The sequence below is a fragment of the Capsella rubella genome, unplaced genomic scaffold (genome assembly GCF_000375325.1).
Source record: "Capsella rubella cultivar Monte Gargano unplaced genomic scaffold, Caprub1_0 scaffold_2, whole genome shotgun sequence".
NCBI lineage: Eukaryota > Viridiplantae > Streptophyta > Magnoliopsida > Brassicales > Brassicaceae > Capsella > Capsella rubella.
In genome coordinates, this window is record NW_006238922.1 from 7200144 (window position 1) to 7342048 (window position 141905).

General features: G+C 31.0%; 20 protein-coding genes, 1 long non-coding RNA gene and 1 pseudogene across 27 annotated transcripts in view; 14 read left to right on the plus strand and 8 right to left on the minus strand.

Annotated features, from left to right (window-relative positions):
* The first annotated feature begins 6648 nt into the window (after positions 1 to 6648).
* On the plus strand, positions 6649 to 7432 carry LOC17895787. The gene is made up of 2 exons (XM_023787859.1): positions 6649 to 6761; positions 7146 to 7432. Exons 1-2 carry the CDS (start codon positions 6656 to 6658, stop codon positions 7301 to 7303), a joined length of 264 nt encoding a protein of 87 aa, XP_023643627.1. The 5' UTR covers positions 6649 to 6655; the 3' UTR covers positions 7304 to 7432.
* A 2290-nt stretch (positions 7433 to 9722) lies between these two features.
* Positions 9723 to 10558, plus strand: LOC17896215. The gene is made up of 2 exons (XR_002835064.1): positions 9723 to 9856; positions 10168 to 10558. It is a non-coding gene; the product is annotated as an uncharacterized LOC17896215 (long non-coding RNA).
* Positions 10559 to 10623: 65 nt separating this feature from the next.
* On the plus strand, positions 10624 to 11432 carry LOC111832152 (annotated as a pseudogene).
* A 5814-nt stretch (positions 11433 to 17246) lies between these two features.
* LOC17894050 lies at positions 17247 to 18040 on the plus strand. The gene is made up of 2 exons (XM_006302998.2): positions 17247 to 17361; positions 17710 to 18040. The coding sequence occupies exons 1-2, from the start codon at positions 17250 to 17252 to the stop codon at positions 17862 to 17864; spliced, it is 267 nt and encodes an 88-aa protein (XP_006303060.1). The 5' UTR covers positions 17247 to 17249; the 3' UTR covers positions 17865 to 18040.
* A 3322-nt stretch (positions 18041 to 21362) lies between these two features.
* Positions 21363 to 22746, plus strand: LOC17895045. The gene is made up of 2 exons (XM_006301531.2): positions 21363 to 21501; positions 22435 to 22746. Exons 1-2 carry the CDS (start codon positions 21363 to 21365, stop codon positions 22545 to 22547), a joined length of 252 nt encoding a protein of 83 aa, XP_006301593.2. The 3' UTR covers positions 22548 to 22746.
* An 11160-nt stretch (positions 22747 to 33906) lies between these two features.
* LOC111831973 lies at positions 33907 to 34014 on the plus strand. The gene has a single exon (XM_023787861.1). It carries the CDS (start codon positions 33907 to 33909, stop codon positions 34012 to 34014), a length of 108 nt encoding a protein of 35 aa, XP_023643629.1.
* Positions 34015 to 36258: 2244 nt separating this feature from the next.
* Positions 36259 to 37247, plus strand: LOC17895554. The gene is made up of 4 exons (XM_006301862.2): positions 36259 to 36347; positions 36771 to 36859; positions 36974 to 37125; positions 37209 to 37247. Exons 1-4 carry the CDS (start codon positions 36259 to 36261, stop codon positions 37245 to 37247), a joined length of 369 nt encoding a protein of 122 aa, XP_006301924.2.
* Positions 37248 to 38955: 1708 nt separating this feature from the next.
* Positions 38956 to 39982, plus strand: LOC17895219. The gene is made up of 2 exons (XM_006303003.2): positions 38956 to 39090; positions 39688 to 39982. Exons 1-2 carry the CDS (start codon positions 38982 to 38984, stop codon positions 39831 to 39833), a joined length of 255 nt encoding a protein of 84 aa, XP_006303065.1. The 5' UTR covers positions 38956 to 38981; the 3' UTR covers positions 39834 to 39982.
* A 4295-nt stretch (positions 39983 to 44277) lies between these two features.
* LOC17894636 lies at positions 44278 to 44696 on the plus strand. The gene is made up of 2 exons (XM_006300920.2): positions 44278 to 44392; positions 44478 to 44696. Exons 1-2 carry the CDS (start codon positions 44278 to 44280, stop codon positions 44615 to 44617), a joined length of 255 nt encoding a protein of 84 aa, XP_006300982.1. The 3' UTR covers positions 44618 to 44696.
* Positions 44697 to 47701: 3005 nt separating this feature from the next.
* On the plus strand, positions 47702 to 48527 carry LOC17895388. The gene is made up of 2 exons (XM_006301605.2): positions 47702 to 47830; positions 48217 to 48527. The coding sequence occupies exons 1-2, from the start codon at positions 47716 to 47718 to the stop codon at positions 48354 to 48356; spliced, it is 255 nt and encodes an 84-aa protein (XP_006301667.1). The 5' UTR covers positions 47702 to 47715; the 3' UTR covers positions 48357 to 48527.
* A 5296-nt stretch (positions 48528 to 53823) lies between these two features.
* On the minus strand, positions 53824 to 54701 carry LOC17894441 (enoyl-CoA delta isomerase 1, peroxisomal). Its single transcript, XM_006302690.2, has one exon. The coding sequence runs from the start codon at positions 54659 to 54661 to the stop codon at positions 53939 to 53941; it is 723 nt and encodes a 240-aa protein (XP_006302752.1). The 5' UTR covers positions 54662 to 54701; the 3' UTR covers positions 53824 to 53938.
* Positions 54702 to 60628: 5927 nt separating this feature from the next.
* LOC17896012 (mitochondrial proton/calcium exchanger protein) lies at positions 60629 to 65858 on the minus strand. The gene is made up of 15 exons (XM_006301486.2): positions 65744 to 65858; positions 64712 to 65348; positions 64318 to 64630; positions 63331 to 63477; positions 63158 to 63246; positions 62978 to 63070; positions 62633 to 62759; positions 62431 to 62495; positions 62175 to 62349; positions 61852 to 62046; positions 61705 to 61752; positions 61456 to 61602; positions 61287 to 61369; positions 61090 to 61205; positions 60629 to 60964 (listed from the first exon to the last, which is right to left on the minus strand). Exons 2-15 carry the CDS (start codon positions 65272 to 65274, stop codon positions 60858 to 60860), a joined length of 2268 nt encoding a protein of 755 aa, XP_006301548.1. The 5' UTR covers positions 65275 to 65348; positions 65744 to 65858; the 3' UTR covers positions 60629 to 60857.
* Positions 65859 to 66882: 1024 nt separating this feature from the next.
* On the minus strand, positions 66883 to 69143 carry LOC17894979 (2-alkenal reductase (NADP(+)-dependent)). The gene is made up of 5 exons (XM_006302409.2): positions 68791 to 69143; positions 68217 to 68403; positions 67962 to 68128; positions 67793 to 67875; positions 66883 to 67417 (listed from the first exon to the last, which is right to left on the minus strand). The coding sequence occupies exons 1-5, from the start codon at positions 69022 to 69024 to the stop codon at positions 67036 to 67038; spliced, it is 1053 nt and encodes a 350-aa protein (XP_006302471.1). The 5' UTR covers positions 69025 to 69143; the 3' UTR covers positions 66883 to 67035.
* Positions 69144 to 70387: 1244 nt separating this feature from the next.
* LOC17896157 (cytochrome P450 72A15) lies at positions 70388 to 72899 on the plus strand. The gene is made up of 5 exons (XM_006300387.2): positions 70388 to 70686; positions 70769 to 70986; positions 71587 to 71834; positions 71922 to 72291; positions 72379 to 72899. Exons 1-5 carry the CDS (start codon positions 70410 to 70412, stop codon positions 72802 to 72804), a joined length of 1539 nt encoding a protein of 512 aa, XP_006300449.1. The 5' UTR covers positions 70388 to 70409; the 3' UTR covers positions 72805 to 72899.
* Positions 72900 to 72962: 63 nt separating this feature from the next.
* LOC17894288 (polygalacturonase) lies at positions 72963 to 75393 on the minus strand. Its single transcript, XM_006301885.2, has 3 exons — positions 74938 to 75393; positions 73827 to 74345; positions 72963 to 73212 (listed from the first exon to the last, which is right to left on the minus strand). Exons 1-3 carry the CDS (start codon positions 75391 to 75393, stop codon positions 72985 to 72987), a joined length of 1203 nt encoding a protein of 400 aa, XP_006301947.1. The 3' UTR covers positions 72963 to 72984.
* A 4982-nt stretch (positions 75394 to 80375) lies between these two features.
* On the minus strand, positions 80376 to 87327 carry LOC17894086 (type II inositol polyphosphate 5-phosphatase 15). Of its 2 annotated transcripts, XM_006300320.2 has the most exons (11): positions 86477 to 87326; positions 85861 to 86116; positions 84824 to 85625; positions 84325 to 84449; positions 83841 to 83925; positions 83496 to 83661; positions 83353 to 83393; positions 82996 to 83263; positions 82415 to 82538; positions 81486 to 81846; positions 80376 to 81064 (listed from the first exon to the last, which is right to left on the minus strand). In XM_006300320.2, exons 1-11 carry the CDS (start codon positions 87210 to 87212, stop codon positions 80714 to 80716), a joined length of 3315 nt encoding a protein of 1104 aa, XP_006300382.1. In that variant the 5' UTR covers positions 87213 to 87326; the 3' UTR covers positions 80376 to 80713. The 2 variants fall into 2 exon arrangements, with proteins under 2 accessions (XP_006300382.1, XP_023642983.1); XM_023787215.1 differs by having other exon boundaries at positions 83353 to 83661; positions 86477 to 87327.
* Positions 87328 to 89800: 2473 nt separating this feature from the next.
* On the plus strand, positions 89801 to 95435 carry LOC17894857 (beta-hexosaminidase 3). The gene is made up of 14 exons (XM_006302053.2): positions 89801 to 90219; positions 92168 to 92242; positions 93022 to 93057; positions 93148 to 93259; positions 93358 to 93428; positions 93521 to 93651; positions 93784 to 93849; positions 93939 to 94039; positions 94116 to 94175; positions 94255 to 94288; positions 94365 to 94463; positions 94564 to 94623; positions 94702 to 94952; positions 95048 to 95435. Exons 1-14 carry the CDS (start codon positions 89872 to 89874, stop codon positions 95212 to 95214), a joined length of 1611 nt encoding a protein of 536 aa, XP_006302115.1. The 5' UTR covers positions 89801 to 89871; the 3' UTR covers positions 95215 to 95435.
* A 1172-nt stretch (positions 95436 to 96607) lies between these two features.
* On the plus strand, positions 96608 to 101919 carry LOC17894801 (receptor-like protein kinase At3g21340). Of its 5 annotated transcripts, XM_023787755.1 has the most exons (14): positions 96608 to 96701; positions 96804 to 97341; positions 98157 to 98453; positions 98577 to 98635; positions 99366 to 99513; positions 99590 to 99661; positions 99763 to 99834; positions 99928 to 99999; positions 100080 to 100246; positions 100372 to 100589; positions 100693 to 100819; positions 100900 to 100965; positions 101047 to 101236; positions 101397 to 101919. In XM_023787755.1, the coding sequence occupies exons 1-14, from the start codon at positions 96608 to 96610 to the stop codon at positions 101803 to 101805; spliced, it is 2529 nt and encodes an 842-aa protein (XP_023643523.1). In that variant the 3' UTR covers positions 101806 to 101919. The 5 variants fall into 5 exon arrangements, with proteins under 5 accessions (XP_023643523.1, XP_023643521.1, XP_023643522.1 ...); XM_023787753.1 differs by having other exon boundaries at positions 98157 to 98635; positions 100345 to 100589; XM_023787754.1 differs by having other exon boundaries at positions 98157 to 98635; positions 100366 to 100589.
* Positions 101920 to 104349: 2430 nt separating this feature from the next.
* On the minus strand, positions 104350 to 108765 carry LOC17894178 (endoglucanase 7). Its single transcript, XM_006300820.2, has 5 exons — positions 108262 to 108765; positions 106039 to 106340; positions 105291 to 105888; positions 105028 to 105200; positions 104350 to 104945 (listed from the first exon to the last, which is right to left on the minus strand). The coding sequence occupies exons 1-5, from the start codon at positions 108659 to 108661 to the stop codon at positions 104544 to 104546; spliced, it is 1875 nt and encodes a 624-aa protein (XP_006300882.1). The 5' UTR covers positions 108662 to 108765; the 3' UTR covers positions 104350 to 104543.
* Positions 108766 to 121991: 13226 nt separating this feature from the next.
* LOC17894245 (LOB domain-containing protein 6) lies at positions 121992 to 123951 on the plus strand. 2 transcript variants are annotated; one of them, XM_023788040.1, is made up of 3 exons: positions 121992 to 122045; positions 122809 to 122938; positions 123192 to 123951. In XM_023788040.1, exon 3 carries the CDS (start codon positions 123214 to 123216, stop codon positions 123814 to 123816), a length of 603 nt encoding a protein of 200 aa, XP_023643808.1. In that variant the 5' UTR covers positions 121992 to 122045; positions 122809 to 122938; positions 123192 to 123213; the 3' UTR covers positions 123817 to 123951. The 2 variants fall into 2 exon arrangements, with proteins under 2 accessions (XP_023643808.1, XP_006302844.1); XM_006302782.2 differs by lacking the exon at positions 121992 to 122045 and adding an exon at positions 122240 to 122398.
* Positions 123952 to 132300: 8349 nt separating this feature from the next.
* On the minus strand, positions 132301 to 135032 carry LOC17895912 (putative protease Do-like 3, mitochondrial). The gene is made up of 8 exons (XM_006301445.1): positions 134639 to 135032; positions 133971 to 134216; positions 133624 to 133819; positions 133286 to 133545; positions 133080 to 133207; positions 132806 to 132979; positions 132666 to 132716; positions 132301 to 132552 (listed from the first exon to the last, which is right to left on the minus strand). Exons 1-8 carry the CDS (start codon positions 135030 to 135032, stop codon positions 132301 to 132303), a joined length of 1701 nt encoding a protein of 566 aa, XP_006301507.1.
* A 6158-nt stretch (positions 135033 to 141190) lies between these two features.
* LOC17896444 (ubiquitin carboxyl-terminal hydrolase 2) overlaps positions 141191 to 141905 on the minus strand; it is a 2569-nt gene continuing 1854 nt past the window's right edge. The window contains exon 6 of the mRNA XM_006302478.2: positions 141191 to 141905. This exon is cut by the window's right edge and continues 260 nt beyond it. Within this exon, the coding sequence (XP_006302540.1) occupies positions 141404 to 141905 (502 nt within the window). The 3' untranslated portion in view covers positions 141191 to 141403.

Sequence of the window (141905 nt, forward strand, 5' to 3'; positions counted from 1 at the left end):
AAGGTCGAAGTTGATGGTGTGAGCTTTTGTTGTTTTTCCTCTGTTTTGGTGTTTCACGATTTTGATCTGTTTCCTCTTTTTTGTGTTTTAGTTTTTCAATATTTGTATCACAATGTTGGTTATTATAATTGAAGTCAGTGTTAAAAAAATAATAGTCGGTTATCTTCATTATTGAATCTCAAAGGAATCTTTTTTTTTGGTGCAAATATATCAAAGCAATGAAAAGAACGATTTTTCATTCAAGGATTAAACTTACAACAAGCTTCAACGAAGCAATTTAATAACAGAAAATGTTGGAAAAAATATTCACATCTACGACCATAAGCAAATTTTTTTGCAATGAAATCATTGGACAAATAAACAAATAGAGGAAACCAAGTTAATTTTATATTAGTCAATTTGTTGAATATTGCTAGGATATCTGCGACGGTTGCACTAACTACGAAACTGATATTCAACATGAGTCTGAGCTATTAATAAAAAGATGGCGAGATAAGTTTATAAAATAGTCTACCACCATTTTTTTTATATAACTCATACTCATATTCAATGTCTCCGTAGATAGTGAAAACATTGTAGATAGTTTATCAATATTCAAGAATCGACTGATATCTGAAATAATCCCGTTTTGTTCATCTCTTTGGCTATCAAATGAAATCATGTTTGTATAATGTATTTCATATGTTTTAATATGTGACAAAAAAGTGTTGGGGAAAAGGTAATCAAATCTAAGACCATAAACAAAAAAATTTGCAATGACGTATCGGACAAAGAAACAAATAGAGGAAACAAAGATAAATTTATATTAGTCAATTTTTTGAATATTTGTAGGATATTTATGACGGTTGCACTAAATACGAAACACACATTCAACATGAGTATGAGCTATTAATAAAGAAAGGGCTGCTTATATTTATCCCCCCGGTACTATAGCCGCTCAACTAGCTTCACCCTGTACTCTCGACGTCTTCCTATTTCACCATGTAATAATGTTTTTTTTGCCCAATTCCACCTAGTTTATATAATTCTAGCTAATTAATCAAATACGATTAATCTTCTTAATTGCGTTTTAAATCATGAAATTTGCGTTTACTATACCGTGTTTAAGCAAACTCAAGTTTAATTCTTGACCCGACTTCATTAAACAACAATTTGGGAAAAAAACAGAATTTAGGGTTCTTCCTGACAGGCGCTCTTAAAGCTTTGTTCTCTCTAATACTCTCTTTTTCCTTTTCTTCCTTCTGCTTCGTCTCCCTCTTCTTCTTTCTGCTTTGTGATTGCATTGGAGAAACTGAAGCGTCTCAAAATCAATTGCTAACCCATAATTAATGTTGTAAGTTATACTTCTCTCTCTTAAGTTACTTGTTCTATTAGATTCATGTTTTGGATTTGTGTATGCATTTGTGTTGGTTTGTTGGAAAAGATATGGGAATCAGTCGCTGACGTTGATGTTTTTATTGTAGTGACGAAACATATAATGTTTGATTTTGGCTATCACATACAATTAGGAATAAACTCTCACATACAATTTTTCTCTGTCACGAACTTACATTCAACTTTTACGCTTCTTGAACGTAACCAAATGAGTTTTTCTTGTTAAGAGAATGTGTGTATAATATTCTATAATACATTTTATGTATCTTATGTGAAATAAAGGAATTTATATTGTTTATGAATACCTTTATTATTTTCTTTATTTTCAACAATAAATACCTTTATTCTAATTAATGAAAATCAAGTTTTAACAAATCATTCATTACTAACTCGCCTCACCTTGAATCTTGTATGTTCGATCACTAAAACACGACATCCACAAAAAGAACGCCACAATTGGAAACCACCACAAAGGTTTGTTGTGTGCGTGAAGGCTCATGCATAAGGCATACGCGTTCGAAAACACTGAACCCCGAAAACCCGAACCGAATCCGACCTGAAATATCCGAACCCGAATTACTTCAGTTTTTAAAAAATATTCGATCGGTTTTTGTTCTTAATTCCCAATAAATATCGAGTATTACCCGAACTTAACCCGCGGACCCGTAGGTACTTTTAAATACCCTAACACATTTACACACATATATATATATATATGTAAGTATGTTAGGTTTTCCTTAATTGTAATAGTTTGGTTTCTTATTTTGTGAGTAAATTGTTTAATTTTAATGGTTGGGATGTTCAAAACATGGTTAAATTTGTTTTCGGTTAATATTTTTCTTAAAAAACTTGTTAGTTTTTGACAACTACTTTCAAATTTGATGGGTACTTTGGATAGGTTCGGATTGCTTTAGGTATATACTACCCATGCCCATTATATTTCGAGTATTTTTGGAATTCTTAAATCGATATCCAAACTACCTGAACCCGAAAAGGAACCGAACCGAACCCGACCCAAAATTTTATAAATACCTGTTACTAACCCCTAAATACCCGACCCGAATACCAATTTGCCCACGCCTAACCATGATAGACTTATTGAAAATGCAATAAATGAAGAGAAGAGTCTTCATCGGTCACACGCGTTTTCATTGTTGTCCATACATGATTCTTTAATGTAAAATGTCAATTTTCAAACCTTTAAAAACATAAATTGTTTATTCAAAACACAAGAAATTACTAGGTTATTATACAAAATCTCCCATGAAAATCCAACTATATCATTTGACCTATAAATTGATTAAAGATAAGAATCGGACTTTGACTAAAATCAGTTTTAAATATTGAGAGTCAATATTGTTAAATTTGAATAAATTTTCATTCTTAATTTGCGAAAACAAGTTAATGGCTCTTAGTTTATTTGAATTAGTCTTTGCTTTAGTTACTCTATAGGATAATTTATACAACATACCGTGTATTGCATGCAAAGAAAGTCATAACAGGATTATTATAAAAAGGTAAAATCTCAATTGCTAGCTTATATATAGACCGGTCCAGCGTTGTTACGAAGATAACAAAAAATATATGTATAGTACATGCTACAAGAAGAATGGGTTTGAAATTGTCAAGCAATGCTCTTATTCTATCTTTCTTTCTTTTACTTCTTTGTCTCTTTTCTGAAATTGGAGGAAGTGAGACCACTCACCGAAAACTAGGTTAGTTCCTTCTTATATATGTAAATGATATTGTAGTTGCATTTATTTTCATTCAAATTATAAAACTTTTCATGTATTGTTCTATATATATGATTCATGTTTATCATTTCTAACATAAATTCCGCATTATTGCTCTTTAGTAGAAGTGCCTATTAGAGAGCTAAGTGTAGGTCCATCTTGTTCATGTGGAGGAGGCAAAGGAAGTGTTAAACGAATATCAAAGGAATGCCCACGTCCACGTCCTTGTCCACCTCCACATCCACATGCACGTTAGATCCTATAAAAGGACGCAAAGAAGAAAGGAGAAAATAAGATTTCAGAATTCTACCTTCTTTTTTGTAACTATGATTTATTATTTATTGAATTATGTTTAGTACTTACCATTTTTATTTATAATTTCTCACACAGAAATTAAAGTGTTGTATCATAATAAATAATACTATTTAATGATTTCTTTTGCTAAAACGGTAAATATTTCATTAAAATAGAAAATGGTTTTGGATACAAATTATGATTATAACCCATGTCCTACGGTAAACAAACATCTAACGAATACTGAAACAAGCCATTGAGATGAAATCTAATTCATGATACATATTTCAGCGACTCATAAGTTTAACTCAAAAACAAAGTCAAGCTAAAGAAACACTTACTCACGAAGTAGTTAGTGAGATTGCTTAGAGAATTGAGAATTCAACAAGAACACTAAATCGGACGATATCATCACCCACCTGAATCGGATTGACTTGGGAATTGGGACCAATCAAACATTAAGGAATGTGAATAATATAGTCACTGATGTGCTAGATTTGAAGATCTCTCATGTAGCACTAGATTTGACGACAATATTTATTTTACTACATTTTTTCATTCAACACGGGAGATGGTGTGAATTAAGTTACTATTTTTTTTTTCGGTGTTTTCCTTTAATATTTCTGCTATTTTAAAACTAGAATGAATGTCCATGCATAATTTTTCAATATTAAAAAGTCAATTTTCAAACTTTTGAAAATATCCCTTGAAAATCCAAGAAATGTTTTAGGTTATTTTGCAAAATATCCCTTGAAAAATCCAACTAAACATTTGACCTAAATACATATAAATTGGTTAAAGATAATAATGGAATATTGACTACGATGATCAGTAACAAACAAATTTTAATTGTTAAAGTCAATATAATTTTTCCAGATAAATTATATTGATGATGAAGTGCTCATCACGAAAGCAATACTTTTGTTCCTATGTTTTTTTTTTTTTTTTTTTTTTTGTCACCTTTCCTATGGTTTTAAATTCAAATAAATGTTCATTCTTAACGCGTTATATCAAAGAAGTTAACGGTTCTTAATCGATTTGAATGAGTCTTTGCTTTTGGAAATTTACACAACTTACCAAGAAATTGCATGCAAAGAAAATCACAATTAGATTATTATAAGAAATTTATCTCAATTGCATATATATACATCGGTCCAGCGTTACTGTTAAGAAAACAAAAAATATATATTGTACATGCTAAAAGAAGAATGGGTTTAAAAATGTCAAGCAATGCTCTTCTTCTATCTTTGTTTCTTTTACTTCTTTGTCTCTTTTCTGACATTGGAGGGAGTAAGACAACTCACCGGATACTAGGTTATTGCCTTCTTATATCAATTTCTACTCTTATTTTAAGCTAACATATGAAAGTAATATAAATGATTAATATATTACAAATATTACACATTTTGCATGCATATTTTTTTTTAATATTAATTCATTATCTTATAAAAATGACTAATATAAATAAATAACTATGGGTTAAGTGAGTACTTTAAAGCACTGCCTGATTAATATAAAAATAATAATAAATACTGCATGATTTTAATTCCTTTGGTAAACACTTTTTCTGCCTTTTTGGTATTAATCAATTATTTATTTATTTTTGGTGAACCATTAATCCATTATTTGAAAAAAAATATTTGAATGCGCTATCCTATATAGCTTTTTATTTATTAATATATATATATATATAGTTTTTTGAAGAATATGCAATATACGTTAATTTTAAAAATGTTTTAACTCAAATCATAATGGGAGAATTTCCAAAATACCCTTTTCAAATACCACTTTTTAAAAATACCCCGTTTTCAATATTTATTAAAAACCCCATTAAAAAGTTGAAATTTATCCAAACATGTCTGTAAGCTTATAAATATACACACAAATGACATTTGTATGTATATAAAAATTTATATATCTTTCATAAATAACATAAAAATAACTTATAAAAACCTTTTAAAAATCTTTTAAAAACCTTATAAACCCTTTTAAAAACCTTTTAACAACCTTATAAAACTTGTAAAGACGATTTGAAACCTTTTAAAATATTATAAAATATTTGGATCAAATCTTCTAGTAGGTGTTATTATATAGAAGTACCTTATAAACCATATAAAACTTTATAATTTTTTATATTTAAAAAGGGGTATTTTTGAAAAGTGATACACCAAAAGGGTTATTTCTCAAAAATTCTCAATCATAATCTTAATATATATTAAGTTTAATAAAAAAATTGTGCAAAAATCGTAGGAGTACTTCTTGTAAAGATTAGTTTCATTTATTCATAATTAATATTTAATAAAAAAATCCGCATCGATTCTTAGTAGAAGAGCCACTTAGAGAGGTAGCTGCATCTCCATCTTGTTCATGCGGAGCAGGCCAAGGAAAATCTCCTCCAAAACAACATCGAAGTCCATGCCATCGTCCACGTCCTTGCCCACCTCCACGTGCACGCTAAACCCTACAAAAGAACTAATAAGAAGAAGGAAAAAAAAGAGAATTCTGTTTTGGTTGTGGCAATTTTTATTTATAGTTTCTTTAACAATATAACTCTTTAATAATTATTACAGAAGATAAATAAAACTCCAAATTGGGTGGTTTCTCAATCCAAATGATTGTGTAGTATTCTGTTTTGTAAGATGTTAGGGTTGATTTCAAAAGACATCAAGGTTGATTGTCATTATGTATGTGACAGTACTCTAGGAGAGCATCATTCAAACATAATATGTACATACTAACATAAACCGTATCAGATTGCTGACATCTTTACTAAGGCTATCTCATAATGTCAAGTTTTAGTATCCTATTATTACATTGAGAATTTGTAACATTCATGCTCTAACTTAAGGAAATTAAAGTATTCGAAATTTGACAGTATGATAATGTATGTCCTTGGATGTAAATTAATGTTCATGTTTTGCTTTGTATTAAACAAGATTAGTGGCTCTTGATTTGAATTAGTCTAACATTTTGATCAAGTATAATATAGATGGTGGAAATGTTCTCCTCTATAAATCTCTATCGATGTCGACCCTTGTCAAAGTCCACCAATAAACTGTGCTTACATACAAACATACATATTTTAAAACAAATCAAAATGTTTCTTTCTTCTACAATTCTTTAAACTAAAAAACGGAAAAGAAATCCATAGATGGTTGACTTTAAAAAGTCTGTATATATCATATGGGGATTACTATATATATATATATATATACATGTAGCGTTACATTACGTACGTACATGCTAGAATACAAATGGGTTCAAAGAAGCCAAGCAATGCTAAGCTTCTATCTTTGTTTCTTCTACTTCTTTGTCTCTTCCCTGAAATTGGAGGGATTCAGACCACTCACCGGAGAGCTGGTCAGTGCCTTATTCTCATATCTAGTTTTATTCTATTGTCTTTTATTTCACTAAAGCTCAAGCTATCAGTGAATTTGTATTCTCTTAAACTATGTATAGGTGATCTAAGAATATTTATTAAACCCTAAGAAATGTTTCAAAACAATGTTCCCTTAATATGAATTCTATGGAAGGATACGTATATCTTTCAGATGTTTCAAATAATAGAGTTATACAAAAGGTCATGTAACTTATTTTATGGTTATGTTGGACACAAGTTATAATCCTAGGATAAGTTTAGAGTCTTCTCCAGAACTTAATCTGCGTTACTTTTGTTGCTCCTGTATATATTCATCATTTTTAATATATAGTTTCTATATGATTATGCATTCAATCTTGGTACAGAGGAACTTGTGAGAGGGAGAATTACAACCCCTCCTTCAGTAACATGTGGAGGCCAAAGACTTGGAGGACCACGACCGCGTTTACCTCCATGCCCACGACCACGACCACGACCACGGCCTCGTTCGCGCTCTTCAAGAAGATCTACTACCAACCCTTGACGGAGAAGAAAAATAAGAATATCAATATTCTGTTTATGTGCTGCCACTTTAATTTCTACTTTTTAAGATACGATCACGAATAAATTGTTGATCCTCATATACACAATATATAATAGTCGTATGAAAAAACCTCCAAGTAAAAGAGTATGTTAGTTTACAAAAAGTGATAATTCAAAAAAACATAAAATAGCTAGTTTTCTCAGTAGTAAACGAAAAATAACTATTTTGTAAATATTTCCTAAGAAAATTACGTAGTCACTAAAAACTTCTTTTACTATTTTAGTATTTTTGTAATATTGGTAGTCGTTTTTATCTGAAGAAATATTTTTATATTATTTTAATCATATATGCTCCGGATTCAGCTATTATTCATTTATTAAATAACTTTTAGTACTCTATGCTAATTGTTTTTCACTTTGCAATAATTGTCATCATTATAATACTACATGTTCACTGATCTACACACTACAAGAAAACATGTTTATTTCTCATGGAACTTTAGGGGAAGAATTTCTCAGAATGTTTTGACAGTTTGACGAAAGATTTCCGAGATATTTTTCAAGGGATTTTTAACAAACAAAAACAGTTTTTTTGAAATTCTTTGAAAATTTGAAAATACGTCGGAAATCCCTTGATAATTTTCAAGGGAAAAAAATTAATTGAAATGTTCTCGAAAAGAAAATAAAATTTTTGACGGATTTTTAAAGATATTGTTTCCTCTAAAATCTATATAAAAAAAATCGTTTTTCGAGAAAGTCCTTTAGAAATATACTGTTTTTTTGTAAAGACATTAAAAAATAAGTGATTTTTATTTATTATAAAAAAACTAGTTAACAGCCAATATTAGTCATCTCATATTCAAATATTCATCTCTACTAATATGAAATGAGAAAGAAGTCGCAATTGGGTTTTGTTTTTTCTCCAAACAAATGGAGAAAACATTTATTTCTTATCAACAAAGAGTCTTGTCGGCTTGTTGCTAATGTAGGAACCGAGCTAACATGAGGATAGGCTTTGGATTATCATCACAAGACTTGCGATTGCGATTGCAATGACCAATGGGTTCACACTGTGATATGAGAACATAGCCGAAGTAAACCGGTATCAACTAAGATAAGGACGAAACGATGAGAATATCATTTGTGATTTTATTTTTGTTAGTGGTTTTAGGTAAATTATGTTAAATCTTCTATTCATGTCTATCCCCTATATTCTAGGATTGCCCTTAACATGCAGTGGCGGACCTATTCACAACTTAGGGAGGTCAGCTGACCTGGTGACTTTTTGAAATTTTCCTTGTTATTACTAAGAACAAACACATTTACCAAAAAAATTTGTTGTATCTTTACTTATACTTGACCTGGTTCAAAATCCATCCTGGGTCCGCTATTGTTAACATGTATAAATACTCATAACATCTTATGATGAAATATATGGAAAAAATGTTTAAAGTCTATTGTTCTTACAAGCTCTTGATTCGGACCTATCACACTGTTTCTTATACTTTTAAGTTTTAACTATTTTCTCTGGAGTCAAAGTCGTAAAGAATCTACAGGCCGTAAACTTTGGTAAGTGTCGATTTGAAAATTAAATTCAAGTTAAACACATTCAAGAACACATATTCATAGTCAAATTTCATGTATGAATAATCTTAAGATAAGATTACACAGTATATATGGAGGATTATAAGAAGGTAATTAGATAGAAAAAATATTTACACAATCATGTTTTCATAGATACGTTACATGCCTCAACAGGATGGAGGGAGTTTCTTAACATATAAGAAGGTAATTTAGAATGTATTTTTCTTAATTACTAATTACATGGTAGAGCGCGGGTTAAGACTGGTATTTTATGAATTGATATCTTTTACGGATTGGTCCTGTAAAATATACACTGTGAGCAATACCAAAAATATCACATAATAAGTAAAAACAGTTCAATATGCCTCTGTTCGTTTTTTTTTTTCTTTCTTCTTTTTCTCATCAATATGCCTTTGATCATGTGCAAGCTTAACGAAGTTACAGAAAGAAAAGAAAAACACATAAATATGAGCAATACAGGATAATTGATAGTGGCAATGTAGATGGGAATAGCCCATTTTATAAATTAGACGTACTTCGTTCATTCTAGTCAAAAGAAACTTCAAAAGCCCACGAAATAGAATTTTCTTGTTTCTATGTTTGTAAATGTAAATTAACGTTCATTCCTAACTTTTTAATTTATGTGATAAATTTTAAGTTGACAAAAAAAAAATATATATCTTTATTTGAATTAGTCTATTGGTTTTTATTCAGAACAACGTTGATGGTATGGAATAAGTCTTCGTCCACATATGTATCGATAAGTTTATACAACGTACCAAAAAACAGCCAAAAAATGTCTTAATTGGTTGGCGTTAGTTATGAACACTTCAATATCTTTAAATAGCTATACATGTAACGTTACATGATACAAGAAGAATGAGTTCCAAGAGTTCAAGCAATGCTCTTCGACTATTTTTGTTTCTCTTACTTCTTTGTCTCATCTCTAAGACCTCTGGCCGGAGAATTGGTCAGTACCTTCTTATATCTCTCTTTTGTTTCACTATAGCTAGCCTTAAACAATCACTAAATTTGTGTTAAATGAATCCTTCAAGCCGCGGTTTAGATATTCGAATTCGATAATAGAGTTACTAGAAATGATATACTTTAGTTTTTATATTCATCAAAAATTTGTATTCGAATTCGAATCCGGCTAGTAAGACAGATATATATTATATATAACACTAACATAAATCACTAAGCTACAAGAAATGTTCATGATATAACTGATCTTTCTCCTCATTTTTAACAAATAATTTTGAACTTATTCCACATTTTCAGTTGTAATAGAAGAACCTGTTAGAGGTCAAATTGAAACCTCTTCATCTTGTACATGTGGAGGAAAAAGAGGTAGTTCTGGAAGACCAAATGACCGTCCATGCCCTCGTCCACCTTCACGTCCATGCCCACCTCAACGTCCTGGCTCTTCAAGAGGATCTACAATACTCTATCATCTCAAAGACAAGGACAAGGCATCCTATCTCTCAACTTGGTTCAGGTTTTTGTAATAATCTGTCCCTAATTAATGTGTGTTTGATATAGAAATTACTGCGTTCTACATTTTACTTTAAACCAATAATGTTTATATATCACATTATTCACATAATTGTAACCAATTTAGTAAGATCATTGGTGACGCTAAATCCAAGGTATAAAATTCTGTTTTACTTTTTTTTTTTTTTTTTTTTTCTAAACAAGTCAACGTTTTACTATCCTTCTCGATCGACTAAATATGAAATGGCGAAGAAGTCGTATTTGGCATATATCATCCACAACAAAGGGACAAAACACTTATCTCTTAAAATTCAATTTTTAGCCACTCTTTTTGTCAACAAGGAATCTTGTGGCTAATGTAGAAACCGTGTTCACTTTGTCAACATTTTAGAAACAACCAAAATATTTTGTGGATATATATACGTCTTCTATATATCTATCACAAGACTTGCGATGACCATAAACGCAACGAAGAAAAAAAAATGGTCTCCAAGTCACTTGGTGCAGTAGTGTTACCACTACTTCTTATTCTTTTGATCACTCTCTCCTCTCAAGTTGAAGTTGTGGAATCTACAAGCCGCAAACTTGGTAAATGTCTTTATACAACAAAATAATACACAATTATATTAGTTAGTGAAAACTGTGAAAAGCTAACGAACTTGAACCAAGCATCTCACTAATTTAATTTAACGTTAATTATAATGCTAGCGTTTTGGGGGAAGCCTATCGTGTGGACTCCTCCTTCAAACTCATGTGGAGCTTCTCCAGCAGCAATAAGTCTTCCATGTGGATGACACGCCGACCATGCAGACGTAGTCGTCCTCCAGGAACTAATATCCCTGTTTTTCAAACTCCTTAATATACTCTCTCACCTTATACTTCAAGTTTGAGTCTCTTTTGTTAGACTTTTGAAGCTACATGCTATATTAATGTGTCTTTAGTTTGATCTGTTTTAGTTCATTGTATCAAGTGTAGATGTCACCTACATTGAATCAGTGAAAGAACTAATGTTGATCAATTAAAAGAAAATATATATACTTATCAATTACTAATTGTGATTATCGTCGATTCGTAATATAATATTAGAAAGCCAGCATACTTTACTAATTAACTAGCGTGTGTTGGAGAAGTAGTACATTTTTAAAACATAATTATAAAACTAGTACAATCACTATTTACAATTAGAAAACTAATGGTCAAGAAAAAAAAACAATAACTATTTACAATTAGAAAACTAGTGCTAAAAAAAAAACAAGTACATTATCACTATTTTCTACTATTTATCGACATTTACGAGAAGGAGCAAGTGGGCTAGTGGTTCTCAACTCTGTTGCCTTTTCACCAAATTCGGGTTCGAACCCGATCTCTCTCAAAGAGAGGCGTATAATTTTTAACGATGTAAAAAAAATTAGAAAACTAATACATTATCTCTTTTTGCTAATATTTCATTGACATTTAAGCACTAAAAATCATAGTATTTACGAGTCTGCCATTAAAATAATTTAAAATATAATTCTTACAGCATGTCTACTGTACAGATGTACACAAATGTTTTTTGTACAATAATAAAAATATTACTAAATATCATCCGTACAGCTTATTAGTGTAAAAATATATGCATATTTTGGTATACTATAATAGTTGTACGGATAAAAATGTGTAATTTTTTATACATTCGTACACTTAGTAAGTTGTACTGATACGTCTATACATATGCATGTACACATACTAAACTGTACAAAAATTGTTTGTACATATATTAAACTGTACAAATAAATATTTATATATAAAAAGTATTCAAAATTTATTAAGCAAAATGCATATCAAATTGCAGAGAAAAAATAAATATTTTAATGTGTCAAATATATTTTTGAATTTTTTTTACAAAACCTAATATGTTAGTTACAAAAATTTTGGGGGTGATGAGACTTAAAGAGAAAAGAAAAATAAAAAGGGTTTGAATGGAGAACATTACAAAAGCAGTTAATCAGCTAAAGTAGAACATCTGCTTTTATGTTCTCATTTAAACAAAGAAAATATTTATCAGATGAACTGCCATTAAACTCCTTTAAAAAAACGGGAATATATTTTTTCATGTTTTTTCTCTAATATGCAGAGCAGTCCACCCATACCCATTTAGGTTTCGAATGGGGAAAACGTAGTAGGCAGAGCAGATCAAGCGAATCATGTAGATCGAGCAGAACAAAAGTGGATCAAGCAGATCTAACATTACAAATTCAGATCAAATATTTATATAATTTTTAGAAATTAATTTTAATTAAATAGATAGAACTCACCACAAACACTCCTAAATGGGTATCGGTGGACTGGTCTGCTTTTTTGAGAAAAAAAACATGAAGAAAAAAAAAGTATTCCAATTTTTTTTTAAAGCAGGACATAAAAGTAGTTGAAAAGCAGTTCATCTACTAAACAATTGTTTTGTTTGAATGGGAATATAAATACAGATGTAATGCTTTAACAAATTAACTGCTTTTGTACTGTAGTCCCATTCAGAACCTTAGAGTGTATGTCGTGAGTTCTCTCTTCTTATTTTTATTTTAATTTCATATTAATTTATCTAAAAACATATATAAATATTTTGAAGCATTTGACAGCTTGATCTATTTTTATTCCGCTTAATATGCATGATCCGCTTGATCTGCTCTACTTGATACGGTCACTCCATTCGAAGCTTAAATCCGAAGAAAAAAAATTACCTTTCTTTGTCATTTTTTATCTCTTTTTTCCTATCTCATTTTTCTCTATCCCACATAGTGAGTCCACCGACTACTTTTATAATTATTAATAGTATATGTATTAATTGTCCTATTATCTTTTGAAAGCATACTAATCCTATTAACCCTTTTGATATTGTATTAAAAAAGGGTGTGTTGGCAGTTTAGTACGTTTATAAAAAGTAATTGGAAAACTAGCACATGTATTATTTATAATTGGGGAAATGGGTGTGTGTTAGTGTTTGTGATATAGAGAATGGTAGAGATAGGAAGGGATGTAGGGTAAGGGAGAGTTTGGAAAAAAAAAAAAAAAATAGGCTTGCATCAATCGTTGAAAAGTTGAGAATGGGTCTGCGTGTGTCACTGTGTGTGGAAATGTGTGGAGAGAGAGTTTTTTTAAAATAATTATTTTTTATTACATCCTCTCATTCTAATAACTAAATATTTGTCAATATAATTCTTATTATGTTATTTTTCACATACAAAAAAATCTACATTTTTCTCTATGATTTGATATGTGTTTTGTTAAATAATTTTAAACTCGGTATAATATTTTATATATACACAATTGTATATATACATATATCCTTATGTACAGCTATTATACATACATTTTTCTGTACATATAGTTATTTGTACAATCTGATTTATGTATGTACAATTGTATTTGTATATATATATATCCTATTGTAGAATTATGAATACAGTTGTTTACTATTTTTACATTACATCTTTACATTTAGTAGGTTGTACGGATTACTTTACACATAGTAGGTTTTACGGATTACTTTTGTACATTACATTTGTACACTCTTTGTAAGCTGTATAGATCTAAAAATTGTAAAAATCATTTTTCATTATCAAATAAAATCAGCAAACAAAATGCATATCATATAACAGACAAAAAAAACATAGATTTTAAAATATCTGAAATTCATAAAAAAAAATTCAGTAGCTAATATTTTAGTTTTTAGATTGAATGGGGAATATAAAAAAAGAAAAAGATAATAAAATAAAATAAAAAATAAAAATCTGAGCATAAAGAAAGAAAATAATTTAATTAAATATTAAGGTAATGTTGTAAATAAGATGTTTTGGTGAGGATTGGCAAGACAAAGAAATAATAAAGCATAGTAAAAAGGGTGAGTAAGCAAATTATAATATGCTTTTTAGTACTATCATTATTTAAAATTAGAGAAATAGAATGTGATTGACTTTTGTGTAATAGAGAAATTGTGAGATAGGAAAATATGTGGGGTAGAGAGAGTAGAGATTAAATTACACAAAAGGGTTCATCTGTTAGTTGTGTGTGTGGGATTGTCACGTAAAAGAGTTATTTAGGTTTTTTTAAAAATCTTTTTTTTATCACACACCATTCTCTCTAATTATTCAAATCTTTATTGTTATATATTTTTTCTAATTTTTGTTCAGATACAAAAAAAATCTATGTTTTCTATTTATAATTTGACATCCATTTTGTTTTACTAATTTTAAGTATATTTTATACCACAATTAACCAATTGCGTACAACATGTACGTTCAATTGTATATGTACAACATAGTGTGTACGTGATGGTTTTGTACATTTGTTGTAGCGTAAGCAGTGGTTCTGAAGGCCGTGATTCTGTACAATGGTTTGTAGAATGGTTGGAATGTACATGATTATGGTGTACAGTGGTTCTTCTGTACAATGCTGCTGTTGTACAGCAGTTCTGCTGGATAAAAACTTGTATGTTAATATATATTACTCTATACTTGTACATTTAGTAAGTTAAACATATTATATTTGTATACTTAATAAGTTGTACGGATTACATATGTACATATAATAAGTTGTACATATTACATCTATACATTTATTAAGCTGTACAAATCTAAAATTTGAAAAATTATTTGACATCATCAAATAAAATTATCTAGCAAAATGCATATCAAATAATAGAGAAAAAATAGGTTTTTATATATCTCAAACTTTTTTTTTGAAAATTATTTTTATGGAATAGCATTATAGCTTTTAGATTGAAGGAGGATAAAAGAAAAAAAAGATAAAAGGAAAAAGAAAAAAAAAATGTGAGCGTAAAAAACAAAAAAAAAAAGAGTGAAAGAGTGCCAAGTGTTGTAAATATGAATTGCTTGTGAGGGTGATAAAGTCTTACAGATCGTGGTAAATAGTATAAGCTGATTGTTTTTCTAACTATAAATAGTAAATGTATCACTTTTATAATTAAGTTTCATAAATGTAGTAAACTTCCTATTAACCTTAGTAAAAATATGGATTTTTCTAATTGTAAATAGTAATTGTACTACTTTTCTAATTTCTTTTTGAAAATGTACTCAAATGCCAATTATCCCAAAAAAAAAAAGCCAGATTTGTGTTGAAGTTTGGACTTAGCTCTATGCTATAGGTTGGAATAGTTACTAATTCTTCAAACCACGACAACAATAAGCTGTCAATTGAAATCCCTAGTTGGAATAATTTTTCTGACTTGTGTTAATGTTTGGGCCGGCTTAGCTCTATGCTATAAGTTGAGGTGTCAACTTCAATGGATCTTAGATAAGATCTCTTATACCATCATTATCAAGGGTATCTTAGAACTAAGATTTACACAGAGAAGTATCTTAAAGATTTACATAAGAAAGTATCTTACCCTTGATAATGATGGTCTTATATATAGCTAGTAATGAAAATAGAAAGATCGAGAGTCCTTGTGAGAGTTGTGAAAGGTTCCTTTCTCTTTCTTATGTAGCTCTTCGATGGTTTATTGGATATACAATCAGGTAGAGATGTCATCAAGAGCATTAGAATCCATATGTAGCTTAGGGGGAACTCGTTACGTCGCTTATTCTTTTTTACTTATTATCTTCTTCAAGCCTCAAGAGCATTAGAATTTAGAATCCGTATGGGTTCAATACAAAGCAAATCTAGGAAAAACTTAATTACAACTCAAATTATAATTACACACTAAGAAGACTAGTTATCTCGTTGTGTTACAAAGAGTATGAGTTCGTTTATTTTCCGTAAAACGAAAACTAAAAAAGTAAAAGAAAAAATATATTGGCGCCAGAGAAACAAACGTCCTACACAACAACAAATTGGTTCCTCTCTGAACTATCTTTAAAAACAATGATTGAGAGATCCATAACACTATATCCCGAATAAAGCATAGGAAGAGATGGACAAAACTAAAGCTTTTATGGATTCGATAACTCGATCGGGTTCTCTACCATTCTTTCTTAATAAACATTGTAATCTTGTTTTTATTTTGTTTGCCAAGATTAATCTAATTTTTAGGTAATGCACACGGTACTACCTTACCATTCATACCACCTAAAAAAATACTGACCAAAAAATTTACCACCTAATAAGCAATATGATATATTCACATTAAGCAAGCAAAGTTTGAAGACAAGAAAAGAAAAGGGATTCTTACGGAATTGTCATTTTCTACGGAAAATTTTTAAAATGTGTCATTTTTGCTAAATTTTTATGGATTTTCTATTTTTAACTTTCAAAAATGTCTATTTTTCCGCTAAAAACGTACTTTATAGTAAATATTAAATCTTAAAGACAATTAAAACTGATTAAACTCAAATATAACGAGTAAAACACATGTTTAATCAAATTTTTCTAACTCAAAAAATGACAATTCCTTTTACCAAAAATGGTATAACCAAAAATTTGGTGCAAATTCATAAATGATTCAAAAACAAAATCATGACCAGTTCAATGACCAGTTCAACTATTACTGATAGTGGCATAGTAGTACGAGACTTTGGTATTTGTTTTCGACATAAGTCAAAGTCATCAGTCGGTTTCATCTAAAACCCCACGATCTCATCATACACATATAGAGACACTGAAAATAAGGTGCACGAGTCAATGCTATTTTCTTCTAAGTCAACTTACATTATTAGTCAACTCAACTTTATTTTTCTTCTCCACTACTTAGAAATGACAAAGAAGTCGCATCTCAATGAATCTTGTAGCTAGGCTTAAGGCTTGTAGGTAATGTAAAAACCGCGTTCACTAGTGAAAAGTTTGAAAAATTACGTATGAGCTAGTAATTTAGCTAGTATCTTCTCTATATATATCACAAGACTTACTATGGAAAAAAAACCACAAAGAAGGAGAAGATGGGTTCTAAGTCTCCAAGCATTGCTGCACTTGTGTTACCACTACTGCTTCTTGTACTTATCACTCTTTGCTCTCAAGTTGAAGTCGTGGAATCTACTGGCCGCAAACTTGGTAAACTTTTCTTACAACAATAACACATTTTATTAATGAATTTTCTTAAGTAAAGGTAAAAGTTACATAATTAGGTCTTAATTAATGACTTTTATAATCATATGAAATTATGAGTAACGAGTTTGTATTGTTATTGATCAAACATTTCAAAAGGTTACATATTTGTATACAAATACAAGTTATTAACCCTAATTATGTGCAAATAAAATAAGTGCATGGCAAGATATTTTATCTTTTGATTAACAATTTGTAAGTAAATTTTGTGAAATTAACGAGTATGATAAATCGATTTGTAGAGTTATAAATTTAAAACTCTATCTAAGTTTAGTTTGAACTTTATTATGGCAGCGTGGGTGTTTTCTGGAACGCCTATTGTGTACACACCACCATCAAGGTCATGTGGAACTTCTCCAGCAGTATTCACTTCAAGGTGGAGAAGACCCCGACGACCATGTAGACTTCCTCCAGGAGGTGTTATTATCACTGGTGACAAATCTCCTTAACTACGTGATTTTGTGTCTCTATGTCAGAACTTTGATGTTCTATGCAATAATAAAGTGTCGTCTGTGGTTTTCTGATTTGGTTTCTTGTCTCAAGTGTACTAAGTAGACTACTTTGTCACGTATGATGAGTCAATAAACTTAATGAACTAATACTTATGGATAAGTTAAGTCCATGATCAGTTACTACTGTTGTTATTATTGTTGTTATTGTACTTATCATCATACTACACCTTCCTCAGCAAAATGTTTAAGGTTTAATTTTGCATGAATAATAAAGAAACTTAATATACCTTTTAGCATTTATTATATTATCAAATATGAATTGTTTCATTTATTTTAAATTAATAGAGAGAAATTAGTAAATATTATACAAAATTTGCAAGAAAAAACAAAATATATAGTAGGTAAACTTGATGGAGACAATAGACTCAACTTTGGGCTTTGTTGATTTTGATGATTATGTTGTAAAAGATTGAAGCAGGGGTATTGTTTTCACTCAAGATTAGGTCTCTCTACCTATGGCTTCAGGGCGTATTCACATTTGGCATATGCTTGCTTTTGCCAAGATATTTGGAGGAACTTTAGACCACCCTTGGGGAAATGCAGCGAGTGTCTAAATGAATAAATCTGGAAGCATGTGAACAAACCGTAATGAGGGATTTAATCTTGCAGTCGAGGGTAGTGAGATTATCCGTGAAGCTTGCAAATAGAGTCTTGAATTAGCTGATGCATGTGAAGTATGGTAACAAATCAAATTTAACTCCCAGCCATAGATAAATTAGATGGCCAGAAATGGATTAGTAATTCACGTTTGTTTTATTTATATGAAACATATTTTTCATTTAAAACATCTCTAGTAAAGAAAAATGTTTATTTGAGATCATTATACAAAATACCGTTAAAATTTAGAAGTTATAGTAATTCTTTGAGTTTGAGATTTGAAATTAAATATATATTATATTTAGGTTACGGCTGTATATTTAGATTTTTGACTGTAAATTTTAAGCTGTATATTATTTTTGTAACTGTAGATTTTATTGTTAAAGTGTTTTGGCTGTGGTTTAATCGAGAGGGGGGGGGAATAGGATTTGAACTTTTTTCGGAGATATCTCCATTAGGGTCAAAGTTCGGGCTCTATCTAGATTGATACGTTAGTTCTCAGGGAGAAATAGATCGTTTTCCCCCTTATTCCTTAACTAGTGCATTGACTAAATTTTTTTACACACTTCTGAAATCCATACATCCGCCCGTGTATGTTGCCGTCACATCTGAAAACACATGCTTCTCTTGTTTCAAACGATACAAACTAGATACAAATTATCATGTGGTTGACCACAAAAAAAACAAAAACAAAAATATATTGGATCTTCAATTACTAGTTGTGGAATCTTTTTGATATTGAGGTTAACAAAGGCTTAATGTTTTTACATCAATTTTCTTTTGGATTTGATCTTTGAGGCAATGTATTAGTTTTAAGTATATGGTGGATGGGAACTTATATGTAACACTTGTATCTGGAAAACCGGGTGGTGTCAATCGACACCATTAATTGTTGGTTTGTCGGTTTAAGTTTTCAATTGTTGGTTCGATTGGGATCGGTTTAGGGGAAAAACATAGGTCGTCAAAAGGAGTAGAAGGCCGTCGTTTTTCATTTGTTTCTCATTTTGGTCGTTTCTAAAGAAGAAAGAATGAGCAGAGAGTGTGAGTTTGATCTTTGGTGCCCTGGAGAGTGTTTCCGGAGAGTTTGAGGCTTGATCTTGGTGGTTCTAGTCTAGAGAAGGATAGATCCATCGTGTTTGGTATTAGGAGAGCCTGTTTTCGTCCATGTTGTTCCATGTTTCCTTGCTGACCATTCTTGTTTCAAAGGTGAGTGCAGGTGCAAGGCTTATCTAAGCGGTTTGATTCATGTTTTGGTGATTTCTATGATTGTTGATTGATTTCGTTTGCTTGTATGTTTTTTGGTGTTGTAGTGCATTTGTATGAGTCTTATGGAGTCTCTAATCGGCCGTGGAGGGCAAGGAAGAGGAGATCCGTCGATAAGAAGCGACTGGAGTGATGTTAGGGTTTTGATGTTGATCGACACCAGTGGTGGGTGTCGATCGACACCAGACTTATGTATCGCGAAGATAGTCGAGAGTGTCGATCGTCACCAGTGGTGGGTGTCGATCGACACTACTTGTCTGTTCGGGTTTTCTGTGGTTACTTTTAATAGAATGCTTGTTATTGTTGGTTATTGCTTGAATGTGAATTATGTTGCTTGTGTGTATAGCCCAGTAGTTAGGATGTGTGTCTCATTAAGTATTTCTGGAAATACTTATGCATCTCTTTCTGTCATGTAGGTAAAGGAAAAATGTGACCGTGGAATCAAAGCGTGGAAAGCGGGATGATATAGGGGTTTGTTGGTTGTCTTGAATAATGTTATGGAATGTTTAGGAATTGCTAGTTCTGGAGTTTAGAAACATGATAGGTTAATTATGTTATTTCGAAATGTTTGCTAGATTGATGGTTAATGCAATTGGTTGCTGGTTTGTGAATTTTATTGTCTTCTGCTGGTTTTATTTGGTTATGGATTGATTTAATAGTAATTACTGGTTAACTGGTTTTAACTGAAATTAGTTGAATTAAATTGGTTTAGTCCGATTTAACTAGTTTAAATTAAATAGGTTAATCCGGTTTGCTTGTTTTAAAAAAAAAATGGTCGGGTCTTTTCATTATCCCATACTGAGATGTGCTATATATATATTTTGAACCTTTTGCAACATTTTACGTATACGATCAATATGGCCACTGGCCACAGTGACTCTTCTCTGCAGTGTTAATATATAGAACCACCAATTATGGATGCATGTGTTGCGGTTTACGTACCCACACGAATTTAAAACCCATGGGAGTTTAGTTTTTCATAAGCAAGCTTATTTTGGATTCAGGGCGGGTAGGGTTACGGAAGAAGCGTGTCGTGGAATCATATGTGAAACCGTTTGTAATTATATGTGTTGGACCTAGTAGTAGTAAGATAAAATTTGTTATGAAGATATAAATATCACTTGCGATAAGATCAAATCAAAACCAGTTGGTGTGAGATCTAAGACATAGAAAAAAATAATGAGATAGTCAAAGTGAAAAGAAGAATTAGTAACGCTGACATATATATACTATGATCGTAGATAGAGTAAGACAAATATTAAGGTACTAATTAAAGTCAAGTAGACCATTGAAAAAATATGTATTCATACTTATATGATCAGTCGCTAGGTCATGACTGCAAGAAGTCGTATCTTGTTTTTTACAACTGAAGATCTTCAAATTAATCTAAGCAATTATATAAAACATGTAATTGTTTATTCTTGTAATAAACGAATCTTGTGACGTTTGAGAAATCGCGTTACTTATGTCATTCCTAATTAAAATATGTTTTGTAAATGACGTAAAAAAACAAATTATTGACTTGGCTAATTACTCTATCTATATATATTGGTCAATAGAGATGATCAAATATGTATGCTAAGATCGGAGAAGAAAAAAATGGGTTCAAAGAAACCATCACATACTCTTGCTCTTCTCTTATCTCTTCTCATTCTGATCATTTTAACTCTTTCTTCTCAAGTTATAATTGTCGAAGCTACAAGTCGCATACTCGGTAAGTATACTTATCTTTAGAAACTTGATAAGACTATCCACATTGGTTTGGTGTTTACAACACCCAATTTCTTACTTTTAATATTTCACATCATCTTCTCTATCTTCCACATCATAATTCAACACTTACATAATTTTTATACTCTACAATAGTTTTGTTTAATAAACTTACAACATCTACCCCACCATTTATATTTCATATTTTTCGTTTGATTTATGCTTATGTTTTTTGGGATTACATATTATGAATCACTATTACTATCAAATAAAATCAAAATAAGTAAATATTAAATAATTTATAAAATTCTTTTTTTTCTTTTTCTTGCAAAACTAGAAATCAATATTTGTTACATTTAATAAATTTCCTAAAATTTCTCCCTAATAAATCAAATATTTCTCCAACATTTTTATATGATCTTATTTGTTTTTAAATTTATATTATTACATAAACATATGTATCATAAAAAATATTATTTTTTGCATATGTTGCAATTTGAATTTTTAGAAACGGATGTATATTACTCAAACGATACAAAAATGGGTGTACCAAAGTATTATTGATAATTGTGTAGCACAAGTCATGTAATAGGGTTGGATAATAATTATATGTTATAATTGATCTCAAGTAATAGGGTTGGATAATAAATATCTAAAATCACAATATCAAATAAAAACAAAACACATGTTCTTATCTATATATTATCATATAATTAAATATATATACATCCATTCACTATCTGCCATGTAGCGCTATGAGACCCATTTTATTTGTTTCAACTATGTTGTAGTCATATCATCTTTTTTTTTTCTTTTTTTTCAACATACCATTGTAGTGATTCAACAACCGCTAAAAAAGTAGTCTTTAACCAGACATGATAATCAAACAAAGAAAGAAAAAAAATTAAGGAGTTAATTATGCATTTTGATGTTGCAGCAAACGGAAACCCCATCATAAGGACTCCACCATCAAAGTCATGTGGAGCTTTGACCGCATCTTGGAGTAAGTATCGTCGACCCTGTAAACGTCCTCTTCCAAGGACTCCATGAACTGCTCCTGCTTCTTACAACTCTCCATAATTATTTAGACCACAAGACACATTTTTATTTCTTTTTGTTTTGGAATTTTCGGTGGTTATGTGACAAAATATAATAAAGTGTATGGTTCTCTGATTGTGTTTCCCTTCTGAACGTCTAAATTAGTATATACCATACATTGATCAAATATACAACTACAAGGATAACTATATTAGACTCACTTTTTTTCTTTCAAGGAAATGAACTTGTATTACTAATAAAAAAATATTGCAAAAGTCAATCGGGTACAAAGTCTCAAATAATGGCATCGTTAAAGTACAAGATGTGGTGTCATAATAAAAAAGCAAATTTGTTTTTGACACTCATGGTCGACACCGAGCTCGACACTCGAGTGTTATATGGATTAATTTGGTTATATGGTTAAAAACTAAAAAAAATTGTGTCGAGTCTTTTTAATTTGGTATCAGAGCCCCTACGATTCTAGAGTTGGGTTAAATGGGTGGTTGTAATGTGATGTGTGAATTTCGTTGATGAGGAATTATGATGTGAATTACATCCTGGTTGATTTTATGTGTTTAATCAATTGTATGGGCATGAAGACATGATGGAGACCCGCCATCATGAATTCGAGCCCCAAGCACTGCAATTTCACATACAGGCTGCAGCGTTCCAGAAGCCGACGCGTGGAGTGCCCTTTGACCGCCCACGTGGTTAGTCCAAACAAACCGATAGTCTAACACGTGGACCCCTGCTCAGTCGAATATCCGATAGGTAACATGTGGACCCCTGCCCTGTCGGTAAGCGTTGGGATATCTGAATTACCAAAAGAAAAAAAATTTTAGGTAATTTTTTAGAACATCACATAAGATTACATGGTTGCAGGCAAAACACGTTTAGGAACACTGGCCAACACCAGTAAAACCACCACCATCCACCATGCTCCATGCTTGATATTTATTTATTTGGTCAGTACGTCTCAGTTAGAGATCTTGTTAACCCAATTTAAATAGGGGAAAATTAGCATTATAATACATTTTCAAAACTTAATTTGTGATATAGTACATTTACTATTCAAAATTGGATAAATATACAATGGGTCCACTATGTGAGATAGATAATGTGTGAGATAGATGAGAAAGTGGGGTATAGTGTAGTGGTGGTAAATTACAAAATGGTAGATGTACAAAAGGCATCCGTACAATTCATTTGTACATATAATATGTGTACAGTTTGATATGTACAAATACAATTGTACATATATATCATATTGTACAAATACATGTATAATACAATATAATAGTCAATATACATACAATTATATCTATACATATATCATTGTATATAGTTTTTATACATACATTTTTCTATACATATAATAAATATACAGTTTGATCTGTACAATTGTATTTGTACATATATCCTATTGTACAAATACGTGTACAATCGTTTACGACTTGTATACTAATATTTGTACACTTATTAAGTTGTACAAATGTACATATGTACACGTTTTAAGTTGTACGGATTAGATCTGTACACTTAGTAAATTGTACATATCTAAAATTAATGAAAATTATTTGTTATTATCAAATAAAATCTTCAAACAAAATGCATATCATATAATAGAGAAAAAAACATAGATTTTTATATATTTGAAACTTGTAAAAAAAAAAAATTTCATTAACTAGTATTTTAGTTTTTAGATTGAAGGGAGAATGTAATTAAAAAGAAAAAAGAAAAATAAATAAATATTAATTAAAATTCTGAGAGGAAAGAAAAATATAATTTAATTATATATTAATGGCATTGTTGTAAATAAGATGTTTTGGTGAGAATTGACAAGGCAAAAAAATAAAATAGCATAGTAAAAATGTGGATTTTGCTAATTGTAAATAGTAATTGTAGTATTTCTACAATTATGTTTCAAAAACTGTCTATTTCTCCAATTATTCCTTTAAATAGCCATGTACTGTTAATACTTGGCAATTTCGGAGACATTAAAGACTCTTTTAAAGTCTTCACTTTCTGTACGTATTTATTATGCTCTCTACTTTTAATATATATACAAATCATTAGCTAGTTGATATATAATATTGAAGCAAGAAAAATAATGGTTACAATGACATCGATCACTCGTTGCTCTTCTTTTATTTTTCGTTTCTCTCTTTGTTCTTCTAGTCGGAGGACAAGGTCAAAGGGTTCGTACCCCGGTTATGTCACGAATCCATGCACCACCTTCAGAATCACGTAGAGGTCAAGGTCGGTAGCAATTAGCAAAGTCCTATGTGATAAATGTCTTGTATCATATTATATCAAAAGTTATAAGGTCTCGTTTATGTATGTTATGAATGATAATATATATGGACATATTATCACTATTCTCTTTGGTTAAATATATATTTTAAGGGTGACCTTGTTTATATGTTATTTTAAGTCTAAATTTCCAAGTTAATTTATATATAACTTGACAAAGAAAAACTCGAATATTTGCGAAAGTTCTTTCTCAATGTTCGATTTTATGTTTTTAGGCTTTATAATATATGAAGAACACAACCTTCTTTGCCGGAAGAACAAAGGAAAAAACACTGACGTGATGATACTCAAAAATATACATCTTGCTCCTTAAGTATAAACTTCACTCTTGAAAATAGGAGTGTGAACGTCGGTGTTGTTATCATGGAATTGTTACTCACAAATACCTCTGAGTGAGATTGACTAAGCTTTCCAAGTCTAAGAAGTACCTCTGAGTGAGCCATGCAATACTCTCCAAGTATAGACCTGAACTGTTCTCACACTTATATTTGTTATTCATGGTGCATTAGAGCCATCCTCCTAATTCTCAACGTTCTTACTTCGATGATGCATTCTCATGTCAGCCATCTTCATGTGAGGTTCAAACTTGTTGTGTTGCTTTCACCCCACACCAAGTTTGCGGGGGAGTATTAATTAGAGCATCCTTAACATAAGGTTTTGAAGTGCCCAATACTATGAAACAAACAAGCCCATGTAACTAGGGTTCTCTAGCAAGATGGATTACTATATAAAGTGAGTAATGAACATTATTGTCTTTAACCCTTGAGAGTTGTTTAACTTTTACTTTATTAATCTAATTCAATTAGCGATGCAAAGTAACTTTTACTTTACTAATCTTCCATTTAACTTTGAGAAGAAAAAATTCATGCTTTGTTGGAAGTGTCGAGAAGATTTTTTACCCCCAAAAAAGGTGAAATCACAAAATGCTTTACAACTCGACTGAGTAAGAAACCTTTTGAAATAACAATTTTGACTGCGCAGACCAATGACAGACATTTGCAAGAATTACATTTTGCAAGAATAATGTTTATGCAAGAATTAAGTTTTAAAAAGGCAAATATGATATGGATTCTGGACCTGAAAAAGTTTTTGCTTACTATAATTTCTTGAATTGGTCAACAAGTAGCCTTGAACAGTTCTTTATTTTTTTGTAAAATCCAAAACTAAAAATTAAAATCTAAAATATATAATCAAAACCACTTAAAAATCTCCTAAACATTCATAGCCTTAATAAGTGTGGGTTCTGCACAGATGAAACAACAAGAGAGATTAGGAGAGTGGAGAAAACCAAAGAGTAACCTTACAATATTAAACTCGAAGCAATGAAAAGGATACGAGGACTATACGCAAATTATTTTTTGCAATCATATCATCGGACAAAGAAACATATAGAGGAAACCAAGATGAATTTATAATAGTCAATTTCTTGAATATTGGTAGTATATTTGTGACGGTTAAACTAAATACGAAACAATACACATCAACCAAGAGTATGAGTTTTTAATAAAAAGATGGCGACAGAAATTTATAAAATAGATTATTTAACTATTTTTGCCACCACTCTTTGTTTTTATAGCTCATACTCATATTTAATATGTCTTTCGTAAATAGTGAAAACGTCATAGATACTCTATCAATATTCGAGAATCGACTGATATAAAATCATCTTTGTTTTCTTCATATCTTTGGCTATCAACTGGAAATTATGTTTGTATAATGTATTTCTTATATTCGATATTGAGGAATGCCAAAGCAAGCATCAATAAATCAAATTAATGTTGTATGTTATTCTAAAATGTTTTGCAATTAAGTTAATGTGTAGATGCTCAAGAATTATACCAGAAAGAAGAAGAAATAACACACAAGAGATAAACTTACCAACGAAAGTGGCAACGAGACAGCTACAAGTGAAGGCTTGGAAAAATATGGTTATTCAAAAATTTCATATGTGGATCACAAAATATAAAAAAGACCATCAACCATTAAGAGATATTGCATAAAAAAGTAGAAACTAAAAATCTCTAAGAACTTACAAAAAGAGATTAGATCTTCCAGCAACCATTTTATTTTATATTAAAATGAACAATGAGACAATTTGGAATAGAACTTTCAGAGAGGAAATGTTATATAGAACAAATTATGTTGACTTTCCTTATTTCCAAAAAGGAGAAGTCATTTATTTAGACTATTCTTTTAATTTGAAAATTCTAATATAAACTTAGGTAAAACTCACCTACAAACAATACGTGCATAACTATAATTTTGTACAAATTATGTTTGAGTTAAAAATAAAATCATGATTAAATTCAACCGTGATAGTATATAGGACACAACGCCAATGCTTTTAAATATTTTATTATTATATATACATGTATATTTATTTATATTTTAAAGAAAAATATTTTTTTATATTTTATATTTTGATTCTTAGAAAACAAAAAACTTAGAAAGTTATTGATTCTAGGTCCCAGTCAAACTTTTATGAAGTAATAAATAAATTTGACAAGTCAAAAGTTGATTTTCATTTTCTCAGTCAAAAGTTTCTATTACTATAAAGTAGTAATAAATTTAATATGAAGTATAAACAGTAAACAAAATAATAATAAATTAATTTTCTTACCAAAATGTTTATATTAGGTCCCAGTCAAAATTTTATAAAGAAAAAAATAAATTTAATAGGGATGTTAATTATTATTTTTCTCAGTCAAGATTTTATATTGTTATAAGGTAATAAATAAAGTTGACAAGAAGGTAATAAATAAATTTAATAAGGATTATAATTATGTGGGAAACTATAATGCAGGGGTTCAGATAAAAGAAAAATTCAATATCCATTCCTAATAATATTTTATTTAGCTCTTTTTTTTACTGACATTTCTCTCCCTATATCTATGCTATAAAGTAGTTCATTGATTCATTATTTGTAAAGAGAACAAATCTTTCTTCTGATTTTGTTCTCGAGAAAGTAAAAATAGATGATGATAATTAATTTTCAATCGTCGCAACCACACACTCCTCATTTACAGCGTATCTCTTCGTTTTCCATTAAAATTCTGGGTGCTCATCACTATTCATCTTCTATTCTCTGTATTGTATCCTCACTCACCGCCGTTTGGGTTTTATCTCTTTTCCTCTACACTGTTACTGTAGCTCCGATCTCTTTTCCGGTGGTGTTGGGAGTGGAAAAGTGTTGATTGAGGGTCGTGGAGGTCGAAAGTCTCATGGTGTCTTAGTCTTTCTCTGTTGCGGTTCGGTAGCTGTTTGAAGACTGTTGCAAGATCTGCTAAGATTATGGAGCAAGACGAAAGTTCTTCGGAACCGCAATATTCGATAAATTTCAATTTATCGAATATTGAATAAGTTAGCATATGAACTTATCTTGTTAATATAAAACTTATTTGTATAACAACTATCTTACCATGTGCATACGATATTATGCATATTTTTAATATGTTATCTAAGAGGAAGAATTATCCGATGGTCATAAATAAAACTTTGGCTACTTCACTCAGAGACATGTGGATAGGAGAAAATCTTTAATTGATCGAATATTGAATAGTTTAGCATGTTAAATTTCAATTTATCAGATATTGAATAAATTAACATGCTAAACTTATAATTTATCGAATATTGAATAACTTAGCATACTAACTTAGCATCTTGATATAAATATTATCCGTATAATAACTATCTTACCATGTGCATACAAATATTATTCAAATATTTAAATATCTTAGCACATAATTAATCATTAGTATAAATAGTGTTAGCATTAATTTAACAGATATTATGTAACTTATCGCGATAATAATTTATTTAACATGTTAAAAAATAATTTATCGAATGCTAAAAATAAGTTTATTTAATACACATGTCCCTCTCGAATGCTATAAGTATTGTCAGAACAAGTCAGAAGGTTATTTATAAAATTTAACCTGACACTACACTCTTTTATAGCATATGTCAGAACCTATATATTTATTATTTAGTTAGCTTAGGGTTAGTTGTGTAAATTGGTTATAGGAGAGTAGGGAAAACTAATTTTTCACTTATCGATCATGTTTTTTTCGTTTTTCGATTATTACAGCACCTATTTTTAACAAGCCCTAATTATGTATCCAAAAATAGTCGTATATAAGTGTGATATATTTATCTATATAAATTTAAATTTAAAATCTTATTTCTTTATAAGTACATAATTTTTAATTTTGTTTAAATATATAGCTTAATTTGTTTGATATAAAAATTACATATATTTACCTAATTAGATGCTTCAAACTCTTTGTTTTGAAAATTTCTAGACGCTAGTCGAGCGGTCGAGTTTGCTATTTGCTAGTCAACTTGTTTCATGTAATTGTTGTTTGTTTGAGCTTGGTAATCTATATGTTCGTTTTTCTCTTTCAACAAGAGTAGTCTGTTTGTTTCTTGTTATTGCTTTAGATCTAATTTCATTTGTTGTAATTGATGTTTGTTAGAGCATAATTGATTTGCGTTTCTTCTAAATACTTGTTTTTTTTTGCAGGTGACAAGGAAGATTTCTCTCTTTACTGCTACCCCAGGACTTGGACTTGTTACATCACCATTGAAGGTAATCTGCTAGTTAACTTGTTTCATGTAATTTCTGTTTGTTTGAGCTTGGTAGTCTATATGTTCGTTTTTCTCTTTCAACAAGAGTAGTCTATTTGTTTGAGCAATTACACTTGTTTCATTTGTTGTGATTGCTGTTTGTTATAGCATAATTGATTTGCGTTTCTTCTAAATACTTGTTTGCTAGTTAACTTGTTATATTTTTGCTAAAAACATGACTATGCAATTATTTAACAAAAAATTTGAGTAGATGTATATTTTTTCTGCCAAAAGAAAAACAAAAATCTGTTGTTTTCGTCATAAAATGGTTTTGCGATTCCTTTAGTAATTAATGTTCATGTTTTGTGCACATTGTGGAATAAATATTTGTCATGATTCAAAGTCGACTCCTGGCCTTAGTTTTCGATCAACTATTTTGTAAAATAAGGAAATTAGATTGTGTATACTTTTACTCACAACTCCCCTCACCATGAATCTTGTACATACGAGATCACTAAAACATGCCCCTCCAAATGAATGGTAGAGTCCTCAATCATCATCACACGCGTCTATTGTCCATGAATCTTTTATACATAAAAAAGTCAATTTTCAAACTTTTGAAAAACATGAATTGTTTTTTAAAATACAAGAAATTACGACCAAAATCTTCCTTCAAATTCAATCTAAAGGATATGACGTAAATACATATATACTTAAATTGATTAATATGATAATTAATGGCATATTGACTAAAATCAGTAACATATAATTTTAAGTTTTAAGAGTCAATATTCTTTTCTTAATTTAAACAAGAACATTCTTAGTGTCATAATATTAAACAAGTTAGTGGCTCTGATTAGTTGATTTGAATTAGTCCTTGCTTTTGATTCATAATAACATTGATGATGGAAACACTCGATCATGACCTATATCTCCTATTAATATACTCTCAAGGTTAATTTATACAACGTAAGAAACACAAAAATTATATATAGACCAGTCGTCCAGCTTTATCGCTAAGAAACACAAAAATTATATGTACATGTATTGTTAGGTACAAGCTACAAGAAGAATGGGTTTGAAAATGTCAAGCAATGCTCTTCTTCTATCTTTGTTTCTTCTACTTCTTTGTCTCTTTTCTGACATTAGAGGAATTGAGACCACTCACCGAAGACTAGGTTAGTGCCTTCTTATATATGTTTCTTAACATCTTATATTAACCTAATTTATGAAACTAATATAAAGGATCAATTGTTTCAAATCATAGATGTATACCAACTAAATGTAGATGTAAATATTTGATATATTTTTTTTGGTACACCCATAAAACAAAATGTAACTAAAGAACAAACGAACTTAACGTAGAGTATAATTGTAAAGCTTAATTTTTCATTCACAGTTGCATGTAAAATGATATTGTGGTTGCATTTATTTTCATTCAAATTATTAAAATTTTCATGTATTGTTCTATATATGATTCTTATTCACCATTTATAACACATATATGATTCTTATTCACCATTTATAACATAAAGTCCGCATTATTGATCCATATATAGTAGGTTCATCTTGTTCATGCGGAGGCAAAGGAAGTGGTTTTTCACGAAGATCACATGAACGACCATGCCCACGTTCACGTCCTTTTCCACCTCCACATGCACGGTAATAAAGAAGGGGAAAATAAGATATCACAATTTCGATTTTCCTTAAACGCGAAATCGGTAGATATTTCCACTTGACCAGGGGCTTTCACCCGATCTTCCCCCGATTCTAGAGAGATTATGGTCCAAAGCCCAAACTTCCTAATTACCAAAAAAAAAAGATATCACAATTCTACTTTAGTGCTTAAATTTTTTATTTTTTATTTGTACATAGAGAAGAAATTGGTTTATCATAATAAATAATACTATTTAATTAATGATTATTACAGAAAATTAATAAAACTAAAACTAAATAAAATGAAGGCAACAAGAAGGATGGTTTTTTCGATGGTTAATACGTTTCTATCTTTTTACAATGGTTCCTCACTATCCATGATCGAGCGGTAGTACTATGTTACTTGCCACAAGGTTTGGACTATATAAGTTGGTATACCAAAACGAGTTACTTACTCTTACCACAAAACCAAATTATCCATTAGCACTTGGTTTTTCGTTTCTCTTTTTAACACCGAAGATGGTGAGACTTAAGCCTGAGAGAGGATGTTCATATGTTACTAATTTTTTCTTTAATATTTCTGCTATTTTAAAAAGAAAAAAAAAATATTCTTTCAAGTCGTTTTATTGTATCAAAACTAGTATTAATGTCCATGCATGGTCTTTTTTTATATTCAAAAGTCAATTTTTCAAAGTTTTGAAAACATGAATCATTTTTCAAACTAGAAGAAGTTTTTTTTGGGTTATTTTGCAAAATATCCATTGAAAATCCAAAAAACAAATTTGACTACAACTAGTAACAAACAAATTTTAATTGTTAAAGTCAATATAATATTTATTCCTGAAAAAGAAATATTGATGATGAAGTGCTCACGAAAGCAAAACTTTTGGTCCTATATTTTTAAATTCTAAATAAATATTCATTCTTACTTCTTAGCGCGTTATATCAAATGATTTAGACAAAACACTCGATATCGACATGTCCAAGAAAATTTATACAACGTACCAAGAAATTGCATGCAAAGAAAGTCACAATTGGATTATTAATATAAAAAGTTTATTAAACCAAAAAAAAAAAATTATATATATATATAAGAAGTTTAATTATCTCAATAGCGTATATATACACCGATCTAGTGTTATTGCTAAGAAAAAAAAAACTATATATTATACTTGCGTAGTTTTAGCCTTTTAGGTACATGCTAGAAGAAGAATGGGTTTAAATTTGTCAAGCAATGCTCTTCTTCTATCTTTGTTTCTTCTAATTCTTTGTCTCTTTTCTGAAATTGGAGGAATTGAAACCACTCACCAGAGACTAGGTTAGTGCATTTGGATTACTAAATATGCTACAACCAAATTTCAAATCATATTTTTGATACTCTCTCCATAGATAATTTTTTAGGTTTATGTTTTTTCTAAAATAGATGATTTTCTCTCAAATTTATGCAAAAATTGATTGTACTTTTATTGGTTTTAACAATTTATATTCTACAGATTGTTTTTTATTGCTTAATTTTTTTTTATGTAGATATTAAATAATGTTTTTATCTTAAAACTATCAAAAATTAATTATTTATTAATCTGTGTGCATTTACTCAAAAAATTCACCAAAATTGTAGGATATATTAAGTTTATTTTTTTTGCACATAAAAATTGTAGGATTTGTTTGTTTTCTTTTATAATTAGTTTAGTGTCATTAATTTCTAATATAAAGTTCGCATTGATCCTTAGTAGAAGAGCCTCCTATAGAACTAGCTGCATCTCCATCGTGTTCATGTGGAGCAAGTGCTGGAAGTGCTCCTCCGATACAACAACAACGTCCATGCCCACGTCCACGTCCTTGTCCACCTCCACGTGCACGCTAAACCCTACTAAAGAACGTAAAGGAGAAGGAAAATTTGTAATATCAAGTTTAATTAGCAGCCTCTTATTAAATTGAGATTTTGTAATATTCATATTAATGCTCTAAGTTAAGAGGGGTACTCGAAGTATGACAGTATTATTATATATTTCCTTGGATGTAAATTAATGTTCATGTTTAGCGCCTTTGTATTAAACAGGATTAGTGTGGTTCTTGATTTGAATTAGTCTAACATTTTGATTAAAATTTAAGAATAACACTGATGGTGGAAAATTTATAATCTATATTTACAAAAATAATATTTATAATTAACCAACGTTTTCTTATAATCCTATTTTCTTAACTAAGAAACGGCAAAAACAAGGTTCATAAATGGTTTACTTTATAAATTGTGTATATAATACATGGAGCGTTACGTTTACTTACGTACATGCTAGAATAAGAATGGTTTCAAAGAGGTCAAGCGATGCTAATCTTCACTCAAATCGTCTCGAGGGAGGAGGAAGAGAAAACATAGTTATACATAATTCACGTATTCCAAGAACATCCCCCGTAGGTAATATACAAAATGTAACTAAAGAACAAACGAACTGAACGTATAGTGTAATTGTAAAGCTTAATCTGTTATTCACAGTTGCATGTAAATGATATTGTAGTTGTATTTATTTTCATGCAAATTATTAAACTTTTCATGTATTGTTCTATATATGTATTCACCATCAATAACATAAAGTCCGCATTATTGATCCATATATAGTAGGTCCATCTTGTTCATGCGGAGGCAAAAAACCTTCTCGATGCCCACGTCCAAGTTCACATCGTTGCCCACCTTCACGTCCACGCTATTAGATTGTGGGATTCCAATTTAAAACCAATTGAACATGAGTGGAGAGACCCATATATCTTATATACTAGTCATGATCCTACTCAACTTCTAATGTGAGATATTGTATCCCTAATACGCCCCCTCTAGATGATGACTCTTTGGGCCATAGATTTCGGTATGTTCGGGCATAAATCGGTGGGCCAAATATGGGTCAGACCGATTGTGGATTGGGTTGAGTATATGCAGACCGGACTCTGATACCATATTAGATTGTGGGCTTTCAACTTAAAACCAATTGGCCATGAGTGGAGAGGCCTATATATCTTATATATTAGTTAGGATCCTATTCAACTTCTAATGTGAGATATTGTATTCCTAATACACGCTCTTGAAGAAGAAGGGTGTTTTTAATAGTTTGTTAATTAGATATATCAAACAATGTTTACCTTAAACCTCCAAAAAAATAAAATGAAGCCACCGGTTTTATTCTTTTTACATCTTCTCCTTGGAGTGTTCCAACATGATTGATTGAGCGGAATTCATATATTATGGTTTATTTTCTTGAGTTGAAATGTGAAAATTTATTACTCAAAAAAGTACCTTAAGGTGAACATGAAGTGGATTATTCTTGGGTCATCTGCAACAAAACGAAGTTGCAAGTGAATTAATAGCCAAGCGAAGTGGATATTTGAAGTGGCCATCAGCAACAAAATGAAATGGTTTTTTCTTGTAATTTTCGCTAGTTCGTTTGGCTACGGTAAAGATGAACATGATGAGAACATAACCGAAGTAAACCGGTATCAATTAAGATAACGATGAAACGATGAGAATATCATTTGTGATCTTATTGTTGTTAGTGGTTTTAGGTAGATTATGTTACATCTTCTATTCATGTTTATCTGTTAAATCTTCTATTCATGTTTATCTTCTTTATTTTAGGATTGCCCTTAACATGTATAAATACTCATAACATCTTATGATGAAATATATGGAGAAAAATGTTTAAAGTCTATTGTTCTTATAAGCTGTTGATTGGAACCTATCATAACATGCCTATGAGGTTATTGATTTTTTATCTAAGAAATAAAATAACTATGAAGTTAGATAATCTCCATATTGCGAATGAAGTTTGGAAGATAATGATTAAGTAGCAATCTGGATGGAAATACCCCATTATATATATATGATATGTACTTAATTACTTCATGTGTCACAAAGTTAAAAAAAAAAAGCTTTATAAGCCCGTGAAATAAGTACTTATCTCTTTTTATCTGTTTAATTGTAAATTAATGTTCATTCTTAGCTTTTTAATTTACTTATTTTTTGAATAAAATGTAAATATTGTACGAAAAAATACTTCTGTAAAACTAGCACAACGATTTTCATTAAACTGAACATCATAACTAAATAATCAGCTTAGATGTTATCTAGATGGAAATCAAGTGATCATACATCCATTAAACTTATCATCTTCTTGCTTTCGAATTGACAAAATTATGTTTCGAACTTGTTGGTCTAGTCAAAGGTGGTTGGACGTAGGTCCTGTTCGTTACTCCATTTTACATATTTCCTGGTGGATGATGCTTATTTTTAGTGTTAAACGAACATCATCTCTATAATTCATTTAGATGGTACATTTGAATGGAGAAACGAACATGGTAGAAACTTCACCGTGTCTTCGAAAGCACCTTAGCTTTTTAAATTATATAATAAATTATTTGTGACTCTTGATTTTTGATTCACAACAACGTTGATGGTGGAATAAGTCTTCATCCACAAATGTGTCGATAGAATAGTTTATACAACGTACCCAAAAAAACAGCAAAGAAAGTCTTAATTGGTTGGCGTTGGTTATGATCACTTTTTCTTCAATAGCTTGTTTTATAAACCGGTCTAGCTAGCTAGTATCTTGAAATATCTGATATACATGAAAACGTTACATGATACAAGAAGAATGAGTTCCAAGAGTTCAATCAATGCTCTTCTACTATTTTCGTTTCTTCTACTTCTTTGTCTCGTCTCTAAGTCCACTGGCCGGAGAATAGGTCAGTGCCTTCTTATATAACTCTTTGTTTTCAGTTTTCACTATAGCTCAAGCTATCACTAATTTTTTGTTTATCCGGTAAAGAATATGTTCATTATCTTAAAGGATTCCTTTAATTCCCGGTTTAAATATTCGATGAAAGAGTTACTAGAAATGACAAATTTATAAAAAAAACTTTGTATGCGAATTTGAATCCGGCTAGCTAGTAAGCGAGTATATATAATAACACTAACATATAAATCACTAATCTTACAAGAAATGTTCATGATATAACTGATTTTACTCCTCATTTTTAACAAATATTTTTAACTGATTCCACATTCAGTTTTAATAGAAGGACCTGTTAGAGGGCATATTACAACCTCTTCATCTTGTTCATGCGGAGCCAGTAGAGATAGTGGACGTGATGGAAGACCAAATCCACTTCCACGTCCATGCCCACGTCCACCTTCACGTCAATGCCCACATTAACGTCCTGGCTCTTCAAGAGGATCTACAATACTCTCAAAGACAAAGACATGAGATCTTATCTCTCAACTTGGTTCAGGTTTATCTAATAATCTGTAGCTAATTCATGTATGCTTAATATAGAAATTACTTCGTTCTAAACCAATCATGTTTATATATCACATAATTGCGACCAATTCATCAAGATCATTGATAGTGGCACTAATTAAAGCCAAGGTAAAAAAATTATGTTTTACATTTTTTCTTTCTAAACAAGTCAATTTAGGATCTGCTCAAGTTTACTATCCTTCTTGATCAACTAAATATGAAATGGCAAAGAAGTCGTATTTGGCATATATCATCCACAACAAAGGGACAAAACATTAATCTCTTAAAATTCAATTTTTAGCCACTCTTTTTGTCAACAACGAATCTTTGTGGCTAATATAGAAACCGTGTTCACCTTTGTCAACATTTTAGAAACAACCAAAAGATTTTGAAGTTATATATGCGTGTTCACAAGACTTGGTGCACTCGTGTTACCACTACTTCTTATACTTTTCACTCTCTCCTCTCAAGTTGAAGTTGTGGAATCTAGAGACCGCAAACTTGGTAAATGTCTTTATAGAGCAAATACACATTGTATTAGTTACTAAAAACTGTGAAAAAACTAAGAACTTGAACCAAGCATCTCACTAACTTAGTTTAACGTTAATTATAATGTAGCGTTTTGGGAGAAGCCTATCGTGTGGACACCTCCTTCAAACTCATGTGGAGCTTTTCCAGCAGCAATAGAGTCTTCCAAGTGGACGACAGGCCGACCATGCAGACATAGTCGTCCTCCAGGAACTAATATCTCAAACTCTTTAATACTTCAAGTTTGTGTCTCTTTTGGTAGAGTCACAATAGAGTCACCAAATGCTAATAGATCAATTGGTAAAAAATTCTTGCAAATACTTAGAAGTCGCCGGTTCGAGTAGCATTTGGAACGAGACCATAGAACATATTCTGGTCTCGGAACTGAAGAGATGTATGGGTTTCGGCCCATAAGCTCTTTGATTATTTTTTTAAAAAAAAGTCACAATAGAGTTCTTTTATTTATTTATTAATTTGTCTTTTGGTAGAGTCACAATATTGTATCAAGTGTCGATCTTACCTATATGAATCAATGAAGGAATGAACTAATAATCAATTAAAAAAAATATCTAGACTTTTATCAATAGTAATTTGTGATTATCGTAATACAATATTAAAAGGCCATCTGACTAATGAGTAATAATTATATTATGATATCGCATTAAAAACGAAAATAATTTAGAAATGTTGTCGGTAATTCTTCAAACTACGACAGCAATAAGCTGTCAACTGAAACCCCACGTTGGAATAATTTTCTGATTTGTGTTGAAGTTTGGGCTTAGCTCTATGCTATAGGCTGAGTGTCAATTTCAATGGATCTTAGATAATATCTCTTATAGTTTGGGCCTGCTAGTGTTGTGTTGAAACAAGAAAAGAGACAAAAGGGGTAAGTAAAAGACAACAGAGAGAACGAGAGTCATAGACCCCGAATGACAATCCGTTTTGAGTGTGATTGCGATTCGATTGAGGAAACGATGTGATTTGGGAGCGATGTGATTAGTTAAAATTGTATATGGGGATACGATTTGGGTGCGGTGCGATTAGATCATATTCTTGAATGACAAAATGATTCAGCTCGGGTGCGGTGACCTTAGGCCTTGAATGAAAGTGCAGATTAAAGGCAGATTAAAAGCAGATAATACACATGATGGGGGAACTGCTATTTTTCCTCCATTCACACAAAATTAATATAATGGCAGTTCAAAAAAAAAAAATTATTAAAAAATAATTGATCTGCTAGCAGATCAAAAATAAGAAGGATATTTGTACTTTACTATGAACAGTAAAAAAACTGGAGATTTGGAGTGTTTTTAAATGAACTGCTTTTTTTAATAAAAAATTAATAAAACTTGATCTGTATTTAATATGTCATATCTGCTTAATATGCTTTTATTCCGCTGGGTATATTTGAACTGCTTGATCTGATCTGCCATATTTATTATCTCCATTCAAAGCCTTAATCGAAATTTAACCACACTCCCATTTAAACATCGTATTTACAGCTACAGAGGAATGAGTTGTGAAATGTTGAAAGTAGAGATGTCAAGAGCATTAAAATCCATATGTAGCTTTGGGGAACTCGTTACGTCGCAAATAAATTTCATTTTCTAATGATATTTACAAGTTCGAAAAAAAAAAAGAAAAAAAAAACAAATTAATTTTGATAATTAATCACCTAGACTCAAAACGAAATGCCACCTAAGAAACAATATGCTATAATTGATAGTGGCATAGTACTGCGAGACTTTGTTATAATCTTTTCGACATAAGTCAAAGTCATCAGTCAGTTTCATCTAAAATCCCACGATCTCATCATACACATATAGAGACACTGAAAATAAGGTGCACGAGTCAATGCTATTTTCTTCTAAGTCAACTTACATTATTAGTCAACTCAACTTTATTTTTCTTCTCCACTACTTAGAAATGACAAAGAAGTCGTATCTCAATGAATCTTGTAGGCATGTAGGTAATGTAAAAACCGCTTTCACTAGTTAAAATTTTGAAAAATTACGTGTGAGCTAGTAATTAGCTAGCTAGTGTCTTCTCTATATATATCACAAGACTTACAATAAAAAAAACCACAAAGAAGGAGAAGATGGGTTCTAAGTCTCCAAGCATTGCTGCACTTGTGTTAGCACTGCTTCTTATACTTTTCACTCTTACCTCTCACGTTGAAGTCGTGGAATCTTCTGGCCGCAAACTTGGTAAGTTTCTTTACACCAAATACGCATTTTATTAATGAATTTTTCTTAAGTAAAAGTACGTAAAAGTTACATAATTAAATTCAAAAAAAGTTACATAAATAGGTCTTCATATTATATATACTAGTAAAAAAAATACTTATAACCATTTGGCAGTCGCAAAAATTTGTGGCTATAAGATGATTAAAAAAAAACCACGAATTATTTAAGCTACGACGCTATAGCCACGAATATTCAAGTGGCTATAGCATATATTTTTTTACTAGTTTAATGACTTTTAGAATTATATATGTAGATGCAGCTAGCCTCTTGAATTTATTAATATTGGTATTTTTGTGTTATTATTTATAAACATCTCAAGAGGTAACATATATACTTGTATACAAATACAAGTTACACTATGTAACTTAAATATCCTAGTTTACCTTTTAGATTTTGAAACAAGACATATACAAACAAGTGTATAAAAGATATTTATCATTAGAGTAAGAATTTCTGAGTAAATTTTGCGAAACTAACGAGTGTGAAAAACCAATTTGTCCACCAAAGTTATGAATTAAAAACATATGTCTAAGTTTAGTTTGAACTTTCTTAACGCAGCGTGGGGGTTTTCGGGAACGCCTATTGTGTACACACCACCATCAAGGTCATGTGGAACTTCCCCAGCAGTATTCACTTCGAGTTGGAGAAGACCATGTAGACTTCCTCCAGGAGGTGGTATTATTACTGCTGACAAATCTCCTTAACTACGTGATTTTGTGTCTCAGAACTTTGATGTTCTATGCAATAATAAAGTGTCGTATGTGGTTGTCTGATTTGGTTTCATTTCTCAAGTGTACTAAGTAGGCTTTTTCACGTATTATGAATGATTCAATAAACATAATGAACTAATACTTATTGATAAGTTGAGTCGATGATCAGTTACTAATGTTATTATCCATTATCATCATACTGAGCCTTTCCTCAATAAATAGTATAAGGTTTTACATGCATGTTAAGAAACTTAATATATATATATATATATATATATATATACGTATTAGCATTTATACATATACAATCAAATATGAATTGTTTCATTTCTTTCAATTTTATATTGATAGAGAGAAAATTAGTAAATAATACATAAAACTTTCCAAATAAATACAAAGTTATATTTTCCTCTCTCTATTTTTTTTTATTATCAAAAATCAAAAATATATAATATGAAACAAATTTTTCATCTAAAACATTTCTAGTAAAAATAAAAATAAAAACTGTTTATTTGAATCAGTACCCAAAATACTGTTAAAATTTGGAAATTATATATACTAAATTTTTGAAAAGTTTAAATATATCTTTTATATTTGAGGGAATTTCAAAAATACCCCTTTTCCAATACTACTTTTTAAAAATACCACTCTTTCTAATTTTATCAAAAAAGTCATTGTAAAATATGAAATTTACCAAAACAAATATGTATAAACCTATATTTATAGACACAAATTATCTTTATATGTGTGCAAATTTATATATATATTTCATAAGTACCATATAAATACCTTTTAAAAATCATATAAAAAGCTTATAAAAACTTTGTAAACCTTTTAAAATCCTTATAAAAATTATATAAATGTCTTTTAGAACCTTTTAAAACCTTCTAAATATTTGAATTTAGTCTCCCAGTAGTAATGATGATCTTGATGTACCTTATCAACCTGTAAAAGTTTATAATTTTTCATATTTGAAAAGAGGTATTTTTGAAAATGAATAGAAAAGAGTGGTATTTTTAAAAAGGGGTGCACCAAAAGGGGTATTTTTCAAAAATTCTCTATATTTTTCTAACGTATATGAAATTTCTTGTTTGGTTTAATCTACTTTGGCATTTCACTCCTTAATCAACTAGTGCATATACTATGTTTTATATACCCTCTACGATACATAACATCCGCCCATGTATGTTGCTATCACATCTAAAAACACGTGCTTCTCAAACCATGAAAACAAAAAAGTATCATGTGTTTGACTCAAAACAAAACAAATCAAATATTTTATCCTTATTGAAATAGTTGTGGAATCTTCAATTTTTGATATTGTGGTTAATTAAAAAGCTTTAATGTTTAATTCAACATCAGTTTTTTTGGATTTGATCTTCGTGGGAATTTATTAGGTTTACGTAGATGGATGGGTTCGAACTTTAGTATCCCATATCACGATGTGATACATATGTTTAACCTTTGCAAACATTTTGTGTACTATATATCTGAGCAAAATGCCCACTGTCGTTTTGGTGATTTGGATCAGTGGACTTATCCTAAAGAATTGGGCATGTTAATGTTTTAAAGGCCCATTTTGGTCTGCTTAGGATTTTGTCCAGGTACAAACGACATTTGTTCTGTCGTTTTGAAGACAGCACGCTCTGCGTGTGTCTCTGGTACGGATTTGTCTTGTAAGGCGGCGACATAGTGTTTTAAAGAAGTGAGGAGCAAAGAGAACAAAATAAGCGAGAAAAAGGAGTGTTTGGCGTCACATTAGAGAAAGATTAGGGCAAAGGATGTGAGAGAGAGAAGCTTACAATGGGTGTGGGAGACATTGTCTTTTTCATTGTTGTTGTTTTTCTTTCATCAAAGAGTCTGTATCTCTGTTCGGTAAATGACATGAGCTTGGAATGAGTTTGTTCTTAGTTGTAATAGCTTCTCTGAATACTTCTTGTGAACCGGTTTCAGATTCACCGAGATGTTCTAGGATCACATCAATCTTAGGAACTCATAAATCTTTGTGTCTCTTTACTTTTTTTGCACTACAATCTTAACCTGTAAAACAGTAGAAACAGAACACAAGTTAGCAAACCTGTTCAAAGGCAAATATGTAACTTTTATGTTAAACACTCAAAAATACTCCTAAGACCCACCGTGGCTGAAGTGTTAATAGAACCATGCACCAATCGTGAACGCATGTGTTGCGTAAGAAGTGTGTGTCGTGGATTCATATGTGAAACCGTTTGTAAATTGTAATTGTATGTCTTGGGACCTAGTATGTAGTAAGATTATTTGTTTATGAAGATATATATATCATTTGCGATAAGATATTATAGATCAAATCAAAAGCAGTTGGTGTGAGATGTAAGACTTAGAAAAAGAAATAACATAGTCAAAGTAAAAAGAAATTAATAATGCTGACATATCCTATGATCGTGGATAGTGAGACTAATATTAAATACTAACTAAAGTCAAGTCAAGCATCGAAAAATATGTAATTAGTCGCTTGGTCATGATTGTAATCTTCGAGTAATTAATAGCACTACGTCGTTCTCGTATGTTCTTTGTTTAAACCTAAAGTATAATATCCTTAATTTTAAAAAATTTGTAATCACTATTTTCTTCAAAGGAATCTCGTGGATAACGTTTGACAAACCGGGTTATATATGTCATCCCTAATTAAAATATGTTTAATTTGTTAGGAATTGACGTAACCAGCAAGAAAACATTATTGAATTGGCCTTCATTTATATATATACTATTCAGTTGCTCGCGCTACGCGCGGGAATTTTATTATTTTTTTTATTAGTAATTGATTCGTGTTTTATTTCGTACTTATTTTCTCCAATACAACATATTTTTATTTTCTATCTCATGTTGTGTTTGTATAGAAAATCTATTTTATTTTAGTTTCGATAGTAGTTTAGAAATTAAGTGTCTATATTATAAATCGATGTGTAAGCATAAACAGAAGTGTTATGGCGAGTTGCAGAAAAATGTATTATTAAGGCTCCCACCAAATATAGATCTAGATGATGTTAATATTGTGGGTCCTTTTAATATGATAGTCTAAAAGTTGAGAATGATTTGTGGATTTTGCGCGGATTGTTGTATTTTTTATTTATTGATTTGGCGATCTCTTGTTTATTATCTATTTATTTTGGTTTGTTATGGTTTTGTTTGTTATTTTTTTTCGTTATATTTGTTATTTGTTATTGTTATTTAACATACATATTAGTATAATCTACTTTATACTAATTTAACATATTTATTTTATTATAATTATTATCTGAAAGGACTTTTCATTTTTTTTTGAAACAACTTGTTTACATGTGTATAAATCTTTAACTTAAATGATAAAGTGGTATAAATAAATTATTAAAATTAAAAAGTAAAATGATGTGGATGATGTTTGAAAGGACTTTTCATATTTCTTTTTGAAAACTTGTTTACATGTGTATAAATATTTAGATTAAAGAATAAAATGATATAAATAAATTATTAAAATTAAATAATAAGATGATGTGGATGATGATTAGGATGATGAGGTGGCTTAAGGAGAAGAGATCAAAGTTAACTTTATATATATAGATTACATATATTGATTTTATTTAATTTCTGTCGTGAAATTAATATTTTTCTCTTACTAAAAATTTTAAATAATCTTAACAAAAGTCTTTAGATAATAGATAAAATAGTATTTGCCGTTTTCGGGCTTCGAACCAGAACTTTTTTTGGTTTGAGTAATAAATAAGATATTTTAAGACATTACCTAGTGTGACACAACGGATGCTTTGTTAAAATTTAAATTTATATGGCATACTAGCAGTTGATCCGCGCTGCGCGCGGGAGGTTTACAATTTTTTTGTTAATTTTTTATTCATATTATGATATTTTATTTGTTTTTAATTGATTTTCAAAACATATTATAGTTATTTTCTCTTGAATTATTATCTTTCAATATTTAAATTTGGACTAAAAGCATTTTCTTTTTGATCATGTTATAAACTAATATTTCACTTTCAGTTTTATTTTTCCTCTTTAAAATTTTATATATACAATTACATAAATTTTGTTTTTATTCTACAATAAATTTAAAATTTACTTACATTTTTAAACTCAGTAACAAATTTAAAATTTTAAACTATGATCAATTTCAAATGAAAGTTGAATTATATTATTACCACTAACTAATAAAAATGAAAGTATTTCTTATTTAACATTTCATTTATTTACATAATTTATTTTTATTTATATAAACTTTCTATTAATTAAATAAGTAACATAAATATGCACTAAATGAATGTTTTAAATTTATTTTAATGTTTAAAAAAAAATGTGGCTTAGGTGGATGCTTAGGTGGCATCATGAGAAGAGAGAAAAAGCTAACTTTATATATATAGATATATAGGTCAATAGAGATGATCAAATCAAACCGTGATCGGAGAAAGAAATGGGTTCAAAGAAACCATCATATACTTTTGCTCTTCTCATATCTCTTCTCATTCTAATCATTTTCACTATTTCTTCTCAAGTTAGAGTCGTCGAAGCTACAAGCCGCATACTTGGTAAGTACTTATCTTTAGAAACTTGATAAGCCAAACAAACAAACAAACAAAAGGAGTTTATAATTTGTGCATTTTGATGTTGTAGCAAACGGAAGACCAATCATATGGACTCCAGCATCAAAGTCATGTGGAGCTTTGCACGCATCGTGGAAGAAGTATCGTCGACCTTGTAAACGTCCTAAAAGAACTCCAAGAACTGCTCCTGCTTCTTACAACTCTCCATAATACATAATTTTTTTCGCATATATTGCAATTTGAATTTCTGTAACTAATTGTGATTATCGTAAAAAGAAGAAAAACAAAAGTCAGAAATGTTTGTCGGTAATTATTCAAACCGCGACAAGAAGCTGTCAATTGAAATCACACACTGGAATAATTTTCTGATTTGTGTTAAATCACCTATAGCAGGCTTAGCTCTATGCTATAGGTTGAGTGTCAACTTCAATGGATCTCAGATAATATCTCTTATAGTTTGGGCCTGCTAGTGTTGTGTTGAAACAAGAAAAGAGACAAAAGGGGTAAGTAAATGACAACAGAGAGAACGTGAGTCATAGTGAGAGTTGTGAAAAGATAAAACTAGTGCTTTTACGGATGGACTCGATCGGGTTCTCTACTACCATTCTTTCTTTAAAAGCATTGTAATCTTGTTTTTATATTTTACCAAAATTAATCTAATTTTTTAAGTAATGCACATCGTAATACCTTACCATTCATTTTTCTAATGATATTTACAAATTAGAACAAAAAAAAAAAAATATCTAGACCTAGTAAGCAATACTCAAAAAATACCACAAGCAATATGCTATATTCACATTAAGAAAAAGCAAATTTTGAAGAAGAAAAAAAAAACAAATTATGACCAATTCAACTATAACTGATAGTGGTATAGTACTGCAAGACTTTGTTATTTTGTTTTCGACATAAGTCAAAGTCATCAGTCAGTAATCAGTCAGTTTCATAATACATATAGAGACACTAATAAAAATAAGGTGCACGAGTCAATGCTATTTTCTTCTAAGTCAACGTACATTATTAGTCAACTCAACTTTAATATTCTTCTCCACTAATTTGAAGTGACAAAGAAGTCGTATCTCAATGAATCTTGTAGGCTTGTAGGTAATGTAAAAACCGCTTTCACTAGTGAAAACTTTGGAAAATTACGTGTGAGCTAGTAATTAACTAGCTAGTGTCTTCTCTATATATATCACAAGACTTACAATGAAAAAAACCACAAAGAAGGAGAAGATGGGTTCCAAGTCTCCAAGCATGGTTGCAATTGTGTTACCTCTACTTCTTATACTTTTCACTCTTACCTCTCACGTTGAAGTCGTGGAATCTACTGGCCGCAAACTTGGTAAGTTACCAAATACACATTTTATTAATGAATTTTTCTTAAGTAAAGGTACGTAAAAGTTACATAATTAAATTCAAAAAATAAAGTTACATAATTAGGTCTTAATATTATATATACTAGTAAAAAAAACATGCATAACCACTTGGCAGTCGCGAAAATTCGTGGTTATAAGGTGTTTTAGAAAACAAAACCACGAATTATTTAAGCTACGACGTTATAGCAACGAATATTTAAGTGACTATATAGAGATTTTTTTTACTAGTTTAATGACTTTAAGAGTTATATATGTAGATGGAGCTAGCCTCTTGAATTTATTAATATTTTGTGTTATTATTTAAAAACATCTCAAGAGGTAACATATATATATTTGTATACATATACAAGTTATTACCCATAATTATGTAACTTAAATATGCTAAATTACCTTTAGATTTTGAAACAAGAGACATACAATAGAATAAATGTATGAAAAGATATTTATCATTAAGAGTAACAATTTCTGAGTAAATCTTCCGAAACTAACGAGTGTGAAAAATCGATTAGTCCACCAAAGTTATGAATTAAAAATATCTCTTTAAATTTAGTTTGAACTTTCTTAACGCAGCGTGGCGGTTTTCGGGATCGCATAATTTGTACACACCACCATCAAGGTCATGTGGAACTTCCCCAGCAGTATTCACTTCAAGGTACCGGTGGAGAAGACGTCGACCATGTAGACTTCATTCAGGAGGTGGTATTAGCACTGCTGACAAATCTCCTTAACTACGTGATTTTGTGTCTCTATGTCAGAACAGTGATGCTCTTTGCAATAACAAAGTGTCGTATGGGGTTTTAAGATTTGGTTTTCTTGTCTCAACTCTCAAGTGTACTAAGTAGGTTTTGTCACGTATTATGAGTCAATAAACTTAATGAACTAATACTTATTGGTATGTTGAGTCGATGATCAATTACTAATGTTATTATCTATTATTACCATACTGAGCCTTCTGCAGTAAAATGTTTAAGGTTTTTTTTTTGATAAACCCGATCTGCTGATCCGGTAAGCTCTGCAAGGATCGCACCGAAGTGCTACAATGTGGACTCGTCGTCAATACCTAGGTGTTGGGCTAGCACATCGTCTGGATCCAGATTAACGCTTTCCGACTAATGCCCAGGGTAATCAGGCCGCCTGCATTTCTGATTATCAGGTAAACCAATTGGGCCTAACCCTAACTGACAGACTTCCCACAAAAATGGTGTTAACAGCAAAGTGGAGAATCGAACCCAGGTTGTGGGAGTTGCACCCTTTCTCCTAAGCTCCCCTACCACTAGCTCACCACCTTCTGGGCAAATGTTTAAGGTTTTGTGTTAAGATAAAAATAAATTAAAAATGTTTACATCTCTATAGTAAAATGTTTCTTTGAATCAGTACCCAAAATACTGCTAGAATTTGGAAGTTTATATATACTAATTTTTTAAAAAATTGGAAGTTTATATATATATATATATATATATATATATATATATTATTTGCGATAAGATATTATAGATCAAATCAAAAGCAGTTGGTGTGATATGAAAGACTTCGAAAAAGAAATAACATAGTCAAAGTAAAAAGAAATTAGTAATGCTGACATATCCTATGATCGTGGATAGTGAGACTAATATTAAGATACTAACTAAAGTCATTAGTCGCTTGGTCATGATTGTAATCTTCGAGTAAATAGCACTACGTCGTACTCGTATGTTGTTTTTTAAACCTAAAGTATACTAATATCCTTAATTTTTTAAAAATTGTAATCACTATTTTTTCAAAAGGAATCTCGTGGATTACGTATGAGAAACCGCGTTATATATGTCATCCTTAATTAAAATATGTTTTGTTTTGGAGTATACATTATTGAATTGGCATTACTCTACATATATATAGATTGTGCAGTAGAGATGATCAAATGTATGATAAAATCAAACCGTAATTAAAGAGAAAGAAATGAGTTCAAAGAAACCATCATATACTTTTGCTCTTCTCTTATCTCTTCTCATTCTGGTCATGCTCACTCTTTCATCTCAAGTTAGAGTAGTCGAGGCTACAAGCCGCATACTTGGTAAGTACGTACTAATTTACTCCAAATCGATTATGGTTTTAAGTAAATCTAAACCTCTAAGTACCAAAATCGATTTGTAATAAATTACTCTAATCGCAAAATAGTTTAAATCGCAGTTAAATATATATTGATTGGATTTAGTTAGTTGAAAATAATTTTATAGAATATGTGGAGTTTTTTAAGTCTATAGTTTATACACAAATTCAATTAGGCAGAGGGTGAAAGTAAAAAGTAAACATATTTAAACGTTTATAATATAGGAAGATTAATACATGCATCCCTTAGAATTTTCATAATTACAATCCTCTGGTCGCATAAGCCAAAACATGGTAGTCAAATTAAACAAACAAACAAAAGTAGTTTATTTGTGCATTTTTTATATGTAGCAAATGCAAGACCAATCATATGGACTCCAGCATCAAAGTCATGTGGAGCTTTGCATGCATCGTGGAAGAAGTATCGTGGACCTTGTAAACGTCCTAAAAGAACTCCAAGAACTGCTCCTGCTTCTTACAACTCTCCATAATAAAACCACAAGACACAGTTTTACTTCTCTTTGTTTTGGAATTTTCGGGGGTTAATGTGTTATGTGACAAAATTAAGTGTATGGTTTTCTTATTTTGTTTCCCTTCCGAATGTTTGAATTTAGTATGTACTATAATTAGATCATATATGCAAGGATACAAACTATATACTAGTCTCCCATATCTTTCTTTTCAAGAAAAAGTTATTAGCATTCATAGTCACTTTTTCTAATAAGAGTTAATAGCATTTATAGTCACTTTTTAAAAAGTAAGTGTGCTTTAAGTAACTTTCTCAATTCAATTATATGGGTAAAATATTGTACCACTATGGTCCACCACATATTCACGGGCTCACGTTCCCACCACACATCCTAATCCTTCTTCTTCTGCTTCTTTTTCTCTTTCACATCTCCATACTCTCTGTATAAAGCTTCGAAAACAACTTTTATCACAATTTTTTTTTTTTTTTTTCTAATTTTTCGATCTTACTTAAATTAGTTTTATTTTGTTTCATATTTGTTACAGTTATAAAATAATTAAGAATCAGTCTTGCAGTTGAATGAAAAACAAAATGAAGAAAAAAGTTTTGTTATCTTCTATATTACTCTTATCTCACTCGTTTTTATAAGATCAAGAAAAAGTACTCCATTTTTCTTCATAAATTCATTAATATTGTTAAGTTCTTTCTCATATATTTCTCGTAGAGAAAATTGTATTCTCTGCCATGAACAGTGTTATTTCTTCTAATAAATGCCACTTTCATTCCAATCTTATAAAAAATGCCATAGGACCCATTTTAACTCATAAAAATGTCAATTCTATCCCTCACTCAAACTTTCTCTCTTTTCTTTCATTTTTTCTCATCTCTTTCTCTTCTTCTTTCATTTTTTCTTTCTTTCTTTCTCTTCTTCTTTCATCTTTTCTTTCTTCAACAACAAACAAATCTCTCTACAATTCCGGCAGACTAGTTCCGGCGAACCATTTCCGATGGACCAGTTCCGGCGAACCAGTTGCAGTTCCGGCGGACCAGTTGCAGTTCCGGCGGACCAGTTCCAGTTCCAGCGGAATATAACCAGTCTTAGTAGACCAGATCTGATAGACGAGATATGACAGACCAGTTTCGATGGACCAATTCTGGAGTATCAGATCCGGCAAACCAGTTTCAGTGGATCATATCAGGTGAAGAAGTTACAGCGGACCATAACCAGTTCTGATGGACCAGATCTGGTGGACCAGAATCTGTAGACCAAACTTGTCCATCCTACAGATTTCTTGAAACCACAAGAAATTAAGCAGAAGATAAAACAAATGATGCATCTATGTAAGATATCATCAATGATCCATCTAGGTATACACTTTCGATCACACATTTGTGCGTTGATGGACTAGATTCGGTGGACTAGATCTGATGTCTGTAATATGTCCATTTTTTGTTTCTTAATTTGTTGTCCATTATACGTATATAGTAAAAGCAAAGAGTATCGGCAAAAAAAAAAACTTGTCTATTAATTAATGTCCATAATTGGTTTATGTCAGATTTTTTGTCTTCTTTCTTTAAGGGCATTTTTGTCTTTTTAATTTACAATAAAAATGAATATGGCATTTTACAAAATACAAAGTTGAAAGTGGCAGTTTTAAAAGTTTGAGTTTTGAAAGTGGCATTTTACATAAAATTCCCTTTCTCGTATCTGTTTTTGTTCGCTTTGTATTCTTAGATCTTATAATTACTATGTCCATGTGGATATGTTCATGTGAATATGTCCATTCGTTCACTACCTACCAACTTTGACATGTTTAATAATAGATATATGATTATTAAACTCTACTTAAAGAACCATATGTAATGGACTATAGATTAGGTACTATGCTAAATGGACATCTTCCTTCCCATATGAGATAACTTTTTAACTTACAAATTATTTCATTTTCTATCCAGTAAAATCCATAAAAAAAAATTTACTATCGCCGCCAATTTCCTTCTCCGCCGTCAAACTCTATCCCAATCAACCATGTTGACTTCGTCACATTATCCCAATCTCGTACCTTTTTTTATTAGCTTTTTGTGCCTCTTTTTTGTCTGATTAATTATGTTCATGTGGATTTGTCCATATATGCATAATTGACCAACATATGCATATATATTAATGGACATCCCGCTCTAACATTTAAAAGCACACTATCATCAAACTCACCATTACCAGTTCACATAACCTTAGACTATGTATAATATACGATATATAATGGACATCTATCTTCACTAACGAATACTTCTTTCAGCTTTCTTATCAGTTTTTGAACTGCACTTGGTGTCCACATTTGGCCGTCCATTTAAACTCTCTATCTTGGACAAATTCACTGGCCACCCCTCCTCCTCCTCCAAAAGTCAATCGGGTACAATGGATGTAAATGGTAACAACAAAATATATTCAGCTGAATTCAGCAAGATTCATCGATTACCATTTGCTGTATAACTAAATTCAGATAAATTCAACTAAATTTAATATTTTTTTCAACATCCGACAATCTATACGTATGTTTGTTCGGATAAAAGTTTTGATACCAGCGAGTACATAATTCGAGTTAAAATATTTCATATATCACAAATATACGCTCATTTTAAAAAGTAAACTAGGTACTACAGATACGATATATAAATAATTTAAATAGAACAAGATGCAAATTCATGTTTGGATAGTTTTAATAACTTTAAGATCATTTAAAATAATTGTTTCATTTTTTTTGCAAAACCAACTCATAACTTTATTAAACTGTTATATAAATTAATTATCAAGATTTTTAGTAATGTTCTTAATTATGTTCTTCACATTATTTATTAAATTACTAAAATAAAAAGAAAATGGCAAATAAATCATTTATATTATATCATCATGTTAATTTTAAAATTAATTACCTAATAAATGCTTCAACAAAAAAATTATAATTATTTACATGATTTATAGTTTTATAAATAAAAAATTTACTAACTAATTTTGTACAAAGTCACAAAGATTCAACTAGATTCAATAGTTACCATTCAAAAATGTAAAATTCAGCCAGATTCAGCAAAAAGAAATACTAAAAATGCAGCAAAATTCAGAAATTCAGCCATATTTAACAAAAATTATTAGATTACCATTTAGACACAAAGTATGAAAATGTGGCAAAATGAAAATGTGGCAAAGTTATAGGACAAAGATATAGAGTCTTAATTTTTATTTAATAATAGTACAAACATATTTCTCGAAACTCTTAAAATCTAATGTTTAAATCAAGTGTTTTGCTTCCTATTTGAAGGGATCTTATCTGAATTAAACATACTATAAAAACATTTATTGAAAGTTGCCCAAAAAAAACAAAAAAAAAAAAAAAAAAAAAACATTTATTGAAAGAGTTTCTCTCAGCTTACCTTACACACTTGTGGCAGTTTCTCTCAATTTCGATCGAAGTATATAGTTTCCAAACTATTTTACTCATCGTCAGTTTGGCCATTGTAAATATTGATCCTAATTATCGCTATAAGAGCTTTAGGCATCAAAATATATTATTAGTTTGAAGGGTTCAAAATTTGATGTATGACATAAAGTGCAACAGCTGAGCACATATTTAAAACATAGTCTTTCAACAAAAAAAAAAGGCCAACAACAAAAAAAAATGGGTTATTAATTTTTGCGTTTTATATTGGTACAATCTATATATCAAACTCCAATTTTATGCTAAATTATTTTTGATTGATATTAATTAATAACTAAGGTTAATATGAAAGATTAGATTACTATTTTTGTTAGCTAGCTAGTAGAATGATATAATATTAAAAATTTGAAATTGTAAACGAAAGATTTATTCGTTTTGTCAAAATTTTGATATATTATATATGTGTGATTAAAAGTAAAACTAAATATTTCGGATCAATAAATTAAAATAGTTGTGAAACCCTTTAGATATTACAGTGGTTTGATTGAGGCTCTAGACATTACGTCTAGGATTTGACTTTTTAGAGTACAATTTTTTGCAATTTATGGATGCAAAATTACAAAATATTAGACCGCCATATGCATGGTATCATGGTCGTAGGACTGTCCATTATGGTTCATAGTCATGTCATAGAAACCACTAGTTATTAATTTATGTATTGCAATGTGTGTCGTTGAATCGTTCACATGAGTATATATATACATATATGAGTGTGTGTGTGTTGGAGGTCGGTTTGTAGTTAAATATATTTTTGCATTGATTATTCTTTAATTTTGCAATAGAATAAATTTACATATAAATGATATAACTAACGACGTGATGACGACGTGATTTAAGAGAAAATTAATGAGATAGTCAAAGTAAAAGAAACGACAAGTCAAGCATTGAAAAATATGTACTCTTCAAACTTATCACTCTTATCAGTCAATTAATTAGTCATGGTTGTTATTTTCCAATAATATGTAATTTCAAATATGTCGTATATTGTAGAACATAGGTCGTATCTGTAAATTTACTAAGCAATTCAACTTAAAATCATATAATAAATTAAAATTTTATATTTTCGTAATAACTTGTATAGAAACCGCGTTTGACATTGCTAAGTAAATAAAGGTTATTTAGAAAATGATGTAATAGCTAGATAACATAATTAAATTGACATTGCTCTATAAATAATGGCCACGAAACACTTTAGATATGATCAAAACATAGCGTGACGAGAACAACAATGAGTTCGAAAACATCACATATAATTGCTTTTAGTTTATCTCTTCTCCTTATGATTCTTGCTCTTTCTTCTCAAGTTGGAGTCGTGGATGCTACAAGCCGCAAACTAATTGGTAACATAATACGATTTGTTCACTTAACCATGATTATGTAACGTAATTAACATATCATCGGATAGCTGATTAATAGAGATTTTGAAATTGATGTTGCATGCAGCAAGGGGAACACCCATAATATGGACTCCAGGATCAAAGTCATGCGGAGCTTCACATGCATCGTGGACGAATAAACCTCCTCGACCATGCAAACGTCCTCCAAGATATGTTCCTGTTTCTACTCAGTCTCCATGAGACATTTCTTGCTTTTGTGTTGAGTATCTTGGGGACTTTAAGGTTCTTGTGAAATAAATAAAGTGAACTATATCATTTGTTTTCTCGTCTAAATAATGTATGAAATAGTACTGTCTAATGTAAAAATATTTGAAATATACAACTCCATATTATATATTTCTGATTTTTATTTAGTAAATAATTAATATTACCTTTATAATTATTTAGATATTTTAAAATATTGTGTACAGAAATTAAAATTTCATTTTTTATAGGAATTACGTTCTATTAAAATAGCTATTTGACACAATTCAACTAATACAAGATAATCGGCATAATATAAATTGCAAAAGTCAATAAAAGTTTAACTAATATTACATAAATTAGTATCATCTATTTTTTAAAATAATATAAACCTAAAAATTATTTAATAAAAAAAAACTGAGGAAGTAGCAAATTTCTCATTAGTTAAAATTAAGTTGACATTATTACAACAAGTTAAAAAAGACAATCTCGTACCAAAGTACAACAAACAAAACACGTAGGCTTCGGTCTCTTCAAAGTTTCGATCCAGTGTTTCGCACCCTACTCGAACCGCTCTCATCTAAACCAATCGTATGGACAAGAACCTCTCTTAAAAGACTCTCTCTCATCTTACCATACACGTGTCCATCACAACCTCGCCTAACAATCTCCTCACCTAACCTAACGGCGGCTTCAACTGTCTCCGCCGCACTATCATACGCCGAGTCAACAACACCCATTTCCACACCTTTATCCGCCGTCACTTTAGCCGCCGTCAACATAACATCCCTCCTCGCCGCCGGAGAACCAATCTTTAACCTAATCACAGCCATAAACCACGCCGGAACTTCCAAATCAATATCCAATTCACTCATATACAAAAAACCTCTGTCACGACGCATCAACACGTAATCATGACTCATCGCTAAAATAAATCCCGCGGCGGAGGCGTGACCTGTGACGGCGGCGATGGTTGGCATAGGGAGAGAGATGAGATCGGCGACTAAAGATCTGAGTTTTGAGTCCATTGGAACAGAGAGAGATGGGTTTGATTTGGCTAAAGCGAGATCGTAGCCGTTGGAGAAGAACTTACCATCTGATGTTGTGATGAGTACTGATTCTGAAGATGATTTGTCGGAACGGATCTTGTTGATGTTGGAACGGAGAGAGTCGAGTAAGGTTGGGTTGAGACGGTGTTCGCCGTCGCCGGTGAGTTTTAGTATGAAAAGCCGACCACGTTTCTCTAATGAACACATATCTCTCTCTCTCTCTGATCAGTTGATTTGGATAAAAGAGAGTATGTGTAATATTGTAATTTGTCACGTTTGTGTTTTATATACTAACTAGGTCCGGACCCGCGCTACAGCGCGGGGGAAAATTACCGGGTTTTTAGTCTTTGTACGTTGCGAGATAATTTTATTTGTGTTTGCTTTACTTTCTTTTGATCAGTAATTAAATTTTATCATTTTTAGATTGTACGTGTTGGTTTCGAATATGTTCAAAATTATTTAAATTGTATGATTTTAGTTGGATTGTTAATTTTAGAACAATATGTGACATATATACATGTATAAATATTATACAATGAAAAAAAAATATTATACAATGAATCATTTTTAAAATTTAGGGATTGACCCGCGGTACACCGCATAATCATAAATACATGATTTTAACTTGAACCTTTCATGCAGTTTTGTAAAGTTGCAAATCTCTAGAATAAACAAATAAAGAGCCAATGTTTTCTTATTTCTTATCGTGTTAAAGTGTAATCTGTGTTGATGTTACAATTTTCCGGTAGCAAAAACTTATTTATATAGATCATATTTTCTCAGGATTAAATTGAAAAAATATTAGTTTTATAATCAAGCCAGAAATTCGAAACTATTGCCAAATAAATATTAAAGATGGTCATAGACAAAAAAAATATATATATTAAAGATGGTTGAAAATGAAATATCCCGTAACTGGTGTGAAGATCATAGTTAATATAGGAGAAAACTATACATCCAAATATCAATATAGGATATTTAAGGAAGATTTTGTTTTGAAATATCATGGATAATTTGATAATGATTATTTTATATTTAATTTATATTTCTGATTTTTAGGTTAATTTGTTAAACCAATATACAAAATCATACATTAATGTATTTTTCCTTAAACAAATTAAGATTAATGTACTTTCCCAAACCGATATTGATGATTTAATTTGGTAGATTTCGAAATAATATATATGGAAACTGGTATTTAATATCCTTAATTTTTTAGTAAGATCCAACTGAAAAAATCCGGGTTAATTTTTTTTTTAAACCCGACCCAAGAAGCATTTGTACTTCTCTTTTACTATAGTAGGGATACAATTTTAGGTTTACAATGTATTTAAGTATTTATGCATTTAAGTATATATTGCATAAATTATTGGAAAAAATTCAAATTCAAAGATTAATTACTATACTAATTTATAAAATATAAATGTTAGTTGAGTTATTTTTTTTTCTTTTGTCGGCCATTTATACAGAAAGATTTAACACATTAGATGTATACAAAAGCTAACAGTGTAGAAATATGTGTTTATCTTGGCCATGTCACGTATCTTGAGGAATCACACCACCGTAAGCTTTTGTCTATGTCTTCACAATTCTAATCAAGTTTCCTTAGATTGATAGATTCATCTTTTGCTTGGTGGATAACTTTTTTCCTTTACAGATGATAAGTTATTTTTATTTTTTAAATATCTATTTTTATTTTGTTAAGAATAAAAAAAAAAGTAGTATTATACCAACATTAACAATGGGTTTTAGAGAGTATGTTAGGGTATTAAGGTTATAAAAATAAATCAAAACTGATTAATTTTACTAAGATACTTGAGTTGGGTATGTTGGAGAAGCATTCTTTTTGTGGGTTAAGAGACGCCACGTGGCGCAATCGGATTGGGTAAGTTTTTTTTTTTTTAATTTTTTAATTTTTTAATTTTTTTTGGAAAATGATTCTTTTGGTGGGTTATTACATTATAATTTTTTTAAAAAATTTTTTTAAAATTTTTTTTGTAAACCATTTATTATGACATTACTATAATTTCTATGAATTGGGTAAGTTGATAATTATATTATGACATAACAATTTTCAAATTTAACTATGAATTTGATGAATCGATGTTAAGAAAAACCCAATAATATTAGCCATACATGAAAAACACAAGTCAATTTTCTTATATTACAAATTATAAATTTATTTAATTTTAAAAAAAAATCTAAGATACCCAACTTAAGATCCTACCAATAAACACATCTCAAAACTAAAAACAAATAAAAACTCTTAAACTCTACTTTTTCAAATTTAATACTAAATTAATACTAACATACCCTAACTAACATCCTTCCTACAATGTTGCTCTTAGTAACTAGCATTTGACTCAAAAACAATTAAGATACTAGTCATACAATTTTTTTATGGGGAAATAGATATGGCCCCACGTTCTAGATAAAGTAACCAAGTCGCCTTGGTCCAGTGGTAAAGGGAGGTAAGTTTCGCCACCAGGATTCGAGTAGTATTGGCCACGGGGATTCAAGATTTAACATAGTTTTCCCCGGCCCCATGAGATTAGTCTTTGGGCCTAGATAGCCTTTGGGATCACTCCTGAGTTATAATAAATAAAAAAAATCATCCTTGTTTTGTTTTAGAGTGAGATAGAAGAAAATAAAGATTCGGCGGCCGAAAAGCAAATGAGATTTGTGTTCACGAAATTTCAAAAAATAACATGTAATATTTATACTTAACATGTTATATATCCACAAAAACATGGTATTTGTAAAAATAGCATTGTTATTTGTGAAAATTAAACTAAATAGCATGTTATATAAAAACATAGCATGTTATTTGAGAAAGTATCGTGTTATATAAAAACATAGCGTGTTATTTGAGAAAGTATCGTATAAAAAAGAAAAATATTCTAACATCATGTGTAATTCAAAGAAGTAGCATGTTACAAAAGAAAATGACAAATATTCTAATACGACTGAACATGTGAGAGAGAAGGAAAGAGAGAAAATGAAAGGGACCAAGAGAGAGAGAATGAGGGGAGAAAGAAAGTGAGAGTAAAGCAGAGGAGAGAGATTTTGTGTTTTTGGTGGAAAATAAAAAGAATATAGATATAAGAAATAGATAGAAAAGCATTGAATCATATAAGTGTTTTACGTGATTTTAAAAAATAGTATGTAATATATACAATGGATATAATAGTAATTATAACTGAAGAGAGAGAAAGCCCTCTGACATCATGGCTATTTTCTTAATTCATTTTGATTTCATGGCTATTTAGTGCATATTCTCTAAAAAAAAGTTTTAGTGATTTATTTATTTATTTAAAATAACTTGGTTTTGAAACCCATGCGTTTATTTGATATATTTTGGTAAAAATTATATACGATTGATGATATTTATTAATTATAATTTTATAATAAAAAATAAATTATTGTTAATACAATAGCATTTAAAAATCATATGAAATCTAAGAATCATGAATCAAACATGTTTTCTCAAACTCGATTGGTTGCCAACACAATGTCTTCGTATTTATTTTCACATTCGTCGTTTTCCTACTCTTCAGTATTCACATTCTTTCTCGTAATCTTGATTATGGATATCATGACGTTATCATCATTACTTTCATCGTCTACTTCTTCGCTATATTCTGATTTTTGATCTTCCTAATCATCTTCCCCACTTTCCTCATACTCTCCATTTTCTGTTTCGTAAAACATCTATTATTATGTAGTTAAACAAAGTAAAAAAATTTAATACTTACTAACCTTAACCAAACATATATCTCCATAAGCATATAAATTAATTACCCAAATTTTGTTTTTAGTTTGACCTTCATGACCTTGCATTTGACCTTCATTTAACTTTCTAAACTTGAACAATTTTAGTTTGATGTGCATTCACTTGTAGTTTAACGTGAACAATTTTCATTATATTAGCCAAGAGAACCTCCAAGCATGTTCTTACATGTATGTTTCTGAACTCCCTCCTGCACACCACTTCCTTATATTTATTATCATGTGACACTTCTTGGGCTCACGCAATTAATGATGCACTCGTTAGAAGCACCAAATAACCATTCAAAATAATTTGTTTTAGAGTCCCACACAACTTGTTATAGCAAACTTTGTGCCACTTCCAAAACCAATAAACTCTTTTTGCCTCTTTTCTCATAATATATGTGCCATTCAAGACCAACATTGCACTATCTGTACTCAATTATCGATACTTTCATACGTATAGTCGGTTAAAGATCCACACATATTAAAACTCTTAAAACCAAAATCCTGAATGCTAGAAAATTGCAAATTCCCTACAGAAGAATTAAAGAGCATAAACTTGGCCACATGTATAGCAAATAATTAATGTGTGCTTGTTGTTTATCCTTTTTTTTTTTGAACAAATTTTTTAACTCAAATCAAGATCTTTCGATTCGTAACCGATATGAAAGAGCACACACATCAACCATTGATGCTTGCCATTGATCTTTCTTCAGACTAAAAAAACCGAAACACATGTTTTACGGCTCATAAAAGATATAAAGCATAGACAGCCTTATAAAAGACCAAATCAAATTAGTTTTATTTAAATTTTAATATCAATGAATATGATTATAAGAGATTGATACAAATAGTAATTTTCTTTTACTTCCATCGATAACACTTATTAAAATAAAAATTGCCATCGAAGGTTCCTGATAAACAAAAACGATTAGGCATTATAGTCCAACTACATCCATTACACTGATCTTGATCTCTGTCAGCGTTATATGCATCAAACCTTCTTACCTGGCCATTCCAAAAAATCCTACATGTGAACAGTGTAGTTCTAAACCAGCTTGGTCTAAACGTCCATTGAATTTTTTCTCCTGTCCGCAACACATGCTTACCTAGGTCATCGTCTTTAGATCTACAACTTATTTCCAACCTTCCTGACGGGATTTTGTTGGTGATAGTGACAACGGTTTTGGCAAAGGGATTGTTGAATCCATGACAAGGATTGATGACATAGCAAAAGATTATAGAGAGAACGACGAGTAATTTTGATGAATTTTTCATTTTTTTTTAAATTGGAAGTGTTGTGTTTGTTAGATTCACATGGTTATATTAGTTTTGTATTTATAGGATTGATTTTGTTTTAGTGATTTATGAATTGGGAACCGTTGTAATTAGATACATTTATATAGGGGGGTTACATTAAGCTAAAAAAAATTCCAATAATATTCGTTATGCTATTTTGTTATTGCATTTATAAACTCTTTCTTAGATCTATTGGTGTATAAGTGAGGCCATACTTTGCAGAGAGGCTTTAGTTTAAACCGCGACACAAACCATTCTTTGTAACTATTATCTTTCAAAATTAGGTAGTTCTTAACATAGCCAAAGAGAAATGATGGTTTTGTCTGTTCTATTAGAGTCACTAATCCTTTAAATTGGGAAAATAGCCGAAATCAACCAAGACTATTTGCTGACAGCTTTGTTATACCCAAACTACGATACTCGGCAAATATAAGTCTCGATCTCTCTCAAGGAATTGAGGATCATGTCATCCACGGATATGAAACCGGAGACTCCAGATCCCAACTCTCAAGATAACCAAGTCTCGTCAGAGAAACAGGGAGATTCGCCAAGTGAATGGATATATGACCTTTAGTCTCGAAAAATAATGATTTTCGTAGCAATATTTTTAATCATAGGCATGTCAGTAATTAGTTCGTTGATTGAGTAAACTTTTAAAATCCGGGTTTCAACTTTACTTGAGAGAAAATCAATTAAAAAAAATTATTAGTTATGATTTCAATTACTTATATAAAAAAAATTTCTAATAGTAATCGATTATTTGTGGTCTATTAAATGTATTCCAATATATGCATACACATGCTTATTTAATAATGTAATAATAATAATAATTTTTATAGCAATATTTTTATAATTTTTATTGTGTTTTTAATCATAGGCATGTCAGTAATTCGATCAACGAGGAAACTCGAAGCCCGGGTTCGAGCCTTGCTTGAGAAAATCAAATTATTCTCTTAATTTATTAGTTATGATTTTCAATTCACAAAGATGTATGGTATTCAATTACTTATATGAAAACATATCCCTAATAGTATTCCATTATTTGTGGTCTATCAAATGTATTCCAAAATGCATACACATGCTTCTTCTTTAATAACCTACAAATGAAAGAACCATATTTAATTTATTCGCTATGAATTCAATCCAAAAGATGTATGATTTCAACTCCTTAGTACAAAACTTATCGAAGAGACAAGTAATGTAGAAAACAAAAAAACATCGTATGATAAGTATCCTCTGAATATGAATGTTCTTCTCTTTTCATTTCTAGTAATCAGAAACATGAATCATGAAACAGAAGATTAAAGTGGATGACACGAAAACAAACAATATCTCAAGACTTGGTGGTAGTAGTAGGCTCGTCTGTTTCGTCATCGTCAGCTTCGGCATCTTCAATCTCGCTCGCTAACTTCACTAAATCTTCAACAAGTATTTTACCATCTAAAGCAAAGAAAAAACCCGAGAAAACTTCTCAATCATACAATCTAATGAGAATAATTCGAAAAACGAAGAAGAAGTTGAGAAGTTAAGGTAATGGAAGAAGAAATAGAATATAGAGTTGTGACCTTTATCTTTGGAAAGATTCTGGATAAGCTCTTGGATACCCTCTTTGCCTAATGTGTCCTTTAAGTACATTGCAGCAGATGCAACTTCATCTGGACTTACCTTTCCATCGTAGTCTCTATACAAACAAAATTGAATTGATTGATTTGCCAAATCATTCTAAGGCGCGAAGTAATATAAAGTATAGTTTACACCAGACCTGTCGAGGAGTCGCCAGCGGTTACCAATCTTGTTATCAACGTCATCAATTTCCTTTTCGAGTTTCTGGAGCATTGTTTCGACCTAAAGATAGATGATAAATGAAAAGATATGTTAAACGAAACACTACAGAGTTTGTGATTGAAGAGAAAGGATATAATTGTTGTTACCCTATCTAACAGTCGAGAGGAAGTTTTATCGGCGATAGCTTTTTGAGCACTTCGGTCACTATCTTCTCGAGCAGCTAAATAAGCTTTCCTAGCCTCTTCTTCATCATCTGTACCACCTTTCTCAACCATGCTGTTGTATAGATCAACCTGTATATAAGGAAAATAAATGTACTCACACAAATCTAAGAAAGCAAGATAGAGTCTGGAAGAAAATGAAGAGAATCAAAAAAATGTTTTAAGCCGATTTACCTCTTTCTTAACTAATTTTAAGAACTCCTCACGCTCCATGCTAACAGACTGGAACCCAAGTCAAAAAGAAACAACAAGCATTAACCCATTTGATAACTTTGAAAACTCTGATAGTAAACATATAGGAGTGTGGTGAAGTATCCATACAGATGCGGAAGCTAAAACTGCCAATGCACGGCTAAGCTCACAGAGCTGTTCATGCTTCTCCAGAGTTTTCGCTTTTGCTTGTTCATTAGCATCTTTGGCTGTAGAAGCTAACATCTCATCCAAAGCTACATCTTTTTGGCTTGAAGCAGACTCTTTCATCTTTGCCATTTCCTCCTCTTCTTCGTCTTCCTCCTCCTACATTCAACCAAATCGGAAGTAAGAGAATAGTTTAAGCATGCAAGGGACTTTCCAGACTGGATACACGGGAAAGAGATACATAGCTCCACAATCATGCTTTACTTGGTATGACAACAAATATATACCTTGATCAATTCTTCTTGCATTTCTAGGTACTCCAACTTCCTCTTCCTTTCTGATACAGAATCTTCTGATGACAGAGCTGTAACTCCAACTGTGTCCACAACCTCATCTGGCAGAGAGGAGAGAGTAGCTTGAACAGCCTCTTCAGGCTTGAGTTTCCCAGCCATTGAGAATGATCTGTTAATAAGCACAGCAATATCATTTTCTAATTCTGTCGTATATAGTATTTCTATCTACTGAGTTGCAGGAGAAGCTTACCTAGAGAGAATTAAGAGGGATGATGGTACCGAATGGTTGAGGGACAAATCGAGCCAGTCATTTAGCTGCAATGAGAGACTTACAGATCAGAAATCACCTCTATCTCTAATTTAACTTTTACAACACAAACCATATCTCTTTCTTGTCCACAAAGAGTACAATTTTTCTAATAACAATTCCACAAAGATTTATAAATGACAACCTGTTCTCTCATTTCTTCAACTGAACCTAATTGAAGCATTCCTCTGTATCTGCAAGCTTGGCGAAGTTCAGCTTCTGTGAGAGACTCCACACCTTCAGCCTTGATCAACTTATCATCTTTTTTAATCCTACAAAATCCAAGGAATGGCATTGCCCAATGATAATATGAAAAAGAAACATAAATTCCGATTAACAAATAGTTTGCAATGAGTGCTTTGTGGAGTAAAATGATTGTCACAAAACTCTTACGATGCCACCAGAAATAGAGAAAAATATTGTAGGAAACTAGGACTCATTGTCAGACATTTGACAAGCAAAATGGCAATATGAACAATGTTGAACTTACTCCTGTAATCTTTTCCGAAGCATATATCGTAAATATGCATCAGTTCCGAATGGGCTAATACCCATGTATTTGCACATATTTACCAATCGAGACCTGCAGTAAGGAAGATAATGTAAACAAAACAAACCAAGACAGAAGCAGTATCATTACCATTATATACAGTATAGACTAATGCGTAACCTGTTAATGTTATCCAATGTAAGCTCATCGTTGAAGAGCTTTGCAAAGCCCAAAATTTCATCATTTGAAACACCGACTCCTCTTCTAACCTGTACAATTAATAACGAAGCTATCAGTTCATCTAGAAGATTACCAAAGGAAGTCAGTTTTGTAGAATAGCAAGGAAAGCGAACCTTGTTCATAAATCCATCGAGATCTTCTGCAGTCTTTTTAATCTCTCCGCTGCGTGAGGTTTGGACTTCCTTTGCCATTTCTTTAACAGTATCTTGGAGAAACTTAGCATACTCCATTCTTGCATTCAGCCTTCTTTTCAGTGCCTCCTGAAAATGAAACGTGAAGTTATGATTAGCCTGAAATATCAAACCAATTCATACTTCCCAGATCACTGTAAAATATCTATAAATTGGTATGATTTAATAGAACTAATAAGTATCACTTGGACTGAAAATAAAATAGTAATACTTAAGAGACTAATAAACCAAACCAAGACTTATTTTCTCTGCTCATCCCATAGCAAGCAATTAAAATTGAGTAGCCTTAATAAAGGTTCGCAGTCTAAACCAATTTAAACTAATTCCAGTATCCAAATGTAGGCCTTATTTTTAAACATTTTAAACTTCTACAGGAAACAAAGGTCAAAGGCTACACATGTACATCAAATGTGGGGCTATAATGGGCAGAATATTTACTACTTACTACATCAAAGGGGGAAAACAAAAACACCAACAGAATATTTTCAGCACTAATTTGCCAGAAGCTGAAAACTAAAGTAAACTTCGTTGTCCCATGATGAATATAAACCCATCACATAGGTAGAATGACTCCTGACCGTCTTAGGCCACTTTCCAAAGTAACTGACAACACTAAATTGCTGTAATATCTAATCTAATGCTAAAGTTCCTTCTGAACCTTAAGTGTATTACAATATCTTGAGGATGGAATTTGCCAAAACTAGATGAAAATGTGAAAATATAGCTTATTGAGTCTGAGTCTGTCAAATAGTCATGCAAAAGTTTTCGGTACTCTAGTCATAAAATATATAATAACTAGAAAAATCTCACGGTCACATTTTTAGGCAACTGAATCTGCAATACCAGTAACTAAAACGGATAAAACATGTATAAAGAACAGAGAAGCAATAAAATAGGGTTTAACAGTACCTCTTCTTTCATCTTGTCCTGGAAAGTTGACGGCAGCATGTTTGGGAACAACTTAAGAAATACCGGCAGCAAGAACTCCATGAATGGAACAATAATGAATACTGCAACCGGAACTAATCTAAAAATGTCGGCAGTTGTTCGAGTGAGTTGTTGCCGTTCCCTCCTGGAGAGACCTTTTCCATTAGCAAGTTTAACAAGCAGCCTTACACTAATCCTGACGTCAGCCCAGAGCAACTTTGTCCCCAGCCAGTAGTGTTGCAAGGTAGATTTAAATTCATCTTTCCAATGGCGAAGCTTCTTGGCCCAATCTTCCCTGCATAATAGATCATATGTTAAATAACAATAGATAGCATCAAATCGCTCAAACACTACAACAAAAAAACTGCAGCCTTACCTGCTCATCGATGCAATAGCTCTCAGCGCAGGACCTATTCCCAGAAGAAACGACCTCACACGTTGCATAATGGATATATCAGATTTTTGAGATTCTTCCAATTTCATGGCTTTTGCTTTAGCTTTAGCCAAACTTAACCCCTCAACAGCTTCATCACACTCCTCAGGAGAAGCTTCTTTAGTTTGTGAGGTAACCTTTTCTCCCTTTTTATCATGGTCAGGCTTGTTAGCCATTGCCAGAGAGGAGTACATAGATTGTCGAACCAATCTATATCCCAAAGGATAAGGCACTTCTAATTTTCCAACTCCATTACTAAAATTTGGAGACTGAAGTAATCTACCTCTATAAAAACCATCCAATGAAACACCCGACTCTTTATTCTTGACATCTTTTAAATCAGGTTTGCCAGATACATATCCTGAATCAGAACTCATCTCTCTAACATTCTCATATCCTCGTTGTCCTAACCGCTCAACGCTTGAAAGACATTGAATTGTAGGCAAACGTTCACTCAGAGATTTAACAACGTAATTCCTCCTCCGAAGAAGCGCTCTCGAAGCCATAATTTCAGTAAACGTGTAGCTATATACAGTAAAGAACCAGCTACATACCAGCAAAATCCGAATCCTATACCAATCTGCACAATCATTGTATAAGAAACTAATGTCATTACATTGATATATGCAAACTTATCACAAAATTCATTACTCCTAAACCAATGAAAACCGCGCAAAAATCAGACAAATCATTCAAAAAATCCAAAAAAAACACGAATAATTCAGGTTTTCAAATGGATTGATTCGTACTAGCTCATCACAAAGCTCAACCCAGAAAAGTCCTAAATCCATTTTTCTCGGCAGAAACATCTAAGGATTGTGAAATTCGAAATCGGTTCACTGGTGCAAAGCGTTTCATCAAATACTATGAGCAATCTGAAACACGATCCTTGGGTACTAAAATTGATCGCGGACGAAATTTAGAAGGTACCAGAAACTTAATCGGATGATGAGAATGGAGATAGAGACGACTTACATCTACAAAGAAGAAGGAGTAGAGAAGAAAGGATCGAAGCAAACGTGGAAGATGATTCAAAAGTGTTCGAGAGAAGAGAGCGTCAAACGAATCGTCGTCACTGAGTCGGAGAAGAAGAAGAAGGAGGATTCAACGTGTTTCTTCTGCTGATTTTGACCGTTTTGTTTCGGGTCGGGTCGATACGAATCCGAAAATACACATTGAAAAGTCCATAAAGGTGGAAAATAACCAATAACCGAACCGAACCGAAGCAAACCAAACCAAACCGTATTCAAACCAAAATTTCAAAAATTAGTGAATGGTCAGAAAATATAATTTATCTAAACTAACCGAAAACCAAACTAGTCGAACTAGTAACCTAACGGTTGACCGACATAAAAGACTAACCGTCATTTAAATTATTAACATTCAAATTTTGGTCATTTAAATCACGAATTTTCTATATAATCATTTAAAATATGAGCTTTTCGTAGACTTAGTTTTTAAAACATCATCGTTCGTTGACTAAGCCAAAATGAACATCATATCCAAAAATTTGTTAACAAAACAGCTAACAAACATTTAGACATCACTAATCCATCTTTATTAGTAAGAGACGACGTCGTTTAAGAGTAAAAAAAGTGAGAAATTAGGGATTTGATTTTTGGATTATGACGTTAGAATCACGATTTTGATATATCGTTTTAGCATTAAACGACGTCGTTTCTCACTAACAAATATGATTAATGATGACTAGCTGCTCTGTTAACGGATTTCAAGATATGATATTCATTTTGGTTTGGTAAACGAAAGATGATGTTTAAAAAAATAAGTTAACGATAAGTCATATTTTAAATGATCACATAGAAAGTTCGTGATTTAAATGGCCAAAGTTTGAATGTTCGTGATTTAAATGACATTTTTTCCAATTATAAATTATAAAACTAAAAATATTAATTATTTCTATACTCAAAACACAAAAAAATGAATAATCTAACATATCAAAATGTTGTTAGTTATATTTGTCAGAGTTAACTAATTTATGCAAAACTAAACCAATTTTATATATATTTTTCGTATTTCTTCAGTTAATTTCGGTTAACTATGAATTACGGTTATCTATTAAATAACCGAACCGAAAGAAGTCGAATCGAAATTTCTAAAATATCCGAAGGATTATTATATCATCATATTCCAACTGATCAAAACGTTTTGCTTTGGTGGGCAAGAAGATGTTACACACAAGGCGACTTTATTTCATACAATGACTTGTTCTGTAATCACTTGCACTATATATATACTTTCAGAAACAATCACTCCTTAGCAACACGAACAACTTGTTTACCAATGTTTTCCCCAGAAAACAACCCAACAAGTGCAGCAGGAGCGAGCTCGAGGCCTTCAGACATATCTTCGATGTATACAATCTTCCCTTCCTTGTAATATCTCTTGACGTGTTCAAGAAACTGTGGGAAGATATGGAGGTAATCGCTCTGCAAGAACCCTTCTAATCTTACTCGTTTAGGGATCGCGTTGTATAAGTTGTTGATTCCTTGTGATGAGCTTGAGAGGCTTTGCAAAGATACCATCCCGCAAAGCGCGATTCTTCCACGGACTTTCATGTTGAGGAGAGCTGCATCAAGCATGGATCCACCCACGTTGTCGAAGTAAATATTGATCCCCTCTGGGAAGTACCTGTTAGTAGAATAATGAAACATTTCAGCTTAATAGTTATGTATCAATTCACATTATGTGCGATACTTATCACATTCCCTAGAGCTAGCCACATGAAAGCACTTGAAGTGGTATAATTAGAGTATCTTACAAGAGTGTCACAGTGTTGATAAGATGTGTAAATTTAGTTGCAATAATGGTGGTATTAAGTTCTTATTGCACATTTTAAAAGCGTAGTTTCGAACAGGTTTCGCGTTTACTCCATAAGCCATAACAATCTCAAGAATAGCATTGCCCCATAAGTGACCTTTCAATGATACAAATAGGTTTCACGTTTCCTCAAACAATGACGGTGTGCAGAAGAACGAGCGAGTTTGGATCTTGCGATATATTTACCTCTTTAAAGCTGCATCAAAGTCAGCTTCTTCCTTGTAGTTAAAAGCATCATCAAACCCAATCTCGTGTTTAAGAAGATCAACCTGAGATATATCCACAAAAAAGTTGATTCACAAAGACAAGTGAGTAAGAGTTCCTAAAATTAGTTTAAAGACTAAGTAGTAGTAACCTTTTGCTTACTACCAGCACTCCCAACAACATAGCAGCCCTGCAACTTAGCAAGCTGACCAACAAGTTGTCCTACTGCTCCTGATGCTGCAGAGACAAAAACAGTATCCCCTTTCTTAGGACAGCAAATCTCATAAAACCCTGCATATGCTGTAAATCCAGGCATCCCTGTCAAAAGTGAAAAGAATCAGAGAACTATAGGGTATGACAATAATGAGCTCAAACTGGTTACATCAAACAGAAGATGATTCAATACCAAGAAGTCCAAGATGATAAGAAAGTGGAATGTCATCATCTAACTGAATCTTCCTCAACTGCAAGTGATCTACACTACGAAGCAAACTGTACTCTTCCCAACCAATAATCCCCGAGACTATATCGCCCGGCTTATAATTAACGTCATCAGAATCTATCACTCTTCCTAAACCAAACCCTTCGAGACGCTGCATCACGAGTACCAAAATATCAATCGCTTGATACAGAGTAATATAACAGAGGAAACTTCAAACCAAGAGTCATAAAACATTATGAAAATGAGTCAATTCGAAATCTACACATCCCTATTTCATTATAAACAATTCAAGAATAAAAGAAGATAAATCTCAAGACTTTGCAGCATTTCTAAATACATTCACAAGTTCCGTGAAAACGTCGAACACCTGGTGTGCAAAAACTTCTCTATCGCACCAGGACACTATTTTTACACACCCATCTTCAAAATTCGAGCTTTCAAAGAACAAAACAATACCCAGAAACACCAATCACATACCCAATTAACACAAACCAAAAAAGCTGAAAACTTTAAAATTTTTAAGTAGTATATATATTACTTGACCAAGAACAAAAGGCGGCAAGTAGGAACCGTGAAAGTCACGCATACGACCTCTCATGTAAGGATCACAAGACAAGTAGAGATTTTTAACAAGGAAACAAGAAGACCCTTTTGGTGCTTTAAGCTCAATCGTCTCTCCGAGCTTCACTCCCATGTCTGCTTCTGTAGGAATGCCATCTACATACTTCTTCAAGATCACTTTCTTGTTCTGCACTGTTTTAACTTCTTCCATTTTCGTTCTAAATCTGTAATGGAGAAGAAGAAGAAGATGATGATTTGAAAATTTTGTTGCAAGAAGATGGTTTGGTTTGTGTAAAGGGAGAAAGAGTTTGGTAAAACGTGTGTTTCTCGTTTGTGTCGCGTATGTGTTTATTTAGTTTTAGTTGAAGTCATTCAATTCAGTGTACAAGTTACCAATAATAATAAATGATACTATTTATATGACATAGCATTTCAATGTACATTTTAGTCTTTCGAATGTTTGAAGTATGAAGTATATGGATTGGGTTAACAAAAATACAAGAGTGTGTTCACAACATCAAGATTTAGTGAATCCATTTTGGGAGAAGGAAAAAAAACAAGCAAGGGAGAGTAGCTTCCATTTTTAACCAAACTCAAACGATTTTTTTAAGAAAAAAGACCATGCATTCTTCTATAGTTGGTGTACCCAGCTATCTTTTTCCATTTTTTTACCTTAATAACTCCAAATGGACCAGGATTTCGGATCGGGTCGGATAATTCGGTTGTTCAGGAATTTTAGAAATGTTACTAGAAATAACCGAATTAAATAACGTGTAGCTATCGAGTTTTTCGGTTATTTTTTTTTGTTACTAAAATTAACCAAATATTTTAATTTTTGGTTAGTTTGTTTTAAATTGGTTCGATTATCTTGATTAATTTTGGTTCATTCGAGTAAATTTGATTAATTAAGTTCAATTGGTTCGGTTAGGTCGGTTAATTTAGGGTAATGTGGGTTTTGCTTACATCGTTCGATGAGTTTGGTTAATTTTGGGTAATATAATTCAGTAAATTTGGATAACCGTTCCATTAATATAAACCGAACTATTAACCGACTGCATTTTATAATTCATTCCAAAAATCTTGGTTTGTTTGGTTTAATATTTTCGGTTCGGGTAATAATCCCAGGACTATTTGACAGCATGGCATCTCGTCAGATAGTCACCTAAACAAAAGGTTCACTAAACTACGTTTATGTCAATGCATATGATATTTTTTTGGCTAAAATTTAAAAATTTACGAAAATTAATTATTTGATCTCTGTGTTGGTTAGGGTTTAAAAATGCATATATAGTTGCATTATTTAGGTATGAAAAACGCATTATGCATATTGATTTTGTTTGTTATCCCTACTAATGCGCTTCTTAGATAGAAAAAACAAACAAAAAAATCCCATTAATGGTGAGTGAGTGACAAAGAAACGTCAACAAAAGTTATGGCCAATATAAGTTCCACTTCCTATTATTTTGAAACTAATCTAAATAAGCTACTTGCACCTAAGTGGGATATGACTCTGACATTAAAGCAAAAGATCAATGGTCACTATTATTAAATCCCAAGAATGTCAGCAAATCCTTTCTCTCTTCTTTGGTAAGGGAAATGGAGATATCAGTAGCGTCGGTAGCATTATCAATAGCTATAGCTATTGTGTCGTGGTGGGTATGGAGAACTTTGAATTGGGTTTGGTTTAAACCTAAGATGCTTGAGAGTTACCTAAGAAGACAAGGTCTTGTCGGAACTTCATACACGCTTCTTGTAGGAGACATGAAGAAAAGTCTTAGCATGTTGATAGAAGCTAAATCCAAACCCATCAAACTAACTGATGATATCACTCCACGTGTTTTGCCTTATCCCTTTAAAATGCTTAAGACTCACGGTAGGGTTTGTTTTTTTTTTCTCTCTCTGTTTAGGTCTTTTTTCTCTCTGTTTAGTCTCAATCTCTATGTGTGTTGGAACAGGAAGGACTTTTTTTACATGGATGGGAACTATACCATTCATTACTATAGTGGATGCTGAGTTGATTAAGGAAGTTCTCAACAACGTTTATGATTTCCCTAAGCCACATACGTTCCCTTTGGCTAGGTTGATAGCAACTGGAGTTGCTAACTATGATGGTGATAAATGGGCGAAACACCGAAGAATCATTAATCCGGCTTTCAATGTTGAGAAAATCAAGGTTTCGGGTTTATTTTCCTTAGTTCTTAATCAAGTTAGCTAGCCTTGGTGTACTCGAGTATCGGATCGGATTTGGTTGGGGTATTTTGGATTTTTGGGTATTCGGATTTTGGGATATTGATTAATCCGTTCGGGTTTTTTTAAGGTTTGGGTTGGATTTGGGTTTGGATCGAGTTATTTCGGTTCGGGATCCATATTAGAAAACTGAAGAAGTTGATTAAATTTATTGATTTGGAAAACTAATATTTTCATATATTTCGGTTATTTTGGATATTTAAATTTTGTGATATAAAAATAATTGATATTTTTAGATTTATAATTGTAATATTATATAATTGGGATGCATAAAATCTAAAAATAATTAATATTATGTATATGTAATTATATTTCGGATACCCATTCGGATTTTGGTTCGCATTCGGTTTTCGGGTTTAAAAGTTTAGTACTTGTTCGGACATTCCTTAGTGTTCGGATCAGATTTGGTTCGGGTATTTCGGTCGGGTTCCGGGTATTTTGCCCAAGCTAATTTTCTGTTTTAAAATTAGGAGTGTATGTATGTGTTAATTTGGCTCTGATTTATGTCTTTTGCTTTTATGTATAGAATATGGTACCAGCATTTCACCAGAGCTGCAGCGAGGTTGTTCGCGAATGCGACAAGTTAGTTTCCAATAAAGGGTCGCCTTATGAGGTGGACGTTTGGCCTTGGCTTGTGAATATGACTGGAGATGTGATCTCTCGTACTGCTTTTGGTAGCAGCTACAAAGAAGGACAAAGGATCTTTGAGCTCCAGGCAGAACTAGCTGAGCTTGTTATGCTAGCTTTTCGAAAAGCTTCTTTCCCTGGATACAAGTAAAGAAAGATAAAAACTCAAATTGTCTGGTTTTAAACACAACATCACTTTAGAGCTTGACTATATGGTATCTTTGTGTTGTGTAGTTATCTCCCAACAAAGCATAATAGAAGGATGAAAGAAACATCAAGAGAGATCCAAGTTATACTGAGAGGGATCATTAACAAAAGGTTAAAGGGGAGAGAAGCAGGGGAAGAACCAAAGGATGATCTGTTGGGTATACTTCTTGAGTCAAGTATAGGTCAAGAGAAAGGAAATGGATTGAGCATTGAGGAAGTGATAGAAGAGTGCAAGATGTTCTATTTCGCCGGGCAAGAGACAACTTCAGTACTTTTGGTTTGGACAATGGTTCTGTTAAGCCAACACCAAGACTGGCAGGTTCGTGCGCGAGAAGAAGTGAAGCAAGTGTTTGGCGATAAAGAACCAGATAAAGAAGGCCTTAACCAGCTCAAAGTTGTATGTAAAAACCAAACTAGAAACCTATCAGTACTTTTGTGGTGTGTTGTTTCTTTTTGCTGAATGGTTTGATTTGATCCCTTGCAGATGACAATGATATTATATGAAGTACTTAGGCTATATCCACCAGTAGTTCAGCTATTGCGAGCTACTGAGAAAGAGATGAAGCTAGGAGACTTGACACTACCAGCTGGAGTTCAGATTAATCTACCTATTATGCTAGTCCAACGAGATATCGAACTGTGGGGAAACGATGCAGCGGAGTTCAAACCCGAGAGGTTTAAAGACGGTCTTTTGAAAGCAACAAAGAACCAAGTTTCCTTCTTTGCCTTTGCGTGGGGACCAAGGATATGCATCGGCCAGACTTTTGCCCTATTGGAAGTAAAGATGGCAATGGCTTTAATTCTTCAGAGATTCTCCTTCGAGCTTTCTCCTAACTATGTTCATGCACCTTACGAAGCTATGACCATTCACCCACAATTTGGTGCACCTGTTATCCTTAAGAAGCTATGAAAGTGTTGTTGTCTAATTAATAAACTTGTCATACACGGAATTACAAATAATATGATGATTAGTTGATACAACCACATTTTCTATACACAGAATCATTTACAATGGTTACAAAGTATGTAAAAATAATGAATTTTTTTACAATATATTATGTACAAATCTTGGTATGAATAAAGAGTTTAATTAGAGACATCCACTAGGTGAAACCAAACCAAGTTGCTTACCAGAAACATTTATGCAAGAAGTCTTTGCTGCTTCATCATCACCACCAGAGTAAGTTAGGTTAATTGCTTGCATTCGAATCCCAGTGCATGGTACTCTCTCACTGCAATCCATCTTTATAGCAATCTTTGTTGCTGATGTTCCCATGATTCCGTTATATATTACATCGTTTATTTTGATTCCAGAGTCCTGAAAAAAAGTTATATTTTCATATTTTAATTTAATTTTCATATCACTTTTTTTTTAGTTACTAATTTTGCAGCTTTTGTAATTGGTAAAAAAATCATATATATACGGTATAAACACAACCCTATAATATAAGTTTCAAAATTGTAGTTAAAAAAATAAACCATATTTTTAAACCAAATTTATTATTTTCATTATTGAACCGATGTTATTGTAAAACATCACAAATTCTCAATATATATGTTTAATAACCAATAAAAAGAACTGTTTTATATGTTTAATCCAAAAATGATCAGATTAGCCGGGAAATACTCATATTAAGCGGATCAATAATCACCGGATGACTGTTTTTTAAGGGATTAGTCATTAATCGAGGCGGATTGGTGGACCTAGAGATTACAAGGGAGTAATCGGAAGTAAGCATTGATTTTCCAAACAAGAGTAAACGTAATTACCAATCAAATTCATTATATTTTAAAATCAGACATAATTTTCTAATTGAGTCAAATATTTGGTATGATTCAACTTAAAAGTAATTTGAGTAAAGAAATATAAAAAAATTTAAAATAAATATTAAAAAAAATTCAAGATAAAAGGTTATATATATGAAAACGAACCTGAGAAGGGCAATAAGAATCGCCAGGACAATAGTTCTGGTCAATAAGGATAGGGTAAGAAACATTAACCATAAGAGCCTCTAAGAACCTAACCCTCTCCACGAACCCATTGCTATGTCGTGGCCAAGACTTTATCCTTAGACCATTGTCCGTCCGTACAAACACAGCTTTCTTCACGGTCACATTTTCCACGCCTGGCTCATCTATGGACTTTGCTAAGCTCCCAATGCTGATACCATGACCCGGACCACAAGTGATTCCATCTACCATAAGGTTCTTTGTACCTGGTCCGATAGAGATACAATCATCTCCGGTTTTGATTGAAGCATTTCGGACTTCGATGTCGGTCGATAGCTGAATGTGAATGCCATCAGTGTTTGGACTGTCGTCTGGTGCTATGATCCGAACATCTTCGATTTTTATGTTACTGCAACGGTTTATTGCTATGTGGAATAATTGGCTGTTCAATGATAAGACTCCTTTGATCTTGACGTTGTATGAGTCCATGAATCTCAATGTCTAACATAAAATGTGATAACCAATGTTAAACGTTGATTGTATATTGTAACATAAATTTATTTTGTGTTCTTGTGTGGTTCATATATAATAAATTTTATAATAGGGTGTTTTTCCGAGTTAAAGTTAAATATTTATTTTACGAAAAACCCGGTCCTAATTAAAATATTTACTAAAAAACACTAAAATTTCTTAGGTGCATTTTTCTTCAAAATACCAAAATATAGAAATTATTTGTAACCAAACGAATTGCATAATTATTAGGAGATGTAGCCTAGTAGTTGCTCTAGAGTTGTCTATATTTTATATTACATAGTTAAATTCAATTCCAAATAATGCATGTTTATTTAATTAGAAGGTTTGGGGCCAAGAGCCGTAATTTCCTAAGGGTTCATGGAAGACCGGGTGAAAGTCATTAATTATTAGTGTTTTTACGTTTGAAGAGAATCGATCTCTGGCTTATACGGACAAGATAACTATTTCTCTCAAATGAAATCCACTAGACTAAGACTACTTGGTTCGCAAAATGCATGTTGTTGACAAAAAAAAAAATGTGAATACAAATATAATTTGGTAACTAAGACTTAACACATACCGTTGCACCTTCAGGGCAGTCGTAACCATTGGCCTTACAACTCCACAAGGTTGATCCCTTAGCATCAAAAGAACCTCCAAGAACCGTAACATTGTGAACACCAATAAAACTAAACCAGTTTTCTCTTTTACCAAGCAACCTATAGTCTTGAGGACCAATTAAAGTTCCATCAATCCTTAGTGTTATCTCACGGCTCTTACAACTTTCTCCTTCGAACCGAACCTCACCACTAACCAAATACCTTCCTTTCGGTACGTAAATCACGACCGAGTCCGCCACTTCACATGCAGCATCCCATGCATCCGTAAAGGCTTTTACCGAGTCTACGACGCCATTAGGTTTTGCACCGAAGCTTAGAACGTTAAGACTAGTTCTTGCGTCGAACTGACCAAAGTGGAACATAGAGATTGTTGTAATGATGCTAAAGACCTGAACAAAGCTTAGAGAGAACCCCATTTTGTGATTTTGATATAAAGTTTAAAGATTATTGTATTTTCTTGATGAAAGATGTAGAAGTGTGCACGTGTGTATATATATAAGTTTGGCTTTAGGGTCTTGGATAAAGAGAAGAAGGTTTCTTTGTGGTTTAAGAATCAAAGTATGAAGCAAACGGCGCACGTCGCCATATATATCTCTAAGGTATTTGAAAATCGAGTTGCTTGATTTCCAAGTAATTTTGGGAGCCTCCCGTACGTAACGTTGAAAATATCATTTCTATCTTTGATTATAAGTCGAGTAAGTATTAAGTGATTCTTCAAACTTTAATCTCTTTTTATTATAACGTTAGTTATTACGAATTTTTAAACATGATCGTTAGATAATTTTGGTTATCATCATGTCATTAAAAAGTGTATAGTATATGTAGCATGGAGTCCGATTTACAATTCAGAAATTGGTTTTCGAAGATTCTATAAGTGAATTTATATGTTAAAGTTTTGATTAGGGGTCGATTGGTAACGGCTGTTACTTGTGGCTGTAAAGACTGTGACTGTAAAGACTTTTGCTGTAGAGACTTTTGCGGTAGAAACTTTGGTTGTAGACACTTTTAATGTTAAAATATAATTGTTAATATAAATAACTTTAAATGTTGAATTTTTCATTTGTTGTTATAATATATAATTTTTATAAATATATGATGATCAATATTAATCCATATGTAACATAATGACAAATAAAAAGTTTGAAAAATATATATATATATATAAAAATCTATAGAGAGTTTCTAATTATTATAGGGAGAAGAAAAAATAATTTTTAAAACTTGTTTGTTCTAAAGTTTCTACAGTCGTGCGATTGAGACTTTAGAAAAAAATAAAATAAAGAAGAAAATAAATAAAGTGGCTTTTAGAACTTTTAAAAAAATAAAAGTAAAAAAATCTTGATTAGCAACAATAAAACTGTTAAGACTTTAAAATTGTTTTCAACCCTTAAAAGTCACAACCAATCGGCCCCTAAGAGCCGGAGATTTATTTGGAAACATGAAAAAATAATTACTGAATTGTAAATCAGTCTCAAGGCTATTTTTTATTTCAATGTCATTAGACTTATATTAACAAAAAATCTTATATTTTGAGTGATTCGATTTTAATTAAGTTTTAATACGATTTTGAGTGACTTTCACGTAGTTGATATGGTTAATCGTAAAAATCATTTCAAATCCCACCTAAAATCATGAGGTTTGAATTTATTAGATTTTAACTAAAAGAATCCTCTAAAATCTTGATCCTTTCAAAACATTAAAAACCAAATTCTCAAAAAGTTTTTAGTAACAATGGATTTTAAACTAAATTTTCAAGTCACTAATTCAATAACATTGGATATCATGAGACTTAAAACTAGATTTTCAAATCACTAGTTAAATAACATTGAATTTCAAAAGAAAATATTTAAAATCCGTGATTTAATAACATAGGATTTGTTGGTTTTACACAAATCACTAAAAATGTTGGATTGAGTAATAATTTCAAGATTTTGATAGTTTATTAATTTATCACTAGAAGGAATTTTAATAATTTAGTTATGGTTAGACAAAAGATATGAATGAAGATACAACAACAATTTTGTACCAAATTTGTTTGAGTGATTCATATTAAAGAATTTTTATACCTTATCTTATAAAAATGGCATTCATTAATGTGAAATATCATCTTCCCTGTAGAGGTCAATGCTATGATGCTATGATATAGATCGGTTTATGCTGGAGTTTATATTATCAAAGTGTTTGCAATAATATTTCAATAGTAACATCTTCATCTAATTTGGACGTGTTATGAAAATAATATTTTTTTTGTATTTTATCATTCAAAGCTATTGTATATATATGATCGATGAATGTTTTCATCATCTTCTCACTTCTTAATAAATGATTTTATTCATTTCAATTCTAGTCACACAACTAAACACAACATTACAAAAATCACTAGGAACATATTAATAAGCAAACAAAAAAATATAGAACAGCATTATGATTAGATTTGAATTTGATTTTCTCATTTTTGATAGTTTTTTACGGTAAGAGTTCACTTTTTTTAACTTGCTTTTGGACTCTTTTGATTCAATCAACATTACCCTTCTTCTGGCTTGCTTTCTTTTTAATGCGGCTCACTACTCTAAAATGCTTGAAGGTGAGAATATGAAATTATTGTCTTCTGTGCTGAATGTCTGGGACTGGTTTACACCTCATGTGTTACGTTAGATTCTATCTTTAGATCGAAGATAAAAACTGTCCGATTATTCAGTGAGATCGCACTTTTATCTGAGTTTGCATGCTATGTATGCTTGGTGTTTGTTGTTTTCGGGCCATGGAGTCTTCTTCCACTCCTTGTAGTTGTGGCAATCATAGGAGAAGGAGGAAGACAGTTTATAAAAAGGTATCCCGACGAGAAAGTTTGCGGCGATTTTCCCGATCCCAGATTGGAATATGTCATAGCAGGCTTGGGAAGAGGAGACTTAAACTCGGTTTTACACCACTCAACCATAGACGCAATAATTCAAAACCGAGAGAACCCATGTACAAAGGCTTTATACCAAGCAACACTCATGGCCTCACCAGAGGTTTTGGATGAAAAAGGATTCCCCCTGACACCGAGCATCCAATTCGAAGGAGGCAAAGAGGCCGCCTTCATGGACAACGAAGCCACCAACGAAACTCTCAGATCCTTCTCCAAACAAGCCCACGACAGCAGAACTCCCGCAACCGACAGCGCCTCAAACACTAACACTGAAGGTATTCAGGGCACAACTTCCATTAGATAGAGAATCGGCCCTGGAAGATTGTAGGATTACTTCTTTGTGATCTGTATTTTAAATCATATGCTTTTACAGATCCATCTGAATTGGGCAACAACCACACATTTGACTGGGACTTAGCATGAAGCTGGTTGACCATGGATGAAATGATGTGTTTGTGTCTTAGATAACCATTTGCATGATGGTGATTCATGAGATCAATTAATTTATAGGAATAATTTTTTTTAACGATAAGGTCGTTTTAAAATTATCTTATGGTATCTCTTCATTTTCTTTTCTTTATTTCAGCTTTACTTCAATAGATTTATTATCATACCTGCTTAGTGGAATAATTAAGCATCGCATTGCTTATTAAAAAGAATGTACAAAACTTATAAATTAATCCCTCTGTATAACTTAATAACACATTAAATATCATGTTATGTATTCACATTAAACATAATTAGATTCGGATCCGCACGTATGTGCATAATTGATTTCAAAACTAAGTTTGCTATCAAGTCTGCAATATATAATGTATATGCGGGGTTATGTTTGTAAACGTATTTTTTAGGAATGTTCTTAATATTTCTAATCCAAACTCTCAGTACAGTATTTGATTTGTTTTTAATTCGGTTTAGATAAAAACGATAGGATTTGGTTTTTTAATCATTAACGAAAACTACATTTAAAAAACAGTAACAAAAACTTGTCTCGTCCTAGATATGTCATGTTTTTCTATATTTGAGATGGTATATCTTAAAAAGATATGTCATGTTTTAGTCCAACTATAAAAAGATATAGGATTTCCTAGGATTTCTTTTAAATAATTTTTCTAATTTTAAACAATTTTCTAATTATTAAATAATATATTGCATGATTTTCTGAAGTTGCGTTTTTGAAATACGATTTCCTAAATTATTAAGCGTTAATTGCACCATAAGGAATGTTATATGGAGCAAGTTTTGGGGTTATACCATAAGGAATGTTTTTTTTTTGTCATCCACTACAACTAATCCAATTAACTCAAACGAGCCAATTGAACGGACAATTGTTTACAAACTTGATAATATACAGATGAGAGCCAAATTTATTTGATTGATTGACAAATATTTTATGTTAAAATGACATTATATTATTTTATTAAGAAAATAGGCAAAGTAAATATATGTGTCATTAAACCTGATCCGAATATATTATGGCAAAAATGTCATCTAATTCACAAACTTTCAAATTTAGCATATTTAAACCACAAACTTTCTATGTGGCCATTCAAAACATGAACTTGTCGTTGTCTTGGTTTTTATAACATCATCTTTCGTTGACCGAGCCAAAATGAACGTCATATCCTCAAATATATTAATAGAACACGTAACAGACATTTAGCCATCATTAATCCATCGATATTATTGAGAAACGACGTCGTTTAAGACTAAAAAGAAATCGCCAAATGAGAAATTGGGGATTTGATTTCTTGATTATGACTTTTGAATCACAATTTGGGGATTTTGTTTTAGCCTTAACCGACGTTGTTTCTCACTAACAATTACTCCCTTTCTATTATTATAAGTGATGTTTTAGCCAATTTTTTTGTTTCACTATAAGTGATGTTTTCAATTTCCTATGCAAAAAATTAATATATTTAATATTTTTTGACCAATTATATTTTACAACATATTTTTTTATTGGTTGAATTCATATTAGTTAATGATATTTTTATGGAAAATGGGTAAGTTATATGTTTTATTAATTAGTGTGTCAAAACCTTAAACACCGTATGAATTAACAATGTTTAGCTACTCTGTTAAGAGATTTGAAGATATGATGTTCATTTTGGCTCGATCAAAGTAATATTATTATTACTATTATTATTATTATTTTAAACTATTATTATTATTATTTTAAATAATCAAAGAGGTTCTGGACCGAATCTCATACATCCCCTCAGGTCCGAAACGAGGGCATGTTATATGGTTTTGTCTCAAGCGCTAATCGAACCGGCGACCTCTGAGCTTTTGCCAGAGATCTTTACCAGCTGAGCTATTAGCGTAATATTATTACCCAAACCCAACTAAGATTTATTCTTCTATCATTAATTCTGTTTAGCTACAAATTTGGAATTACATGAAATTAAAATATATATACTTTAATCTGTTTGGCAACACATCTTATATGTGCTTAGATTGTTTAAACTTATAACAGCTATAAAAAGTAAACAAAGGCACTAAAGCTACGTTTTATCAAAAGAGTTTCGTTTACACGTACATAGTAGGAAGTATCGAAATACTTATTGAGTGAGAAATGAGAATTACACAAGCAATAAGGTTACATTATACAAACACATTACTTATACAGCAATAATATAACACTTAGTAGAACATATCCCCCCTGCATACCATAACTAGCCTCTTAAAACAAAAAAACGTAAGAAGCTAATCTCTTTTGTCCTCTTAATCACACAAATTTTTCCCATTAAAACACGCGAAATCGAGTTACGAATTACTTAGAAACCTCGGGGAGGTTCATATCTGTACACTTAGAATTGGATCTATGGACTGTGCAAGTTCCTTAGCTGCTCAACAACATCGAGAGTGTTGCTTAGTTGTTGATAATCAGAGCGATGAAGAGCGTTTATTTGTCCCGAGGTTTTGGGTCTATCGTCGTCGTTTTTTTTCTTTCCACGAGGGCAGTGACGCACACGGATTTTATGGTTTCTTGTCTCAGTCGAGAACCTTCCGTGTACTACTAGGACTAATATTACTTCCTCGTCTCTAGCGTCTTCACACCAAGAATTCTGAGCAACACCGTCCACGAATTCTTCTACTGTTGGGAAGTCTTCGAGATGGACTGATACCTCGGCTATTTGGTTTGGCTTGATTGTTCCAGTTCCTGGAGATACCTGTTTAAGAAAACAAATATATATTTAGTGTAATCACATTCTAAGGATATATATTCTCAAGAACCACGACATGATATACGCAAAGGCACACATATAAGGTTTAAGATTTGAAACTTATACTAAGGTACAAGATTATGTTTTACTTTGGCAACTATTTTCCAAAACTGAAAACCCAACAAACCTAAACTAAAACCTATATTCAACAACCCGGGGCATTAAAACAACAGCCCGACCTGATTGAGGCTAATTGTACCATATCTACAGCTACGAGGTCTATCAGTATGGTAACTACTTACGAAGTTAACTTTTTTGAGTTTTAGAAATCAAATGAACAAGCTCACGTTTCTGCTTAGTTACTTTTCAAACATGCCAGTTAAGTCTTGCTTCTTAGGAAAAAGAACAGTAAGACAGGACAACTAACCTCCAGCCACTGGGGAAACCCGAAAGAGCCTCTTGCTCGGTGATCGTGTGCCTGACCGTCGTCCTCAATCTTGGCTTGGCCTTCACAAATTATTTTGAAGAAAGCGATGTTCTTCTCACTCTTATTTGTAATGCGCAAAATAGTTGAATCGTGATTTTGGAGAATTATATTATTGGTGCTGACAACTGTTTCTGGAACCTTGCTTAACTCTCCAAGCATGACCTTGATTTTCTTATTCGATTTAATGATGTTACCAAATTCTTGTCTCCTAACTGATTCATCTACCCTCGCAATCTTGACACTAAATACACAGCGAACGGGCTTGTGGTCACTGTCTGTCACATCCATGCAGGCATCATACCTTACAAAAAAAGAATTGTAAGTCTTAATCGTTTCTCAATAAAGGGTTAAGCAAAGTTATTAAGTACCACAAAAAAAGCATGATTTACTCAAATCTGTATTCCACAGACTCTATACCCAAGTCTCTGAGATTATAAAGTAATCTTAATATCAGAGCAACAAAGCATTTAAACTGATAAAAAAAGAACATCTAACAAATGCCATGTTTCTTTTCTAAAACAAGTTAATTTTACAAAGAAACATGCAAGTCACTATAGGCCGATTCAAAATGTTTCCATTAGGAGTCATCATAGGCAGATTAAGATTCAGAGAACATGTGGAATGGTTGGTGAATATTGCAATCGGAGTACCAGAACTGAAGGGATTGAGAAGAAAACAGGAAGCTGATAATTTGTTATAGCCATTTAGTTTAAGAAGCTACAGCCGTAAATCAGTTAACAAATGACACTCTTCAAAATCTACTAATGGAATAAAACCTATGTACTAGTAAACTCAGCCTGTCTCTAGTATGCTTTATATCGTTAACTAACAGGAAAATTACACAAGGAAAAAAAAAACAGGAAGCTTACTGTGATATAGAAGACACCACTGGACAGTCCAAACTGCACTCAGATCCCAAATGTTTCTTGTTATCGCGATATAGAATCCTGTCACACCAGGCAGGAATCCGCTTCTTTTCCCCAGAATCATATCCTGTAGAAATACAGCTTCAACCGTCAAATATGGTTTCAGCAAGTAAATGCCCTGAAAATCCCAAAGCCCTTAGTATAGTAATCACAGATCTAGCATCTTCCCAGTTTCCATTGACAAGAACCCATAGACCATACCATAAACCCTTTCGGAACCATCTCAGATGAAAGAAATTGTGGTAACATAATATTGAATGAAATTAGGTAGATGCAAGGCTAACTTCATATTATTTGTAGTATTTCTCTGTAAGTACTTGGGTAAATTCACACTTAACTTTTTAAATTATATGACCTTCGAGTTTTGGGCTACCTACCTAGCAGAGAATACTTAGATGTTCACAATTCATTATGTTTTCTATTTTACTCTCTATCTTTTGGAAAGATTTACAAAATCAGCTTAAACTATGGCATGGTATCAATTTGAAATTACCGGATGCAACAAAGTGAAAGCAAGCACTGACCTGCTAGACCAGCTTGGTGCCTTTCAAATTTGTATGTTGGAGGGAACCTGATAATTGCTTCACGCATCCCTTGAAAAACATTCCCAGCTTCCATTTCAGCATGTAGCTGATCTTTTTCTCTAAGCCAATCAAAACATCTTTGCGAAATGAAATCCCTTGTTTCATCATAAGTTATATCATCCAAACGGTAATTAAAATCTCCAATAAATACGACCATGTCTGCCTCGGATAATTCAGGCCTTGATTCAACTGTGTTGACACCCACAGCCTGTGATAATACAGCTCTTAGAATTTTTAAATACATTACAAATTAGACTCTGAAAAAGAAAGACAGTAACTATACAACGAAAAACATACATTGCCACCACGAGGCACTGAAACACCAAATGAAGCACCAGCTGCAATGGAGGAGACCAATAACAAGAGTGACCAATGAATAGGCAAAAAATAATAAGCTGAGCAGGCAACACAGCATGATAGAAATAAATTTCGCAGCATACCAACTCCCGTATTGAGTGAACTAGACTGCCTTGAGAATGTCATTGTTCGATAAACATGGTCAAAGTCAGCATTTCGCCGGCTAACCGCTTCCAAATGTGCAGCAAAATGACAATTTACAAAGCACAATACTCGATCATACATTCTGAGTCGCACACCAACAGCACCCTAATAAGAAACAAAAGTTCCTATCATAATAGAGATAAAATGACAAAATATGGAAAAGGGACAAGAACCATTAAGTAAACATCAGATATTGTTTGAGATAATCCATTGTTTCACTTTTATGGTATCTTTCTTATTGTCGGTAATAATTTTGATCAACTTTTACGAATATGGCACCATACCTTATTGCCAATCGCTCGTCCAAAACCACAAGGAACCGCAGCGGCGTCAACATCTCCCACATGAGGTTTTAAGTCATGTCTAACCCTGAAAAAAATATTTACTCTTATCACATTCATCCAGTACTGCGAAAATAAATATTGGTAAAATATATTCCCCAGAGGGAAAACATGCAAGATAAGTAACACCAAAATCTTTACACTCTTTCCATAGCTTTAGGACCAGAAGTATTTGAAGAAATTAACTAACCAAATCTGAAAAAAAAAAAAAAAAAAAAAAAAATTGATACTACCAATCTGTTACTAGGCTGTTATGTAAAATTACTATGGGGCGATTATTCAAACCAGGATTAAAAGCGAACCCAATGAGCACAAATAACATGGAATATGCTTCAACTACTGTCTAAAATATAAATCATGACAATATGACAACTGATGCTTGCAATAAATGAACAGAAAAAGAGTTACACTACAGCAACATACTAACCATACACAAATTAGCAACCCTGCCAGTTGCCTTGAGCCAACACGAACAAAAGAAGATCCCTCATCCAAAGTTTTCCCGATCATATCCAGCCACCACTGACCAAGTGGACTACCCTCAATTCCCACCTGCATTCAGGGAAATGAACTAAACCTGAGGCGCAAATTCCAGATAGGCTCATAGCTCTAAAATTATAAGAATTAGCCCCCTACAAAAATTATAACCAGAAAGAGAATGGAAAAAGGATGGGTTCGTATGTCAGCATGTACGCCTGCATGTTTAAGAGTGCAGAGTTTGTTTTTTACTTGAGAAGGCCTCGAGTATTACGCAAAACAGAGACCAATCAATTGGTGGAGTTGACCCAATTATTTTCATACTGTGCACTGTTTTCTAAAAGAAAGTAACTGTAGAACTTCAATAGCATTGATAGTGGCCAGGATAGTGTGGCATAAGCCTTAAGAAATACATCTTTCCAGCTTAATAGTAGGTAAAGAAAGCTTACTGTTTCTTTTGCTGCAGACATTGCAAGAACTCCTGCACCCATTTCAACTTCTTGCAGTCCAACAACTACAATCTCAACTCCAGCTGCAGCACAGCCTAGCCAAGATACAAGCGAGTCGGTCGATGCTCTCCCCTCTCCAACATTCCATGTACCAGCTAATATTTTCAGATTCTCTATCCTTGAATATAAAAATTCTTTCCCAGCCAACTCAGCTCGCAATACATTGTCAAGGGGCCCTGGAGAAGTAACATTCCACCCACGAATACCTCCATGATTTGCCAGGGTAAATATATAACCACCCCCGATAGCCATTTTTATCACAGGACCACTATGAGCTACCCATCCTCCAAGTAGCTTTCCTTCAAGGTCCAATACCTGAACAGTGCCGTTGGAATAACCAACCCATATTCGAGAACAAAAAGTGAACATGCAGAGAATACCAGAGGACTGGTATGAGTAATCTTGCAAACAATTACCATTTCCATCCCATCGCATAAGTACACCATTTGAACTTCCTGTCCAGATCAGTCCATCAACTGTTATGACAACAGCCTCAGTTTTCCTACTATCATCACAAAACCCCCCTTTCGTTGCAGCACGACGAACAGCATCAGCTGCTCCCATAAGAGCATTACGAGACCGCTGAAAGAAACCAAGAGAAGATTGAGCTTTCTCTTTCTTCGAAGCATTCTTCATCTTCCCCTCTTCCTCTATCCCAAAATCAGGATATATAGAATTATCAGTTCGCTCGAGCTGCCCGTCAATACTGAATACTTTGATTAAATCCCTTGTGCGAGCATCCCTGCCATGCAATAAACAAAAAGAAAGCTCTCAGCTATACACATAAATTTAAACAGTGTGCCTGCTAGAAATTGAAAAATACGGAGGCAATTGACAAGATATATTGTAGACAAAAATAACTAATTCCCATTAAGACTATTATGGTTGGTGCTGGTATATTCTTGATGGTCAATCTCAATCGGAATCAGAAAGGGTGATGTATAAGAAAAGTAGACAAAAATGAGTCTCCATTTTACCACAAAGCAAATGTCAGGGGACTAGCACTCCACATTCTTGCCCTTGTATGATCAGATACGAGGACTGTAACATCTGCTGTTAATGTATTAGCAAATCCATTGGCCGAAACCAGGTTCCTAGGGTCAATATACGATCTCTCCACTGATAACGCAGCCATGTGCCTCATTTCCATCTTCAAAGAAAGAGACTTCCCAAGAGCGTCATCCCAGGGCCAAACTTTAAGAGCACCTCCCTCAGACCCTGACCATATATCTCCTAGATAATTGATAACAAAATCTGTGTTAAGATAGAAGGCTAAACACAATAAAATCATCTGCGACAAAAGAGGATGAAATAGAAATGCCAATAGCAATAGACAGTTTAACGCTAAAGAAAACAATATTTTTCTGAACAGGAAACTAGCTACTGAACGCTGGAATCAGAACTCAGACACCAAATATTATCAAGATTACTAAATTTGGGTCCTCACCCGAAGACTTCCACAATAAGATACTCAATTGTCAACATCATAAATCTTTCTTCTTTCATCTTAAAAACTACTCTTGCTAACAAAAATTCCATATCTAAACTGAGTAAACAAGTAAAATCAGAAACTTACAATAAAAACACACTCACCATAAGCCGAGATGGCAATGGAGAGAACAGGACCACGATGAGCTTGCCAGGACAAAGCTTCTTCAATACCATGGTCACCTCTCAACCTCCAACATTTAATCCTCCCATCTCTATGCCCACTCCAAACCACTCTACTACCTTCATCACCAATCATACAAACCACAGCAGACCCAATCTCATTCCCCAAACTCTCCTTATACGGTGCCGTATCCTCTACCTCTAATCCCCTCCCACTTCCATACAATTCACTAAACTCCCAAACTCTCAACGCACCATCCTCACCACCAGCCCATAACTGTCTCTGTGTACTCGTCATCGTCCTCAAAAACCTCCCAATTTGAGTTTCCCTAAGTGGATGAGGCCTCAAATCAAGACACGGCGGACGATTCGGATGAACCGCCGACCTAATCGGAACCTTAAAAATCCCAGAATCCCCACACTTACCAACAAACTCCGGTAACGAATCAGACCTATCCGTACCATTCCCATCACCGATCCCGTCGAAATTACCGTCTTCGCTTAATCTCCGGTCAAGAAATTGGATCATGTAATCGATTCGTTTGTTGCTGTCGTCAACGGAAGGCTGAGAGGAGTCCTCATCGTCGCCTGAAGAAGAAGAGGAGTAAGCTGAACGGTTGAAAAGCGTGGACGGAGTTGCGGCGGAGAAGGTGGATTCGTAAGGAGGTGCGAAGAAGGAGAAAACATCGTCGTCTTGGTTGTTTTGACAATCTTCCATGAGTATGGACTTGGAGTTTTACTTGGAGAGACGACGACGAAGTTTGAAGGTATTATTATTAGCTGCAAGTCCTCTTTGAAGATATTTTTGCAGAAGAAGCTGAATCGAAGAAAATGCTTGAAACGTGTTGTTTCGGACCTCTGGTTTTTTTTTTTTTCATTTAAAATTTTATTTTTACTTTATGGATAACAAAAACTAAACTAAAAATGAAATTACAAAATTAAAAAAAAAAATATATATATATATATATAATATATAGTTTTGCTTCATAAATTTGTAAACCATAAAGTAAAGTGTAAAATACATATTAAAATTCAAGTCCTAAAATTTTCAGAACATATATCAGTTTTAAAATGTGTAAGACATGTAGTCATGAATGTATACAAAAGGTAGAACCCATATTCTAAACTTTTTAGAAAAGGTAATATACATATTGAAAATTTTAAAATTTTAACATGTAGAATATGTGTACATCAATTTTCAGAACATATATCAATTCTCAATATTCTCTTAATTCAAGGAAACAAATCGAGAAAAGAAAAAGAAAAAAAAAACAGTTCCACGAAAAACGAGTAGAGTTTTCTCTGCCGCCGCCGAACAATCCTTACGAGTCATGAATAAACTCTTTTCGCCGTTATTTCGCCTTTCGAACTTCAAATTCTATATTCGTTCAACAACCTAAATGTGATACCCCGGTTTCAATTCTGAATTGGTTTAAGTGAATTGGTTTGACCATCTATGCCACTAAATTGTGCTTATTTTTTGGTTAAAAGTTATGAGAGAACACCATATTTAAGCGTAGTCCAGGGATGGGTGATATTCTAGGAAGTGACTGTCGGAACTTTATGAGTGAAGTTAAAATACAGGAAAATATTATATGGTGATTCGTAAAGTCCGTAAACAAGTCTTTAAAGCCTCCAAGATATATGGGTGGATCCACGGATTGGGATCTGATGTGGATCCATGGTGAGTATACATGGAGGCCACTAAAAGAGGTGACAGTTAAGGCTTTACACTAAATATTCTAAAAGTGGTTGATTTTGACTCCCAATTACTTTCAAATTTGCAAGTTGAGGAATTGAATTGGATTGGATTATGTATATTATGTGTTTGCATATGATTCTCAAACCATTTCCTCTCAACACTAATGAGCCGAAGATTCAAATTCTCTAAAGTTGTCAAAGCTTGGTAGATATAATACCTCGTCGATAACTTAATTTTCTTTTTCTACTCCATTGGCAAAAAAAGTATATTCTCAGATTGTTTGACGGAGGAAAATATTTGACGATGAGAATTGAAAGAGATTTTTTCCTTTTAGCAAAAAAATATTATGGGCTTTAGCAAAGCCCAACAATATGAATTGAAATCCAAACCAAGTTTATATATTAGGTACTGTGAAATATAATAGCTGTCCAATTTACATCAACTTATTATTTTATCATGGTCCATGTTAATTTCTTTAAAAAATAAACATATAAAAATTTCAACCATAAGAAAAATATATTTAAATTTGAAATTGGTAAGAGGAAGTATTAGTAATGGTAATATAATCCCCAAATGACCAAACCAATGAAAATCACATCCACAATATAAAGATTACCTGAAAACCAACTAACCAAATTCTCACCAAAATCACTAACCAAAACAGCCTCAATTATTTACCTTTTCCCCTATATATACATCTAAAATAATCACAATTTTATTAGCTACTAGCAGTTGACCCGCGCTCCGCGCGGGAGGTTTATAATTTTGTTTCGTTGATTTTTTATTCATAATGGATATTTTATTATTTTTTTAATTGATTTTCAAAAATATTATAATTATTTTCTCTTTAATTATTATCTTTAAATACTCAAATTTGGATTAAAAACATTTGATTCAATTTATGAAATATCATTTTTTTCTTTTTGATCATGTTATAAACTAATATTTCACTTTCATTTTATTTTTCCTCTTTATAATTTTATATATACAATTACATAAATGTTGTTTTAGTCTACCATAAATTTTGAATCTTACTTTCATTCTAAAACTCAGTAACAAATTTAAAATATTAAATTATGATCAATTTAAAATGAAAGTTGAATTGAATTATTACCACTAATAAAAAAATTAAAGTATTGTTTTTCTTATTTTAACATTTCATTTTTTTACAGAATTTATATTTATTTATATAAACTTTGTATTAATTAAATAAATAACATAAATATGCACTAAATGAATGTTTTAAATTTATTTAATGTTTAAACAAAAATGTGGCTTAGGTGGATGCTTAGGTGGCATCATGAGAAGAGAGAAAAAGCTAACTTTATATATATAGATAACTGGAATAAAATATTTTCGTAATTAATTCTTAGTTATCACATAACATATAAAGATTAAACTAATTGGATATTTTATTTCCTTCTTTTTTTCTTTTTTTCTTTTTAAAGTCTGATTTACTCTTGTCAACAATTATTTCACCACATATCAATTAATTAAACATGTAAATACAATTTTTAATACTCATAAAAAATAAAAATGCGCCAATTCTTTCGCTTTGTCTATAGAGTGTATATATAAGAAGAGAGAGACTTCTACGAATTCTCTTCTATTTTTGCTACATTTTTATTTTTACTATTTTTCATTTTATTTTTTTGCTATTACTAAGAAGAAAAAAATGAGAGGTAGAGGAGCAAAGATCGCCGGAGTTTTGCCGTTGTTTACGCTATTAATCGCCGGAGCAATCTCCGCCTTTGATGACATAGAAAGGCTAAGGATTTGGCCGTTGCCGGCGGAAGTAAAACACGGTGGCCGGAGAATGTATCTAAGTGATGATTTCAAACTTGTTACGGAGGGAAGCAAATATGGAGACAAGTCAGGGATATTAAAAGAAGGGTTTGATAGAATGCTAAGTGTTGTGAGGCTGAGCCATGTTGTCTCCGGTCATCGGAATAGTTCTGGCTCCGGTGGATCTGGTTTGCTTCAGGGAGTCCACGTCGTTATCTCTTCTTCTTCCACCGATGAGGTTAGTGTTTTGATTAAACGAACATAATTACGTTTATTGTCATTATTACAAATCAATTGTCTTGTTTTGTTATAATTTGTATCTATTTTTATGAGATTAGTCATTTTTTTCTTTGTTTTGACAAAAAAAAAAAAGAGATGTCATTTTCACAAATGTTGCAGCATATTATCTTTTAACAAATGTGGCAGCATATTATCTTTATTTTCCTTTTTTTTTTTTCTTTCATAAAAAGACACTTTTTATTTGGCCACTAGTCCAATTATATCTTGGAAATTTTAAAGTATAGATTTAAAATATCTTATGAAAATTATGTGAAGGAATATTTTGTTTCTTTAAAAAATTTAATCCTTAATATATATATATATATATATAATATAAAAAGTATACTAAGGTTTAGTTCAGTATACAATTTATATCAGGGATTTTTATTTATTTAGGTATATAAAATGTAGAAACTCATATTAAATAAATTAAAAAGTTAATATTAATTGTGTGTTAATTTCTATACTAAATAATTTTGAAAAAATTATACTAAATATTTATTTTCATTTTCATGTAAAATATTTCAGAACGAAAGTGTTGTATTGATCATTTAATTTCCAGGAAATTTGACTTTGGTTTAATTTCATATTATGAAAAAGAACTCATACCATAACTCAAAAGAGATTATACATAAATGTAGTGTATTTTTCTATATTTTTATTTCACTCTGACAATAATATTTAACAAACTTATAAGTAAAAAAAAAGTTAAAAGAGAGAAAAAAAAATGAATAGTGATCTATTTCTTGTTTTTATTCTGATTGGTATTTAGAAAAATATTTAGATATTCACTCCAATTGTTTTCATCTTAACATGTTTATCATCAACCAATTAGTATTATAAACTTGTTCTTTTGTCTTCATTTATAACTTCTTTCATTTTGTCAACTCTTGATACAATAATTAATATCATCCTTAATTTAAGATCACATATCTATACTATTATATACAAAAACCACCAAATATTTATACAATACATATTTTATACATTACATATTTTAATTTTTATAACAAAAAAAAATATTCAACTCTCCTCTAGTTTAACAAATTAAATCTCTAATTTACGCAACTTTTCCCGTGATATGTCCATAAAAACTTGATAGAGATATGTATTGGTTACCCAACTTTATTTTATTTTATACATTTTTGGTTTTGGTTGCTTATAGCTTTGCTGATTGGTGTCTGGTGACTTTGGTCCACCACACTCACGGACATCCTCGTTATTTTCAATCATATCATTTAATATTATTACATTCTTAGATCCAAATTTTATTACTATCCAAGATTTTTAATCTGATTATAGTTCAGATTTCACGTGATAAGAGTTTATAAATAGTTTAAGTAGTGTGTATGATAATCTAATGTTCATATTGCTTAAGATAGGGCTTAATTTCTACTTATTGATTACTTAATTCACTTTACCACAGTATAAATTTATTTGGTAAGTGCACGCCTAGCTAAAAATATTATTCTAGATTTTGGTCCTAATCAATTCCATCTATATTATATAAAGGGTATCTTTAAAGATTTCATAGTTTAATATAGTAAACAATATATGAGTATTTATTGAGAAATTATGTAAATGTCTGGATTCTCATAATAAAATTTACATCATGTGATCATCTTTTTTTTAGGTGAAGATCTTTTGACTTGGATATATTAATTCTTTAGATTTTAATTTTGGACATGTTTGTTTACATATCGCTCGATTCAGTAAAGTTTTAGTTCGTTATTAATTACTCTAGAATTAGACCGGGAAATTAAAAATTTGAAAAAGATGATTGAATTAATAGAGAAGTTATTGTGATTTTTTATGTTTCTTTCTCAAGAAAATTATTGTTTGTATTTTAAAAGAAAAACCCAACAAAATTCGTTAAAATTGTATAATTCTTGTTGTGAACGTTGCAGTTGGAATATGGAGCAGACGAGTCGTACAAATTAGTGGTTCCATCTCCGGAGAAGCCTTCGTATGCACACCTTGAGGTTAGTTGGTAGTAGTGATACTGATACCACCCACCATGCATGGCCACCACACCTAAACCTAACTTTTTATCACTATCTCTAGTCTCTACCTACTCATACTCATCCTATACAAATGTTAAATGTAAACTCAGCTTCATAACCATAAAAGAACCTAACTCTTTACGTATTTTGTTTTTCTTTCGTTTATGGTTGAATTTGACATGCAATCAATTGGGTTTGGTTTAATCTTTCTTTGTCGAGTTGTTTTTTTTGGTATGTTTTTGTAATGAGAGTCTTTTTCTAACTTTTTAGCCTTGTAATTTCAGTTGTTAGCTTCTTTTTCATAAGGTTTTAGACTCCGTAGATATCATGTTTTCCGCCGGCTTTAGACTCCAGAGAAATTTTGATTTCCGCTGGCTTATATTTGTAACTTTCAAGTTTCTTATGATTTTAATAATAAATTTCTAGATGACAAAAAAAAGGACTTGCAATCAATTTTTCACCGTAAACACTTGCCTTTTTTATGATCTTTAGTACATTTTTGCACTTTCTCCCACTATAAAGACTCATGTAATGTATAACATAGGTGTAGGGACATGAACTAGTGTCTTCCACGTGAACTGCATTAAAACATTAGTGTTGTCTTATTTTTTTTGTTTTCTTCTCATCTATAAGAATAATACAAATGCATAAGCACAAGCCATTAGCTTATAAAAGTATAATAATGTGGTTCCACTAGTGTTGGCTTATTGTGTTTGTGATATCATAAACTCTCTTTTGGTATTTGTGTTACAATGTAGGCAAAGAGTGTTTATGGTGCATTACATGGTCTACAGGTTTGTGTTTAATTTCCCCAATTTGGTTATCATTATGATTAATTAAAAGATGTTGAGTTATTAAAGAAAGTGAAATTTTATAAAATGCAGACATTTAGCCAATTATGCCATTTTAATTTAAAGAAGAAGATAATAGAGATTCTAATGACTCCATGGAATATCACTGACCAGCCTAGATTTTCTTACCGTGGTCTTCTAATTGGTAAGTGATTACTTAGTTTCTTCTCTAATTACTTAGTAATTAAACACATCACTTTATATTATATGATATGATCGAGTTTGTTTTGTTACTACATATAGATACATCCCGACATTATTTGCCACTTCCGGTTATAAAGAAAGTGATTGATTCAATGACATACGCCAAACTTGTAAGCTCTTAAGATGATTCAGTTTGGTCTGATTAATGAATCTCATTAGAGTGATTATGACTAATATAAATACTTTGGTTGGTTTGGTGTAGAATGTGTTACATTGGCATATTGTGGATACACAGTCGTTTCCATTAGAGATTCCTTCTTATCCCAAGCTATGGAATGGTGCTTACTCTTCCTCGCAGCGATACACCATCGATGACGCCGCGGAAATCGTCAAGTATGTTGGAATTCATACTGATTTATGAACATGTGTTACTAATTTTAGTTCTTAAAATTCATGAAGATACTAAAACAATTCAAATTCATAGGATACTCTCTTCTTATTTAACATTTTTGTATGAATTTTTAGTTATGCGGGGCGAAGAGGGATCCATGTCTTGGCTGAGATTGATGTTCCAGGACACGCTCTCTCATGGTAATTTTCTTCATTATCAACATTTATATTTTCGCAATTTCGCATTTGATAAGAGTAACTATAAGTTTCATATGACTTAATAATCAAAGGGGAAAAGGCTATCCTTCCTTGTGGCCGTCCAAGAATTGTCAAGAACCACTTGACGTGAGTAGTGACTTTACATTCAAGGTCATTGATGGCATTCTTTCTGGTAAAAATCTTGATTCGGAACACTTTCATTCGCGTAACATTCGCTTTCCGGAATTCTAATGGAACTATATTATCAGATTTCAGCAAGATCTTTAAGTTTAAGTTTGTTCATTTGGGAGGTGACGAAGTAAATACAAGTAATGCATATCTCCTCATCTGTTTATCATATTCCCCTCTCTATAGTGTTTGCTTTTGATTACATGTATGTTGTTGCAGCTTGTTGGTCAGCAACACCGCGAATAGCCCAATGGTAAATGATATATAGGAGAGTTGTAAAGTTCTTTAAAACCTTTTTCCTCATTTTACTCTAACTTTATAACCTGAAGGCTTCAAAAGCATCGGATGAGAGAAGACGAAGCCTATCAATACTTCGTGCTGCGGGCGCAAAAAATCGCAATGTCTCATGGATATGAAATTATTAACTGGTAATAAACTAAATGCGCTTTCATTAGAAAACGAAAAACAAAAGTAATCAAAAAAGTTTCTATGACTTACAAATTTTGCTCTAAATGTGTTATATTGTAGGGAAGAAACCTTCAACAATTTTGGAAGCGAATTAAACCCGAAAACCGTGGTTCACAACTGGTAAACGCATACGTGCAAAACAAGTAAAAATTGTCACTTAATGTTGAATCTAAACTAACTTTTACTTTGGTGAATCAGGCTTGGTACAGGAGTTGTTGAGAGAGTGACAGCGTCCGGTTTAAGGTGTATAGTGAGTAACCAAGACAAATGGTATTTGGACCATATAGACGCACCTTGGCAAGGCTTTTACTCAAATGAACCACTTCAAGACATAAAGGATAAAAAGCAACAAAGTCTAGTACTTGGTGGAGAGGTTTGCATGTGGGGTGAACATATTGATGCTTCTGACATTGAACAAACCATTTGGCCTCGCGCTGCCGCAGCCGCAGGTAGTTTTGGTCTTTTCTTACACAGCTTGCAAAATAATTTATAACATAAGGTGTGCTAATTGCTAAAGATTAACTATATATTTTGTGTTTGAAAGAGCGGTTGTGGACACCCTATGCAAAGTTAGCTAAAAATCCAGACAAGGTAACAACGAGGTTGGCTCACTTCAGATGCTTATTGAATCAAAGAGGAGTCGCAGCCGCGCCTTTGGTTGGTGGCGGACGAGTCGTGCCTTTGGAACCAGGTTCTTGTCTCGCTCAGTGAGTAGTGAGTAGGGTTTAAATTGTAGAATATATTACATGAAGACTTCTTTTAGAAATAACTGGTCGATATAATTCATGTTGAAATGGATCCCTACAATTAGGGATAATTTGAGATTTGTTTTCTTGGCTGATTAGAATTTTTTCTTCCTATTTTGGAAGTAGTTTGTTGCAAGGCTATATAAGAGCCTTCACTATATATGAGCAGTTGATCTTTTTAGTTCTCTTTTGTGTCTTTTACACTTCTTGGTTTGGTCTATTTCAATTTCGATTATCACTTTTGCAGTTTGTGAAGTTTCCGACAAAATGCAAGATTCTCAAGCTTTTGAACTTTGCCGATGATAGCTTAATTGATTAGAAAGAAACAGAAAACAAAACATTTCAAATTATCATCTAGTAAATTAAACACAAAGGTCAAAGTCAATTAATGACCATATCATAGGAACTTAGGAAGGTTTTGTTGTGTTATTGCATGCACGTCTCTTGCCTGGACCAGCGCAGCCAGTTGTTGCTACGTTTAGTTTTATTATATAAGTTTGTTAAATAAGGTTTAGGCCTTTGGGACCATTTTGTTCTTCCCAATCATTGTTTCTTTTAAAAGGGTGTAAACTTGCATTTTAATAGGCATATTTTACTTCTTTTTTTTTGGATTTCTAAACCTACATTAAAAAAATCATTCAATCATGGATTTTAATAGACTTGAAAAACCAAAAAAAGAAAAGAAAAGCATGTGCTATTCAATCACTGATTGTTAAATTCTTATCAAAAATCATGTATTATTCTATCTATAATTTATAAATACTAGGATTATATTATAAGAACATTATATATAGTTTAAAAAGATGTGAGTAGATTTGAAAGTGAAAAATAGAGGGATTCAAATCCGTGGATATTATTTCAAAACTCAAATTCTTTCATTTCAAAATCAATAAGAAATTTCTAATCATATATGAATTAACATATATATCAATGATTGAAAGTGAAACTGAAAGTTTCGAGTCAAAACATGTTATTTCAAAATTCACATGTATGATTTCAAAATCAGTGAGTATTTCCAAATCCCTTCTTGAGTAATTTTTAGTAAAATAAATTGTTAAAATGGAACAATAGCGTCAAATGTAAATAATTGAATCGTCATTATTTTTTTATTTTTTTTGGTAACCAAATAATTGAATCGTTTATTTTCTTATTCTTATAAGAATAGTAATCGAGTCACACTTTTTAGATTATTGTCTTTTATGCAATCACCTGACTTTTTTGTTTTCCTTCAAAAGTTTACCAACACATATATAGTCGTGCTTATGTTAACAATCTTTATAAATGCCTAGAGATCTCAAAAGCTTTATGCGTTTTTCGTTTTGTAAATGCCAATCTCCTTTGTATACCATAGAAGAATAATGGAAAAGCATCCTCGAGGACTTTTGTTATATGCGTTGATCTTTGTCACTTTTTTTGCCATTGTACATAATGTTCAAGCTCAGGACCAAAATGGTATATACATAAAACTCCTTATTTGTTGTTTCTAATTCTAATGCAGTCAGAAAAATATTCTTACTTGTTTTGACAACATTTTGCTCATATATGTCTTACCAGGATTCATCAGTTTAGATTGCGGGTTATCGCCTAACGAGCCTCCTTACAACGATCCTACAACCGGATTAACATACTCAACGGACGACGGTTTTGTTCGTAGTGGCGAAATGGGTAGAATCCAGAAAGAGTTCACGTCTATCTTCAGCAAACCATCTTTGAACCTTAGGTACTTCCCTAAGGGACTTCGAAACTGTTATACCTTTGAGGTCACGCAAGGCACAAACTACCTGATCAGAGCCGTATTCGTGTATGGTAACTACGATGACCTTAACAGTTACCCCAAGTTTGACCTTTACCTTGGTCCGAATCTGTGGGCAACAATTGATATGGCAGGACGGACCAACGGTACTATTCAAGAGATCATTCACATGACCGTATCTAAGTCTCTCCAGATCTGTCTTGTTAAGACAGGAAGAAGCTCGCCTATGATTAATACTTTAGAGCTACGACCACTTCAAAACAATACTTACAAAAGTCAGAGCGGCTCGTTGAATTATTACTTCCGATATTATTTCAGCGCTTCAGGACAAAACATACGGTATTAATCATATGCCCTTTCGATTTAATCTAGTTGCATTTTTGTTTCTCGTTTGGTTCGAAAAAATTTGATTAGGCCTTGATTGATCACGGTTGTAGCTTTGGTTTTTTTTACAGTAGGTTCTAAGCTGTAGATTATTTTGCTGTAGCTGTAGATTTTATAGCTGTAGTGTTTTGGCTGTAGAAATTAAACTTTTGGAAAGATGAAAATAATGTGCTTTAGAGAAAAGTGTATTGTACAGCCACAAAATAATTAAGGAAATATTTTGGTTGTGAATCATAAAAGGAAATCAAGATTTTCTAAAGTTTGATGTCTTTGAATTTAGTTCTGTTGACCAAAAATTGGCTGTGGAAAGATTCTAAAGTCACAACCAATCAAGACATTAGACCATGGGGATCGGTGGTGTTATATCCAGTCTCCCACATTTTTATTTAAAAAGAAAAACTCAAAAAGAAAAAAATACAAGAGGGACGTTCATTACATAGAAAAGTCCTCTGCCTTGGTTTTTCACTATTCACAGGCCCCACTGACACGTGGCGGCCCGCGATTGGTTACCTATTACTTTTTTTTCTCTTTTTAAATCCAAAAAAAAAAAGTGTCCTAGATTTAAAATAAGAAATTTCTATTAACTAAGATTACATCTTTTAAATATAGTAAAAGTAAAAATTAAATCACACGTCAAAATCTCTAATCGGTAAAATTGAAACGTGTCGCGGTAATGTAGTTAGTATTTTTTGAACCAAGTTTTATATACAAATAAGAAGATATATAAAAAAATGTTAGTTTCTAATACGTGACTAACCAATTTATGTTAGGTACCCTGATGATGTTGATGATCGTAAATGGTATCCGTTCTTTAATGCAAAAGAATGGAAAGAATTAACTACCAACTTGGCTATAAACAATTCTAATGGTTATGAACCACCACAAATTGTAATGGGATCGGCCTCAACACCTATAAGTACATCAGCGCCATGGAACTTCACCTGGTTTTTGCCATCTCCCACAACAAAATTTTATATGTACATGCACTTTGGTGAGATTGAAACTCTTGATTCCTCCGATAACCGAGAATTCAACGTGGCCTTGAATGGAGAACTTTTATATGAACGGTATAGTCCAAGCACGTTAGTCATGAGAACTTTATCCGACGCGACAGCACAACAATGTGAAGGAGGGAAATGCCTTTTGGAACTAACGAAAACACTCAACTCTACTCTTCCCCCTCTCATCAACGCTCTTGAGGTTTTCACCGTGATAGATTTTTCACATTTGGAAACAAATGAAGATGATGGTATGTGTTATGGCTAATGAGTATATACTAGGTTCGGACCCGCGCTACAGCGCGGGGGAAATAATTACATATATATAATCTTTAACGGATTAGAATATGTTACATTTTAATTTTATTGCAGTGCACTCGATTACGGTAAATCATATATTTGTATATTATATAGTAGAATATATAAATTAAAAATAAGATCAAATAAAAGTGAAAGAATAATAATATTTTTTAACAGATTATATTAAATTGGTTAGAGAAATATTAGGAAATCCTATAATTAGTTATGAAAATAATACAATCCTAAAATAAAATTTGGGAAGTTTCCAATATAAGTATCCAAATCCAATTTAATATCCAATTTTAAAGTATTCAATTGTTAAAATCGGGTTAATTTTTTAATTTTAACCCGACCCGTGACCCGTATTTTATTTTATACTTCTCTTTTACTAATATAGAGATTGGTTAGATAAATATTAGGAAATCCTATAATTAGTTATGGAAATAATACAATCCTAAAATAAGATTTGGGAAGTTTCCAATGTAAGTATCCAAACCCAATTTAATCTCCAATTTTAAAGTATTCAATTATTAAAATCGGGTTAATTTTTTAATTTTAATCTGACTCGTATTCTATTTTGTACTTCTCTTTTACTAATATAGAAATTAATTTAATTTTATTCTTTATGAATCGTTGTATTATCAGGGGTTATTAAATGATATAACCAGAAACTTTTTGTAGTTGTTGCTATGAGGAGTATCCAAGCTACTTATGGACTGAGTAACCGACTCAGCTGGCATGGAGATCCTTGCGTCCCTAAACAGTATTTGTGGGATGGTTTAAACTGCAATGACTTAGATATGTCCACGCCACCTGTTGTCACTATCTTGTAAGATCAATCTTTATATTATTTGCGGTTGTTATGTTCGGTTTTGTCACACTCTTACATGAAATGTGCTTATTAGAAACTTAGCCTCAAGTGGTTTAACGGGGACAATCTCACCTGCCATTGAGAATCTAAGACACCTACAAAAGTTGTAAGTATTTCGAATTTTACAACTGAACATAATCTCACCTTCATTGTATCTTATTTATATCACATATCTATAATTTGGATACTTACAAATGCTTCTTTTAGAGACTTGTCAAATAACAGTTTGACGGGAGGCATACCCGAGTTTCTTGCTGGCATGAAATCGCTCTTGGTTATGTGAGTCGTTAGAAGAAGACAATACACATATCTTTTTTTTTGTTATTTATTGCAAAGTTGCTTATGTTTCTAACTCTATGTATACTTGAACAGAAACTTAAGTGGGAACAATCTTAATGGTCCTGTTCCTCAAACCCTTCTAGGGAAGAAAGAATTAAACTTAAAGTATTCTTTTTCTTTCTATCATATCATATTTACTAAACTTTATGTGTTCAATTTTCCTAAGTAACATTGGTAACCCACAGTCTTGCAGGAAATCGAAATCTTCGTTGTTCGGGTAGATTATGTGTATCCAGAAATGGTGGTGCCATTGTAGTATCGATAGCTGCATCTGTCACATTCGTGGTTGTTCTTGGAGTTGCAGTGGCTATTTTTGTTGTGATAAAAAGGAAAAATACATCAAATAGTAACGGTATACTCAAAAACCATTTTAAATTGACTTAAACATTGAAATATGTTTCACAATATGTATGCATATAGTCCCAATATACTGATGCTTTGTAACTTTAGGTCCATCCTCACATACACAAGGACTAGTTGCTAGAACAACCAGATCTTCAGAACCGACAATAATAACTAAGAAGAAAAGATTTACTTATTCAGAGGTTATAACGATGACAAATAACTTTGAAATGGTCCTTGGTAAAGGAGGATTTGGTATGGTTTATCATGGAACTGAAAATGGTACTGAACAAGTAGCCGTTAAAATGCTCTCACACTCATCTTCTCAAGGGTATAAAGAGTTCAAAGCAGAGGTAAAATTAGACAAAGTTAGTACTAAAAGTGTGTAGAAACACTATTGTTTTTAATAGTGAAATGTCAAATTACGATGTATGGTTCTTCTATGTACTGTTCTAGGTGGAACTTCTTCTTAGAGTTCACCACAAAAATTTAGTTGGCCTCGTTGGATATTGTGATGAAGGAGAGAACTTAGCTCTAATCTACGAGTACATGGCTAACGGAGATCTCAGAGAACATATTTCAGGTAAATATAATGAGTTGCTGCAAAGACATAACTGTTTATGGCGTTTTCGCAGATATAATCATATATTGGTTCAAATGTAGGGAACCAACGGAAATCTATCCTAGATTGGGAAACTAGACTAAAAATAGTTGTCGAATCCGCACAAGGTTTGGCATGAGTTTTAAAATTCCATGTTCTTCGTTACTAGTTTGCTTAGAAATTTGATGAAAATGTAAATGGTTGCATAGGGTTGGAATACTTGCATAATGGATGCAAACCACCAATGGTGCACAGAGATGTCAAAACCACAAATATACTGGTGAATGAACATTTTCAAGCCAAGCTAGCTGATTTTGGACTTTCGAGATCTTTTCCAACCGAAGGAGAAACTCCTGTTTCAACAGTAGTTGCTGGAACCCCTGGATACCTTGATCCGGAGTAAGTGTTATATATAAGATACAAAACACTGTGCTAAGATACCCATTTTCAATTCTAAGATGCTCTCAATAATGTTGCTCTTATGAGACTGTTAGATTATTGAGTTTAAGTTAAACTAACAATGAGATAAATTGTCGGGTTTTTTCATCGTCTTTTGCAGATATTATCGAACAAACTGTCTGAACGAAAAAAGCGACGTTTATAGCTTCGGAATAGTACTATTAGAGGTCATCACAAGCCAGCCAGTAATCAATCAAAACCGTGAAAATCCACATATAGCTGAATGGGTGGGCGTAATGCTTACAAACGGAGATATAAAATGCATAATGGATCCAAAACTATGTGGCGATTATGACTCGAGTTCCGTATGGAGAGCAGTTGAACTAGCAATGTCGTGTCTAAATCCTTCTTCAGCTAGAAGACCAACAATGTCTCAAGTTGTTATCGAGTTAAACGAATGTTTGGCATATGAAAACGCAAGGAGAGGAACAAATCAAAACAAGAACTCAGAAACTTTTATGGAAGTGAACATGAACTTTGACATTGTTACTACCCCTGATGCTCGTTAACTAGACTTCCAAATCATGTCATCTTTGTTTTTATTGAGTGGATTTTTATTATTTCATGAAACTGAGAACTTGTATTGAAGCTCAAATGATAAATACAATCATTAATTTTAGCTTTGTCTTTTTTTTTTTTTTGAATTTAATGTTAACTTATATTCAAAAGAAAAATGGTTCGGTTTTACAACGAATAGTACGGGAGATCTATAAAACTTTTAAACAGAAATAAAAATAGAAAGGTTGAAAGAATTGAAAACAATTTTAGCTTTTCCACTCTCGTTCTTTGTTGTGATCATAAAATTCTCTATCGTTAGCATGATTCAGGTAGAAAAGTCTATCAATTAGTCATTTAATTTGTAACAAAATTAACCATAAATTAAAATATCTTCAAATAATAAGATCTAACATTGAAAAAACTAATTTTTTTTTTTTTTTTTTTTTTGCAAAACAATATCTTATAATAGTTATTTAGAAAATCTATATATATAATGGGAGACTTCTCTCTCCCTCTAAAGCTGTCCACATCAGCATTTTTCTAATTTTTGTGTCAAGCCCAACAAATAATCTAAACTCATATATTTTGTTCATCATTTTATTGTTTTGGCCTGTTAGTTCATCATTTTTTCTATTTTTGTGTCAAGCCCAACAAATAATCTAAACCCATATATTTTGTTCATTATTTTAGTTTATAATTTAAGCCTCAACACTTTTATATCCAAATTAGGCTTATTTTCTATGACATTAAAAGGAACACATTGTTTAGCCCAATATAATTTAAGCTCAAATAAGTTAATAGGTTTAGACAGTCTCTCACTTACGTTCTTTCTTCTACTGATTTCTGTCGTTTCCACTTTAGCTTATCGGAATTTAGAAACTCAGTCCCTTTCTGATTTAATAATCGCTCATGAAATTTTTGCTTTTCAAATCTCCACGCCTAAATACTTAAATGCATAATCGCTCATTCCATTGCTTCATCCCCAACTAAGTTTCGGTGATTTTACATTTATTTTGATAATATAGGCGTTACAATATGTAAATTTAATTTTAAAATAGTAAAACCAATACTATGAGAATTTTATTAGTAATAATAGTATGATTCAAACTCTAAACAACAACAAACTTTAAAATAGTCATACTTTGGAATTTTAAATGTGGTAATGTGTAAATGCATGGTAGAATAATACAAATTTTTTCTAATTTTACTTTTAGAATTTTAAAGAGGAAAAATAAATTAAAAGTGAAACATAAGTTCTAAAAAGAATATTATATATTTTTATTTATTATTAAATTTTAACTAAAAACAAAGATTACTAAACTTAATTTAAAATACTCTAAGACGAAAATATTTGAAAGGTCTCACTATATGCCGTGAAATTCTATCAAAAATATTAAAATTATAAAAACCATTTTTATCCATATTCTAAAATAATAAATAATTAATTATCACATTATTCATGAGTTCTACAATAAAATATATAGAAAGTGATATGTAAGCCGTAAAGTGATATGTATTTGTGTAGCATATCTCAAAAAGAAAGTTTACTTATTCTCAAGTAGAACTATAACATTCTAACATAATCAAAAAGAAAAACAAGTTTGATATCCCATCATTTGAATCAAATGCTATTAACCCAAAATAGACTATTATTAAAGAAGAAATTGTTATGATATGTCTTAAAAATCAACTCACACTTCAATATATACTATATGAGAGTTAATAGAAGGTGGAAATAAACTAGATGTAAAGAGGTAATGAGTGCATCGTAGAAGATCACAAAAGAATTAGTAGTTAAAAGCGATTGAATACAAATGACTATAACTTTAAAAGATAATGTATATGACTAAATTTTGAAATATTTGAGATCTCATTTATCGTGATGAAGTGAGTTTTTCTAAAACTCAAGACATACTACAAGATTCAAAGTCGGACATACTCTTCTCGCAAATCTTTTCAAATAATTTGTGTAACCATGTAATAATATTAAATCATTTATTTGTCAATAAAACACTATCGCCAACAATATATATGTTGTATATCACATAAAATTTAGTTTAGTGTTTAATTATATAGCTTTTATCTTTTAAGATTTTAATGATTATAGTTATGCTCAAAGATTAATATTGATAGAAGAGTTTTTAAATTAAAATCCCGCGCAACGCGCGTATACATAATCTAGTATCATAAGTTTTTCAGAATGATATGTATTCAACGAAATCACGTTCAAAATATGAAACAAAAATAGAAAAATTTTATATTTAACCATGCTTAAACAAAAATACAAAACTTTGATTTGAAAAGGTTAAATAACATGCTTGATACCATTCAAGCATGTTATTTAACCTTTTCACATTTTGATTTGACCTAATGACGATAACAACCAACAAGAGTGAAATTTTTGTTAATTAAGACTGCCCTATATATAAAATCAGAATCTAAACTCTCTATTTTATAACTCCATCTTCATTAAACGTTTTAACATTTGTTCTTCTATCGTCTGTTTGTCTCCATAAATAAATATTATACATACCGATTCATCAACTAAAATCAAGTTATTCTCTCTAATTTATTTTTCTCAAGTAAAAGACTACATTGATTTAATTTCTCTAGGCTTCACTGGAACAACATTATATGTATTTAAACACAATATTTTTTTTTATATTTGTATAACCAGGTGACCAAAAAAAAAGAAAGATTGAATGTAACATATTATAATTGAAACTCAGTGAAGTAAATGAAATATTTCTCAAGGCTTCCAGGCTTTAGGAGGAGGTGGAGATGGAGGGTAAAGAGGAGGAACACTATTGAACATCGTGTTCTTATCGATTCGTTGTCCACCACTACTGGTTAAGGAAATGAGAGCAGCCACAAGGCCTGCGTTACCGGATAGAGTAGGCTCGCTCGCGTTATAATTGTTTCGCAAGTCATGGAACTGATCGAATTTGTTTGGTCCACCAACCATAGCTCCTGTGATGTTATTTGGGTTTGGATTCTTTGTGTCTCTATACTTCAATCCTTCTCTACAGCTTCTTCTCTTCTTGTCGTTTGGAATCGTCGCTGCTCGGTGGTGAACGCGTCTTGGAAACTTCTTCCCGAACCCAACCACATAGCTCATTTTTAGAGGATTGTCTCCAAGAATGTAATCAATCTGATAGAATATAAAACATAATCATTTCATTAGTCATATTTCTAGGGTAATAAAGAATTAAAGCCCATTGATTTGTTCTTACCTGAGACTGAGCAAACTCCTTGAGAACATGAATCTCTACAAACGTTGGGCCACAGTACCATCCAGGAACTCCAGTTGAATTAAGATAATCAGCAAACAAAGAAGCTAAGAAGGAAGCATGAGCCACATATTCAAGTGGTCTTGGTTTCCCCATGTTAAGTTGTAGAAGCCCTCCTGAAAATATTGTGAAAAGAAAAAAATTCAAGTCCTTTTCTAGACGCATACAAATGTAAAAACAGAGGAAACAGAGCAAATTTAAATCACCTGAAGTCCGGTTAAAAACATTGTACTGCTTGAGATAAGCGCACATGGTAACACCAGTAGCATTATGGTACCTATTGAGCATGTTCTCGTAAGGGAAACCAGGGTTCAAGAACAATCTATACCGAGTCATCAACAACATAGCTCCAGGTAACTTGTTATTCCAGCTAGGTACCATCAACTCCGGCCGATTAGCAAAAGCTTTAGCCGTTTGAGGCACACTCGGCGTGGTGGCGAATTGTATATAAGTCTTGTTTCCAGTAGCGTAGTAAAGCCACGCACCAGCCCACATGAACTCGTCGAACATACTAGTTGAGTTGTAGAAAGCTTGAGCCGTTGGTTGTCCATCGGAGTAGCGTCTGCGTCTAGACTTGCTTCTAAAGAAGGGATATAGAGTCTCTGCACCTTTTTTGAGTTTTTTCGCGTAATCCGGTTTGTCGGTGAACACGATTGAGGCGGCGGATAAGGCAGCAGCAACTTCAGCGCCTAGGTCAGCAGCGGAAGTCGAGGACAGAACAGGACGATCGTAGGACATATCTTCTGGTCTTTGCCAACAGTAAATATCATCTGGTGATTCAGAGTCTCTTAATCCTCCACCAACCTACAAGTCATGGAAATAAAGCTTTGATCAAAAACTAGTCAAGAGCCTTAAGGTATAGGTTTCTTGGTATGCACGAAATAAGGTTCTTGGCTCCCAAGAAACTATAAGAAACTTGTAAAGATTACACTAATACACTAATAATGAAATTACCTGAGTGTAGATATGATCAAGACGAGTAGCAGAGTTGTTGAAAGTGAGAAGAAGATAATCAGTTCCCCATTTGAGAACATCTCTCATGTGATCATACTCATCAATGGCTTTGTATTTGTGGCTATACTCAATGAGACTCCAACTTAACATTGTCATTGAGAATGCCATCGGAAAATGAAACTTGCCGTTGCTTCCTCCGTCGTAGTAACCTCCGACCAAACCTCCGACCACGTCGGGGAACCCATCCTTCAGCCCTGAATCTCCCCTCCATGAAACTTTATTCTTCTTCGGTAGTTTACCCGCTACAATAATATCACATTTTAATTTCTCCATATCTTCGAAATTTTTACTTTACTACAATTTTCTAATACTTACTATTTAGATTTGAATACTCCTTCAATTTTTTTTTTTTTTTTTAGGAATTTATTTTGTTTTAGACTAGATATCAATACGAACCTAATTAACTTTTATTAGTGTTGACCATTTATATTACACAATAACTTTGTTACTCCCACTGTTTCAATTTAAATGATGTTTAAGGTTTTGGTACACCAATTAATAAAACATATAATTTACCCATTTTCAGAAAACATCATTAACTAATATGAATTCAACCAATAAAAAATATAATATAAAATATGATTGGTCAAAAAGTATTAAATACATTAAATTTTTGTAGAAAACTGAAAACATCACTTATAATGATACAAAACTTTTTTGCTAAAACATCACAGAGGGAGTATTAGTTAAATTATGTTTAGGTGGATAATAAATACTCCCTCTGTTTTCAATTAGTTATCGTGTAAGTTTTTTTTTTGTCAACATCGTGTAAGGTTTTTTCACACAAATTAAGAAAATAATTAAATTTTCTATTTTATCTTTTTTAATATTATTTCTAATTTTTATTGATCAAAACATTAAAACAGTAGGATAAAATTGAATTTTTTTTCCAAACATTTGCTTTGAAAAATTTAAACGACAACTATTATAAAACGAAATTTTAACTTTAACGACAACTAATTAAAAACGAAAGGAATAATATTTTTGTGTAAAATAAATAAAAATTAAATAATTTTTTAATCGGTATACAAAAACCTTAAACATAAAGTATTAGAAAACGAATGAAGTATTATAATATGAAATTGTGGTTTGACAAAATGGTGTTAGGTAAGTGTATATGAACAGTTGAAAACATTTATTATGAAATACCCCCTTATTATGAAAACATTTATATACTTTTAAATATAATAAACATTTATTATGAAAACATAAAGTATTTTAACTCGACTTCATTTGTATATGAACAGTTGAAAACATTTATTTTGTTTTGTTATTATGAAATCATTCTTGCTCAAATATCAAAACCGCGTTAGTCCTTAGGAAAACCTAAAAGAACATCGTGAGCATTACCAAGAGCCAGCTCATATGAACAAAATGGGAAAATGTGAGGCTACGAAGTTACTTAGTCGGATATACGTGCTTGAAATTGAATTTGGTATTTTATTTGGAATGTCAAACACTTAACGTATCCTTCTTGAAGTCTACCACTTCTTGAATCATTAAACTTTTATTATTAGTCACTAATAAGTTATTAATTACTTGTGAACGCGGAATCATTCAAAGATGTCACACAAGTCACACAATGAAACTTGACTTTTAAAAAAAGTTAATTACTATAATCATCATTTTGAAGATAGTTTTGCTTATTATATTGAATTAATCAGAAATGGTTACACTTTTTTTTTATTTTTTGGTACTAATGGTTACACTTTTTATTTGTCTTGTTAAGGAGTCTAGCTTTCCTAAATTTATAAATATTCACATAATCACATGTTTTACACATTTTCTATAAAACAAGAAAAACAAAAAAAAATCTCTTCGTTAAAGTCTTCAACTTCTAGAGTTAAGTCTTCTACTCTTCTACTCTAACCCAAGTTTAAAAATGATTCTTTTCAATAAATGTTTTACTATAGAACTAGATGAAAATGAAACACCATAAAAAGTGAAATAAAATTTTTAATAACTCAGAAAAATCTTTTTCATCCTTTTTAAAAGAAGTTTCCGATAATATTTTCTTAAACCATTGTTGTCATCTTGTTGACTTTATAGTTAAATATTTTAACAGTGACTATAATCATTATATTATGCGCAAACACATATAATCAAAGATATAATAGTTGGCAAATCAATAAATTTTAAAACAAAAGAATAAGAAAGACTTACATTTCTGAGCATCAAAAAACTTAATAGCCTTATGAATGGCAAGAGTGTAATTATCAGAAGGAGGAAGAGTAGACTCATGCTTTGGCAACGACTTAACGATGATGATCGGGAGAGCAACGACGATGAACAAAACAGCAATAGATCCAACGGTCCACATAAAAACCGTGCGACTCACGGAAACACAACCTAGGTTAACGTATCTCTTCTTCTTCTTCTTCCAACTATCTTGTGGTGCAAGCAACCAACCTTGTTGTGTCTCGTCTAGTTCATGTCTCTGTGAGTGGTTAACTCCTCTGTCCCAATCCGTCATGTTCCTCCTCCGCTGCTCTTCTTCCTCTGCCTCGGCTCGGTCGATGTCTACTGCGTCCAACGACCCGCCCCATACATTCCCCGGATGCATTTTTGTAAGGAGCTTTGATGATTAGGGTTTTTTTTTGGGAGAAGAAATGATTTAAAGAGTTCTTTTGTTTTGTTTCTCTATGGGTTATGATGAGTTTAGAGGTATTTATTTAAAGAGTTTAAAGAGTGAGTTGACCAAAATTGAGGTCTTAGGAAATGGGAAAGATGTGTTAATTATTCTACTAGAATTGGAATCGAATTATTTTTATATTTATTATTCTCATCATTTTCGAAGACTTTTATTTCTAATAATTTCAATTTTTGTTTTGTTTTAGGGGTTAATGATTTCAATTTATTGATATTCTTTTGCTATATGAGATTATAAGTGTCTTATAATTTTGGTTTAGTTATATGAAAATTCAAGGAAATGTGACAGCTTAACTTAATGTTTTGGTACTTAAGAAAAATGACATGGTTACAGCTTGCTTTCTACGTTTATTCCTCACGTATTGTGACAGTGAAAGCCAAAACGCGTGCGACGTGCTTAATAGGTTTTATACAATTTACTTATTTGTACATTGTCCACATAAGAACGTAAAGACTCATGACTAGTACAATACTTTTAACTCTTACAAGCTCACCGATCTTAAAACAAATACTAGAAGTTGCTCTAAGTAATTGGGGAAAGTTAGCCAACGTCGATCCTATGACAATGGACAAGGAAGCTTGAGATAATCCGGATTTGACATCAATTTCTCGGATCCGCTGTGAATTTAATTTCTCAAATAAATTTGAATTCACCCATTACAACAAGAAAACATTACTATTACTGACCAAATTTTCGACAGGATTTATGATTGCTTTATTTTCCCAACAATTTCCAACGATTAATCGAAAAATAAAAATTGGTTGGTAATTTCCGACTTAAATAAATAGTTCGAAACTGGATGTAATTTTTTTGACAAATTTTCCGCCTATGTAATTGTTGGTAATTACAAATCAAATCCGAATCATTTACCAACAGATTATAATACACGGTTGAATATCGTTTAATGAATATTAACCGTCTAAATGGCCGGTATTGAGTTGTCAATTATCAGCAATTTTCCAATGTAACTGAAATACTGACATTGCAATAGATCTGTTAATTGTCGTTAGACCTTTTAAAATCGGTCGGAAAGCATTTGTGTATAAATATCAGTCATCTTTTTGATGTTTGATTGTTATAAAATTTCAGATGTTTTCAAGAAACAAATTTTTTAAAGAGAGGATGTATAATACCGGTCTGATTCATGTAAACCATTGATTATGAGGGAAATTTCCCTTATATAGTAAAAGAGAAGTACACTTTTTCATAACCCAATTTTTCCTATCACATTTACAAAAGATCCTTCCATTCTAACCTTATATATGCTGCTTCATTAAGGGTGAACACGTACTTTAAATATAAACGGATCGGGTCAATTTCACGCACAAACCCTGAATTGAACGATGGATATAAGCCACTTCAAACTTTTAAAATAAAAGTTTTCAGCTGTTATAAAGTTTCAAAAAATTATAAATATTGAAACTTATAAATTTTTATAAATATTTAAGTTTTATAGAATGTTCAAAACTTTTTAAGAGGTTTAGTGTTATTACTATTTTAACTCTACTCCAAGTTTAAACTAAAGTATTATTGAACTTGCCATAATTGTAAACAAACGACAAAACATTTAACTAATGTTTCCAAATAAAACATAATTATTCAATTTTAATATAAATGTCATTTAATAGTTTTCTTAATTATTTTTTGCGAAAAGTGATTCAAAAATGTTATCCAGATAAAGTAGAATATTTTTTAGTTGCGTTTTATATGAGATCAAGACATCCATATATGTAGAGATTAGCATTAGCATTGACATATATACTAATATCTAATAATGTAAAGTATTCTAATATACATTTAATACATAAAATAAATATCTTAATATCTTAATAATGGAAAATATGGTAAAATATTATTGAGATTTATCCAGAGAAATGTATTTAATTTAGTATTTTTATTTAGATTTTACGGGTTTCATGGATTTTACTTCATAAATATATTTTAATAGTCCACAATACTGGGTCCACATGATATACATCTTGCTAGTCTAAGTTTTAGAAACTATAACGGAATTATTACTGTGACATAGCATAATTTTATTTAACATTTATTGTAAAGATTTTCACCAAAAAATAAACACTACAGAATAAAAATGGTTGTAATATACTAAATACACATAAATTATGTATAGATATTTTTAAAAAAAATCTAAGAAAATGAAACCAATAATTTACTGGTGGAAGCACTTTGGCTCAACGATTGATCAAAAGTTAATTAATGCTTCTACGCTATGAGGTCTAGGTTCGAGTCCCAAATAATGCGATTTATTAATATTTTGTAGATTAATGGAGACAAGTTTAAAAGAGGTCTCTAGTGATAAAAAAAAAACATAATATACTAGGATAGAAGTAGTAAGAAAATATAAATGTAGTTTTATTAGAATAGAATTACATATACTATGTAAAACATTAACATGTATTAATTATCCCTAAATATCGTTAAAAAGTAGATTCAACTTCAGTCAAATGAAGATATTGTGGTGAAGGCTGATGGGACCTTTCTCTCGACTCCAAACACATGAGGATGTTTTGGTGGAGGATTATGTATTGGATCAGGACCTGATGGGATCTTTCTCTCGACTCCAATCACCTGATGATGTTTTGGTGGAGGATTATGTATAGGATCAGGACCTGATGGGATCTTTCTCTCAACTCCAATCAAAGATGGTTCTTCACGAATAGCAGCCATTGAATACGTCATTAGAAACAAGATAAGAGTTGTGATCAACACTTGCATCTTTTCTCTCTTTTTTTCTTTCTTTTTTGATATCTTTGTAAAGTGTTTATTTATTTGGTTACACATTGTTCATTCTTTTTACTTTTTATAGTGGAGCTAGTCAAATGTAAATAATATAGATATAGCAATGAGTAAATTAGAAGATGTGAGTCTTCTAATTGAAGATTCCACTAATAAAACAACCATAAACTTAGTATGGTCAAACATAAACTAAGGAAAATTAATGACACCATATGATCATAAATAATATCTTTCATAATTGTGTTTTTGAAATACATTTGCAAAAATAACTTTAAATTAGGTAAAGAACTAATTACAAAATTTGTTTTACTAAGTAAAATAGGTTAGCATACTAGCTCAACGTATATAATAAATAGATAAATACATACATTTATGTATTCAAATAACCATTATAATTATTTTTCTACTATCTCTATAAAAATAATTAACACTAGTTAAAAAATAAAAAACTATCTATACTATGTATATATTTAATAATATAAATATTTAGAATATATGATAGAATTAACATTAAGATTCTCGTATGATTTTTCTAATTTATATGAATCTTCATATAGTAAAGTTAATAATAATAAAAAATTGCATATATTGTGATTCAAAGTTTTTTAAAAAGGACATATATTAACTCAACCAATGAATAAAGTGGGTGTTAAGCCTCACACATCGGTTAAAATGTTTTGAGAAGGATTCATATCCATATTATAAATGAGTAAAAATGAATATAAATCTAATGAAAATATTGTATCTGATTTAGGGTGCAAAAGGAAACATTAAAAACAAATATTTTAGCTGAATTCAGCAGTTTAGGAGTTACCATTTGCATACAACTAAATTCAGCTAGTTACGATAGTCTTTTTCAACACCCAAAACTTTATACTCGCTTTATTTCATAAAGAGTTATGATACATTTCACAAAATAGAATATTAAATTGTACATATACACTTATTTAATAAGTGGTTAATGGGTTAAAATTAGGAAATTTTGTGTAAAAGTTACTTTAAAAATGTATAATAAAACTCTTTTTAAAACAAGAATAAAAGTCTAAAATGACACTTTTTATAAATCAGAAGAAGTATTTTTATTCATTTCACGTAAAAATAGGGATAATAATGAGTATATAGATCAAGTTTAAATATTTTATATATCAAATATACACACAAAACTGGATTTTACTCAAGCAGTTCATATGCGGTGCACGTCGAGGCATAAGCTTTAACTCGACGTGGAACCTACCTTAATGGGTCATGTCGCTGCTCCAGTTCATGGGAGTTATATAAATATAATATTTATATATATGTTGTATGACGGGTTATATGATAAGTTGTATGGTGAATTGTATGATTTGACATGTTTGAATATTGTACTTCAAAACGATTAAAACTTTATTAAAATATCGTTTAATAACAAAATACAAGATATATATATCGAATCAAAATTATTTAGTTAAGTTTGATATTATATAATCTTAATAATTTTTAAATGAATTTCAGCATAATAATAGTAATAAAATATATTTAAAATAAATAAATCTGGTTAAAGTCTAGTAGTTTTGATATTTTGGTACTTAAAAAAAGAAAAATACTAATGTTGTGGTAAATGACATGGTTACAGCTTGCTTTTTACGTTTATTGCTAAGGTAATGTGTGACACTGAAAGCCAAAAAAAAACACTAATAGGTTGTATACAATTTACTTATTGTACACTGTAAATAATATGTATATCCTTTTGACTCATACAATGATTTTAACTCTTACAAGCTCAATGATCTTAAATCAAATAGTAGAAGTTACTCTAAGTAATTGGGAATGCTAGCCAATGTCGAGTATTTTGGGATTTTAATTTACTAATATCGAACAATGTAAAGTATTATAATATAAACCTAGTACATAAAAGAAATATCTTAAAAATAGAAAATATGGTAAAACTATATTGAGATTTATGCAGAAAAATGTATTGAATCTGGTATTTTCCTTTCGGTTTCACGGGTTTCACGGACTTTACTTCATATAATAATCCACAATATTTGGTCCGCATTATTCATCTTGTTATCCTAAGTTTTAGAAACTATAATTGTATTTTTATTTTACATTTAAATAATTTTATTTAAAAGATTGTAACCAATAGGATAAAAGACTGCATATATAATACAAATAGCCATACATAAAATTACGTATAGATATTTGGGAAAATCTAATAATATCAAACCAAAAAAAATAATCTAAAACATACTAATATATTGGGATATATAGAAGTAGTAAGGAAATATAAATGTTGTTTTATTAGAACAGGATTACATATACTACCTAGCATACATTAATCATCGCTAATTATCATTAAAAAGTATCAAAAAACCTCTTCCGAAATATTGAAAATTTCTGCTCTCGACTTCAATCAAATGACAGATCTTGTGGTGAAGGCTGAGGAAAATTATGTAAAGGCTTACGTGAATGAGGAGAATCATAATCTTCATCATTCCAAGACGACCTTTTGATATTTTTTTCCTCGACTCTAATCACATGAAAATGTTTTGGTGAAGGCTGAGGAAGATTAAGACCTGATGAGATCTTTTTCTCGACTCCAATCAAAGATGGTTCTTCTCTAATAGCAGCCATTGAGGAAGTCATTAGGAACAAGATTAGAGTAATGATCAACACTTGCATTTTTTCTCTTTTTTTTCTTTGTAATGTTTTTTATTTATTTGGTTACTCTTAGTTCCTCCTTTTTACTATTTATAGTTGGATTTTTTTTTGCTAGTCAAATATAAAAAAATATAGATATAGAATTATATATGAGTAAATTGGAAGATTTGTGTATTCTAATAGAAGGCTTCCACTAAGGAAGGGAGAACAGAAAGTAAAACCATAAACTTATAGGAAAGAAAACAAAATGGTCAAACATAAAACTGATGACACCATATGAACAGATTATTTGATAAATATTAATAAATTTATACCTTTCATAATATATATTTTCTGTTTTTCTAGTTTGACTGATTACCCAATTGGTTGAATCTATATAAGTATATTTTAGAAATAAATTTACAAAAATAATTTTTATTTAGGCAAAGAACTAATTACAAAAATGTTATTACAAAGTAAAATAGGTTAGCATAGTAAACGTATATACGAAATAGAGAAATACATATATTAATGTAATCAAATAACCATTGTAATTATATTCTACTATCTTTATAAAACAAACAAAATTAAAATATTTTAACACTAATAACAAAACTTATTTTTTAACAGATATGTTTATAAAAGATGGGTTAGGATTTAGAGTTTATATTTTAGTAACTTATTTTAGTTCTAGGGTCTAGACTATTAATATCTTAACCGATAGATTGTATTTATTATTTACCTCAAAATTCTTTGTATGTTTCGAGAAGAAGGTGACAGTTATTGACAAGAAACGACCATTCATGAGTGAATAAGTTGGCATAATATATATTCAATTCTATAATTTAAATTATGATTTAATTTTTTTAATTAAATGTATTTCAGTTTGGGTTTATAAAAAAGTAGTTAGGATTTAGATTTTACAATTAAATGAAACTATATGTTCTGGCTTTATAAAAGAATGGTTATGTTTAAATTTTATAATTAAAAAATCTATAATAATGTTTGGAGTGAATAATTGTAAAAGAATGGTCTTACGTGATAATGTTAGATTTTAAGTATACCTAATGTGAAGCTCATGAACAGCCATTAAAACCTGTAGAATGTTATAAGTCAACGACTAATTGCTATTTATATCACTTGACCTCGTATTAACTTTATTTATTTTGTTATCAAAGACACAATTAAATTTGAGTCAACGACGAAGAAACAAAGTTTTTACTTATGTTTTATAAAGTTTTTACTTAAGTTTTACTTAAAAGTTAGTTAACGCTCATTTTACAATTTTTTTTTTTTTTTGGTTTAATGTTCAAATTTCATTTTACAATTATTGAACTTTAATTCATTACATTTCTTAAGTATAAGTTTTGTGATTATACTTTATCCTAGTTTAGATTTCTGTAACTATTAGAGGAACATTAGAGGAACAAAAGGAACAAAAGGAACAAAAGGAAAAAGAACGAAAAGAACAGTACGTAACGGAATAAACAATTTTTGAGAAATGAAAAGAAAAAATGCAGAGAATGAACAAAATAATAAATGGTAACCAAACAATAACAAAATATTTTATAATATATCCATTAAATAAATCAAATTTCAGTGAATAATAAAAATACTAATACTACGTATAATTTATATATAATGAATTTTAGATTATTTTAAAATATATTTGTGAATTAAATTTATATATATTTTATGTTAAAAATTAATAATTTATATTAGCTTATTATAGAATTGTAGTAATTTTTTATATGTTATTTATGATATAAACATCTCTTAAATATGTTTTACTATCCATAAAAGTTTTAAATATTAAGATTTGTTTAACATGAAATTTAGATCAAATTTTTTTTTATGTCAATACATGATAAAATATGAAATTATTGTATTATGAGATGAAAATATTATTATTAAGCAAATATTTTTAAAAAAAATAAAAACGAAAATATTTGTACTTTTTTTATTCCATTTGTTCCTCATCAATTTTGGGGAGGAACATTTTTGTTCTATTGTTTCTCATTTGTTGAGAAATGTAAAGGAATGATATGGAAACAATTTTCCTTGTAAATGGTAAAAAAAATTGAGAAATAAAGAGAAATGTCATATTCATTCTCGTTCTTTTCCTAAACCATGGTTACCAATTAAGACTTATATTTTTTCATACTCTTCTCACTCTTTCTTCCTCTTCTTCCAGAATGTTACAAGGGGATGAAATCACGTACCAATCCACACATATAGTGGCTGGTTGCGTTACATTTTCTCTTGGATTTAGTTCGTTAGTACTATCAATCCTCTTCTACATCATTAGAGTTGTCAATCCGAGCGTTGATGCTGATGAAGACGCTAACGAGGCCGACACCACTGCTTATGGGTTAGTGAAATGTTGCTGACGATGAAGCCTCGCTATCAACACCAAAGGAAGACACTGATGAAGACAATGTTGCTGAAGATGAAGTCTCGGTTGTTGTGACCGAGAATGATGAAGAGGATAAAATGAGCTTAGTGGGCTCATTTTACAAACATTAAAAAACATGCCCATGTTAAACATCTGAATCGATTCTCATTTTTCCCTAAATTGAGAAGAATCAATTATTATGGTTACTCATCGTATGAGTGATAAGAGCTTGAATTTTGAGAGACAATGTAATTAAGCTATGAATGTCTATTATACTATAAATAAGAAGAAATGAATCTTTTTTTTGGGCAAACTAAGCTTTATATTAAAATCCATGAGCAGTATCTTAACTTAATAAGCATCCAAATTGAAAATTTTGTATATGTTTAATTTTGGTTTTTTGGTTGAATTATCGGGCTTAAGCTTCTTTAAGAACTTTTCAAGTCTAAGTGGGTTTTATTGGATAATAGATTTTAATAGAGTCTAACTCTAACTCAAGTCTAATGTTATTTTTCAACCAAAAAAAAAAAGTCTAATGTTATTTAATCAATGATTTTAAATACTTTACTCAAATCAAGTGTTATTGGTTCTTATATTTGCAAAATCTTCATTAAAAAGGTTTAAAATCAAGTGTTATTGGTTCTTATACTTACAATTATTAACTAAAGTCTAATGTTATTCAAGTTTGGTGGATTTTCACATATGATTTCATTTGAAAAGCTTTGAGTGGTCTGAAACTGATTTCATGTGTAAATTATGTCAATCCAAAAATCAACCTTCTAACATGAGATTTGACAATCTAATAAATTAATAAAAGTTTCACTGTACGTTATCAATACATGTAACTCATTTACCCATGAACCAACACATTTGTATCTCTATTTCTCATTTATTCCCAGTCTTTTTTTTTATCCCTAGTTAATGTGTATATTTGTTTTAGCAGTTGTTTTAATGGTTGTTTTATGATTCATTTGATCACTTTAATAAAAAAAAAACAATTTTCATCTTTAAAAGATATGTTAAGACAATTCAAATCTATTGTTCAAAACCAAAAGATATCATGTGTCATTGTAAATACACTTCCACTAATTTAAACAATGAATAATAAATCAGTCTCGATGAACCCAATTTTTGTAAGTCTTATGAATTTTAAAATCTAATGAAGTTGAATTTAACTTAAACAACCAATAACACCCCCTAAAAGACTCTTTGGTATTTGCATGCAACAAAAATTTTCATGATGTCATTAAAGTCACTCACTTTGAGATGTTTGAATTATTTAAACACTTATAAGATACAAAACTGGATCTGAATCAATCAGTATAACCAAATCGGGACTTCAACAATTCATATGTGGCGCGGTCCACATAGAACCTGCCTTCTTGGATCAAGTCGCTAGCTACTTTAGTTTCTGGATTGATCCGATTACCATATATAGTGTCAACATCGGATGGCTCCATCACATCTTCAAAGGTACCTCTAGAAAATAAAAGATTTTTTTCTAATAAATTTTCTTTCTATTTACATTTTCTGTAATTTTTTTTTAATAAATTGATTAGATTTTCTTTTATTTTTATCATAATAGTAATTTTTTGAGTTTAAATATAATTTTTTTCAAATAAAATTAAAAATTACTGCCACGTTATTTAAACATTAATAATAATTCATATGATAAGAGTAAAAAAATTTCTTTCTATTTACATTTTCTTAAAATTTTATAAACGTCCAAAAAAAGAAACCAAGTATATTTCGGGTTTTTTCCCCAATTAAATAGATATACCCTAAATATCGTTTCTGCTTCGTAAACTTATATAAAATTTTAAGTAAACCGTATCGATAACCTTCAAAATCAATCGATAATGACACCAATTCAATTCGTTAATTGCTAATATACTAAAGGGATTGAATTAGAACCCAAATTATCTATTGGGCTTGCCATTGTATTAGCTATGCTCTCTATACATACATTAGAACCCAATTTATCTATTGGGCTTGCACGTAACAAAACAAAAAAAGAGTCAATCTAATTTCAATATGCAATTTGGTACGTATTTATTCTTAACGAGTAACTCTCTTTAATTGAAGTAGCGATTATGAAACCAGTATTAGTGTTGTATAACGTTTATTTACAATTAACAGAAATATCTAGCACGTCCTGATAGATCGTTAATTTAGAAAGTTTAGTAATTTTGTTTGTTAGAAATTTGGAATATATATAGATTGGGCAAGAAAAAAAAAATTTGTGATATACAATTTTTGTAGCTAAATCGCTTGGCTTTTAGTTTAAACTTATTTGTTTCATTTCATTTTTTTGACCAAAAGAAATTATTAAGTACGTTAAAAAAAATTAACATGATCGTAAAAATGTGTATTAGAAATCTTATATATTTTCAAATAAATATATATTAAAAATCTGTAACATATTTATCATAGAAAACTGTATATATATATATATATTATCTTTTTCATATTACTATGGGGTTTTATGAAAAATGATATTAAATCGTAAGACAAGTGAAAAAGTGGATAGCTCCATTAACTGTTAGAGCTAGCTAGTGTAAACTATTCTTAGAAGTATTTGGATTTTACTATTTTAGTCTATACTCTCTGATACTTGAATATTCAAGTAACGTTTTCAAAAATTGGAGATAATTAATAAAACTTTATCATTTCGTAAACTTATTAAATACTATAAAAGACCTTTGTAAGTAGGCCCTGAAATGTGGAAAACATTGTAATTAAAACACAATCTATAGTTTTATAATAGATGCAATGTGTATATATATAGATAATAATAGAAAGAAAAAAAAAAAAGAATATGAAAACGATATAAGCCAAACATACTTATTATGAATATTAATTGGAGAGAGTGAGGTGTGTTACCATCCATATGGTGTGAATTCTATGATTTTTGGACCCATTGTTATAAAACTAAGGAAGAAGACAAAGAACATGAAGACATGAATAGTTTTGTTTTCTTTTAAAGTGATATATAAATATATAAGAAAATTAATTTAAATTATATAAAAAATAAAAGGAATGGTTGTCGTTTGAAAATGGGTACGAGTAAATAGTGTTGCAGACTCTGCTCCAACAGTAATTACAACAATGCAATATGCAACCACGACCCACTTGTTTCTATTCATTTCCCATTCTTGCTCTCTCTCCAAATTGACTAATGTTTTAAATGTTATCTATGATGAATGATGATGATGATGATGATATAACACCATGTTCTTCTCTTTGCACGCTTCTTGGGTTAGGTTAGGTCGTGCGTTACGTTAAAATAAGTTATGACCGTATAAATTAGTATCGGCTAATCCCGTAGAAACGTGTCGAAGTGTATAATAGTAGACGAGAATATACTCCAAATTAAAAATCATCGGATTAGAAACGCATCAAAGTGTTTAATAGTAGTAGTAGACTACACTACAAAAGATCATCACACTGTCTTTTCCGAGTTTGTAATGTTTTTCGATTAAATCATATAGAGACCAAATAAGTTTCACTTCAAATTACTTAATCGAGTTTTAATAAACCTTTTGTTTACATTTTACAAAGAAAAAAGAGTAGTAGTGAAAATAGAAAGTTTAAAAAGTCTTGACTATCACTTACCCCAAATCTTTGGTACATAAGGTAAAAGGACACATTTAATGTATAGTGGTTGTATTGGTTTAATTTGGCTTCTATTGGTTGAGGATTCATATATATATATAAAGTACTATAATTACTAATAGAGACCATATATTAAAAGGAGTACTATTTGTAATAACATTTTCTTAAAAATTAATCTTTAAGATATGCAACAAAATGCAGAACTATATACTTACATAGTATTGTGTGATTCCTTGAGAATGCAACTTCAATTATTATCACCGAAATGTCTAAAAACGTAAAGCATCTAAGAAACGGTGCCTCTGTTCCTAACCCCATACTCAACGGTTCAATACAAAACTCTAATAAATGTCCTTTTTTGGGGTTCAAAAAATGTTTTTATCTTTTTTCTTCATTACATTTGGATATACGTACAACCCAAAATGCATACATATAATAACTAGACCCTAATCTTAAGTGTGTTTGCTAATGTTCTCTAGCTAGCTAGTACCCTAATTGTAAGTGTCACTAATATTGGGTTAATTAATCACTTAATCTTTAAAAAATCCAAAAAAAAACAAAGTACTAAGTATGTATATCATCACATAAAACAATTTTGGTGTTATATATGTCTCTTATTTTTTTAAAACTATATAGATAGATAGATAGATTTATATTGTGAGAAAGAAAACGTTATTGTTTGTTACTAATGTTCTCTAGTACCTTAATCTTAAGTGTTACTAATCTTGAGGTAATCTTTAAAAACTCCAAAAAACAAAGTATGTATATCATTACATAAACAAGTTTGGTGCTATGTCTCATAGCTAACTATATAGATAGATATATTTATTGAAGAGCCTATTCTTAAGTGTTTACTAATGTTCTCTAGTACCCTAATCTTAAGTGTTTACTAATATTCTTGCACCCTAATCTAAAGTATTCACTAATCTTTGGTTAATCTTTAAAACTCCGAAGAAAACAAGTTTGGTGCTATGTCTCCTAATTATTCTATATAGATAGAGATAGACAAATAGAAATTGAAGAGAAAGAAAGAGTCTGTGATTAGTCATACAAACAACACTCTCTTTCTATCTCTATACACATATCGACGACACACCATAAAAGTTGTTCTTTCTCTCCGTTTCCTTAGCCTCTGCATCTGGGCGATTTATTCTCTCTCTCTCTCCATCTCTCTATCTATCTCCCTACACCTAAGGGAGAGTAGTACTGATCCTATAAACTCATCATCTTTCTATGCTTTCCTTCTTTTTCTTATTCTAGCGCAAAACTAGCGAGTCAAAAATATATAATATAAAGACACATGCATGAATGAACATATCATATAGTATTTATAATAATAATAATAATACTATTTTGTATATGTAATTAGAGAAAGAGAGAAGAAGGTGGCAGTAGATTCTTGTGTTCTTTTTTTGTATAAAGAAAAACATGAAAAATTGGGTTTGACCACAAGAAAAGGTAACTTCATTATCAAACTTTTGTATTTTTCTTTTTGTCAACCATATTGTAATGTTTAAATGCGTATTACTAGAGAGTATGTAATATAATAAAGAATGGTTACTAATAACAAAATGGTTTTTTTTGTTACTGTATGTAAATCCCTAGACAAAAAGAATAAGAATAAAAAGAGCAAAATTCTTCATCCCAAGATCCATCAGGACAGTCAGAGTCAGACCCCATCTCTCATTTCCCATCTCTCCTTTTCACATTTAATTTCTTATTCATAATATTTTGAAAATTTTATTACATTTATTGATACTATTGTTATTAGAGAGAGAGAGAGAGAGGTCTATGCTAGGGTCCAAGGGTTCATCCCAAGATCCCTTCTTCTTCTCCTTAGGAACTCTCAACTTCTTCACATGGAAATCAATTCCTTCTAGCTAGTACCACCAAATCCTATTACTATTGAAGGTATATGTTCATATTAAACTCTTAAGGTAGATAAATTTAAAATATAACATTAATTAGTACTAGTCTTATCATATTTATGAGCTCATTTTCTAAAATACTAATTATATAAAGCTTTTTGCCCATCGAGAGCCTCAAAACCCAAAAGTCTCTTCTTCACGAGATCCAATCTTTTGCTTTTTAGTAATTTATTACATCTTCTTCCTTCTCTTCTCTTCTCTCTTCTTCTTCTTCTTCTTCCTTACCCCTCTCTCATCATACCTACCTATAACCAAACACAAAGAACACCATTGATCCCATCAGTTTTATTCCTTATATTTCGTTTAATCCATCCTTACGCATTTCCAAACTATACGGTGCAAATTCAATTTCTTTCTCTCTTCTTTAACTTTTAATTTCTCAGGTTGTGTCTCTAGACTCTTTATAGGTATAGTTACCAAAATTTGACTAGCTAGCAATCATATAGCTACAAAGTTCCTCTCTCTATATCATATAGCTAAGCTACACATATCTCTAGGTCTGAATTTTTATATATCTTCCATAAGCATATATTATATATATCTTCATGCATACCTTTATGTTTGACTTTATATAAAAAGCACCTTCATGTTACTCTTTCTTTTTCCTCTATTTGCTTTCAACAGTTTGACAAGAAGGTTTAATCAGTCCATGTGTTGTGTATAGTGTATGTACATATATATATATAGAACTAGCTCACCAAATATCTTTAATACTACTAATTGCAAAGTTGCTTCTTATTTTACAGCTTTTTATATGCAACCCCAAATAGCAACTTAAAGAAGAAAGCAGAGAGGATCTTCTTTTATTTCCCCCTTCAGAGAGAAAACAGAAACCATATCTTCAAAGAGAAGACTTCTTTAATTTTCTTGTCGCAGGTAAAATAAACTTTTCCTTATTTTAAAGATTTCAAACAACTTCACTAATTTATATTTCTTTCCTTTAGTTTACTCACTAACTTTTCATTAAAAAAACAGAAAAAAAAAATCTACAAAATCACATCATTTCAAAAACTTTGATTTCATAATATCTTTTTATATCTTCTTCTACGGTTCTACCTCCAAAAAAAAATCTAAATTCAAAAACCCTAATTTAATTCTTTCTCTCAATTTCAATGGCGGCTTTGTATAGGAACTGAAAACACCATTTTTTAATGGCGTCTTCATCAACAAACTCACCATGCGCCGCTTGCAAATTCCTCCGGCGAAAATGTCAGCCAGAATGTGTATTTGCGCCCTACTTCCCACCGGACCAACCACAAAAATTCGCAAACGTTCACAAAGTGTTTGGAGCAAGCAACGTCACTAAGCTCCTTAACGAGCTTCACCCTTCACAACGTGAAGACGCAGTGAACTCTTTGGCTTATGAAGCTGACATGCGTCTCCGTGACCCTGTCTACGGCTGCGTTGGAGTCATCTCTCTCCTTCAACATCAACTTCGTCAGCTTCAGATAGATCTAAGCTGTGCTAAGTCAGAGCTTTCTAAGTACCAAAGCCTTGGCATCCTCGCCGCCACTCATCAGAGTTTAGGTATTAACTTACTCGCCGGAACAGCTGATGGAACAGCCACAGCCGCCGTGAGAGACCATTATCACCACCATCAGTTTTTTCCTAGAGAACAAATGTTTGGTGGCTTAGATGTACCGGCCGGTAACAACTACGACGGTGGGATTTTGGCCATTGGACAGATCACTCAGTTTCAGCAGCCTAGAGCCGCCGCCGGAGATGATGGTCGTCGTACTGTTGATCCTTCTTGAGAATTTTAGGGTTTTGGTTGTTCATCATCGTTGATCTCTTGGTGATGATGATGAAAACTAAAATTAAAAATATATTTGATGTGCGAAAAAAAACCAAAATATTTTAAACTTATGGTATCTCTTGATGACATTAATCTCAGTTTTTATTATTGTTATTATTATTATCACTTAGATATATAATGATGATAGTCACTTTTGTATTTCTTTCAAAATTTTATTTTCTCTTGATTTTATATCACATAGTTCATTATAGATTACATCAATTCTAAATATGCCAATTTTACTAATATCTTCGTATGTATTTCAAGCAAGAAATATATATATACCTAATTCAAGTTGATATTGAGGTGATTTTTAATAAATGTTGGTTAGAGAATTGATAATGATTTTTTTTTAAAAAAAATTTCTAATTTAAATAAGGATTGGAAAAGTAATAAAAACATGAAATATGTTGTATATAAATGATATTTGTAAGAAGAGAGGATTGATTTGGAACACTGTCACCGTCAAGGATAAGATTTGATGTAGGAAGGAGCTTAACGGAATACAAAACATGAACATGAAACATCTTACTAGACTCTTTCTAGGCTTTTGCTATCTCTAATTAAGTCTTCTTCTTCTATTTATTGTTGTTGTAAATACTAATTGTCACATCAACTATGTTTGTAGTTTGTTTTTTTTCTTTCTTAAAACTATTTGGATATAGTAATATGCAAAAACTCAATTATGCTACTACAAGTCTACAATATAATACAACTGGTTTTTTTTCAAGTATAAGATTCACAAAAGTAAATTGATAAATTCTAACCTTTCACCAATTTCACAAATATACATTTGTTGGGAGAATTTTTAACAAAAATACTATGTTCATCTACTTATGATTTTTTTATACTGAACTACACCTTTTGTAAAATCTTTAACTTTTGTTGGTGTATTCTTAAAAATAAGGTTAACTAAGTTTTACAGAAGAAAAAATAAACAAAAAGTGTATGCTTCAAAATTATTTTTTTGTACGTTTATTTTGTAAATTAATTTTTTTTTGGCACGAAAAATCCACACCGAATCGCATTATGTCACGAATGTAAACAAAGTTCTTTATACAAATTGATTCTGTTAAGTTAATTACTATATTTGTGAAAAAGATAATTATTTTATACAAATGAAAAAGTATGTAAAGAATTAGTAAGCCAACGAGATAATTTGTAAAATCTTTTTATTAATAATTGAAATTAAACAAAATTAAAATTAAAGATAGTTTCTTTCTTTTTCTCTGGTTGCTTATAAATGAAGGAAACGTTGTTTAGTTAATTTCTTTTAATTTTTAATTTTTCTCTTTTTACGTATAACAATGCAGCAACTGTATCTAGTCAATTGCATTATTTTTGTCAACTAGTCAATTGCATTATTTTTGTCAACTAGTCAATTGCATTTAAGATACATAATAAAAATGATGATTATAGTATCTCTCATAGTTTTTTTTCTTACAATTTTTAATATTGATTTTATTCTATTCACATCATTAATTAAAAATAATTAATGACAAGTATCGACACAATTCCCAGTGTTGACCAAAATCCCCCAAATTTTCAGAGTACTTTTGAAGAAACCCTAAAGTTAAAAATTAAAGGATTTGTCAATTTGGTTTGTTCAACCTTGCACCTGTCGCCCGCACGGTTGCATCATCTAATATTTTTTTTTTTTTTTTACTTTATTACACCATGATTATATTACAATTAAGCTTACTTTTTTCAATTGCCAAAAAGGTTTACCAAAGCAACTCCATTGACATAAGTTAATAAAATAATTACATACTTTCTTTGTTTCACAAAAAATATCACTTTTTAGAGAATAATTATTGTTTCACAAAAAATGTCATTTTAGATTTCTAATGTACTTTTAAAACTAATTTTCTACTTTACCTTAAACTTTTATGGAATTTAAATTATTAATGACTTATTAAATAGGGACAAACATGTATAATTCAAGTATTTCTTAATTTTTATGAAATGTGTCAAAATGACATTCTTTTTTTAAATAGAGAGAGTATTAGTTTTTGTTAATAGTGTATTTAAACTATTTATTTCTAACTAGAATGAGGTTATAATTATAAATTTTCATTAAAAAATGGTAATTCTACATATAACATCTCTCTCTAATGAAATATTATATGTAAATCATTTTTATTATTAAAATATACATTGGTAATTTATGATATTACTACTTGTTCATGTTGATTCCACCATATTTTATCATTCATATTCACGTTTTAGGAAAATGATTCCCTTATATATATTAAGTCAGATTCTATGTAATATACTAATATAAATGATGATAACCATTAAAATAATTCTTTAATCTACTAGTACTTTAAACCAACTCTAAAGGTATCGAATTGACTCTACAATTATCATGAAAAAAATCACATGTTATTTAGGCTTTCTCTCATTAGCCAATGTAGTCGTACTATACACAAATAGATGAAGCATTAATTCATAGGTACTATACACAAATTTAGTCTTTTGCTAATTGGTTCTCCAAAGGGATCGGTACTTAGCACTATTAATTTCCTCGTGGGTCGTATGAAATGTCAGTCCTTGGAGGCATGTATTGCTAGCTATCCTTCACTAGACAACATGGTCAATGTATAGTCTATAAAATGAAGTATAAAGAGAGACTCAAGAGAACCATAAATAACAATGTGGATGAAACGAATCGTACTAGAGGTTATCATCATTTGGCTAATATAGAATAAACAAACCTTGTAAGCCTTTGACTCCTCATTGGAGAATCTATGCTGCCACTCGTGAAAAAGTTCAAAACCTTTTGAGTTTGATCCTTTCATACCATCCTTTGTTTATAATCTTTAGTACTTTTAGAAAATATGTTTTTTCTTTTTATTTACCCTATTTGCTTAAAACAATATACATACTAAAATTTGACCCCAATAAATAGATTAAAAATTTTAAACATGTGAAGATTCTAATTAGATCATCATACTAAACTATATGATGTTTAATAAAGAAAACATACCAAGATATACACGTTACTCTTTGTTAATATACTTCTATTACATAATTGTAGCTCATTAATACACAACAAATGTTTTTTTTATAAAATATTGGATTAAAAGTCTGAAACACAATAATTTTTTTTTAAAAACAAATATTAAAATGAATTATGGAATGATGTTAATGAAAGCTAAGTTAGTGTATAAAAACAGGGAAAAGGTGTGAGAAGTGTACTTATCTAATAGTGTGATGGCAGAAATAGGTACACAAGTTCTTCGGAAATTTTTTTATTTCATGAATCCATCCAAAACCTTCTTTTGTGATCTTCTCAATTCATTACAAACTGTTTGCTTTTTAATATATTATCTTAAAAGCTGTTTTTTTTTCCTTCAATATCTCTGTCACAAACAAAGCGACCCCCACATAATATGAGAGACAATGTTCATCCATGGGGCATGTTTCGTATATACCATTATTTGTTAAAATTTCGAATAATACAAAATTGGGTGCAGTACTTTCCAATAAACAATTGATAGTGTTTATTCATATATATAGTTTTTTTTTTTTTTTGAACAACCTTCATATATATAGTTCATGCTGCATATATGCTTGGGTTTAGGACTCAAAACAGCACACAAGGCAAGTCTTTGTGACTCATGATTTTTTCAAATGATTTTGGAATTGGAATTAAAATTTCTGTTAAAATCAGCGATAAAGACTTGCCCATCACATAGTATATTATTAGGTTCTGCTGCAAAATTTATTGGCCAAATGTTAAAAATTATGTTGCTAATTAGTCCATAATCAGTGAGTCATGTACTAGTTATAATTTCAACTCATTTCTGTTGTAACATAACTACAATCTCTTAATGCACAAGAAGTTTATTCACATAAAAAAACCCTGATGAAACACAATTTTATAACTCCACTGGTTATATTGTTTTGGTATTGCATGGTTCATGTATTCCAAAAAATACATTCATAACTTAATATACTTCATGACATTCATAACTTAATATACTTCATGACATTTTTTTGTTGGAGAATATGATACAACTAAATTGATAACCGAACAAGCCCTCCTTGGTTTCATCACTTTATAACTATGGCAAAAGTAAGTAGTTGAGAAAATCTTGGTGTGATTTGTGGGCGTTGGTAAATTAAAGTATATTACACGAGTGCGAAGCAATGAATGAGTTAGTGTTGAGAAGAGTGTTGAGAAAGAGAGGGAGTAGTAAAATAAATGCAAAAGCTCTAAAATAGTTAAGAGAGGGGATGAGACTGTTAAGCAAGAAGGGTTTCCCAAAAAGAAGAAAGCTCAAAGAGACGAAATAGAAAAGGACAAAAATAGCGACAAAAAGGCAAATGAATAGTGGTAGTTGAGATTTGAGCCTATTCCATTTATTATTTTAAATCCTTTTTTACAAAAATATAAACACATTTTTTAATATTTTTCATTGCTTATTTAGGAGTATTCAAAATTTATATAATTCGTGTGTGACAGATGGCTAAGGATATGTCATTTGAGATGGAGTGATCATCATCTCTCATTTATTACCTTCGCTTGCTTTTATTTCTCCATCGATCTTCTCAATTTTTCTAGAGCAAAAATAATGAATTTTGTTTATTTTCTTTGAATTTTGCACATATTATTGTCTTAAAGCAATACTACATATTGTAATTATAAATAAATACTGTTGTAATAGTTTTAAACCATCAAAAAATTTAGTAAACAAAATCGTTTAACATTTTGCGACGAATCGATATTAACGTAAACCAAAATTTGCATTTTTTTATAGTTTGATTTGTTTTTTGTTCCTCATCAATTTTTGTATTGATTTAAGCTTAAAATATGACAAGAAAAAATATGTAGATTGTTATTTTGCAAAGAAATGAGAGTTGTAGGCTTGTAGCACTAAATTAAAAGTAAATAAGTTAATTAAAAATAAGTTAATTAAAATAAAGTAAATATTTAATATTTAGACACAAAAATAAAAATAAAAATAAAAAAGTTAATAAGGAGAGAGATCAATAATGAAGAAAGAACACAGCAGAGAGAAGCTGCTTTGCTTTTCGCTCATATCACATCAGCGCACAGAATTATCAGATGCTACTGATTTGAAAGACGTAGTCAAAAATTTTATTTTTATTTCTTGTTTTTTATAATTTTATTTTAAAACAAATATATATATATATATAAATAAAAAGACAATGATGACGTACTTTTGCAATGATGCTCTTTGTCTTAAATGCTTCGTCACTGTTTTTACTCTCTCTCTCTCTATCTTCTGATTTGTAATGTAATTGTACCGCTGACGCAATGTACATTCAATTTTAGTTCCTTTTGTTGATATCTGAAGATAATACATTTGTGTTTAAGCTTAATTAAGTTAACAATGTTAATTAATAGGGGTGGGCATTTAAACCGAACCAAACCTAACCAAACCGAACCAACCGAGCTTCAACTGACCCAGACCAGACCCAATTTTGCACTCAAACCATTTGGTTGTGTTTCTTCTCAACCCAAATGGTTCGGTTCGGTTTTAACCAAAAACCCAATGTGTTAATTAACTAATTAATAATATTATTAATAATATTGTAAACAACTAAATATGTAATCCAACATTCTTTCAAAATTTCATTTTTATTTTCTAATATTGCTAGGCATTTGATTTTAAATATTGTTTTACTTGAATTATTGAGTTTACAATTTGTTGATTACTTAAATTTATTTTTTTTAACAAAATAAAACCGAACCAAACTAAAACCAAACCAAACCGAATCAAACTGAACACAAAACCAAACCAAACTAACTTTGGTTGAGTATGGTTAATGTTTTAGTAGAACCGAATAAACCAAACCAAACTAAATCCGAACCAAACCCGAACTTAAACCGAATGCCCACCCCTGGTTAAACATCATTAAGTGCTCATTTGGACTATAAACTAACATTTTGTTTATAACCTAGTTTACTATATCAGTTATGTTTGTAAGAATGAAAATTAGTTAATGTATATATATACGAAGTTTTTTTTTTTTTTTTTTTGTCATTATATATATACGAAGTTCAATTGGTAAAACGAGATCGTTTAATCCGACTATACGAATGGATGATGGGAGTTTTGATTACGATGGTTCTTGCTTTACGACAAAATCAAATTATTAGTGTTCTTATCATTTACTTACTAATCACATAGACTATAAAATTTGTATTCACACAATACCTCCTTATATTGATGGTTGGATCATAACAATTAGACTTAAAATGATAAGCATTTCAATTTCACGAGTTTATAATGTTTGACATTGTTGAAAATGATTCAGTGTCATACTATAAATAAGATCAAACTGTATCCAAATTTAAATGAGAAGGAATTTTTTACTTAACAAACATCCAAATTTAAAAGTAGTCAAACTGTTTAATTAGACCAGATTTTAGACTTTTAAAATTTTATAAATTATGAATATTTAAACTTATTAAAACATTAATGTATTATGAATATTTAAATTTATAAAAATTTAAAGTATCATGGGATGATGTATATATAGCAAGACAGGTGTGGATCAAGATTAATATAAATTTTAAATATTATTCTCAGTGTTACAGTAAATATAAAGCATCATTTTAGTATTTTGTTAATAGGGTTTTGTTGAATTACATTGATTCAGTTACAGTAATGTGTTTTTAAAATATTATCATGTAGTAGAACGCAGATTAAATCATAGTTTCAACTTATTTACAAGGCATCATGATTTATAGTGGGCATGTTATTATAAATTTTTTTAAATAAATTTAATAGGCAATAAACGGTACCAAATTTTCATGATGAAATTTTTCACTTAGTTATCTTTCTACGTGATTACATTTGATCATGTGTGTAAACAAGAAGGTTAAGTTAAGGTTAACGTACGACATTTGATTAGAAATTTAAAATATAAAAGTTTGTTTAAAGAGAACTCAATGAAGCAAAGAGTTAAAACACTCAAAATTTGGGCTTTCCCAAGCCTTTTATCACTTCCTCTCCAAAACCAGTAAGTATATAAGTCTTTTGAATTGGTATTAGCTAGAATAGAAAAAGAAATTGCAAGTAAAAAAAAAAATTCTATATATTCAAACTATATTCTTCATGCATGATTATATATTCCTTCAAAATATGATGTAAGGCTAATCTTAATATAAGCATAAGAGAAACAGTTAATTTCATTAACAGTTATCACTCGGACTAGTTACCTTTTAGAAGTTAGAACAAAAGAAAAATGAAAATAAGTTAAAAATGTTATTTGTTACGCCTTCCGTTCCTTAGTAGATAACCTGTTGGCCTTATTTTTTCATTCAAAAATAAATGATTTTCTCACAAATTTATGCAAAATTAATCAGATTTTTATTGGTTTTAACAATTTATATTCTATAGATTATTTTTCATTTGTTGAATTGTGTTTCGTTTCTGGTACTAAACGATATTTTTATTTGAAAATATATATATAAAAATTTCTTAATCTGTGTGCATTTGCGTAAAATCATCTATTCTAAAATGGAGCGAGTAATATAGTATACATTGTTTACTTTTGGAGCAGGTGTTAGAAGCTGACATTAGTGTAGGATACGCCAATTTAGAAGACTTAAAGGTAAATTAATCATGTTTGTAGTATTGATGGTAACATGTCACGACTTTTGTATTTGTGGTTAAAACAGGTGAACAGAGTGAACGGAGTGCAAGTAGAGAATCTGAAACATCTATGTAACCTCATAGAAGAATGTTGCACCCAAGATTTGAGGCTAGACTTAGAGGGTGAGTTTGCTTTAATTAACCTTTAACCAAAACGATGCAAGAAACGTTACTTCTAAGATTTAAAACGTTACCATCGGCCATGTCTAAGGACCTTCGATCTTAATATCTCAGTTTATTTGTTTTCTTAATATTTCACATTACTGTGGTAATAGTAATTATTGGGGGTTCTCTCAGTGGCAAAAAGATTTGTTTTGTATTTGAGTATATAGAATTAGAGGTAAACAAGATAATATATTTGTTGGCTATTTTAATGATTTGAGTAAGGATTTACTACAATCAAATCATCTAAATCGTTTTTTTTTTTTTTGCAACTTTGTCTTCCAAAAATAATATGAAGTATAATTTATCGTAATCACTGTCAAGTTTGTCAAAATATTGATAAGTAAACAGTTCAAATTCTGCAATCAAGATTTAGTATAAGAATTGTGAAATTAAATCTTCTTTTGATGCAAATTGGTGTAAGCAAAATTTTTGCAATTAAGTTAGGTGATCTCATTTCACAATCAAGATCTCGCTTTTATTAAGCCTCACATCACATAATGATGTTCCCAATCTCTTAGAGCTAGCTAGTAAGCATTGTCTAAGTTTTAGAAAAGAAAAAACAAGAAAACCAAACAACTAAAATCAAACTTAGTTAAGTAACTAATTTTTCAACTTATCAAAATCCTTGCTAGGATCAAGCTAACTCAATGTTTCTTGCTCTTCCGTTTAACTTTGCCGTGCTTATTCACCTGTTTAAGCTCAAGGTCATCAGACATGGCCGACGGAATCTTGAGGTTTTTCAAGATCTTAGAAGTAGCTTTCTTCGCGGATTTATGATTAAGCGCGAAAAACATATCTTTTTCCAACTCGAACTTCAAATACTCAGTGCAACATTCCTCTATAAGGTGAAACAAGTGCTTCAAATTATCTACTTGCACTCCATTCACCTTCTTTACCTATTTCCACCACAAAAATGTATTCAAGGCAAAGTACATTTTCAAAGTAACTAACTCTAGAGTGTGAAACTATAAGATTCTCTATATGCATAAGTTATGTATATATACATTACCTGTAAATCTTCAACCATACTGAGTCCTGAGGTGATATCATCTTCTAAAATCTGTACAAACAAAACCTTAAGCTCTCGATATGATCAAGTGCATATAAAAATATAATGAATGCGAAGAAAGAAAGTAAAAAACACTTAACCTGAGAAATTATAACGATTTGTTCATCGGCTTTTCTAGGCATCTTTTCTAAAGCACATTCGGAAACATAAGAGTTATCAATGTATGGTTGAGTTAGCGGTACAAAGACAAGACCCCCATATATATAATAACTTGGAGGCTTTTCAAATAGATTCACTGGAACTAGTGGTTGCACCTACACACAATATATATATATCAAACCGTTATAAAATTGTACAATCCAGCCACATTACATATTATGTGTGATCTTATTCGAAAAGCGAACGAGGACTTACGGGTTTTAGACTTATATTGAACTCATGTTCTTTGCCTTCTCTTAAGACTTTAAATAACGCTGTATCACATGATTTCTTCATAGAAACCAAATGCTTGAAACTTACCCGTTCCTGTTTACGAAAAGGAACTGTATACACATGGAGAAATTTAGTAAATATTGGATACAAATGAAAATAATTATATGTATAAGTACCTAATATATTACCTGTGCTATCGTTTCCTATAGGAACACCATCAATTGCAAGAATAACATCACAATTTTTCAGGTATTTGCAAGCATCCGAAAGCGGGTTTATTCGGTTTACGAGAATCCCTGTCATTCCCTTGGCCATCTTCAAGTAGTCGCGGGTTTGAGCATGCTCCATAGTTTGATATGATAAACTCATTGAGCAGAAACTAACATGTTGACCACTTTCTTCAACACCATTTAGAAAATGCCTTATGACTGGAGTTGGAATTATATAGCTGCAAAATATGAAAACATATATAAGCTAGTTTTGTAATCATGTGTAACTCAAGATTCTATGATTTTTAAGTACTAACCCTATATTATCAGACAGCCAACAGCTTTCAAATGCTACACCCGCGACTTTGTTTCCCATTATCACCGGACCACCACTGTTTCCAGAGTTGATAGCTGCATCTATTTGTATTTTCATCAGCTCGGTCGAACTGTGACTGTATTTTCTCAGTTCAACTCTAGACACAACACCTTTTGTAACCGAGATACTGTCACCACCTACATTAATTTAACACGTACATAACTATATAACCATTTGTAAATTACAAGTATTATACCACATAGGTCAAAACCATTCATAAAATATGCTATAAGCTTTGTATGATAGACAAAACATAACAACTTACTTGTCTTTAAGAAAACTAAATACCTTTTGGATAGCCAACAACAGCCACATTATCCATTTGGTCGGGTATGTCACCAAGCTCTAAAGCGGTAAGACCCTCCCAAAACTCTTCGTTATTGATTTCCAATATAGCCAAATCACATTCGTGACCAATTGCTAGAACTTTTGCTTTGTACTTTGTAGGTGAGCCATGTTTTCGGACTTTCACGGATGTATGATTAGCCACTACATGAGCATTCGTAAGGATCTTCTTTCCTGATATTACAAATCCTACAGCCATTCCAAGCTAAGTACGTAAGCCAAACCAAAATTTCCAATAAAGATTCATGCTAGACTTATCTAACAAATACATATAAGACAATTTTCAAAAATAGCACTAATTTAAATGTTTCTTCCGAACTTATTACACTATCCTATTTTCCAAAATTAGCACATATGTCAAAATTAAATCATAAACTCTAAACAATAATCCCTACCCCTAAATACTATACATTGAATGTAAAATAGTCAACCCAAACCTAAAAAACAATTCTAAAAAACAATTCAAAATACTATATATAATTTTTCAATTAGTGTTATTTTTAGAAATTTATGAAGTATGTGCTATAATTATCCATAAAACATATTTTCGTGCTATTTGAGAATACTTCTCATAAATTAATGTGAATATGAATAAAATTATCGATACGTACCAGAGCCAGTGCATTCCCTCTCCATACTAATCTGCCAAGGTTGAAAAATTCTTGGCTTGCTATAGACAGTATACACTTTCACAACCGCGTTGAAGGCCAAATCAATGGTAGTAGTAGTAGTAGTCTTTTTGGCAACATCCACTTCTTTCCCTGGAAAACACTTAATCTTCCAATCTTGAAATCTCCTAAAGACCGATAAGTTCGTCAGCACCGACTTATTCAATGATGGTGCAGCATCAGAAGAAAATAAGCGAAAATTAGAAGATGGACTGCAAAAAACATCTCTCTTTGGTGCTTCATTGCCGTGATGGACAAGAAGGAAACCAGGAACTGTATGAGCGCTCGAGCATCTGCGAAATAGGGACAAGGAACGTACACAACGGAACAACGACATTAGAGCAGTTTAGCTAGAGTTGATGGTTTTGAGCGTTACGAGTATAGGTTATATATATAGTATATAAGATGCTAATATATGTTAGGTTACCAAAATAAAGGGAAACTAGATATAAAGGATGTTTTCATCTAAAGAGGATGTTTTCTTTTTTACTTTTTTAACTTTTTTCCGTATATATATGTATATTGTACATATATTAAGTTAATGTAATGTTCATAGTTTATTATTCAATATAATGATTTGTTATTGAATTTTAAAATCCTCTACCATACATTTTAAGTAGATTTGAAAGTGAAAAATAGTTTGAATGAAATCCGTAGGTAAAATTAACCATTTTATTTCAAAATCCATACGTTTTTATGTCAAAATTTACGATGATTTTTTTTAATAATTTTACAAGTTAATGAAACGAATAAACGTCCTTAATGTAAAAGAGTACCCATCTAATGTAGTGTAAAATGTAAAAATAAATTATCTAATGAAAACCTTTTTAAAAAACTTTAAAAATTTTCATATTCAGTAATTTCCTTTGGATTTAGTTTAGTCTAGATTCTCATTTCTACTCCAATAAATTGGGTAGTCTAAAAGTGAACCACGACTGATAACTTCTAGTAAATCACATTAGTAACCAAGTTGCAATATAAAGAAATAAATAGAAAGACTATGCTTTTAAACCTATAAAATGATTATCATCTTCCAAAAGAAACATTACAGTGTACTATTTAGTAAATCGATAGAACTATATTGTGCTTTAATGAAATCAATATTTATTAATAGAATTGTGCAACCTTCTTTTGATGCACAATGGTGTAATCAGTTATTTTTCGCAATAAAGTAACACAATCTCATTTTCACAATCAAGATTTCCCTTTAAGCCTCACATAATGAAGTTCCCAATTTCTTAGAGCTAGTAACCATTCCTAATGATTTAGTAACAAGTCATGATTTATCAACTGACCTCATTGGTGGATGAACCTGTTCACTCTGTTGGTCTCTGAGATGTTTAACGGGATTTTCTGATAATTTAAGATCAAAGAAGTAGCTTCTTTAGCATTTTCATAGTCGATGACCACAAGTTGAAGCTTTGTTGGATTTGTAATGAAACAAAACAAGAGAAGAGTAGTGAGATGATGCTCTCTTTTTTATGGTGGAGACGTGAGGTGAAAAGCGTGAAGATGGAGTTTGGTAAGGTCGAGATCGGTTCTATCGACAAGGACAAAGCTTTTGAGTAGTTAAAACTACCTCTTTTAGTTTTTTTTTTTCTTTTATAAATTTCAAAACTAAGCTCTTTACAATGGAGTCTTGCTCTCTATTTATAGAGAAGTAGATAAGCTTAAACAAAACCTAGCCTTAATCCTAAACGTCAATAAGAATATCTTGATAATAAAGAAAATAAAAATAAAAATAAAGTTAAACTAAATCCTAATCAAAAGAATAATAAGTAAACACCAAAATAGAAAATAGCTTGATGGGCAAGTAACACACGAGACCAAGCCCATCAAGGATTATAATTACGGTTGCACTGCATCAACAAGACAACAACCATCTCGTTTTCTAAGTCTATCCTTACGTACGTGGTGCAACATATAATTTTTAATTACATGATTATATTCCACCATACATATAGTTTTTAAAGCTATGAGAACTGTTTGACCACGTACAGATCTAATTCTCAAGAAACTCACGTACGACTGTGAAAACTATATTATCATTTTCTCCATTATAACACTTTGTAATCGAAACTAGAAACTCATGCATGATGCATGCATGGTACTTTTGGGTAGCCTTCACTGAATTAAGTGAGACACAAAAAAGAAAAATTAGACCTTCTAAAATTTATTTACAAACCTCTTTTATATTTACTTTCTTTAATTTTTATAAATTGATTAGATTTTCTTTTATTTTTTATTTATAAATAAAATAATAATAGTAAAACAAAATATAAAAAAAAATTTTTTTAGTTAAAATATAATTAATATAATTCTTAACAAATAAAAATAAAAGTTATAACCACATCATTTAAAAGTTACCACCATATCATTTAAAGATTAATTCAGATGGTACGGGTAAAATTGGAATTATATTTTTGTTTTGAGATTGTGAGTATGAAATAATAAAAAATTATTTTTTTGGGATTTAAATCAGAAATGTTAATTAGTATATGTATTTTTCTTCAAAAATAAGTTCAGGTTTAAACACTAAAAAAAAAAAAAAAAAAAAAAACCAGATATTTTTTGGGTTTTTTAGAGACACAACAAATTGATTGGAAAGACAAAACGATGAGTGATACTCCATTTTCCTAAATATGGACTTTTGATTTCCAATATATAAAAAACTGACCTTTGAGATTTCCTATAGAGAAGTTAGATATATTGCATATAAATGTCCATCCATTGAGACTAGAAAGAGTCAGTCTTATTCCTCAATATCTTCTTCAAAATCACCTTAGACGAGTATCTTTGTTGTGTTTTCTTCACCCCAACAATTATACACGTCTAGGCTTTCTTTTGGACAATGATGACTCATGACTCTTGTCTTTTTTCTTATCTTATATATATAGTCTCTTCTTTCTTTTCTATTTTCCAAAATTTGGTAAATTCGTTTTGTATTGAAACTCATGCATCTATGTTTAATCTTGTTTTGTTTGTTTTACACAGACAAAATCTACAAGGAGCATGAACAGTGAGTAGAACCCAAGCATTGGAAAAATCACTGTTTATTCTTTAGGTATACTTTCAACAAAGAAAAAATGATTCTTCCAAAACTTGTGATATATGATGGATATGGATATGTGGTGCCACAATCTTCTTTAATCCTGGATTATCTATATCAATTCTCTTTAACCACAGCGACTAGGTCATATCAAGTGGCTTAAGTTTATGATAGTGATGCTGATACAAATGTCAAGCTCTCGACAAGTGGTGAACAAGAAATGATCAGAGAAATTGATTTATCAAGAGAGTTTGCAAGAACTCCTAAAGGATTTTCAAGACAAGATATCAGTAGTTTCCGAGTCAGCCAAGAGTAGCCTGATGTGCAAGTAATTGGCAAAAAATTGTAATGTAAGAACATCAAGACATCAGCTTCGATCTCCATGTAATTCAATCTTGTAGTGATAGCCGGATCTAATAAAAATGGTTAGAGAAATTGATAACAATAACCTTTTTATGATACCCTCTTTTAAAAATACCCTCTTTTTTACCATTTTCATTTTTGCTTTCTCTTATATTTTAATGGCCATTTTACCCCTATTTGAAAGAATATTCTTTCCCAAAGGAAGGAATATTCTATCCAAAAATTTTCCCCCCAAAAATTTCCCGCCAAAAACTTTCCTGCCAAAATTTTCCCGCCAAAAAAGTTTCCGAGAAAAGTTTTCCCGCCAAAACAATATCCGCAAAAATTTTCACGCAAAAAAAAAATATTTTTTCAAAATTTTCCCGCCAAATTTTTTTAAAGGGTCTTTTAAAGGGTTTTTAAAGGGATTTACAAGAGTTTTTAAATGGTTTTTAAAAGATTTGTAATGGTTTTTAAAGGGTTTTAGAAGCCTATAAAGGTTTTTAAATGGTTTTTAAAAGTTTTTGTAAGTTTATAACAGTTTGAAAAGGATTTACAAGGATTTTTAAAGGATTTTAAAAATTTACAAGGATTTTTAAAGGTTTTTAAAAAGGATTTACAAGTATTTTTAAAAATTTAAAATTACATGCATAATAACTATTACATTTTTTATTTATATGGATACTAAAGTGAGCATAATATAAAGGTTATGTCATTACCAAAATATTCTTTTTCTGTTAAAAAACACATATGTTTTTGATAAATTTCAAATTTTATAGTGAATTTTTAATAAAATTAGAAAGAGGTGTATTTTTAAAAAGTGGTATAATATTCTTCTTATACATGTCTTTTTGATAAATTTCAAATTTTTAGTGACTTTTTGATAAAATTTGAAAGAAGGATATTTTTACAAAGTGGTATTAGAAAAGGGGTGTTTTTGAAATTCCCATATAATTTTTTGCATTTTAATCAGATTTGAAAAACTTATTTTCATAATAGTATAGTTTTTCGTTTTGTATACATTTTAAAATAAAAATTATATTTAATTTTGTAGGTCTGTTTTTGCAAACTTCCGCAACCACAATTGCAACCAATACTTTTAAGCCAGGCCGGCCTTAAACACTATTACTAAACCCACATTCCAGAATTATACACACACTCTAATTACGTTTTTTAAATAAACGCATAAAAATATATACAGTATATAGTAAAATATGATGTGTAAAAATATTTTAATGAAAAAATATTACACTAAAACACTATGATAAAATTTGCAATTAATATAACATACAAAATTAATAACTAGCATATAAAACAAGAAATATTATATAAAATAGTATTAAAAAGATAATATTGATCAAAATCCCGCCGTGTACCGCGGGTTCAAACCTAGTGATATCTTACTAAGTCTAAAAGAAAAAGATATACTGTTTAAAAATAAATATTAATTGACATGGTACCAAATTCTTTGTTGGTTGCTTCCTGAAACAAATTTGACGTCGTTACTTGCTGGTTATGAAATTACTTAACTCAACTTGACGATTCGCCTTGTCGGATTCATTATACTGATGGACATCGCTGGCTCGCTGGTTTCTGAAACAACGAATCTCCTTTATCTAGAATTTATTCTCTAACTTAAATTCGTTGTATATAATTCAGTAAAGATGATAAATTATAAAATTAGTGTAAAGGATATATATAAATATTAAAAGTTAAATTAACATGTGTTAGTTCTTTTGTTTACAATACTTTATAAAACTACAAAACATTGTAATACCATGTGATTTCACAAATATACATGTTAAATAAAACCTAAAATACATGAAAACATACAAATTGGAGAGATGTTTGTATATAAATGATTAAAAAAATATGAAGTGTACTAAAAGTATACATAGTTTAAATGATAAGTTATGGGATTGATAAGTACTTGTCATTATCAAGATATCCAAGATTCCTTTAAATGATAAGGTATTTCATTGGTTGAGCTAGTGGAAAGGCCTATTAATTAGTAACAACTCATCACTTATCAAGTATAAAGAGGTCTATTGACCAAAAATAACTAATTAACTTATGTTATGATCGTCCAACAATTTCATTAAGAAAAGAGAATTCATAAAAACACAAAAAACAAGGATGATATAAAATACTAATACAAATATATTAATACTAACTATATATTTCAAAAAATACTATTTAATATTTCCACTAAAAGTACTCACTAATAATCTGAATTTTAATGTTGTATGTTAACAAAAGAATAATTCTTGGGTTCTTCCCTATGGGTGAACCTATCTCATTCACCCCATTCTTCATTAGCCAATCAAAATATAACACTATGCCTTGTCATTTCTTATTTAAAACATGAGAGATTACTAATCCACTTTGATTTCAATGTAAAAAAAAAACATTAATTAGGAAGACAAAACCATGAGTGACACTCCATTTTCCCAAATATTGACTTTTGATTTCCAAGAGATAGATAACTGACCTTTGAGATTCATTTTTGTATATAAACTATAGAGAAATAAAGAGATAGAGAATCACATTTCTTTTCATCTTCTTCTAAAACACTAATTAGAGACAGAGTCATCATTGTTTACACATACAAAATCTTGCAAGGAGCATGAACAGTGGTACTCAAATTTTGGAAAAATCACTGTTGCTCTTTAAACGTAAGAGCTCACAATTATACCTTTAAAGACGGAACAATTATTATTCCAAAACTTGTTATATATGGTGGATATGGATATGTGGTACCACAATCTTCTTTAGTCCGGGGTTAATATCTATATCCAATCTCTTTAACCGCAGCGACAGGGTCAGAATCAAGTCGATGCAATGTCAAGCTCTCGAGCTGTTGTGAACAAGAAATGATTCGGAGCAATTGATTTAACAGAGAAGTTTGCAAGAACTTAAAAGACAAGGTCCTTAAGGATGTCCAAGAGAAGAAGATATCAAGTAGTTTCCGACTCGACCAAGAGTATCCTGATGTCCAAGGAACTCAAGAGACAGCTTCTCCATGTTACAAGATCTGGCAAAATCGATCAAGCTGTCAATCTAGTGTGCCCTGCTGCTCATATTTATAGGAACAATCAATGAGATGGGTTAAGCAGCATTGTCATTCTTAAAACCAAACTTATTCTAAAATTTGGATCAGACCGTAATAAAACCGAACTTAAATCTAGAGAATCTACTTGTCGAAACAAAAATTAGAATACAAAAGACTTAAAACGGACGAGAGAGTGTATTGATTTGGTGAGAGAAGACAAAAACAAAGTTCCAACACATAGAGAAGTCAAGTGTCTACTACTTTCTCAAGTGGAGCTTTCTGTTTTCTGTTTCATGGCCTTCTCGATAAGAGGTTTCAACTGTTTCTTCTCGGCGAGAAGTTTGAGGAAGTTGAACAAAAACGGAATGTAGTTATGCTTCCTCCTAATGTTCTCTGTTTTCCATTTCATGAACTTCTCTTCCTCCATTATAATCTTATCACTCACAGCCTCAATCCCAATACTCACCTCTTCAATCAACGGGTTAAGTGTTTCTGCTTCAGTTTTGTCCATACCATTAGCCTGCTGCAATAGCTGTTCCCTTTGCCTTTGAAGATCCTTGAGTTCTGCTGTGTAGATATCCTTCCTGTTTTTAATGACAGCCAAAAGATTGAACCTAATCTCGCTCTGTGAGTACCTCTCAATTCGTTCTTGGATCACTGGTTGAACCATTTGCAGCCACTCAATACCACTTTGGTCTCCTGGGCATGGACCAAGGCTGATAGGTCCTTCCTTGAGTCCATCAAGCTCGTACAAGACTCCATCCACA

Coding starts and splice junctions, on each gene's coding strand:
- LOC17895787 (XM_023787859.1), top strand. CDS start 6,656: ATGGGTTCAAAGAAGCCAAGCAATGCTAAGCTTCTATCTTTGTTTCTT. Junction 6,762..7,145: donor GACCACTCACCGGAGAGCTG/GTCAGTGCCTTA, acceptor ATCTTGGTACAG/AGGAACTTGTGAGAGGGAGA.
- LOC17894050 (XM_006302998.2), top strand. CDS start 17,250: ATGGGTTCTAAGTCTCCAAGCATTGCTGCACTTGTGTTACCACTACTG. Junction 17,362..17,709: donor ATCTACTGGCCGCAAACTTG/GTAAACTTTTCT, acceptor TTATTATGGCAG/CGTGGGTGTTTTCTGGAACG.
- LOC17894857 (XM_006302053.2), top strand. CDS start 89,872: ATGAGAGGTAGAGGAGCAAAGATCGCCGGAGTTTTGCCGTTGTTTACG. Junction 94,040..94,115: donor CATTGATGGCATTCTTTCTG/GTAAAAATCTTG, acceptor CTATATTATCAG/ATTTCAGCAAGATCTTTAAG. Junction 94,464..94,563: donor GGATATGAAATTATTAACTG/GTAATAAACTAA, acceptor GTTATATTGTAG/GGAAGAAACCTTCAACAATT.
- LOC17894288 (XM_006301885.2), bottom strand. CDS start 75,393: ATGGGGTTCTCTCTAAGCTTTGTTCAGGTCTTTAGCATCATTACAACA. Junction 74,346..74,937: donor ACTGCCCTGAAGGTGCAACG/GTATGTGTTAAG, acceptor ATTTTATGTTAG/ACATTGAGATTCATGGACTC. Junction 73,213..73,826: donor ATTCTTATTGCCCTTCTCAG/GTTCGTTTTCAT, acceptor ACTTTTTTTCAG/GACTCTGGAATCAAAATAAA.
- LOC17896157 (XM_006300387.2), top strand. CDS start 70,410: ATGGAGATATCAGTAGCGTCGGTAGCATTATCAATAGCTATAGCTATT. Junction 70,987..71,586: donor TCAATGTTGAGAAAATCAAG/GTTTCGGGTTTA, acceptor TTTTATGTATAG/AATATGGTACCAGCATTTCA. Junction 72,292..72,378: donor GCCTTAACCAGCTCAAAGTT/GTATGTAAAAAC, acceptor GATCCCTTGCAG/ATGACAATGATATTATATGA.
- LOC17894245 (XM_023788040.1), top strand. CDS start 123,214: ATGGCGTCTTCATCAACAAACTCACCATGCGCCGCTTGCAAATTCCTC.
- LOC17894801 (XM_023787753.1), top strand. CDS start 96,608: ATGGAAAAGCATCCTCGAGGACTTTTGTTATATGCGTTGATCTTTGTC. Junction 96,702..96,803: donor TCAAGCTCAGGACCAAAATG/GTATATACATAA, acceptor ATGTCTTACCAG/GATTCATCAGTTTAGATTGC. Junction 100,000..100,079: donor AAGAAAGAATTAAACTTAAA/GTATTCTTTTTC, acceptor GGTAACCCACAG/TCTTGCAGGAAATCGAAATC.
- LOC17895554 (XM_006301862.2), top strand. CDS start 36,259: ATGCCCACATTAACGTCCTGGCTCTTCAAGAGGATCTACAATACTCTC. Junction 36,860..36,973: donor ATCTAGAGACCGCAAACTTG/GTAAATGTCTTT, acceptor ATTATAATGTAG/CGTTTTGGGAGAAGCCTATC. Junction 37,126..37,208: donor CAAACTCTTTAATACTTCAA/GTTTGTGTCTCT, acceptor GCAAATACTTAG/AAGTCGCCGGTTCGAGTAGC.
- LOC17894441 (XM_006302690.2), bottom strand. CDS start 54,661: ATGTGTTCATTAGAGAAACGTGGTCGGCTTTTCATACTAAAACTCACC.
- LOC17895219 (XM_006303003.2), top strand. CDS start 38,982: ATGGGTTCTAAGTCTCCAAGCATTGCTGCACTTGTGTTAGCACTGCTT. Junction 39,091..39,687: donor ATCTTCTGGCCGCAAACTTG/GTAAGTTTCTTT, acceptor TTCTTAACGCAG/CGTGGGGGTTTTCGGGAACG.
- LOC111831973 (XM_023787861.1), top strand. CDS start 33,907: ATGACTCTTTGGGCCATAGATTTCGGTATGTTCGGGCATAAATCGGTG.
- LOC17896012 (XM_006301486.2), bottom strand. CDS start 65,274: ATGGCTTCGAGAGCGCTTCTTCGGAGGAGGAATTACGTTGTTAAATCT. Junction 62,760..62,977: donor CTTCGGAAAAGATTACAGGA/GTAAGTTCAACA, acceptor TGGATTTTGTAG/GATTAAAAAAGATGATAAGT. Junction 61,370..61,455: donor CCTCTCGACTGTTAGATAGG/GTAACAACAATT, acceptor ATCTATCTTTAG/GTCGAAACAATGCTCCAGAA.
- LOC17894178 (XM_006300820.2), bottom strand. CDS start 108,661: ATGCATCCGGGGAATGTATGGGGCGGGTCGTTGGACGCAGTAGACATC. Junction 106,341..108,261: donor GTTTTTTGATGCTCAGAAAT/GTAAGTCTTTCT, acceptor ATATTATTGTAG/CGGGTAAACTACCGAAGAAG. Junction 104,946..105,027: donor AGGAGTTTGCTCAGTCTCAG/GTAAGAACAAAT, acceptor ATATTCTATCAG/ATTGATTACATTCTTGGAGA.
- LOC17895045 (XM_006301531.2), top strand. CDS start 21,363: ATGCTAAGATCGGAGAAGAAAAAAATGGGTTCAAAGAAACCATCACAT. Junction 21,502..22,434: donor AGCTACAAGTCGCATACTCG/GTAAGTATACTT, acceptor TTGATGTTGCAG/CAAACGGAAACCCCATCATA.
- LOC17895388 (XM_006301605.2), top strand. CDS start 47,716: ATGAGTTCAAAGAAACCATCATATACTTTTGCTCTTCTCTTATCTCTT. Junction 47,831..48,216: donor GGCTACAAGCCGCATACTTG/GTAAGTACGTAC, acceptor TTTTATATGTAG/CAAATGCAAGACCAATCATA.
- LOC17894086 (XM_023787215.1), bottom strand. CDS start 87,212: ATGGAAGATTGTCAAAACAACCAAGACGACGATGTTTTCTCCTTCTTC. Junction 83,926..84,324: donor GGGTTGCTAATTTGTGTATG/GTTAGTATGTTG, acceptor TATTTTTTTCAG/GGTTAGACATGACTTAAAAC. Junction 83,662..83,840: donor GACGAGCGATTGGCAATAAG/GTATGGTGCCAT, acceptor GTTTCTTATTAG/GGTGCTGTTGGTGTGCGACT.
- LOC17894636 (XM_006300920.2), top strand. CDS start 44,278: ATGGGTTCAAAGAAACCATCATATACTTTTGCTCTTCTCATATCTCTT. Junction 44,393..44,477: donor AGCTACAAGCCGCATACTTG/GTAAGTACTTAT, acceptor TTGATGTTGTAG/CAAACGGAAGACCAATCATA.
- LOC17894979 (XM_006302409.2), bottom strand. CDS start 69,024: ATGGAAGAAGTTAAAACAGTGCAGAACAAGAAAGTGATCTTGAAGAAG. Junction 68,404..68,790: donor CGCCTTTTGTTCTTGGTCAA/GTAATATATATA, acceptor CTCGTGATGCAG/CGTCTCGAAGGGTTTGGTTT. Junction 67,418..67,792: donor TTTGATGCAGCTTTAAAGAG/GTAAATATATCG, acceptor TTCTACTAACAG/GTACTTCCCAGAGGGGATCA.
- LOC17895912 (XM_006301445.1), bottom strand. CDS start 135,032: ATGTCGTTGTTCCGTTGTGTACGTTCCTTGTCCCTATTTCGCAGATGC. Junction 133,546..133,623: donor TGGCTGTCTGATAATATAGG/GTTAGTACTTAA, acceptor CATATTTTGCAG/CTATATAATTCCAACTCCAG. Junction 132,717..132,805: donor AAATCGTTATAATTTCTCAG/GTTAAGTGTTTT, acceptor TTGTTTGTACAG/ATTTTAGAAGATGATATCAC.